The sequence below is a fragment of the Lepidothrix coronata genome, unplaced genomic scaffold (genome assembly GCF_001604755.1).
Source record: "Lepidothrix coronata isolate B3197 unplaced genomic scaffold, Lepidothrix_coronata-1.0 Scaffold118, whole genome shotgun sequence".
NCBI lineage: Eukaryota > Metazoa > Chordata > Aves > Passeriformes > Pipridae > Lepidothrix > Lepidothrix coronata.
In genome coordinates, this window is record NW_016690298.1 from 1 (window position 1) to 116,288 (window position 116,288).

Below are 116,288 nucleotides of genomic sequence, written 5' to 3' on the forward strand. Positions count from 1 at the left end.
AAAAAAAAAACAAAACAAAACAGTATTGTGTGAAGTACTAAAAACCAGAAGAGATAGAAAAGAGGCTTCTAATTATTTTTGTATTTTTGGATAGATTAAGGAAAGAGCGTGGTCTTTGTGTCTGCCACAATTTGACATGCGAAACAATCATAGTGATATAAACTTTATACCTGCTGGAACCGAGAGGAACAATATCTCCTCTTTCATTTTCACATCAGATAACACAATAAAGAGTGATAAAATCCTATGAGTAATATTCAGTGGAGGTTATGTATAATTTGACCCTGTGTCATGAAGTAAGCATGCATCAAATGGTGGTTGGGTATATTAGAATGTGCCTGTGAATCCTGTCCCAAATGTGGTGTGAAAGCAGTTGTCTTTAAAATCCATGAGTAATTACAAACAGATTTAACACAGAGCTCCAAATGGTAAACAGGCTACTGTAGACTGAGCTGATGTGATGTGCATGCTGTGATTGCTATCTATAGTTTACTCTAACACGCTTTTTCCTTTGCAGCAGTCCATTGTACCAGCCCACCCAATGGCTCCTCCTAGTCCCAGCACCACCAGCAGTAATAACAACAGTAGTAGCAGCAGCAACTCAGGATGGGATCAATTAAGTAAAACTAACCTTTACATCAGAGCACTGCCTCCAAACACCACTGACCAGGACCTGGTAAAATTATGCCAACCGTAAGTACTATGTTTAAATGTAAATTATAATGTCATACCTTAAAAGCCTATAGTAGGTATACAAAACAAGTGTTTGGATTATGAGGGAAGAAAAACAGATTCATGAACAACCAACCTCGTGCTATGGTATGCTGGCAAGTTTCAACTTCCTTGGCAATCACAAGGAAAAGATTGTTTGGCACTTTGGAAAAGCAAAGAAAGTAGAAATACAGCGGTGAACTGAATCAAACCATTACTTTCACAAAAACTGTGATTACTGATATTGCTGCCTGATGCTGTTGAAATGAGAGATAAATTAAAATTAATATCTAGACATGAAACTTGCTTTTAAGAACCTGCAGAGAGGTTTTTCTCTATTCACTGCTAAGATAAATCTGTTGATATAAACTCCTCAAGTAATTGTTCTGCATCACTGTAAATTACAGTGTGCATTTGAAGGCTTATCCTAGTTTCAGACTAATTTTTGGCTGTACATTACTGTACAATTATTTTTATGATTTTTTGATCCATGTAAGAATCCTCCCTAGTGGCTGGAATTCTGGGTAGACTTGGCCTGGCATAAGGTTTTCAGGCAATGTTGTTAACATGAGATTTTTTTGCTTGTGTGAGTTACTGGTTTTATTTTTTAATTTTTACAGCAGCACATGCCTCTTAGTTACTTTCAAATGTGGGTCATACGTCAAGAGACTGTGCAGTTACATTGTTTATAAACTGTTTAAAATTGCCTTTCATAAATGTTTTACTGAACTTTTAAAATTCTTAGTACTTCTGAAATTCATAGTGCACTTTCTGGATTATTTTGAAATCAGAAGTAATTAGCTAAGTTTTCAATACTGTATGTAAGAAAACATCAAATTCTATCTTGAATGAGTGGACTATCATTAAAATTTTATATAACGCTACTATCTGAGATTCTTAAAATAATTATGTTCCATTTATTATGTTCCATTTAGCAGATAAATAACTAGCAACATACAAGCATACATCTCGAAGAGCACAACACAACTAAGAAAAATTGCTAGGAACGCCTAGTAAATCTTTGATTTCAGCTTATATGGAGTACCTTTGTTTTTTAATATTGCAAAATATCTGATACCTAATTTATATAGAAGAATTTTAGTTGCAAATGCATGTTTTACAGAAGTGGATTTTTCCTTCCCGTTTTTGTCATTTGAACTGATGAAGTAACCTTGGCCTGTGCACTCATGTTATGTTAGGACAGAGCTGGGAGGTTATTTTGCACTGGAGCCGCCCAGTAACTACTATTTGTGCAGTGGTTACTATAGCTCCTTAATCTTTCTGAAGACATTTTTGTTTCCACAGTCTCAGATATCATCAATGTATGAACAGCCTAGAAAAAAGTACGTTCAATACTTTGCTGTAACTGGTCCTCTTCTTCTTGGATAGCCAAAGATTATAATTTTGTTGTTGCTATTCAACATATAATTGTAGTTGGAATAGCGTGAATTGTATTAATAAAGAACAGACAAGAACTGCAGCCATGAAACTGTTAATTCTGATGTAAACTTAGTCTTGGAAGGTTATGGCATTTGTTCCTGTGAGATATTTCTCTCCTAAGAATCTTGAGAGGAAGGGAAACCCTGTCTCAAAATTCTCCATTTCTGATGAGGAACTGAGTGAGATGTCCAGAAATTTTAGTGGTGGCCAACACAGTCCCTTAGCACCTAACTTGATGCGGCAGTAAGATAGAAGTGACAGCACCCTGTTCACAGAAGCTCAGTAATCCACTTTTGTAGATCATGGAAAGTTTCAGATGCTAACTGTTCCCTTCCTACAAATCGGCCTAAACTTTTAGGACATAGAGGGCAAGATATTCTTAAAAGTGAACCTGCCATGTTCATTGTTTAAGCTGAGACAATACAAAATAAATAGAGAATAAAATCTTGGGCACGCTAAAATCAGTAAAGAAACTGGTGTTTACTCCAGGTCTCTGAAATATTTTCATTAGCTGTTTCCAAATGCCTAATATTTTACTGGGAGGCTTCAGAGTAATATTAGCTTCTTTTCCCCATATAGAGTGGATCTTGCCCATATAGAGGGTGTCTGCTGGAGTGCTTGATGCTAAGAATGGATAGAAAGGCTGCTCTGCATGTTGTAGAAATGATCTTGCTAGCTGGCAAAAAGCAGCTTTCAGTGGAGGTACAGAAAAAGGTCACTGGCTTGTTTTGTATCTTTTGACCAATGTCAGACAAGGCAGAGAAACACCTGTGGGTTGAGGAAATAATGGTTGAAAAACATCATTGTTACTGCAAATACCAGAAACATCTCATCTGCAGAGATTTTTCCCTCTGATCATCCTGGACTTGTATCATATACAAAAAGTTATTTTCAGGGATGGTTATTGTAGAGAAATATTGCTTTTGATAGAATCCATTAGAATACAAGGTAGAATAATCTACAGAATTCTTTTGGGGGGGATCATATTATACTGTGACTTTTATTTGCTTTAGTCAATATTTGCTTTAGTTCTTGCTCATGACAGCTAGCAGTGCTAATTTTGGCTATGTTTTAATTTTGTTTAATTATTTTTAGTGAATCACTAGAGAAACCTCTTATCAAGTTATGGAAGTGTTGGGCATGCTCTCCTGTTGTAGCACAGCTGTGCAGTATTTATGAACACAGTTAGCAAATGTTCATCAGCTTTGTGGAAAAGTATTTTCCTGGCAAGAGCACAGTTTGTCAGTATATGTCTCTACAAATCTGTCTCCACCTTCATCTGATTGGTTCTTTCTGTTTTTCTATTAGCTGAAGCTTTTTTCCTCTTTTCCAAGATGAAAAGAGCAGATTATGTTTTTGTTGTGAGGGCTTACTTTGAAGCATAACTATTTTTCAGACAATATTATTGGGTTTTGTGTGGGAAATGAAGCTGCCATGTTTCTGAACAGTCCACTCAAACCTAAGCCTGCTACTCCAGTTCTGTGTTGGGAAAACAAATTTCTTCATATCAGTTGTGCCAGAGGCAGAAGTGTGGGGAATAGTAAAGTAGGTATTATGTTTGTCATAAGGATGTCGTAACAGTCAACCCAGAACCAGAGGAGTGTTGGGGGGACACAAGGTGAGTCAGTCCTGGCCAAAAGAGCTTTCCATCAGGTATGTAGGAGTAGGCAAAGCAATTGATGTAATGGCCCACAGACAATGTCTTTTCTGTGGGAGGCCAGGCAAAAGCGATCAGCTAAATAGAGGGACAAGAGCAAAGGAAAGGAGCCAATGAGCATGGTTTGGGGAAGCCTGTAGGAAGCTGCCTGACTGCTGTGTGGTTTCTTTTCACAACTATATAGTGCCATTGCATGAAATCTGCTGCACTGACCAAGCCTCTGTCATGAAGAGCTGGTTTGACAGGATTGTTGAAGCAGGGGTAGTCTCAGCCATGCGTAATTGTTCTCACTTCTCCTAGTGTGGCTGTCAATACCTTATATGCTTCCTTCAGCTGTTGTGTTGGGTTTATGAATATATTATTTAGACTTTAATTGTACTTTCTTATTTTATGATTCTTGAATAGTAATTTCTTTTAACTCATTTAATATCTGCATCTGAAGATACAAGAATAAATCCATTCCAGTTATTCACTGAAATTGTTGAGCCTGCTTATCTGATTAGGGACTTAACACGATTGAGTCTTAGCAGATTCAGTCAGGAGTTTGTAACTTGCTTTGGCATGTTTTCTAGGTGCTTTCCAGACCCTCACTAAGCACTGTGCTTTGCTGAGGATGACCTTTATGCTGAAGCCACATGGTTCCAAAGCCCTGTGATTTACTTGCTAGCGTGCAGCATGGCATCTCTGTAATGCTGAATTTCTTCAGAGACCTCCTTTTGTGACATTTACATCATTAAATGAGGATGATGCAGCAGACCCTTCATCCTCCTGACAGTCCCCAGTCCCAGGGTGAGATTTCAAGCTTTGAGCCTTAACCCAGGTCTCCTTTATTCAGTTCAGCATCAATTGCCACACCAGCCCACCCTTTCATATTCTCCCTTCCTGGCTGTTTGCTCATACTGTGCTGCTTGTATCAAGCTGTTTGTAATCTATATGATATTTTTTAAATTGCTTTTTGCTCTGGACAGTTTCACTTAGTTGGTCTTCTCCCTTAAATTATCACTGTATTATTATTGGCCTCATAAGCCACCAGCGCTATCTCGTATTGGCCTCATAAGCCACCAGCGTGCCTGTAACAAATGTGGATAGAGCCTTCCCAAATCTTCACTCACGAAGCCTAGCCATGATGATTATAATGTGCATTTTTAGTGGGATTACAACCAGAAAAGCAGCTGCTTGTAAGGTAAAAAAATATAGAATTACCATGACAGACAATTGTTCTGTGCCAGGATGATCGGAAGCTTGCAGTGGCTGCCTTTGCATTGTGAAATTATGTCCTGTTTAGAGAGTATTTTAAGGGTTCTTTTCTAAATATTCAGCATTATGAACACAGGCATAGCTAAAACAACTGCCAGGCTAATGGTTTTCTTGAAACACTTGAGCCAGACGTGCTATACAGCTTTGTTTCCACAGCAGAATAACTTTTGTTTTTTGAAGTTACATACTCTGTTTCCCTGTTTTGAGGCACAATAACCTAAAAATTGTTTCAATTCCCTGCTCTTAATAAAACACATATTTTCATTAAGTCAAGTGACGTTCATTAGCATATTAATGTTTCCATGTTCTTTGCTTGCTGTGTAATTGTGACCTCTCCCCATGTTGCCATTTCCCATCTCCTTCAAAAGCACTCAGGTCTGAAAAGTGGTGAACTGCAGCTCAAACATTTACTGTAGCAGGGAGTTAGCAGTGCTGCTGTCACTTAAGAGCAAGAAACTTGCTAATTTTACTCTGCGTATCTCATTAGAAAAAAAGACATGTCTGGACTTCAGGAAGTGCTCTGACCATCTCTTGCATTTAACTCTTTGGGAGATTGGTCTGGGCAGGTCACTGCTGCTTAGTTCTGCCTTGTGGAAATGTCTGTAGCACATGAATACAACCCCTATGGATAGATGGTGTTGGTAGGGAAAAGTTGAATTGAAAGTTTCAGAGCTCCAATTTGTTTTAAAGTGGTTTTTCTCTTCTTTCGTTTCTCCTTTATTCTCCATTTTCTTGCATTTTTATTTCATGATTTGTCAGCTGCAGTGAAATATTGCATTCATTATTATGTGGAATATGATTTCATGTCATATAATTAAATGTGATGCATCAGTGTCTCGGAAACTGTTCTCTTTGAGAACAGTATTAATACTGATTATTTTGGAGCAAGAGCCTATCTATCGTTCTTACTTTTTTAGGGTAGAAAAAAGCCCTCTGCAAATTTCTTCTTTTAGAGTGTTATGTATGCATTTTTTAAAATAGTAGTATTGCATGCATCTGAATAAATAACACCATGTTTACAGAATGTTGTTTGGCTGTAGGAGGAGATAGATTCTTTAGTAATTGAATAGCATGTGATTTGTAGTGTTCAGTTCTGTATGTTACCAGCATCATATTTTTCTTTATTTCCTGTTGAAGGACTGTGGCATAGTTTGGGGTTTGTATTATCTGCAGTAGATTTTCCTTAACCTGAGTTTTCACTCAGTTTTGCTCTTCAGAGCAAACATACCACCAAGAATGGTGAAGGTGTGCTCCCTAGATGTATTCACTGATTGTGTCAGTGCTGTTGCCTGTGCAGGCACACAGTGACATGGGACACAGTGCAGCAGTGCAGAGAAACACCCACACGAGCCCCAGGACCAGAATTTAGTTCTGCCCAGCTGATGTACCCTGTTTCTCAGATAGACAAACTGTCAGAGTAGGAGTTACATGCCACTGTGGTATGTAAACCAGCTCTGCTAGCTTCTGTCTTAGCTGACGATCTTTTAAGAGGTAGCTGTCAAATAGAGGTATTTCCACAGCTGAAAAGAAATTTTATTCATTTTTGTATGTTCCTTTTGCCAGACGAACTGGAGAGATGTAGGCCTGATATGGAGGATGAAATGCTCCTTTTCTTTAGGGTTTGACTTCCACAGTCAGTGGCAAGGCATTTACATGGTATGCCATGGGAATTGTGATTGGCCTGGAGACGTAGTGTTTGGTTTAAATAGTCATTTCCTTTATTGTTTAGCAGCTCCTTTTGGCAGTCTTGTTATGAAGGGTCTGACCTGGCAGGGTGCAAAGGAAGACTCTCTCTCTTCCTCTCAGTATTGGTACTTTAATTAATCAGAAATAAAAGTCAGACAGTTTTACCCTCATGATCAAATGAAATCCACACTGAAATCCTCTCTGAGAAGTTCAGGGCAGTTTTTTTATAATAATGCCTTCTTGTAGAATGCCGTTAGGGACCCATAGGTATTTTTGGGGAAATTGTAATTGAAAGAAAAGTTAAAAAGTTGTCTTCTAGAGTCCTATCCTTCAGATGCAGATAGGCTCTTGAGACTTCTTGAATTTAAAACAAATATAGTTTTAATTTTCTCTTTCCATTTTGTGATTAGGCAAAGATTGAAGTCAAAATCAGTATTTCATTTAGCCTAACAGCAGTCAGCAGTTCCCCTCAGCACATTGTTTAAAAAACAAGCAATCCAGATACAGATGCATGAAGGAACTCTGTGTTTGCCTTGTGCTCGCAGATGCAGAGATCCAGTGATTGCACAAGCTCCATCTCCCCTGGGAGTTGAGAGTTTTGTTGCAGTGTGGGGCCAGAGGAATGGTGATCCCATGGAATTTCCTTGAGGAAGTGGGGGCGAGGGAGGAGAAGAGAGTGGAAGGAATGTTTCAGCCGCAGCTGCTTGTAAAAGAAGCACTAGAAAAACAGATTGGTAAAAGTTACCACCATTGAAGATCTCTCTTTGGAAAACAAAAAGCTGATTTGGTAACATGGAGCCTCCAAAATATGTGAGCATTTGCAAGCCTGCAGGTATTTGTTGTATGGAGATGTAACCACAGAGCTGCAGAAAAGAAATGTCCAGTGGCAGCTGTTGGAATGCCTTTGATCAGGGTCCCAGTCCCCAGTTTCCCCAATGGCAGGGACCTGACACAGATGTGAAGTGATAGCAGCAGTAATTCATTGGAATAACCAGTAATTCCAGAACATTTTGAAGGGGATTGTTTAATTCCAGTGGACTACTAAAAATGTTAACAAGTACTAATCAGGCTTTTTAGTGGGTTCCATAATGCCAAAAAATGCCCCTTCTGTCACAGACGGCTTAGGCAGGTGCTTCAGTCATAAACTAGTTCAGAATTGACTCAGCTTAGAGACCAAGTTGGTTTCTGCCCCAGCACGCTTACACTAAACTTACCCTTTTTTTCAGAAAGCCTTTCAGTGTAGAAAGCAGGATCAGTATTTGCAAGCAGATTCTTATATCCAATGTCTAATATCTCGTGTCGTTTCACGTAACTCACAGAAATCTTGTGAAGTCTTGAATTTGTTTGCTAGAGGTTCATTCTGCTTTGCTCTGATTTCTGTAATGTTAGCTCCTTGAAATGAAAAACTGAGCCATCTGATGTTGACGCATTATAAGGCCAGTCATTTTTTTTGGTAATGTTTCAGCCTTTTTTTGCCTGCATTATTGCAATGCTACGTTTAAGGTTGACAAGGAACACCTCCACATACTATGCAACCCAGATAATAAATATTTATATTTTACCTGCAGAACAAAAGCAGTAGCAAATATAGGTGAACAAGTTAATTCAGATCCTGCTACCTCTACTTAAACTTGTAAATGAGGAAATAGAGAGAAAAAACAGTGTTTATCTTTAGAAAACTCCACAAAATGTTAAGCCTTGATCCTCAGTTGTTTTCCCACAACCCCTAAAATTTTACCCAGTTTTGGCATTCAAAAAATGTCAACTGCCTCAGTTTAGTTTGAGCAGTGCCTTACTCAAGGCTCAGACTAACTCTGTAGAAAATTAAATTACTAAAGTATTGCTGAGAGAAGAATTAACATTTCATCATTTAAATATCTGATCTTTGCAGATAGATGTGCAATACCTGTGAAAAAAAGTCAAATTTTAATTTGAATGTTGATAATGTTATGATACATGGACATAGAGCAAAAAACACAAATGAAAACTCAAAAAAAAAAGACTTTGATTTGAGGTCTGTTTTGACACTTCGACTTGAAATAACCCATGAGAATAGAGTTAATCGTTAACAGAATAATTTTCAGTGGAAGAAATATGCTCTGATTTGTACTCCTATCTTGCCCCTTACGTTTCCATTTCTTCTATTACTTTAATCTCTTATTTTACCAAAAGAGGAAAAATTATCCACCAAGATGTGTGTAACTTCACGTTTGGTTACAAATAATTGGATTTAATTAACTAATCATTGTGGTCATCTTAACTGAAATATGTTAGTCCAAAATGTGTGCTCTTTTTAAATGTTTGTTTTCTGTGTTCTGTGCAGTTGTGTAATTTTACATACTATCTTTAAAAGACAGAGTGTGGATCAGTATTTTTGCCTAAGAGAACACTGTAGACATAGGTCTTACACATTATCAGTATTTCAAATCCTAGCACTGCTTTTTGGTTTACTTGTAGTCATAAATAAGCTTTCATAAGTCTATCAAAATATCAACAATTATTCTTTTGCATTAGTGAGGACTATTTCTTTAATGTCTGAGCGAATGCAATAGTGCAATAAGCATTATGTTAATAAAAGATCTAAAATCAGGAGAAAAAAAGCTTCATACAAGGTAATACAAATACATGAGAAATCTCAAATCTTTTATTTGCAAACCCTTAATGTCAGAAATAAATGATCTATAGACCTGAAAAAGAGCCAAACTACTTATTTCTGGTTTCAAGGACTTTGTTGAAAGGGTAACTGAAGAGCTTTTGGAACCCGGAGACTAGCACAGTTTTAGAGTTCAGTACATAATTTTATTTAGTGTTTATGTAAAAGCACAAAGGAATTAGTATGTTCAAAACCACCAGTGGTGTAAAACAGAAATGCTTACCTATGCCCCATAGATGACTTGACTCAAGTCAAGTCTTGACTCAAGCTGTCTGTTTGCAGTGTGCTCACAAAGGCCTGATCCTGGAAAACACAGAGCAAGGTCGGGACCCCACCACTCCTATTGCCAGTGCTGGGGTTTAAAACCACTTACTGCTCCGTAGCGTGGACTTAGGATTTATTTGATAGTGAGGGCTGAGCTTTTCAGCTACATAATTGCACACTGCCAAATGAACTCCACAGTCTCTGGTTCTTTCTTTTGGCATTGTGTTTTCTTCTTCTTTTCAACCTATAGCTGTGCAGTACCCCAGGCAGAAATCTCCCCTGTGTTAAGTCTGAATGCCTTGGCTGAGTTCTGGAGAAACCATTTGGCAGAGAGAAGAGAGACTTTTTGCCTTCAAGGCCTGAGGGTATCAGCATGGTGGGGTATCCAGCAGAGCTGACGTAGCAATGTGCATTTCCTTTCCCGCGTTGCTGTTTGTAGTACTGTGATCTGGAAAGGAGTGTTTGTAAATCATTTGCCTTCCCCCACCCTGCTCCACCCCTGGATTCAAACCCTTACATTTCCCATACTTGAAGCTACATGTTTTTATTGTGCAGAGGGCTTTGTCTTAGTTTTATTGCTAAGGCTTTTTTATTTGTTGCCAAAAGTATGCTTGCTACATTTTGAAGATCTCAGATACTTGAGGGAAAGTCTTGCTTTGTGATCCTTTTTGTCAGTGATGGCTTACAGGGCTTCCATGTTTCAGAACAGAGGTACAGTACTAGGAGTGAAAGACCATTAGCCAGGACTGCTGCTGAAAAGTCTATCATCATACCAAGGCATGAATGTACTTTTTAAATGTAAATTAGGATCAATTTTTTTTAACATCTTCCAGATATTCAGAGCTATGACATTATAAAAATACACAAGAATCTGTCCCAGTCCTCTGTTCTTCCCAAGTGAATTGCATATTACTTTGTTCCATGAGAAATTCCGAAGATTTTTTCCACCCATTTTATTTATTGCTTATTCAGTTAAATATTTGTTAATTCTCTTTGAAGTCTAGGACACTCACTCAGAATTATGCACTTTTGTAGATGTCATTAAATACTTGGAGAAGAGTGGCCCTCTCAGGAAGAGGGCACAGCCCTGACTGTCACCGATCAACTGTTTCTCAAATAACACTTGAACCGAGGTTGAGATGGTAGTCTAAGGAGCACAGGCTCACTGTTTTGGATGTAGCTGAAAGATGAGCAGCAGCAAGACTTGACTATCAAAGGTAACTGGTTACTGAACAAGCATCCTAGTGATGTGGGAATATTGTTAGTTTCTTTATCTCACGGGATTTAAAAAAAGGATAGTTTAATTAGAAACAGAGCGGAATACATCTAAATATATAACTGTTGAGCCAGATGCTAAATTTTTTATAATCTTATTATAATATACTACTAAAACCCTTGTGAAAAGGGCTTCCACTGCTATTCATATCACCACAACAAAATTAGTTAAATTTTTGCCATAAAAAAAGGGAAATTACTTTCTGTTTCTCTGTATGAAAATTTTTAAGTTCCTGTGATAGAAGACACCTTAGTGCTGTTAGGACATCTTAGCTTTGCTCCTCATTTTCTGGTAGTTACTGTGCTTTTTTCTGTCTTTTCCTTAAGTGGGGGACAGGGAAGCAGCTTGAAGTGCAGAGGAAAGAGTAAGTTTTCAAAATTTTATATTATAGGCAGGAAGGAGTATTTCTGAGACCAATGTTTTCATCTGCTCATTAGTGTCCTTTACAAACTTCTGCGTTGTTCAGTGGGAGAGAATTTGCAGAAATTTTAATTTTTCATCAGGAATTTAACTGGATTTGTGTTTGGTCACTGGTGTTCTGCATTCTCCAGGATGCTGTAATTGACTTCTGCTTATGCTTGTACCAAAGATGTTTGACATCTCTTGAGTTCAATTCCTTCAGTGCTGGAGGAAATGTGAGGCTGTTTCTCTCAAGCTGCTTTCCTCTAGTGGTAGAGGTCAGCATTTGACTGTGATAGTTCTTTATTTTTTTGGCAGGCAGTTCTCTGACATTCCTGTCACTGAGATCATCTCCACTAGGGCTTTCAGAAGAACATCTGACTGGGGCTCAAATTTTTCACCTTCTGCTGTTCTGACCATATAGTATGTTGTAGGAAAGGTTTCAGTCCTTACCATTAATAATTAATTTGTTTCTAGATACCTTTTGTGAACTCAAAGATCTGTGAATTTGTGGTTTCTTCCTTTCACCGTGATTTGGTTTCATGTTGAGGGTGTGGATTCTTTTAATCCCAAAGATAATTTAAGAGAATAAAAGTATCATTAAATTACTGCAGTCTGAGTCATACTTGGTCTGTGAGTTTAGTTCCCTGGCTTTCCCACACAGCATTTCCGATATGCAGTGAGCTGAGGGTGTGCAGGAAAGATGGTAGAGTGACCTAGATACTATTTAACTCTTTACTAGTGGATGGCTTTCTGACACTGGGTATAGCCACTGCATTCTCTGTCCTTTTCTATGTGATAATTGTATCCATTATGTTTCCCTGCTTCTGAGTGGTTTTCATAAAAAGTATTTTAAGATTTCTATTAAAGTTGTTTTAAGCATCTTGTTTAGTTAAATTGATTGGAAAAATTAGAAAATGAACTATTTTAAAATCTGAAGTGTAGGTATTGAGATTCATCCTCAAATAGAAGTTATGGGTTCTTTTATATAGTACTTTATCACTTCTCAGAGAAAAGTTCGTTCTACTGCCCTATTGTAGGCAAAGAAATAGTCATCTCAGGCTCTCTGAAATAGAAAGGTCTGTAAAGCCCAGAAACACTGTACCCATGTCATACAAGCTTCCTTGCTGGCATATGTTGAATCTGTTCAAGAAAGATGGTGATACAGGACTGACTTCACTGACTTTGGGCTTGCCTGTCAACTTTGCTGTCTTGCAGTGTTTGATATTTCTTGACTCTGTGGTGTTTTTTGACTAGTCCCTTCTGTGGGATCTGCTGATGCTCTGGGTTTGTGAAACTCCTACCACTGCTCATTTTAAGAAACTTTGAATCTATGTCTTACTCTGCTTAATGCAGATTCCATCCAGGCTTGCACTTGACATAGCCAACTAGAGGATCTCAGTTTTCTCTGAGCCCAGTTGACTGAGTCTTGACTCAACCCTTTGCACAAATGCTTATGGGTTGGGTTTTTCCTGCTAGGCCAGGATTAACCTTCATTGTCTGTGTACTTCAATGTGAAGCCCGGTGATCCAAGTGCTTCCTTGGGCACACTGCCAAAGTGAAGTCTGGGACACTGGACTTACCCTTCCATGATGGTATTTGACGTAATCATTATGGAAAAAGTCACTGGAGATGAGGGTCTGGGGATCACATTGATTTCAGCCAGCTTGGTGTGTTTTCCATGGCAGTCTGGAGTGCAGTGTGCTGTGACTGCAGGACTGTCTGCAGCTCAGGGCTGAGTGGGCTGACCGTGTGGTGGTTCCAGAAGGCTTCAGTTGTACTTGGCTAGTTGTTGTAGTGACGGGATCAGAACAGGTTAATGATGTTTTTAAAGAAAATGGTATATTTAAGCTACCAAAAGCAAATTTCCATGTAAGTATCTGTTACATACTCTTTGCAAAACTGCAGAAATCAAACTCTGCCTCCTACTTGGTTCAATCAATATTCAAAAGACCGTCTAAGCAGTGTGAAACTGAGGAAGTGTTGCTGAATATGACCCTGACGCATCAGCCACAGAGGTTGCACTTTAGATTTTGTGTTACAGCTCGTGATTGCTCATCTATCTAAAATTTGGCAACAGATGGGTAGTATTTTTTTTAATGCATAACACTCCTCTGTCCCTGTCTCAGCACTTAATACTACTGCAGGCGTCTTTTCAACAGAGCCATGCAGTTACAATCAATAATATGTGAACTGATGTTTCTGCTCAATAACATACAGCCACTTAAATGGCCTTCTGAAGTATATTGACCCCTGGAGAGAACTACTTTAGTACAACCATTTTCCCTATTGAAATGGAGATATTTGCTATTCAGCACAGCTGGGACTTCAGACTACAGAAGCAAATTCAAATAGGGATAAAGTCTACATGCCATGCTATTAGGGAGACAAGGCCTCTGGAAGGCTTAGCAGTGGTTTTGAATAATTTGTCCATTTAGTGCTGTTCTAATGATTAACATTAAGTTATCAGAAATTAAAAGAGATCATACTCTGTTTATTGTACAGATTCTTCATTATGAGGTGTTAATTCCAGTATAAAATAGCTGTTGAAAGCAGGATGTTACTATGAGTATTTCATAAAAGAGCTACTGCTAAAATGCAGTTCAGAGAGACTAGAAGTTATTTGAATGTATTGGGTTTTTCCCTCTTCTGCCTTCCAGACAGAAGAGAGGCAGTCAACACTTTCCAAGATGGGGTGTTAAATTAGTGCAAGATAGAGGTAAGAACAAACAGGTATCTTTGTGTATAAGATATTTTAACTCAGCAGGCCAAGTCTTGGAGTCATCCTGTTGACTTTGAGTTGTCTTCATGTTACAAGACCAGAAGGAAAACATACAAAATACATTGATGTATTTTGAAAAAGTTATCTATGATAGGCATTATTCCAGCAACTAGACATCTTCAACACAAGATAAATGCGAGAAAAAGCATTATGTATGCATGTACGTATGAATGTATGTAATTTTTTTAGATGTATATATGTAATTTGCACGATATGTGAAACAGTTTTTTTGTAGTTCAGAGTTGACACATGGATCAGGGTTTAGGAAACAGGATGTGGCTGAAAGTGCCCTTGTACTGTGACAATCTCCAGTGATATGGTTTTCAGGACTTTTATGGCATATTCTGTGGGGCATCATCTATTTAAACTGTGGGTAAAGATTTGGTTAGCAACTTTCAGTAGAAGTGAAATTAACATGCAAGAACGAATTAAAAAGTAACCTTCTGCAAATATACAGGCTTGTAATATTAAAAGATGTCTACCTATCTACCTATATCCGGAGAGGGGGTAACCTCACACTAGCTAAGACTGTAGTCAAAATAACACATTTTGATTTATACTGTTCTGACTAAAACAAGGGAAAAAGTATTGGGAAGCATAGATAAATGATTTTATTTTTTAGTATTTTTTAAATATATATATTTATATATTTATATGTATTATATTTTTGCCTTTTCCTTAATTCCCTTCCACAAGAAAAAGAAATATGCTTAGGAATAGACAAAATAATAGACAATCCATCATACGCTGACAATGACTGACTTTGTCTTCCTTGGATGGAGGAGGAGGAATTGAAAAATAAAAGGTCTTCAGGTAGAGGGACTCAATTATTCTCCCAAGCTGATCTCTACTGTTTAACACAGGGGAGAAAAAAGAATTATGAATAACAAGGACTGCTCTGTTATATCTTCATAGTTTTATTCTTTCTGGCTGTTAGTGTAAGCTCTACAAAATCTGTGAGGCTGAAATTTTCCAAGATTTATGGCTGGGTGTAGAAATAGTGCCTCACTTTCAGATTAAAACAGCTAGCAGTGGTAAATCAATACATGCACGTCTGCAGACCTGCCATGAGCTTGGCTTATAAATACATATTAGCATTCATCTGGGTTAATTTCTCATCTTCCCAAATCATTGTCTTTAGTAGTGATCATTTCTCAGTATGAAAAAAAGGATAAAAGAAATCGCTAGACTTTAGAAATAATATTTCAGACTTGTAATTTTAACCTTTTTGATGCTCTCTTATTTTGCTTGCAAATGAATTATTATTTAAAAATCTTTCATGGCTATATGAAACTCTGTGCTCTCGTATTTTTTATATTCTTTCTGGGAGCCACAGAAACTATGATAATTATTTGCAAATAATATTGTTTCAGGTTTTGCTTTCAGTTGTGTGTTAAATGCAGATTTTTTTTCAGTGCTTTGTTCTTAACCTAGGCATAATTTGTGTCCATTCTGTAGCATTACAGTAAGAAAACAACAGGGTGAGACCATTTGCTTTCTTAAAATAACATGGTTTTGTTCTTCCATTTGTAACAATAGGAAACTGTAACCTCTTCCCATATACCTGAATAGCCTTGTTAGCGGTTGCAAATGCAAATTGCTGGAGAAAATCTAGATTGTCCTGTGTTTTCTTAAGTAAGAATAATTGTAGTACTAAAAAGTGAATTAGCCAAGAATTCTGAATATCTTTTAAATTAGTTATCTCTTTTTTTTTGTAAAATCTGGATTTTCCAGAGTTTGCTCTGCTGAACAGGATGCTGGACAGTACAGATTAGGAAGCACAGCCTGCTTTGTGGGAGAGGCATTGAAAGGCAGACGTCTTGATTTTTCTAATGTTGCAGCATTTACTGGTGACTTCTTGTGTGGATCATCTTAATATGTTGTTTGATTTCAGATAATTTATGATTACTGAGATTTATTGTTTGTGACTATGCGAATAACTACAAACGATTTTCATATGAATGATCCTCAGTTCCACGTCTTACAGTAGAACTTTCTGTAATGCTTTCAGTGGAAGAACACTTAATATAAATTACAATATACTACATTAGCAGTAGAGTAGTAGCAAATCAGTTTCTATACTGTTCAATCTGATTTGCACACATCACTTCATATTTAAAATATTTTTCTCAAAAGAACAATACTACATAATGAACAAGAGAAACATGTAGTGGTCTTTCACATTGCTCATCAAACTCTCTAGACCATTGGCAGGAAACAACACTTTTAATGTCAACCAGCATTTTTGTCCCTACAAACAGATGTTTGAAAACGTAACTCTACGCAATTTACACATTTTAAAATACTTCACATGTGTGTTTTTAAATGGGTGAAGGGAAAAATCTCCTAAAAGCGTAGGCAGAAATTAGTTAGGAAAAAATAGTTTAGCTCTCCTGACCTGTAGATTTCATAAACTGTAAAGATTATGATAAACGATTTCTTCTTCTGAAAGAATAGTCATTTTGTTTAATGCATTACTTTGATTTTAATTTTCTTTTTCTTCAGTTTAGAAGTAAGCAAGCTATGGTTATTTAGACAATACTTGCATTTCAAAGTGTGTCAAAGAGGCAAATCTGTTTGTGTTTCTGATAGGTTATTTATCCTGCTTAACCTATAAACTGTAAAGTAAGAAGGCTACTGAACTGACAGATAGCCTAGCAGATGGTTCAGAGATTATACTAAATCACCTCAGCTTGTCAGAAGTCAGGTTGGGTTACTGCAGGGGCAGAGGCTTCAAGAAGCATTGAATAGGATCATTTTTCACAATTTGTTACTTGAAATTCTGTTTTTCTTTACCGCATGTGACATCTTGTGTCTTCACAGTTAAAACGGCTATATAATCAACAAAGTTAGGACCAGTATGTTAGGACCCTGGCTTTCATAAGAATCATTAGGGTGATGAGAATCGTTAGGAGTCAGAAATGTGAAAGATGATCTTCTATGCAGGGCAAGGTGTCAGCTCTTCCACTTTAGCTGCTATTGTTCTCTCCTTTTTCAGTGTCTGGAGCTATTGTGTTGGTCCTTCCCTACCATAAAGTTGAACATTATTTTCTTACTAGCCTATGAAAGATTAAAAGGAAATTATATGGCATGTATTTAGTAGTAAAAATCATGTTGCAGCTGAGCAAAGATAGGCCAAGATTCAGGGCTTTGACAAAAAAACTGTCCTTGAAGAGAGGGTGATTATTAATCATGGCTCTGCCAAGTATCTGAATTCACATCCTCAGTGGAGCGACTGAGACTACAGATGCTGATAAACTTGTCAGAGCCTAGAATAGAAGTTACAGGTTCATCCTTCAGAATTTGCCTTTTTTTTTCTTTTCAATTAACTAAAAAAGCCCCCAAACAAGCCATAGTGTAAAGATTTTATACTTAAGCTTTTAAATCTCTTTTTAGATCAATATTACTGCTGTTGTGTTTTTTCTCAAAGTAGCACCAGCCGAATTCTTGATGCCCAACAGGACATCAAGACAGCCTTCTTCTCCAACTCCTCTTTGCAGGCTTTGTGTGTGTCTGTCTTAATGGATTATTTTAAAAATTTTTTCCCCCATGATTGTGTCATCATAGGACTGAAGAATAACTGCTTTTTCACGTATTGCAACATTCTTAACCTTATAAAATAAAGCTAAATAAACATGCCCTCACATTTTTGTTGACTTAAGACTGACAGAGAAAACACCTCTGCAGGCAGTTGTTGGAAATATGTTCATTTACTACACACTAAAAAGCCACATTAAGAATGCTGCTTTAGTGTCAACCGAAATATGTCTGAAACGTTTAAAATGCCTGAAGACACTAGTACTCAGAGTCTTCCTTGGTTGTGATAAATAAAAGGATGTTGTACAGTGGGTCATGCTTTTAAGATAATCAATTTGTTGTGCAAAAAGGAGCATACTAATTGAAAAACCTTTGCAAAAATGTCATAAAAATAGCCGTAGGATACTAACAGGACTCTTTCCCCTTGAATTTCAGTCAGGTTCTCGGAATGGATAGAGGTTATTCCCATCTTTACAGAGCAAGAACAAGAGGAAACAAACATTTCCTGATTCTAAAATCATGTCTTCCCTGTCCTCACAACTCATCTTTGTCTGAACGAGGAAATAACTACTCTTGAGAAAAACAAATTGGGTAGCTGAAATATAATTATTTCCAAAATCATTTTCTGTGTGTCTCTTCACTGTCCACCAGGATTTTGAATTCTTGTTTATTTTTAGCTTTAAGGAGTATTTGCATTTGTGTAGAGCGTGTACACTACAAACCAAATACCTATTCATAAAATACTACTTTTTATTTGTTGAAATTAATATTGTCCGAGAAACGAAGGCGTTTGTTCACATTTTGCAAAGTCGTGTATGTCCGTCGTGCAAAGCCTCTGCTCCTTTAAAGACAGGCAGCTATAAGAGATGAGAGAATATCTGGGTTTGGATCTGGTTTTGCTGCTTTTGATAACTTCTCAGGGAAATCTGAAATTGTAACCTACTGAGCCTGAATAAAAAATTATTTGTACCAAAGTAATAGTAGTTTGCACTGGGCTGATATTGGTAATGGCATTGGTAATGATGATGACATATACTCTTATCCACTGATTCTTATTGAAAACACAAATATACAAAATTTAAATGAAGAATTAAAGGTAGAGAACTTATGAGAAAGACTTGCTGGTCTTAATGAAGAATTTACAGCATGTAAGACTATTGATTTGTCATTGAAGCCAATGATCTGTGGAGGTTTTTTTGGTTGTTGTTTCATTGGTTGGTTTTGTTTGCAGGGAGTCGTTTGGGGGATTTTTTTGTTTAGGTTTGGTTTTTTGTTTGGGTTTTTGTTTGGTTTTTTTAAGTACACAGATTTCAAAAGTAGTCTTTACATTAATGCACACAATGTAATTTTCATAATTTTGTAAAGACAAAACAATAGTTGGCTTTTATATGAATTGATTCTAATTTATTTGGACATATTATTTATCTCCTGAGTAAAATAATAAACATTGACAATGAGAACTACTTGGGCATTTGGATATTTGGAAAACACCATCTTTCTCTCTGAAGTACCAGAGAAAGTCAAAGGGATAATTAGTAAGAAAGGAAGGAACTAGCATTATGTCAAAACCATATGACCATTTAACAGCATGTCATGAAAGCAACACTTTAATTTAGATTAATGAGGAAGTTCTATTTTGCACATCATGAAAAATATGATCTAGTGCCTGAAAGAGGGCACATCTGGTGGCATTGATTAACCCAATGCTTGTTTATCTGAAGCTAGTAAAGGAGATTTTACTGAACCAGATAAATTAGCCAAATCTATAACAATTTCAAAACAACTCATACTAAGCTAGATTATGGGTACTCATTAACAGTGAAAATAAAAATATGAAAAGCATAACTGCAACTTTTTATGTTATGTTTAATTATGCTTTTGGTGGTAGGTACTCATTATGTTCCAGTAGCAGACTTTTAGGCCCATGGTGACCATAAACCGACTGAGTTATTCCTAAGAGTTTTTCAAAGAATAGTGTGTCTTCCAACAACAGAAAACAAAATACAGACAAAATTTTCTCAGCAATGTCTCCTTCTACACTATGGCATAGATGTGGTGAAGAAGAATTTAAAAATGGAAACCATATGGTTTGATTCTGTTCTCCAAATTCAGTATTCCGCTGGATTGAATAAATTTCTTTATCCAGTCTTTGTAAGAGAACATTTACCCATAGCTGCAGAGCAGGATCAGAACAGGCTATCACAAGGACTAGCAGTGTTGTATTAACAATTATTTTCTGAAATTCCCCTTACTGGGAAGTCAAAAATTTGATACATAGAGAAACAAAAACTCCCTATATTTGTCTAAGCTTAAAAGGGAGCAAGAGCTTAAGATTCAGTACACCACTTTCTCAAAATGCAACAGAGAGAGGGAGGTATGGGAGCCAGATAAAACCTTTTGTGCTGCTCTGAGCTTGGTTTTTGGATCCAGGGCAAAAGATTGCTGGGGCTGATTATGTTTCCTTGGCTTTGCTGTTGGCTTAGAAATGCTCTGAACACTGGAAGATCAGTGAGGAACAGGAGGTGGCTGTCCCAAGTCAGCTCTTACTGACAACTCCCTTGACTCTTTTCCTCAGTTCCAGGGAATTTTCTTTGCTCCTTTTGCACCAGGTATTATAGAGGAGCTGAGAACTGCAGCAGAGATGAGGCTTTCTCATGGACTGTTAGGGTTTCTTCTCTTCAAGTCTCAGCTGAGATGAATGGACTGGCTTCCACCTACTCTACAGGCAAGATAGTTGGTGGTGTGGGCTTGGCTAGTAAGACCATCAGTTTCATATTATATTCATATTTTGAGTTGTAGTGTTCAAAATACAACACTCTCTGTTTGGGGAGGTGAGGATTATCTTAAAAGTTGCACATCACTCATTTGCACAAGTCAGTGTTTGTTATCTGCATTTATGTAGGGTCATACTGAAAGATAGCATGATTTCCTTTCAAGCAGGAATTTACTGCATTTAGAGCATGTGCAAGGTGCCCACTGACCATATTGTGTGCTGAATATGGCCATCTTGAATAAGAAAGGGTTTTTGTTTGTCTCTTTGTTGTTGCCTCTTTTATTTTTAAAGCTGATTTACAGACTAAGCAGCCCCACCTGCATGTTCTTTTTAGTGTTACAATTAATATATAGGAATTGCTTTGGAAGTATTTGCTTTGTGCATTTTGTTCTTGTTATTTATCCCAGTCTAAAGTAAGACTTATTTTGATGGGAATTTATTCAGCAACTGCATTATATTTTAGGATTAACTGATCTGCTCTCCCACATCACCCTCCTTGCTGGATCTGCCAGTTTGTTGTGCTCTCTCTAGTCTTTGAGTCACCTGGTGAGAATATTGGCTCCCTACTGAAATTTTGGTGTTCAACCAGATTCCCTTTCCTTTCATTATTCCACCTTAAAGTGAGTTCACATACTCAGAACCACTTACATGTTATGAAATCCATGTCTGGTTTTACCACATGACTCTGACTCTTAAAAGTAAGAACATTCCATGGAAGGCATTGATAAGATGCTAAGATGTAAAAATTAATCTAGAATAAACACAGAAGATATGCAGCATTGTTTCTGCATAACAGAGGAATTCTGACAGCACTGCAGTAATGCAAGCTGTAACACCAGGATCTCTAGGAATGCTCTTTTTATAACTGGATTGGACTTAGGCAAAGAAAGAGCACTGCTCATCTTCAATGCAAAGTTCTGGACAGTTCAGGATGGAGGACCTGAACAGCAATAAAAGGCAAGGATTTTTCATGGTAGCAGAGTTCCTTCTGGCATGTTTGTGTCCATGTCAGGTGGTAGAGAAACCCTTCACAGCACAAGCTGGAAGATGGTTTGAAAGCAGTCCAAAGAAAAGCTTGGTAGCATAAGATATATTACATTAAGCTGTTGTGGCCAAAGATTTGAACAATTCATTCCAGAGAAACCTTATCAAACCTCTCACTACCAGTTCTTACTGTACCTCCCTAATGCACACACAGATAAGTTCTTTCAACACTTAAAAAAAAAGCGCTTGGGGCAGAGAGTTCAAGCTACTTCATTCCCCATTCTTTGTCATGTTTATGATGGCATCTTACCACCCTCACATTTGCAAGTATGTTCATTATATTACCAGATGTACAAAGGGAAAAAAATAAACAGGGGTTCAGGTTGATACATCTACTTAGTTTTATAAGGACCCTTTTATCTCAACATCATGGAGATTGCCAAAATTAGGCTTCAGAGATGTTTTAAATGTTAAAAGTATCTCTAGCTATTTGTAATAAATCTGTCAGGGTGATTGTTTGCACTGTTTTTGACCATGTTGCTGAACAATGTGATTTTAAAGAAGAATATGGTGATGCTTTGCTTCAAGTCTTCCACTTCAAAAGTATCTAAGACAAAGGTATAGTGCTGTGTTTGAGATTCACATTGCCTGGCAATAAATTTTGGGGCAGCTGAGCAGATGAAGGTAATTCTTTCATTTCTGCACCAAGAGTATGTAGTGGGCAGTGGTAAGCATTATCCTTCTAAGCAGCAATACTGCATTTCTTCCTAACTTGGTTTTGAACGAGTTTCTTCTTTATCTCCTATGCAGATAGACACTTGTATTGGTGTTCTGTACTATAGTGATAGCTTGTACACTGTTCACAGGCTGCTACTGGGCATATCCCTTTTAATCCCATACCCAGTGCACCCTGGCAATTATTTACCTGCCTCTTACCCAAGCCCTCTCTTTCTCAATATGTGAGTTCACATTGGTCCAGGTGCTGTGTTGAAAAGAGATGCAAAGCTGAGAACATTTTCCATCTCCAAAGATAATTCAGACTGAAGAGAGAATATGTTTAAAGCACTCAAAAAACCCAGAAAATCTTTATTGCTGCTGAACATTAATTAGATATTATTTTTGGGAGATAAATAACCCACTTAGTAAGAGATACCTAGTTGCTTGTCACCAGCTAGATTAGCAGTTATTTCTCAAGACTGATGCTGAATTTAAAAGAAAGTATATTTTAAAAAATTGCTCCATGGCCGAGGGAATAAGCAATTGCCAATCACTGTAGAAGTGATTCTGCCACTCATGAAAATAGTGCTCTGCTGTAGGTAGGAAGTCTCACCAAGCATGCAGTAAGGCTGTGAAGCTGGAGAGAAGCCTCTGGACAGTGCCTAAGACAACTAGATGTACAGGAGCTTTGAGAGGAATTATCATCTTCAGGCATGACCTAACATCATAAAATATAAATTTTCTCTTGCTTGCTATAATCCTTTTTTTTTAAGCAGGTGATACATATCAGTTTACATCATGACTGATGTATTTCATAGCTCATTGATTTCTGCTGGGTTTTGATTGCAGTGGCACCTGACAAATTGAAGACAGGAGACTATTAAAAGCAGAGTATTAGGACTGTAGAATTCAAGGGGAAGAAAGTAGGTTTTTGCGATGGTCATCATTTGAAGGAAGCACTTGTGAGGAACTGCAAGGAGTAATTTCCTCTGGTATCAGACCCCATGTTGGGAACAAGGAGGGGATGTATCCCTGTGGCCAGGGTCAGGGCGGGTAAACTGCATTTCTGTGCCTCATGGCGTGAGTGGAAAGCTAGCACATGGGAATATCGTAGGAGAAATCCTGGTGATAGCTGCTATTGTTATACTGGTTCCCAGTTTGTTCCTAGACTCACACTGCTGAAATTTCTTGGCAGCCTTCCATGGTGGCTGGTTCTTTGCAGAAGCTGTGCTATCTAGAACAGTGAAATAAATCACTAAGCCATCTTACACACTGGAAGGTGGTCCACAAATTTGCTGTAAAGAACAGACATACAGGCACCTGTTTATGGGCTGGTGTGTGTCAGCATAGGTGGGCCAGTGCAGTCCACAACCAGCCCTGACTCCCCACCTTGAACCAACCGACTGAGTTACTGTGCTTACATAGATACCCAGTGCTGTAGTTCTTCACCACCACTTTCTATGCTTTCAAGAACTGAAACAGTAGGAGGGACAAGATCATCCTTTGGTTATGTAGCTTTTCTCTTTAAGAAGCTTAGGGAAGCTGATAGGATATGGAGAATGCTGGCTGTCAAATGTCATGCTGGGTGCAAGCGACTTGAACAGTTCACTTCTCTCATTTATAGCATGTGTTTTTACTCTGGACTAAGAAAAGTTCTGCAGAAGTTTTGACTTAGGGATTATAAAGCTTTCTAAATGGAATAACATATTTGGAAAATAAGTGGCACTAATAAGGAAGTACCTGCTCCAACTATTAGGCACAATTTCTATTGCTTTATTACAGTTTCTAAAATGGTATATTTAGGTATGCACTGATTTTCATTGATGCTTGTACATTTTTAGGCTATAGATGGATAGTTCTATTCTGTACCAGTGTAGATGCTCACAATTTCAGATAAAATAAGAAAGCCATCACCTTGTGGCTTATGTTCCTGGTTTACTCCCTTGCAACCATTTGAAGCCATACAGTAGCTCATTGAATAAACAGAAACTGGTGAGGTGAATTGAAATTGGTTACCAAGATTGATAACTACATTGAAACTTGTATTTAAATGTTCTTTGGGGGAAGGTACTTTGTAAATAGATTTTGTCTTTGAATAACTATCACTTTGCAAGTGAACAGTTATTTGAGTACTCTTAGTGAATGAAGCATCATTTATTAGACTTCATATATTTTGAAGAATTTTAAAGACTAATACAGCTACAGCAGAAATTGAGTTAGTTGTCTTTTGACATAACATCTTTTTGAAATGATACTCACTCTGTTGCAATTATATTTAGCAGGTAAGATGGCAAAACTTTATTCTTCTCCAAATTCCCCTTTCTTATACTGATAACATTTCTCATAATTTTCAGCTCGTTTTGGTTTCTTGCACAATGCTAAAGAGCCTCTTAGTGCACAGTATGTAGATATACCTGTTAATGTAATAAGTTGCATTATATTCTCATGTGAAAGCAAACTCCTGTTGCATCGTTTCTTTCTTGTGTACGCACAGCACTGTATCAAGTGTAGTTCACAAGCAAACAGAGGAGATTGTGAGTGAGAAGCTTGGGAAACCTGTGTTCCATTTCCAATTCCGCTGCTGATGCAGGCCAACAGAGTTCCTGCTTTTACATTGAAACTGGATTTGTCTTCCAAGGGAAATTTCAAGTTTTTACCAGCAACAATAAATTCTACTCTAAATGTGATCGAAATACTCAATTCTGATAAACATTGTAGAGTACTTCAGAAACAGCAATTTTCCTATAACTGGGTTTGCTTCTGCAAGCTTAGTTGCTCAGATCTCTGTGTGCTCACCTTTGGGCTGCATAGCAGACTGGTACCTGGGCTCATCAGTTACTGAGAAGCTGAGGAACAGGCAGTGAGAAAAAGAAAATTGAAACTTTCCTGAGGAATGTTTTGGTTTTAGTTGAAATTGTTTATATTTACAGAAATTTACAGAAATTTTTTTGCCACTTTGTTGATCAGCTTTCATAAATCTTCCACTTGTCACTTTCCAGAGCAGAATAATATTAAATTAAATTTAATATTTTTCTGTTTGTCAGTTGAGGTTTTGTTGGGTTTTCTTCTCTTTTTTTTTCTTCACATACAGTGTTAGCTAGCAAGCCTAGCACTGACAAGGCAACTTGTCTGCTTTAACTGGTGTATATACTGAGAGAGTCCAAGCTTCTGTCTAAAATGTGGTGTCTTATATGTACCACGATTTTAACTGCATTGTATTCTTTTCTATAAAACACTTTTTTTTCTGTCTTGCTTTGTGATTCTGTTGTGCCACTGAGAACATAAGGTGAATAGAAAAGATCGTGCTTGAAACTGTTAATCTTTTTTGTCATTTCCACCTCCACATGAGTTTTCATTACATATAGTCTATATATTGTTCAGTTTTGCATAGAGTAAAGGATACTAGGGTATAAAATAAGGTGATTTGTGTATCTCTTATAACAGGATGTTCTTTTCTCATTTTCTTTACATATGTGTAATACATTTTAGGTATGGGAAAATTGTATCCACGAAGGCTATTTTGGATAAGACAACAAACAAATGCAAAGGTATGTACACTTACCTTTATATTCACCTGAAAGTCGTAACTGATTCTATACAATACGTTAATGTTGTATTTTAAGTGCTTTCTACCTTTTTTTTCCTTCCTCTCTGTTCCTATTCCTAAACTAGTCTTATTCTTGCCCATGGTTGGTGTATTCAATCCATTTGTCTCCAATGGAGCTGGCAGACAGCCTGTGTCAGTGGTGCAGCCAAGCTGGAGTGAAGCTGACATGCATGGTGCTGGCTGGCAGTTTGCCTCTATTTTAAAAACAAAATTGGAGTTAAAAGCAGCTTTCCGCCTTTTGCCTGGAGAAACTAGGGAAGCTTACAGAAGACCATTCAACTATACTAGGCATCTAAAAAAAATTATACATTGTGGAAATAAGCTCCATTGATTAGAGTAGCTTAAAGCAGCACTTAATTACATGTTCCAGTACTCTAATTGTGTTTTGTTATATGCTATTGAGTGTATTGGAAGCAAAGAGAGGGTTCGTTTTCAGCAAAGTAATTGTGTCTGGAAAAAAAATTAGAACTCCTTTAGATAAACTGGATACATCAGTTCACTGATTTTCATTGCTCATTGCAATTGCAGCAAGATTATATCCCAGTGGGTGCATGGTGGGAGAAGGAGTGGCGCTGAAATACCAGATTTCAGAGTTTCTTTTTTTACAATTAAGAGGATAATTTCTAAGCAAAGTGAAGTATTAAGTCAGCTGATTTAGCGATGTTAATAAGCATAACGCCCGTGAATGAGCATAAAGCTGATAGGCAGAGGGAGGAGAGTTCATAATTAATTAAGACACAAGTTTTGTGCAGAACTTGGAAGCAATGCAGGGGCATAACTCCTCAGCTCCCCATCTTAAGAACTTAAAGGGACGCTGACAGTTCAGAAACTGAAATTTCTGGAATTTTTTCCTAGCTTGTATGCAGATGTCATTGTGACAAGGAAAGACGAGATGCCCTTTTCAATTATTTTAATTAGTTAGTGCCTGTGATTGCGCTTGACTGATTTAGCCTATCCATTCCATCAGTTCCTGGAGTCTTCGGTAGTCCTGTCGGTGATACAGAAATTCTCACATTAATGCTTTAAGAGATTTAAGCTGATTTTTCCAATACAGAATTTAAATCTCATTGATGAAAAGCAGTAGCTAACAGCCTGCTTTGACACCATACTGCAAGGTAAGACTCCAGGGAATCTTGCTGCATGTCACTGAAATTGTGATAGGAACATAAGTAGGCAGAATGCAGATATCTAACTGGAATTTAACCACAAGATTGACAGCATCTCTGGCTTTTGCCAAAAAATGCACCATGGCATTTAAAGTAACTGAAACAACAAGCAATTGAGTTTATATATCATCTAGAAGGTGGCAAAGCCAGCTTTGATGGCATCCTTGGTGTCAGTAGCTTTGTATTACACCGTACAGTGTGTTGGTGGTAACCGAGACTGCTGTGGGTATGGAAAGCTAGTTTGGGGTATGGGAAGTTAGTTTTGCCTTGGCGGCACAAGACTTGATATGAACTAACTCACTTTGTTCCATGTCAGGATTTAACAATCCACAACACCACGTGTTACACAAAACAATATGCTGCTTTCTTCAGCTTCTTGGCAGGATAAGTAAGCCTCCAATGATATACAAGGCTGCTTGAGTTGTTTTTCCCAAGTTAAAAACTTTAAAGCTGGTTCGGTTACATCATTACACAACCTTTTCTCAGTATGAATATAAAGTAAGAAAATACTATTATATTTTGAAGAAATATTTCCATTTTCTACTCCTCTAGAGGTTATTTTATTGTTGGGTTTTTTTCTTTTAACCCAGCCTGAACATTGGAAAGGGATTTCGTTAATACTTGGGCAGTTCAGTGGTGGAAAGGAAGGGGATTGAAAAGTGCGCAGTGAGGTTTGCAATAACATCTAGTGAGAGTAGCTTCCAAACTCTGACGGCCTTTTGGTGAGTCTTGAGCATCCAATTCTCTGGTTGCATTAAAAATCCCAGCCTATAAGGTCAGTGTCTGTTAAGGCCAAGGTATATTGCAATTTGGACATCCTAGATGTTGTTGTTCAGAATAAGAAAAGAAGTTATTGCAGATGTATGAAATTTGTTACTATGAACTTTTGGGTTATTTTAATATTTAAAGATTGCATTATATGGCATGGAAAATGCTTTCAGGACAATTTTTCACATTCTTGTTTCAGCAACAATGGGAAAAATCATTTGCTTTCACTGAAGCTCAGTTTTCACTCACTTTTTAAATTAACTGTCTTTTTTGTATATACAATGAGGTAATTCATTAACCAAAAATTGGATAGATATGGGTATTTTCAACTAAATCCATCGCCCTATTTTGAATAAATGAAATTAGACTTATTCATCATTTATTCAAACTGGATAAGAATTCATTTTAGAAAAATTAACAGATGATGCTTTACTTAGTGATCTCCATGAAATAAACTCCTGTTAGAATATACATACCAGATAGCACAAAGCAAAGCACCATACTGCTTGTTAGCAGTTTGGCCAAAATCCTGATAATAAGTGGGCGTGGAAATGGATTTGTTCCACTAGAGTAGATCCTCACCAGTTCAAGGTTCAAGAACTTGAACTAGGTTTGTTGGGTTTTTGGGTTTTTTTTTTGTCTTTTTTTTGTTTTGTTTTGGTTTGGTTTGTTGTGGGGGGGGTTTTGTTTGGGTTTTTTTGTTTGTTTGTTTGTTTTTTTTATTTTGGACTACATGAAGAACATAAGAGTTCAAATTGTTGTCCCTCTTGATCAACAGGAAAATTGTATTAAATAATAACTGTGCGAGTAGCATGGTTGTTTGATATGAAGTGTTTGATTATAAGCTGGTTGCTCTCTTGTTAATTAAATGTTTTCTACTTCAGGTTACGGTTTTGTTGACTTTGACAGCCCAGCAGCTGCTCAGAAGGCAGTTTCTGCTTTAAAGGCCAGTGGAGTCCAAGCACAGATGGCAAAGGTGGGTTAAAATAACCAGCTAATTCCTGCAGTGGGTTGTAAAGATGAACAAGCTTGTATGTTAGCAGAACATAGGCAATGTGGAGTTTCAAGTTGTAGCCCCTTTACAGAGCCATGTGATGTATTAAGGTAACAAAATGGAGGCTTTTGACTGCCATAACCCAAATCGTCTTAACTAATGAAATAAAGAGGCATAGTATGTTAAATTCTCCAAACTGATCTGATTGCATTTATCAATTTATTCATTATAGTATTTTCCATTGGCTTCATCAAATGAAAGTTTAGCAATAACTTGTAAGAACTACAGCAGGCTTAATGAGTTAGTTTACAGCACAAGGTATGAAAGGTTTTATACATTGCCTGCTTGTTACTGAGGTTAGCAGCATTGCAATTTGGGGATGAATTTTTAAGCACAGCATGGCAAAATTTAACCTTTGGACTTTGTTTCAGCCCTTTTTTTTCTGTTAGTGTGAGTAAAATTTAAATCTGAGCCTTCATGATAGATGTCTTGAAATTTCTAGCCATCTCTTTGACTATCTATTTCTGCATCAAGGCAAAACCAAGAATTATTAAAAAACAAAGAAATGAGATCTATCTTCTTTTCCTCTGATTTTTAATGATTCTTGTCTCAGAGTCAGGTTATTAGTCATATGTGATCTTCAGAGCAGTGCTCTTTTGGCATAAGTTTCTCAAATGTATAAAATTAGGGACATGATACATTAGTAATGATTTTGTCATGTATTCTTGTTGGGTCTATGGCCTGGTTCCAAAGGAGTGCCATAAACACCTCAACAAATTTATTAACTATAGAAAATATTACCAATATAATCTGTTGGTACCTCTTAAAGCAATTTTTTTTATTTTCAAAATTATATTCTAAATTTAAAAAATTTAAAATCTAGTAATTAACTAGTAATCTCAGAGGCTTTTTTATTAAAGTAGTCTGCTGCAGATCTAGTAAATCTTTTATAGTTATCCATTAGGTACAAATTTTTTTCAGATGAGATATTTTCCACAGCTTCTCAGCTGAAGAGAACAGTTAAGCTAACAACATAAACGTCTTAGGATGGATTCCAGGGTAACAAAATGGAAACCATATGTTTCATACTTAATGTGTGTTTCATTACAGCCGTGACACAAACATACATGCTTACTGGAAAACACTTGATTTTTTTTTTTTCTGTTTATAGGGTTTTATGTACTTAATAAAGGTCTTTTAATTAATCTTTAGGTTTTAGGTAATCACTTTAAAATATACACCAGATTTTTCAAAGCCTCTGTCTGCCATCTGATGGATATGATATCTAGGTAGGAGGGGCAAAAAGAGAATGTGAAGTCATGTAAATTCATTTTCCTAATGAGTTTTGATGTCTGATTTAATTGTCTTCTTGAGTAGATGGAGAAGCTGTAATAACTAACTATAATAATCTAATGAATAGTTCCTTAATTTTTTTCATAGTGTATATTTTTGACTCAATTCCTCTGACAGTTGCAATATTGCTAATATTGCTTTCTGTTAGCATTAATGAAAAAATGTGCACCAAAATACCCAAGAGTTTTGACTGACTTTTCTGACATTGTGTCAAGCCTTCTGACCTGTGGGAAGTCTATAACTATAAAGTTTGAATTCCAGTGAAATTTGTTCTGCTTCTTAACACAGGGAGAGTGTTTGAATTACTTAAGAGACCATCCCAATGAACAGTACTACAAAACAGTCACTAGGGACTACGAGTTTAGGTACTTTGATTTTTGTCTATTTTGAGCCACTGGATTTTTTTTCCCCTGGGCAGTGTTGCTCTCCTTTTTGTCTGAAAAGCCGTATCTCTGCTTAGATGCTTCAAACCTGGAATGGCCAGTCACAGTTGTTTTAACAAGATCAGCAAATCAGACCCTTCACATGCAAGACACTGTAAAAGTTTGTGCATTTAGTATTTTATCCTTTTGCATGTTACCACCTGTGCCATGAAGTGATGGTCTTGCAGTGAAACTGCTCAGGCTTAAGCCTGAGTGTCACAGAGGAAGATTTGGAGAACAGTTTCTTGGCTATCTAGCCACTCAATGTCCTTAGTGACCACTGCAGCTACTTCAGTTTCATAAGGGAAATACATGCCCTGTTGGCAGGATTTATCCATGGGAAGATGTGCCCAGGGTGTCAGGCAGCAACATGGCTCCTCAGTATTCTCACCCTCCTCCCAGATATGGTGGTGGTTCCTGACCCACAGCAGCTAAAGAGGAAGGAAAATGTTACTGCTGAACCTGTCTTGTGACTCTGGCTACCGTAAAGCCCTTTTTGAGATGTCCTGCTGTAGCTATATGTCAGCAAGTTCATCTGCAAATCCTAGTTTGGTGGAAGTGGTTCAGATTTTTATGTATTAAAATTTTTTTGCTTGTTTTGTAGAGATAACTTCAAATTGTAATTCTGTTGTTTTTATTTTAAATATAATAAATAATTAAATTGTTGTTGTTATTATTATTTGTGAGCTTTTCCTATCTGTGGGGTAAGATCATGCTGTACTTGGTAGTCTGTTTCCAAGATGATCTGACTCTAAAAAAATCTAATCTCACCTGCTATGGTTTTGCTATTACTGAGCAGATCAGAAGGGCCTATAGCCTGAAATATGGCTCCAGGCCAAATCCTGCCAACTCTGTTCCAGGGGAGTCACTGCTGGTGGTGAAGTGGCCACCTCTCAGGAGATGTCACGATGATGACGTTGGCAATGGAACCCTGTGTCAGTCCATGACTTATGAAACTTTGTGTCTTTAGCTATCTGCTCTTTCTGAGATCTGAATTGGGAACACTTTTCTAAGACAAAGCGGCAAAGTGTTTTGCTTTGTGCTGGTTAACAGTATCTTCTGGTCACTGCTGAAACAGAAACACCTCCAACAACTCGTTTTGGTCAGAAAATGAGGCTAAGAGCTTATGTAAGAGGATACTGCATGACCAGGGGGTGGGAGTAGCTTTTGGATGGAAATTTAAAATGGAGTTAACAGGCTATTGCCCCTCTGCTCTCTTCCACTTGAGGATTGCTAGTGTTAAGTCCATCTTTTTCAGGGTACAAAACCAGTAGCTTCTCTCTTACTCAAGAGATAAGGTATGGAAAGAGCAGATACCTGTCTTGCAAGAGTACTCTTATTTCTAAGCTAGTTAGTAACCGGTGAGTGTCTAATTTTTATTTTCATTAATTTTAATTTATTGAAATTTCTTTTATTAGTTTATTGTGCTTGCTCCTAGAGGAGTACTTTCATTGTAAACCAATAATAGCAAGTTCAAAAGTCGTGATTTTCCAGAGCTGTGCAGTCTTAGATAAGATTAGTAGTAGTATTGGAGAGCTCTGACCATTTTTTTGTTAGAAAAATTGTGGTTGCTGACAGAGTGATTTTTCTGAGAATTCTCTTCTCTTCCCACCACCCCACAGGTAAAAGTGAGATAACTCTAGGTTTCTACACTGTTCAGAGCAGACAGAATGTGACTTTGTACAGGAAAATAGATGCACGCAGAAAATCTACTGTATATTGACATTTTGAATAGATATTTAAAAAACTGAGAATCTGTAAGGGTTGTTTTAGAAATGATGAGGTCCAAATACTATGGAGATATGAGACACCTAAATTCTGATAGGTTTTTGACCTTGACTTTAACATAAAGCATTCGAGTCACTGCCCAGACCAAGTTCTGTCCCATCAAATGCTATTAACTCAGTTCACCTGTAGTTAGTGAAGCAACTACTACTAATGTGTAGATATAAAAGGTAAAAAAGAGCTACTGAATAAGAATGTTAATAAAACCCACGGTTCTTATCTTTCTATCTATCAAACTTAAACCAGTTAGAGAATCATTGTGTTTGCAGCCTAGATAAAGTCAGCAAGAGAATATCTATATTATACTGACAGCAAGGTAGAGTTGCACAAGCCAGCCAGAATAGCAATCTGGCTCTGGCAGCTCAGAGATCATCGAGTGTTAAAAAACTCCCTTCCTTGTATAGCAGTGACATTTGTACAACCATATTGTCCAGCTCAGATTTCTGAGATAATATAGTGAAATCTATATCTACTTGTATCTACTAAAACTATTCTACAAATGGAATTACCACTTTTTGTGAAGAGCTTGCAAAGTACTTTAGGCATCACAAGAAGGATTAACATACATTCCAGCATTCTCACAATTGAATTTCAACCATGTGTTTAAAATTCATGTAGTGTCCTCTCTTTAAGATAATTTAGCTGTCCAAGTCCAACACAACTGCTATAGACTCTGTGACCCTGATCCTCCAGACTTTGTTATTGGAGACTTTTTCTTGTTGTCTCCTCTATTCTCTCTATCCTCATGAGATTTTCTTCTGTGTGTACAACTTTGCTATAAGATGGTCAATATAATTTATAACTTAAACAATTGACATTCATTATTTTCCAGTTTGTGTTTTCCTGATTTTTTTTTTCCTATGGAAGCACAAACTTACCCTTAGTAAGCATATACTACTTATAATAGAAGCCATAAAAGTAGTCCATGGACATGTAAGATTTCTGTGGTCAGTGAGACTTGTTAATTTGAGCCAAGGAATGCTGTTCCATGTACTAATGTGCATTTCTGGGGGAAGACTCATTGCTTATCCATTCAAAGATTTCCCCAGACTCGTACATTTTTAGGACTTAGGACTTCAGATTCATAATGTTACAATTTCCTCCTCCTTAAGATCTCCCCTTCCGCTGACAATTAAGTGTGATCCTCCTTATATTGTTTTAGCTCTCACATTTACAAATTACTAAATGTTTTCAGATATATTAAGCTTGTGCAAAAAATTAGGACCATCTTAAGAATTTTTTTCTTATCCAAATTTTACCAGAAGGATGTCTATGCTAACAATGTAAAGTATGTTGTCCCATCACATACTGATTTCCACCATTCTTAAGATACAGTTTCTGTTTTCTGGGGAGCAGTCTGTTGCCTCTCGAAGCAGCAGATCAAGCTCTCTGAAACTCATTACATGGAGGTGAGTTTTAGTTTGTGATGAATATGAGCCCATCGTCTCAGTTCATGTTAATCCTCCAGAACCCAGAGGTGACCTGAATTTGTAACCTTTATATTTTTTACTGATGGTTATGAAGGCAGAACTGTGATGTACTCTCCATGTGCTGGTAGCTTTATCTTTCTTTCCTAAGTTTTTATATTTTAAACTTACTTTAGGTGAATTTTTTCCAAGCATATTTGGAAAAGATGACCTGTCACACTGTATAAAATGTGAACTTGGGGAGGGAAAAGCTGCTTAGCTCCTTGTCCTCATCTCTGTAACAGAAATCAAGGCTTTTCCACAGCTATCAAGCATAATGTATTAAGGGCAGTCTTCCTTTATGTTGCTGATAAAGAAAGTGGTTTTGAGTTAGCAAAAATGAGAAACAGCTAACTTCTTTGAGTTTTTTTTTGTACTTGTCTTCACTGTGAAACCTTCTGGAGAATTGAATCAGTTTTCATTCCTACAGAGTAAAGTAAGAAAATAAGTTTAGGTTACCATGGTAGCCAGCGCACTTAATCTGACTAGAGAAGGTAGGCATGGTGCAATTTTTTTTTCTGCATCTGGGCTTCTGAATGCTAAAGAACAGATGACAGACAAACTGGAGCTAACTCAAGCAGATTTCTACAACAGTGTTTAGCAACTGTCTTGTAAGAAAAGTTTTATTTTTACCTAGTTTGTAGTACTTTTTGTAGGTAATAGTATTAAATCCTACTGTAATAGGCTTTTAATAAATTTTCCTCCTTTCATTTGTAAAAGTTCTTACAAGTCATTATAAAATAAATTGAAGGTAAGCTGAATTTTGCCTACCTGGGGGCCAAATGACTATCACTTCAGTAATTGCACGTGTATTAATAAGGCAGTTAACAACCACTTCCCTTGAGTACACAGCTTCAACCCACAAAAGTCTTATCTCAACAGCTAAGTACTGCTGTGGCTTGTTCTGACAAGGGACTGGTGCCTTGTTATGAGCTTTGGTGGGTTCATTCAGAGCTCCCAGGGTGCCCTTCCAGCAAAGGGAAAGCAAGATTGCTGAGGAATAAAAAGAGAATGTATTATTGCAGCGATAGTCTGATTGCAATCTTGATCACAATGCTTATTGTAGTTAAATTCCTCTTCTTAATACAGATGTGCCTGTAAAAATGAATTAAAATGTTTAGCTTATTAATCATACGCAATTCTGGAGAACAAGTGAAGATTAGGATAGAGATTTTTCCCTTGAATTGTGTTTTTAACAGTCTGTGGTCAGACAGTATTAAAACTGTGGCTAAAACAGACATATTTCAGTGAGACACTGGCCAACTGTAAATTTTAAAGTAGTTTCTATATGAAGGCAGACAAGCATTTCATCCCTTCCCTATCAGTCAGAGGATCTTCCATGCTGTGAGCAGTGCCTAGTCACATGTTTCTGAATGGCTATCTGTTCGCTCTGACCTTACACAGAGCAACAGAAAACAGATGTCTTATCATTTTGCCAAGTTTCTTGCTTGCAATTTAGGAACGATTCCACACGCACAGGGAGGTTTTTGTTAATTTCTTTCAGATGATGGTAGAGCACTTTGCATTATGTTGGACTCCTGATCACCTCTTTTCACAGAAATAAATCTTAACAGTTGATCATTCCAATCACTTTTATAAGAGATGCTGTATCTTATAGTCAGCTTGTTATGTTAGTGCTGAAAGTGCTCTTTAGGAAAAAGAAGGGGTGCTCTGCAAGGGCACTGTTCTGCATCTTTGTATTATTATGTTCTGGGGACACATCTAAAGGCATTTGTTGAGAAAAGAGCGATAGAAACTTGATGACTTGCATTGCTAAAAACAAGACTTTCTAGTTCCCTCGGTAATGTAAATACTTACAGTAACCCACAAATTCCCTGATATTGCCCATAATCTGAAAATATTTAGCAATTTCAGTTTCTTTCAGGACATGCTGATAGTTCTGTTAACTGAGGAGAACCCTGTGTGAGATAGCAAGACTTTCAAATTAAGCAGTTTTTCTAAACTGTGTAGAAATTATATATATATTTTTTTTTCAGTGGTTTATATTTTAATGGTGGCTTGCTGGCCCAAAGTAGGAGACTTTCCACTGGCTTTAGTAAATATTTTTGATCATTTCTATAAAATAATGCAAATAATTTCAAGAGATTTAAGATTTCTAAGGTGAAAGAGGCATATACAATTTCATGGATTTTAAGCACAGGAAGAAATGCCTGCCTTTAAAGCACTTAGAATGATTACAGTGTGTAGGCAAGGTTTGAGCTGAGATACTGGAAGGTATTTTCACTGGTTTCACTTTTTTTCCTTAATTCCAGAAGAGGAATTAAAAACTCAGATATCTAAGGAATTGCTTTTGTCTTTTGAAACAGAATTGGAATAACCATGTGAATTAAGCTACGGTGAGACAGGTTTCACTAAGGAAGGAAGTCACGGAACTTAATGTATTAAACTCCTGCTTTCCAGACAGACAGAGGCATGAGTTAAAAAGTTTGCCTCTCTCATAACTTCCTGAATTTTTAACTGTTAACCATTTTCCATGCCAAAATCTTGTATAAAAGCAAACATCTGTTTGCACAGTGCCTTTTGTGTAAGATAACATAAAGATGGATGGGGAGTCCTAGTTGTGGTTGCTATTTGGAAGTCAGCTTGGAAATCCAGCATGTTCTAAGGGGAAGGAAGTAACTTGCTGCTTACAATCTCCCAAAATGTACCCAGATAGCTGTTTCAAGGTTTAGTAGTCGTGTGGACATGACAAAAGCTGCATGGTGAAATAAACTGTAAACAGGAGGAGAGGAGGTGTCTTCCACATTAATAGGTATAATTTTTATGCCGCCAAACTGTATAAAGTTCCAAATACCCTCTAGAAAGAGTTCAGTCTTGCTTTGCATCTAACTTCCAGCAGTGGCTGGGGTTGTAAATGAGTACTGTAAATGAGCCCTTTTCAGAATGAATGGCAGTCTCTTTTCTTTTCCTGCAAAGTGATGAAGTGGATTAAATTAATCTATCCTGACCTAGTTGAACTTGATGATCCTTATGGGTCCCTTCCAACTTGAGATATTCTCTGATTCTATGATTTGTCCTTATAGCTGAACTGCTACTGCTCCCCAGGGTGGCCGTGGGTTTGCACATGCGATGCAGATGCCACCTGGGTGCACTGTGGAATGTGTTTGTTGGCATTTCCACTATTTTGTTCTGGAAGAAATATAGATGGAAGAAATTTTAACTTGTATTTCAGGATTTCATTGAGACATCCTCATGTGCTGGCAGCTTTTTTGCCTTTCCTCTCTCTCCCCTGTCTGCCATCTTTACGAGTTCTAGCTATAGATATGTGAAGTGTCTTCAAACTCTACTTTGTCTGCTGTGGTCTGTATGTTCTGTCCAAAGATCAAAAGCAGAAATAACTGAATCCCTGGGAGCATTCAGGCTGTAATAGACTCTGACATGGAGAAAGGGTCAGGAAAGCAGAAGTAAGTCCTTTCCAGTCAGCCATTCAGCATGTACTTGATCAAAACCCAGTAGGTAATAATGCAAAAATGTGGATTGCTTCATGGGCCACAAGTAAAATTTTTCCATCACAAAATGCTTTCTGTTCAGAGAAAGCAATTTCCTTAGAACAATTTCCTCAGATGCACTTCTCTTTTCTCTCTGTTCCTAAGGGATTTGCAATGTGGGTTAGTGGTGAAGTTGCTAATATTCTTCAAAGTGGAGCATTGCCTTCTCTAACAACAGTGTTACATGATTTTATGGCATGAAGTTTTCTCTGGTAGGCGCATAAGTACAAGAATCTAATGTGCCAGCATGTACAGTGAGTCACAGTAGGTCCTCGTGTCCCTTTTGGCAAGGAAAGCTCATGGTCTCTCACCCAAATACAGTGCCAGTATAATGTGGAAGTCTGGTAACCTCTAGGTTGCAGTAGGAACCTGAGAGGAGGTGAATGTGCTCTACCCATTTACCTGAACAGTCTTCTCTGACATTTTGCACTTAACTGAATTTCTTTCTCTGTTGGGTGTTTCTGAATGTAAGCATTTATTTTTTTGCATGTAAATTACATTTTTATTAGTGTGAACAAAATGGACCCTTATCTTTCCCAGTGTTAGACTACCCAATGAGAAAATTGTTATAATATAATTCATACTTTCTGTTATTGTACAGTAAAAACATTAGCAAATTAAATGAAAATATGCAAAGAGTATGACTTTCCAGCTTATATGCTGTCTTAGGTTATTTAGGGAAGTTTTAGGATATTTGCATGAAATATATTTTACAGCTTAAAATAAAAATAGTAAAAACTTCAACATTTTTCCTTTCAAATACTATTTGGAATTTCAGGAAATTATGCTATAGCTACAAATGCAATTTTGTAATGTTCATGACTGAAACCTCCTATGAAGCTTTTGCTAATAGACCTCATTAAAGAAGGAAGCTAAGCCTACATATCTCAAGTGCAAAGCAAAATTACCTAATACAGTCAAAGTAACTAACTAGTTCTAAAAATGTGAAAGCTGTTTTTCATCTCACATTCCCCCCTGAGGAAATTTGAACTGAATGTCAAGATTTAACTACTGTAATGTAGGTTTTCCCTTATGGTCGAACACTGCCCAGCAATTAACATTAATGTCAGCTCTGGCATCTCAGTGAATTCATTTTCTTGTCTTCTCTTTCTGCTGATTTTTCTAATGTGAAAAAGAAATCAGGTATCCTAAGATAATTTGAATCCCAAGCTTGTCTGTGCACTGCATAGATTCAGTACTATTTTGGGAGGGGGATGTTTCCACTAAATAACAAAAGAAAAATCATACACAAGTCAAATGCCATTTGTAGTAGACTGTAAAGGGGCTTATGAGGGCAACACTTTGGAGTTGGAAAAGTTTATTTTGTAAGTATGTGGGATTTCAGTGTGGCTAAGACTTACAGTCATATCAGTGGCATGGGCATGCACATCAAGAGGATGTAATGGGAGAACATTTCTTATGGATCCTTTGATGCTCAAATTTCTTCAAAAACTCTTATAGAAAACTTCAAAACGTTAGCCCTTTCGAACTGAATGTCAGGCTTGGGGTAAAAATGCAAACCTGAAGGTTTTTAAGGACAGAATTAACTTCCCTATTTTTAATTTTCATTAGTTTTTGGAACAGGATAATTTATTTCTCTCCCTAAAAGGTACGACCTCCCACCCCAGCCCCAATGCCTTTTTTTTTGCCTTTTTTTTCTTTCCTATGGAAAACTAACCCAAACTGAGAGGTGATATCCAAGATAGCAAGATAATAAATTATGCAATATGCTACCAAAGGTACTGAGATATTATTAATGTAAGGGCAGCTTAAGCACAAAGTGATGCCTAATCTTCATGAGAAGATATCACCATTCATACAGTACAATCACTATAACAGTTGCTTCAGTTCCAGTAGGCAAGTGTTGTGGTTCTGTTTTTGTTTTCTGTTGTGATTCAAACTTCCTTGTAAGTCATTTAGCCCTCTTGTACAAAATAAAAATATATCGATGACTATGCCAACAAATGCATTTGGACCGACAAACGTCGGACAAGAGACAAGAGACAGAAACTGATGCACAGGATGTTCCACCTGTATACAAGGAAGAACTTCTTTACTATGCTGGTGACTGTGCACTGGAACAGACTGCCCAGAAAGGTTGTGGAGTCTTCCTCACGGGAGATATCCAAGAACCATCTGGGCACAATCCTGTGCCACATGCTCTAGTATGACCCTGCTTGAGCAGGAAGGTTGGACCACATGTAGTCCCTTCCAACCTTACCCTTTCTGTGATTCTATGAAAATTGTATTTGTTTCAGATCATATAAAAAAAGTGAATGTTTGCATCCTGCAGAGACTTAAATCTATACAGGGAGCCACAATGATGACATCAAGGTTTTGCAGAACTTTAAGGGCCAAGTCATATAGATCTGTGTAGATTAAGAATGTATTTCAGCACAGAGCAGGGACAGTATGAGAGAGATGCTCCCGAACCACAACTGGGAAATCTGTAGACAAATACTGGAAATAATCAATTTCAACAAAAATGTTTCTTTGAGATGACATTTCATGGTACATACATAGATCACACACAGTAGATAGCCTAAGGTCAGGGAAATGGCAAAGATGCGACTACATTTGTCTCCTCCCTAATTGCTCATCTCCTGGCTGCCTTCCTCTCTCTTTTTGTGTGTTTCTAGAGAAAGTTTTTGGAGGACTTTTGTATTGTCTGAATGCATAATGTAGAAGTTTGGTAAAAACTCAAAAATGTTCATGTGTGGGAGAAGACAGTAGCGTCCCACTCACTTCGGTATCATCCTATTTTTATGGTAGCATTTGGGGAATGTACATACTCTTAAATGCACTGTCTCATTTTTTCCTCATATTATTTTCATATTGTCATTCCAATCTTTTTTTAATTTACATCTGGCTTTTTTAGCTCTTTCAGCCACTCTTGCATTTCCTTGTTTGTTAACTTGTTTTCTCTATCTCATTTTTCCTTTTTTTTCTTCTCAGAAAAATCTGAAACATGAAGCTGTAAAATGGACTATAAACTGGTCAATTATTCACCTTTATCTCCACTTAAAAATGTCATTGTCAGCAGTAATAGGAGAAGGGGAACTTTCTCAGGAATGCTGCATGCAGTGGCACAAGATGGAGATCACTGATACTAGTGAAGAGTAGCCTTTAGAAAGGGGCCTGAGAAGTAAAAATCTGCACCAGAAGTTTTATGTAATTGGTGGTTTATTTGATATTCAAAATGTCAGTAGTAACAACAATAAGAATTGTTTCCAATTTTCTTTCAGCAACAAGAGCAAGACCCGACAAACTTATACATTTCCAATTTGCCACTTTCAATGGATGAGCAGGAGCTTGAGAACATGCTGAAACCTTTTGGGCAGGTTATCTCCACGAGGATACTGCGGGACTCGAGTGGGACCAGCCGTGGTGTTGGCTTTGCAAGGTGCGTCAGTGGTGTTAGCCATGCTGGCAGCCCTTTTTATAATTGAGAAGGCAGGAATAGGAGGAAAAGGCAGAAATTATTGAAAATATTAAAGTTTTTGAAGAGAAGGGAGATCTAAATGGAGATACCAGTAGGATTTTGTTAATTCTTCCTGTGGTAAAGCAAATATGGCTGTGTCTCATCTTGCTTAGATGGCTAAATCTGAATCTATTGCTCTTACTGGACAACTATCTAGAATAAGAGTTCACTCTAAACCACTTCCTCCCCTTCTCTGTACTTCTGCTTTCTCTTCTATCCCTGAACCAGCGAGCAAGAGTTATGCAATGCTTCACAGAGACTTCTCCTGTGACTTTTCTGGCTTTTGAAGTTTGAATCCGAGGCAGGAGACCATAAAGAAGAACCCCTTCTTCCCCACCCCCTGCCTTTTATTTTCTTTCTTTTTCTTCATTAGCTCCTTAGAGAAAATGAACTCACCATTGCCCTTTGAACATCAGCCCTTTGAATTTTCAGGCTCATTAACATGATGTCAACTGGGAAAGAAAATATTTTTATTCACTTACAGTAAATCTCATCTTAAAATATTTGACTGCTTTGTCAAATATCCCACCCAAATCAACAAGAGAAAGTATTTTCCATAAATTAGTAGATACCTCCCAAATATTCTGTCCATGTGAGTCTACGTTTTCCCTAGTTAATTCATTTTTTCTTTCTGGGATCTCTTCATCAAAGCCTTTTCTCTGCCTTTCTAATATTTTTTTCTATTTATTACTAAGTCCTGCTTTAAACCTTGTATGACAATCACAATTTAGAGGCTTTAAATTGAAGATTTCTATCATCAAAAATAGGGACATGCTTTGAGCAAAGAATTGGGATTCTCAAAATATGTTGTAAAATCTCTGTGAAGTCAAATTCCAGTAATTCAGATGTTCAGCCAGTATTACAATAGCTCTGTATTTGAACAAGTAGCAGAATCTAAAATTAGTGCACAGAAAAGAACTGAACAAATTATATCTTGTGATGAAGCCAATATTTTTAGGGTTTGGTTTTCCTGTGAGTTGGCTGTGGGTATTTCACAGCACTGTGATTTTTATTCTTCTCTTTTTTTTGATCTCTTCCCTCCCAACCCCTACTTCTCAGCTTTAATTGCTTATCAAGCTGTCCAGTTTCAAGAAGGTGTAGCAAAGGAACAAAATAGGATAATATTCATTATCTACGTTTAGAGTTTATCGAATTTTCTTCTGTTTAAATAAATCAACAAATATTTGTAATATTTATGGTGTAAAATTAAGTGGCATTTCTATTTCATTCATACACTTGTATTTTATATATAGCTTTCACTTTTTGGTACTATGAAGGGTAGAATCCAGTAACATCCAAGCTAAAATTCAGTAGGCATTTTGAATTCTTTCAATCTCTTCTCCCTAAACTTGCTTACCAACTCTGCTTTGAATCAGTGGTATGGTAGGAAAATATATTTTTTCTAATATAGCTGGAAGTGTTTTAGAATCACATGCAAAAGTCCAAAAGACTTGTATGTATCCAAAACCTCACTTCTGTTGAAGACTTTGAAAGAGATTAGTTTTCAAATATTTTCTCAACAGTTTCTGTATTATGCATTATAAGTTTTATATATGCATATATGTGAAGTTATTTTTATATACATATATGTATAGTATACATAAGTTATTGAATAAGCTATTGTGGTTATATCTAATTAGAACTTCTTTCCTTTTGCAAGGTGAACATTTTTCTTCTACTGGAACATTTTTGGATAAATATTAATTAAAGTTAAAATTGTCCAAGAAACTTGTAGACATTAAATATAGATTTTAATTTCTTCCCTTTGGGAGAATTTTATTAGATTAATGAGGAGTAATGTATTTTATCAAGTCTAGACTTGAGTCTGAAACTAAATTATATTGTTTGTTTTATGAGAGACAAAAAAAATAAGATTTCTTTGATCCAACAATCCAAAACTTCTGAAAATTCTCTAAAAGGTATTTTTGGAATAATGAGGAAAACTTCTTGTTCAGTCTGGCATTTTGCTTGTTGTCTGTAATTACATATTGTCAGCCTGTGCAGAAAGGCTACCAGAATTAAAAACATGCCAAGACTTAGTAATTTTTAGTCCTGTTTCTTTGCTGCTGAGTCCATTGGCCTAATTTGTGGATATGAATTATAGAACTTAATGAAAAAATAAAAAGAAATTGTCTGTTTGACATTACCATATATCATCTTGCAGACAGCTGCAAAATATGTTCATCTTTGAAAATAAATTTTGTTTTACTTGCACATCTCAGTCACCCATTGCAACTTAGTCCAAGCTGAGAGTTAGGACAGACACATCTACACTGCAATGCAAGGATGTAGCTGCAGCCTCCGGAACCACTCCCAGACTGGCAGTAGCTCACCAGTAGCCTGCTCAATCTATTAAGTCTAGATCTAACAGCCTAAATGCACAAACCTGTTCAGGATTTTGGATATATTCGCAGTAGCTATCACAGCTATTGGTTCCTGTTTTGAAGGTAACTAGGAGACAATTAAATAGGAGTCAGGTACATCATTTAGTTGAAATGATGTGTATAAGCTGAAAGCTGCAAAGTCAGTTTGGGTCATTCAGTCGGCTATGTTTATATTTGAGTTTATTACTCTTAAAATGTACAGACACTTCAAAATCCTTTATGGAGAGTGGCATTAACCTTTGTTGTGTGCATCATGGACACCAAGGGTTCAGTTATGAGTGACAGTGATTCAGTCTTTCTGCGTCTTTCAAGACAGCAAAGATACTTTACACTGTAGCTGTCCGAGCTGCCTAATTTCTAAATAAATAGGAGTATAGTATTTTCAGTTTGGCACTGACTTTGGTCTCAGAGTGCATAAAATGTTAATGAGTTTAGTTTCACCTTTCTGAAGTTATTTGTTCTTAGAAAACATCTTCTCTATTGCTCACACATGGGAAAGCAAGCCACAATAGTGAAGTGAGAAAAAGCAAGAAATATGCTTTGAGAAAAAGCAAGAAATGCGCTTTAAGAAAAATCACAAACATGGGAATCTGGTTGAGCGTTTAATTTATGTAAATTATTCTTTACTTTCTTAGGATGGAGTCAACAGAAAAATGTGAAGCAGTGATTGCTCATTTTAATGGAAAATTCATAAAGACACCAGCAGGAGTTTCTGGTATGTTGCATATATTTCTAACAAGATGAATGAATGGGTTATTGCTTACGTGCTGGAAGCCTGTTACACTGATTGTTGTATCTGGCTTCTCATTTAGAGGCAGTCTTATTAAAGTTAAACTGTATCTTGTTGGTCGACTATAATACTGACTTGCTTGGAACACAGTAAATCACTTTTCTTTTGTAAACCTTTTCTAGGAATCTAATGGTGTTCTCTCCTAGCAGAGAGACAAGTAGCTTAAGCTAGCTATGCACAAATTTATATCCCACATAATCCCAGTTGAAGTCAGGAAACGTGTATCAGAACAGAATCTGACTGATTGTCCATGAACGGGGTTTTTTTCAGAGACAAAAAATCGTCTACTTTTGTCATCTGTTGATGATTTTTTCAAAGTATTTTCAAAAATTTATTTAATTATAAAGAAATTAGGATCTGCAGCAGTGCCTGGCAGTATCATTCACTGAGGAGCTGCGACTCTCAAGTCATTGCATGTTTTGAGATTCTTCAGGAAGCTGGAAGGAGGTCAATATAGAATGCTGCTTCTAGAAATATCATGCAAGGCAAAATTCAGAGAAAGCTGTGTAGTACAATTTTGTTGTCACACCAAGTTCCTCATCAGTTTGCTTCGTCAGCACTGTTCTTAGAGACAAAATGTATATTCCATAAACACTGAAAAATGAGGGAAGGAAATTCAGAGCTGCAGAGTAAAATAGAAAGAGGACAAGAAAGAAGGAAAGAATATATGCCTGACATTCCAGGCAACTTTCGGTAACCATTTTAATGAGAACCCCAAGTGGGAATTTTACAAATTACACTGTTGATGTGGTCACTGAAGCTGCTTTTATCCTGCTGGTGAAATGTTGTCTGTAGCCAGACTCTGTCACCGAGGAGGAGGAAGGTAGCCCTCAGCAGGCAGACAAGAATGCAGCTTTTTTAGTAAAACTACATACATGCCTCATCCCTGAAAGATTGCACCAGTTTGAGGCAGTCTGTGCTGCAATAAGGATGGAAAGTGCTTCAGAGCACAGGAAACCACTCCCTTCAGCAACACTAATCTAATACAGGATTTTGACTTCCCTGGCTGGGTTTTTGCAGACCCTTTGCCTTGAGATTAATTGCTGAGATTATTTAGTTAAAACTTTGTTACAAAGTTTTCTTAAATTTAAGCACTCTGTTACATTTTTTCCTTTGTTACTTTATTATATTTAGTTAAAATGTTACAGCTCCTATGTAGAAACAGACAGTAAAGACGGTAGAAAACTGTAACAGAACCACCTATTAGCGCTTTTTAGTTTTTTAATTTTTATTTTCACTTGCATTTTCCTCTTCTCAGTGAATGAGCCATCAAGCATATCATTGCTAGTCATATTCTGGTGGACCATTGCTGAAGCTGCACCCTTTTATGGTTGGGTTCAACCAGATAGAAATGAAAAGTTACTGCACAGAATTGTAAGAGCAATTTTTACAGTGTGGAAGAAACATTTACCAGAAAAATGTTAATAATTAGGATCAAGAAATTTTCACAGAACTGTCCATTGTCTGAAAGTGGAAACTAAAGAGAGATCTCAAGATGTAATCCACTTCACAGACTTCTAATGCTTACTTGGCAAAGTAATCTAGGCTCTCTATCTAGAACAGGACAAGAAACACACACCTCCAGAGACTGGTGATATCGTTGCTGTCAGCTATTCTTGTGATTACGAAGGGTGTCTAGATCAGTCACTCAGATAACTCTAAATGTCTGAAAGTCAGTTAAGTGACATGAGTTTCGCCTTTCATAATACTGAAAAAGAGACAAATAATTAATTACATAATGGAGTCATGAGAACACTGTTTTTTAAAGACCCTCGATTTTGTTGCGTGAAGTTTCATTGCTCCTTGCAAAGGTTTTTATGGAGTTCAGATTCTTCCAGGAGTTCTTTACCGCACAGCAAGCACATGTCCAGTAATGCAGTCATATTAGAGAATTCAACTTATGCATAATAATATGTTGCAGTCTGCCAAAAAGTGGGGCAGAGTCATGGTGCAACTGAGATCTTGGGCTACCTGCACTGAGAAAAGTGATTGTAGTGGGAAACCTCTTGGACAAAGGTTAGGAAAAGGTTTTGAAATAGATTAGCATCTTTTGGGCTTATGGAGGAGCAAGTTCAAAGACATGCAAAATAAAATTGTAGAACTGGAACTATGTTTAAATTAAAACCTTGTGTCCTAGAAACTTAGCTAAAATCAGCAAAGGGAGCTGGCTCTAAAAACACTGTTATCAGGATGAAGAGGGTAGGAGAGACGGGCCTGTAATGAAATAGGTGTGGGAGGAAGAACATCTGTTCAACAAAAACATGCTTTCATAATGCAACTTTGTTATTTTAACTAAGTTTGGATTTAAATGGAAGAATGGGTTAAATGGTTATAGGAAGCATAGATGAAACCTTCTCTGGAGTATGAGAAGACAGAACAGAAAAACCTATAAGAATCTGGGAAGGCCAAGGATAACACAGCATGATCACAAAAGTGTTAACTCTAGAGTTGAGTGAGTGATGATACTGAGCAAGCTAAACCCAGATGTAACAGGCTCTTCAGGCTTTATTTAGCTTAATGAAATATATTCAATATTTAGTGTGTCCGTTTGTCTTCAGTAAATAACAAGAAGGGTTACCTTAGAGAGCAATTTGAAATGCACTGCAAGTTGGTATAATCCTAGAACTCCTAGAAGTGATATATTAGTTTCACTCTTTGTTGCTGGGGTTTGTACTTTTTTATGTAAGTTGTTGTAATAGTTTGTTATGTTTTATGGACTATGACTTCCTCTCTAGTTCTCTCAGAACTTTAATTTCTATACTTAATTCTCTTCTCAAATAAATATTTATTACATGATTGCTGTAATCTTGAAGTAACTTTTGCATTTAGTTCTACTTTTTAAAAGAAACTATTAAAGAACTTAAAGAAGAACTTAAAGAACTATTTTTTCAGTGAATAATATGATATTTAAAACTTTTCTATTCTCCTGTAAAATGTAAACCTCATGATGTGAATTGCAGGAAACAGACTAGACCAGTAAAAGGAGCCAGGACACAGTAGATGAGTAGTGAGAGCAGAGCACTGTACTTAGCCTCCTTCCCCCAAAGATGATACAAATGTTCACTGTGTTTATGTTTTTGTGTTGGATCCCTAATGATTGTAGAAATTATCTGCTAGGCAAAGTCATGCAACGCATCAACTCCCTATCACAGTAGCACATAGCTGGGTGATATGTGAGAATAATTATATAAATGATTCTGTAAAGCAGTTGTGCTGTAGAATCCATAAGATGTGTGTAAGTCTATTTGTCTCATATTTAAAATTAAAAATGTAGGAGTTGAAAAGTTACAAAAGTTTTATCCATGTTCTAAAGGCTTTGGAACCTATTTCTTTATATTTAACATTTCTTTTAATATTTCTTCTCCTGAAAAAGAATGGAGGTGATTTTTTATTTTTTAAATGGCTGTAAGGTAGAGAGCATTTTTGCTGAACATCCCATACCATTTTTGCTTCATGAATGGCTGATTATGGTGATGATCCAAAAATCATAGATTATCCATGACCCACTCCTCTCTTTCCACTTATGATAAATGTATTGGTCACTCAGATTATGTTTTAGGGAGGAAATTGAGAGTGTGAGAGCCCTGCTCCTGCTCGTGCTCTTGACTAGACTAGGAAGAGGTCCACCAGGTATGGTAGACCCTACTGTTTGAAATGATTCTGATCTTGGACATCTTTCTAGTGCAAGGGAGGAGTGCAATTGGAACCTGGAAGTAGCTATCTTCTGTCAGCCATTTATGAGTGTTTTCTATTTGCTTGCCTTTACAAAATATCCAGCACTGAAGATCTCTGTATAGTGAATTTAAGCCACTTGACCCTAAGTTCACATTTCTTAGTTATCTCTCACAGATTCTTTAGAAATAATCTGTGAACCGCAGCCTGAAAACCACTGCTGAAGAGTATCAAGACCTCACCGTGCAGGTGTTACTCCTGTTAGTCACACAGAGGAATGAAAATTTCATTAATTAGATCAAGACCCTGATATTACCTCACCAAGGTTGTGGGTTTGATCCCTGTATGGGCCATTCACTTCAGAGTAGGATTTGATGATCCTTGTGGGTCCCTTCCAACTCAGAATATTTTGTGAAATCTGTGAATTAGAAGCTTATACTGCTCTAACTTCCATAGTTTGCAATTACTGCTTTGTTTTAAGAAGCAACATAGGAATAGAAAAGAAAAATACTTCTCAAACTGACTTGAAATATACTTCTGTGACGAATTATTAAGCATTGTATAAATTATTAAAGCAATGGAACCCTGAGCATTGTGTTTAAGTGGAGACTAGGATAGTGAAAGGTATATATTTAAGTTCTCTTTAAACTTACAAAGCTACCCTGATCTTGGGTTGTATAACTTCTTTTTTAATTCACACAGCCTTTGGCAAAAGTTTCTAACTCTACAGGCTTGCTCTATCATTTAATTGATGTTTTAATGTCAGAATTCATTAAGTCCCATATGCTTTGCACTAGAAAATAAGCAATGAAAGTCAATAAAAGATACAATTTAATTGAAAACTGACTAAAAGAATAGTATTTTTCAACTATTTTATTGTATTTTTTCATATCTGAAGGCAAGGTTTATTGAAAAGTTGGTAAAGGGAGCTGTGTAAAGTCAAGGGTGTAAATACAAATTCCTACAAAGAACATCAGTTTTGTTCTTGTATTTATAGTATCACCTGCTATGTATTTGGGTAAACACTGAATTAAGAAAGACAGAATTCTAATGCAGAGATGTGAGAAAGTGTGTACAAGGAAGAATTTACTCCCTGGACTAATATTGCATTCATATCTCTCTTCTGTAAAAATATTAGCCCTAGAGGAGGATGATTTGGGGCAGGAAGAGGAGGTCAACCCTTTCCACACCCAAATTTTAAGGACCTTACCTGCTGTTAAAGAGCAGCAAAGCTCACAGTTACAGTTACAGATTGCCTCCATAGCTGCAGGCATCCACAAATTAGTGAGTGTTGGTTTTCATTAGATGTCAGAAGAGTGGGCATGTAAACATGGTGTCTTAGCTGCAAAAGCTTAAGTCCATTCTGAGTTGTAGCCTTTTACATCAGCTCTCTCTTAGCTGTGAATGCAACTCTGAATATTTATACTCTGTCTTTCGGTCTTGCACATGCAGACAAGTCACCGAATGATTAATGATCTGTTTCATCACTGGGCCTGCATGGTTCCCAACAATTAAACAATAAAAATGACTCTCCCTTCCTTCCTGGACTACAGAAGATTGCTTGACTAGTCTGTACAGCTTGTTCGAGTTTTTTGTTCAAATATGTATATCTATTATAAACATGTTCTTATGTGCAAGAGAGAGAATATGTTACATATTGGTGAAAAATATAACAGAAGGTAAGCTGAAGAAATAAACTTCAGTTTTAATTTTGGAAAGAGTAAGGACTATGTTCATTCTTTGGTGGGAGGGAGATCAGTAGATCATACTTGGCTCCCACGAAGGTTTATCTCCTTCTCATGACCCTCCATCCGATGATCATCAGTCATTGTGTTGTTGAAGGAATGGACACAGTGGCATTTGGGTCACATGTATGGAAGAGCAGCCAAAAATTGCAGTTAGGCTTTCAATTGGAGCGGTCCCTGCTGTCAGCTTTCAGATCTTGAACCAGAATCAGGGAAGGCCAGTGCTATAGAGCCTGCTCGCAACAGCTGATGGTATTAAATAGATGATCTGCATTGTTTTTCTTAATGTGAGTTGGAACATTCACACCATTTGGCCTCTTTCATGGGTGCAGTGAGGAGCAAGAGAAGGTGGAAGGTCAGAGAAACAAGGGTTCCCATGACCAGATCCATGTTCAGTAAGATGGAGTACTAACTTCTGGTAATCACAAATTAATGCCTTTTTAAGTGTGAGTTTTTTCATTGCTGAAGGTTTTGGATATTACATACGCAAAATCCAATTCATGTGGATAATTCTTATTCCATTTTTTCTTCCTCTTTAAATTTGTCAGGAGAATTTTTACAATGCCCCGTAGAATATGTTTAATCATCTAAAATTTAGCTGTTTTCAGTTATCTACTGACAAATCAAATTTATTCTTAAAATAGGTTTTCATGAACATTTTATTCAACAGTTGGATAGGTTTAGTCTGATTTTTTTAAAAGATCTTTATGTTGAGACAATAATGGGAAATATAAGCACAAATAATGCTTTCAGAGAAGTATTTTACCATTCGTTATGGGGATTTTTAGTGAAAGCATAATGCAGCATTAAATAAAACATTTACTACCTGTGAGTGCTATAATACAGAATCACAGGGCTAGAAATGTTTAGGTACTTTCTGGTGTCTTTCTAAGCTGTTCTCATGCCAGTTTCTTTTGATTTTACCCAAAATTTTATAGTGTGTATTTTTGAAGTCACATATGCTCCCCACAAAACTAGATTTTGAAATAACATATAAGTAGTCAAAGATACTCAAGTTGAGGAAGAGCATTTTTTTAAAGACAGTTAACTTCAGTATTTGGATCTCAACTCTCTGTTTCTGATGATTTTTTTTTCCTCACATGTAAAATCAATTAAAATAATTTCATACATGAACCTGACAATTTTACCCACATTGACTACTGTATTCTGAGATTAACTCCTTTTATTTTAACAGAAATGTATGTGATTAAAATGCTTTTTGCTATGACAAAGTTATTGGGTCATTGGCTTTTATAAAATAACATCAAAGTGTCCATCAGCGTATGGATATAATACCTTTTTGCCCCAAGCATGCCAAGACAGAAGTCGCTTTGCATGATGGAAGACCCCAAAGCAAAACTCAGTTCTGGGAATGCCAAAAATGCCCTCAGAAATGCAGGATTTGGAAGATAATATTCTCCTACTTTGGGTTCATTTACTCCACCATCCATAGGTGTCCAACACTTTTTCCAGTGTCATTAGCCTAAACTTTTCCTGGTTTATTTTATGATTATAGTCTTTTAATTACCATTCTCTTTAGGATAATATATATTTTAATTAATTCCATTGTCATGTTTAATATTATAGTCTGACTTTCTTATATTAAAGTTATTTGCCTACTGTATAACAGCACACAGGTAAGAAAGGTGCAGGTCTCTGACCTATGTGGTCAATGTTGGAGACGAGACAGGGAACCACACACCAGTTCTGTCTCCCAGTTCATACCTTTTTTATAGAGAAGGTAGAAGTATAACCAGAGCTAGTGTTTTAGCTATGCCATTCAAAGCCAGGGATGACTTGGCTGTTAAAGCTAGTTTTGTGTCAGAGTTTTGAAAGTCAAGGTCTTTGTGAGATTATGTGTCTGAGGTTTTCAATAACAACCATCTTTTGCAAATGCCCACAGGGTGAAGAGACATCAACACTGACCATGGTTATAGTAATAGATTTTGTTGAAAGTTTTTCTTGGGGTTGTTTTTTTTGCAGGTGGCCTTCCCACCCCATGTGTTTACTCTGCATTTGGAAACTTGTATGTTTTCAGGTCCAGCCATGTCTCATGAAGATGTTTCCAAACAGAGAATGACTGGAGGAGTGTCATGGTAAAGCTTAGACAGCTCATGTGTCAGGAATTATTGGCAGAGAAGCACTCACATCCAAGTCATACCAGTGCTTCCACCCTGTGATTAGAGAGGGTGTGGTGTGATGTAGCAGAGCTGTGCTTCAGCCATAGGTACTTGGAAACATGGAAGCTAGTAACAGGGAAAGAAAGAATACTATGCAAACTTTTCCACTGCTTCAGTTCTGACATTAAAAGTCGAAGTCATGATCAGGAATTATATTAGGCAAAATAATAATAACAACAACCAAACCAAACCAAAGCAAACAAACAAAAAAAAAAGGAAAAAAAAGGAAGTTTGGCGATGCTGTTTCATGACAGTAAGCAAAATCCCAAAAGAACAATCTTGAAGAATTTCTAGTTGCACTGTGTGCTCTTTATAGAGCAGAGATAAAATGGGAGTGGACAGCTGGGACATTTTTTCAGTGTAAGGTGGCAGGAGATAAAGGTGCCCGCTCCACTTTGCTGGCTGGAGTAAGTGGAGGTACTGTGCCAGCTCTTCTGGCTAGTCTGGATGAGCAGAGCACTTTAAGTTTGGGGACATTACTGAAACCTCCAAGGGCTGGGGAGAATATGTTATAGGCCTTTGGCCAGATTTGTTCTCCACCCTCTTTAGACATACCTCCAAGGAGGCAAAGCTCAGAATTCAGATGACAGTTCTTGTTCATCCCCAGACCAACAGACACATACTCAAGATATACAGACCATGTTTCTTTCCAACAGGTTTTAGAGCAGTAGTTTAAAATCAAAGATATAAGGCATTCCAGATGTTTGTGTGTGGCAGCTGTCCTTGTGCTATGCAGAACAGTTGTTGATGCTGTAGTATGAGTCTGTGTAATTTAACTGCTGTATTGGGAATATAACTTAAAAACCATACCTCATTTGGAGAGCTGAACACCTGTGTAAAAATGCCACTTCAACTAATTTTTCTTCTTTCTTCTCAGTTCCTGCAGAACCTTTATTGTGCAAGTTTGCTGATGGAGGACAGAAAAAGAGACAGAATCAAAATAAATATATACAGAATGGAAGAGCATGGCACAGAGAAGGCGAGGTGAGACTTGTAAGTCCTCCCTTCAAGCTTTAGTGTGGGTGTGCAATAATGAATACTTATGAAAATGATAGGCATTGAGACTTCTTGGCTTGGGTCTTTGGCATATTAACAATGTGCAACTAACTCTCACCTGACAGTTTGCAACTCTATAAAAAAATATTTAAGTGTGTCTTTCTTTAGAGGAAAAAAGGCAAAATGCAAAACACTGAATCCTACCTCATGAAAGTGAATAATAAAATGTCCTTCAAGTTGGTCATATTATAAACTTCAGCTTTCTCATATTATAAAACTACCAGAAACATAACTTTATTTACATGTAGTAAATAATCCTTTGATCTATACAACGCTCAAATGCGCATCACTTTCACAAGATTAACATAGTATACCAGTGCCATGCAACATTAATTTCTTTTTAGTCAACAGTTGTTTTTATCTTTAATGTTCAAGATAATAGTTTCATAGAGCTACTGTGGTTAGAGAGCCTAGACACCTCATTTGTATTAGACAGGAAAATTCAAATGTGTCTTCTGAAAAACTGCACTCCCCATTCATATAGTTAATATATTGTAGGCAACACCCTAACATAATCATCTGCATGCCCTGACTCTCAAATGTACACGTGTTCTTTTAGCCAGGTATTTCCCAGGTTACATTTTGTTCCTCATGATGGGAACATGGAAACTTGTATTCATAGTCAATATCGCCAATTCTCTTCACTTCTCTTCACAGTATATAATTACTTCTGTCAATTAACCTTTCCCTAAGTTATGGTAATAAACTATTTCAATACAATTTTTCAGTTAAAAATAATACAACTAAAGAAAGAGTAAGAGAAATAATTTATGATCAAAATTAATTTTGTCAACTCTATTTTTTCTACTTTTTTTAAAGGCTGGAATGACACTCACGTATGATCCAACCACAGCTGCTTTACAAAATGGGTATGTTGAATAATGACACAGTAATTCAAAAAAATGTGTTATGAAAGATGCAGAGAACTGGCATTTAATAAATATTTCTGCATTTTCTAGATTTTATCCGTCACCCTACAGTATTACAGCAAACAGAATGATCACTCAGACATCTATTACGCCATATATTGCTTCTCCAGTTTCCACATACCAGGTTTGTATTTAGAACTTAGGTGAAATGGTTCATTGGAGCTTGTGTTTATTTATCACTTGTTACATCTGGTTTTATGAATTCTCCAATAATGTTTCATTTTAATGAATTGGCCTCTTCGTGCTGTACAGCATGGAAGTGACAGCCTTGAAACCAATAGTGTGTGTGTTTACAGGAAGCACAGCAATTTAATGAGATGCAGGATGTCTTGCAAAACAAAGTCTCTTAACTTCTGCTGATGGCTAAGGTATTTGTAGCCACTTCTGCATTTTGTGTCTGACTTTTCATTTTCTCTCAGTCAAGTTCTTTTAATATCAACAATATATCTTTAAAGTAATTATTCTTTATTTAAAACCTTCTTTATTTAATTAAATTAATTTTCAAAGATATGTTTCCATGCATTTTGAATTTTTATTTGTTTTGGTGCAGAAAGCCTGACAACAATGAGTTACGCAGTTGTACGAAGATGGGTACAGAAACTTGCTTGACATTAGAGAAGGAAATTTGAGAAAAGATTTCAGAATCATAATTACTTTAGCATTCAAATTCAGTGGTTTTCTGTTAGGAGTAAAGTATTTAATATCCTAGGACAATGTTTCTAAACCAAAGGCTACTTTTTTTGAACAACATATTAAAACATAAATCATTGACATTTTTTGGTTTTAGAGCCCAGCCCAAAACTTTCTGAAGGGGGATTTTGATAGGTGCCATCTTGAGCCCCATAAGGGATATTGATGAACAATTCACTATGCTGGAAATTATATAGAACAGTTTTAATACTTTGATATAAATCTCTTAGGAATGCTCAATTTTAAGGCATCATACATTTCAGTTTACAAGCAACTTGCTTTTAATGCAACTAGTATGGCAGTCTTACATGTATGCCCTGTAATTACTGCTTGAGATGTGTCAATTATCCTACTGTACACAAAATCATGAGCTATTTTGGCATTTTACTGCTTTACACATAAATGAAGTAAACATCAGTGATTCAGATCATAAATGACCAAAACTAATTAAATTTAGAAAATTCTTACCTCTCTATGTCAGGGGAAGGAAAAGAGCTTGTTTGCTCTTTAGCGAGAGTCGTGCTGAGTTTTCTGACTTATTGTGTGTAAGAATGCATTTGGAAGGCTATGTAAAGGGCATATAGAAGGCTAACAGAGGCACTGTGGGCCATTTCCTCGGTTTTCTCTTGCAGAATTTTTCATTTAGCCTTCCATTCCAGGTGAGAAGAATGAGGAGGAATTATCTAATATTAGTTTGGAGATCTAATGCCTTCTTGCATGAGCGAACTGTTGTGTAGGAATTAAAAGTGTTTTCCAGTGCAAAGGGCAGCTGGATTATTTTTATATTAATTTCTGAGGTAACTTATGCAACACAATGTTTGCTCTCAGCAGACAGTACTAGTACTGTATTTTTCAGTATATTGGATCATTCTGCTTGGTACAGCAGATCTCAGAAACTGCAGTAAGTTCTTACCCAGAAAAAGATTCCAGTAAAATTAGCTGCTACCCTTTATTAAAATATAAATTATTTATCCATATAAGACTCTGATATTCGGAATCCAAGCAAAAGCTGTGAGTTGGCATGGAAACATACTATTTAGGAATACAGTATTGTTTTCTGGGTTTATTGAGATAGGCAGACCACAATCCATTATGTTTCCAGAAATATAGTTAGCAGTATTTCAATATACATAGCATGCTTAAATTATTGTGGATGGAGTTATGAATATCATTATGTTAGAAGTGCCACAGTAATTGGAATTGAAAATTAAATTGAAGTATTCTGTACTGTGGAGGAAGGAGGTTCTTGGCCAGAAGAGTTTCACAATTTGAGTATTAGTCACATCATTACTGATTACTCTCACTGAAACCTGCAGCATTCCGTCTTCTACAGGTCGTATCACACAAGCATGATTTATTTATTTTTTTCTTTGAGGCACGGTATAACCTGCTCCTAGATTTATTCTTATTAAAGGTAAACAAGTTTAATAAAGTTTTAGCTAGTGTTTGTTTCTGCAACTCCTGTACACCCAAATGACTATACTAAGCCAGTTACTACGATAGTGTGAGTAAATTAGCCAAAGTTTTAGTCAGGGTGTACCAGTATTTTTGCCATTAAGATTTTGCCTGAGGAAAGGGAGTGTTCCAGTCTTTTCCATTCCATTTTTGAACTCCTGTTTGCTCTTTTCCTGATTAGAAAAGAAAAAAAACTACTCTGATTTGAAAATCAGTACCAAAAGGAGGCAAGAAATATTTCCATCTTCCAGAAAATACCTCATCTGGATTGTTTTCAAAACTGTGTGTCTACCTGTCCTGTTCACAGGACTCTGGGAATGAATGGTTGAGGTGTTAACAGGGCTTTAAGTGTCCAGCAGCAGTGGTGAGTCACTGTGCAGTGCAAATCAGAATCCTGCCTTATCCTACACACCTATAGCAGGTGTGGAAGAAACATTTTTCTTACTTTTAATATTTCTTGCAGCACATTTTTTCAAAGAGCTGTTGCAACCAGGTCTTTTTAACTAGGATAACGGTATAACCTTTTAGTTTACCTTTTTACTTTGCCATGCAAAGTTAGGCATGCTACCACAATTGAAGTATTTGGGTGATCACTGGTTTTGGAGAGAAAATGCTTGTTGCAAGAGAGCAGGAATGCTCATCAGATCCTTCTTTTCATCCTGTGCTTTGGGAATAACATACCGCAGTGTCTTGGAGAAGAACAGTTCTCCTAATTCTCTTTTTTCCCGGAACAAGATTATGGCAGAATTCCTGATTTCTTTTTCACTTGTGAAAATACAATAATTTATTTTATTCTGATCACACTAGAAGGCAAATGATGTTATACTATCTGAGATCCCAATTACTTTTCCACAAAGGAATTTTGAAGACAGATGGTGCCTCCTTTTTCAACATAGCAGAAATCTATCAATCATCTATTTGAATCCTTTCAGTGTACTTGATAAAGTTTCTGAAACCTGCACTAAAAACATAGTATATTTTTCTGCAAAGTGTATGTGGTATATTGTCTCCAAATCTTGTCTCTGATTTACAGGTACAATGAATCCATTTTTTATAGAAATCAGTGTTTTTCCACAGAGTGACTAATTGGATTAAAAAGGTCAATAAATAAGGGAGAGGGCTTGCTAAGATGATTTATTAAATTTTTACTATAACTTGGAGTATTCATGAAAAGGATTAATAAAATGAAAAATAAAATACCAATTTTGTTCTAGGTTCAGAGTCCTTCTTGGATGCAGCCTCAACCATATATAATGCAGCACCCAGTAAGTTTTTCTTCTTCTCCATTGTTGTGTTACTCCTGGTATAAATACTTTACATACTTTAAACAACAGGAAGTAGGTCAATTCCTGCCGAGTTACTTTTAGATTTGACAATTACGTTGTGACCAAATCATGGATCAAAATGAAAGGTGAAATAAAGATAGTAAACCTGAATTGGGGCCTCATTTTATCAGGTAAAATAAAAAAAACTACCTTCAGACTATCAAGGTGATGAGGATCATTAGAGTTACCACGTCAGAAAGAGGAAAATTTGGTGGGTTTTTTGTTTGTTTGGGATTTTTTGTTGGGTTTTTCTTTGTTTTGTTTTGTGGTGGTTTTGTTTGTTTATTGTATTTTTACTTTAAAAACACTTTGCAAATATCAACGTTATACAAACTGTTTACCCTTCAGGAGCTGAAATTAAAGACCCAATGTTTTAGAATGGGTCTACCATAGTTCAGACTGGATAATTTGTGAAAGACAGACAGATGTAGTGATATATATGACATTATGGGCACTCAGTTGAGAAAACCTGCATAGCCTGTTCTGGCTTCACCACTCAGGAGTAATGCTAATCTCCCTACACTTTTGTCTGTACTAGACTGTCAGGCATTCTAATCTATACTTTCCCATGATATTTTGCTTCTTATCTATGTCATTTGCCAATTAAGTACCATTATATCTGACACTTACTAAGTTTCTGAGATGAGCGTTACTAGTAATACCAGGCACTTTAATATATGCACTCCAGTAGTTAACAAACACGTCTGTTTCCAGATATAGAAAGGACATGGTCTTGACTTTAATTAACCTCTCCATGCAGATTATAGAATGTAAGTCTACTTGGCAGAACATTTTCTTCTTGGGCATGCAGAAAAGGCGATGCTGAACCAGAACACCCTCTCGCACACTTAATTGTTGTATTTATGGGTTTTGATGTTAAATACACACACAACAGGTTTTAACTTCCCTCTCTATCAACACAGATTTGCATAAAAAACCATATTGCAAATCATGCTGGGAAAGACACAAGTTGATATGTTATAATGCTATAAGGTATATTAGTTGCACAGGTACACAAGATGAGATTTCAAGTTGAAAATAAAGATCTAGATTCTTGACTGGAGGTGAGTTTTGGCCCGTGTGAAGACAGGTGCTGTCTTGTTCATTTGCTTTTCAGAGAAGCCTGCAGTCCACAGACAGGAAATTCTTTCAGTATTTGATGTGCCTGTGACTCATTTCATCTACACTGATCACATGGTTGTTTTTCCAACTGTATTCTATACTTCTTTTTATTTTCTTTTTTATTATTATTTTTTTAAGGATTAGTTATTAATTCAAAATATTGGCTTTCAGTACACTGCAATTATTTCTGTTAATTTTGAACCTCCGTGAATTTTAATCAACACCTTCTGCAAGCATAAGTCAGGCAAAGTATTTGGAAATGTGTTTTTGTGGCACATGATTGGTAAAATGAAATTTCTTGATAATCCTGTCTCAGTTAACTGTGAAAACCTTATGAGTGTGCCCTCCATATTTAGAAATCTTGAGTGTTCAAAAATTCAATGTATAATTTTTATGAAGCTAGCGAAATGGTGCAGAAGTGGTAGAAATGTCATCACAGCAGCTAGTATTTAGACAAAAAATCAGCATTGCTAACTCACTGTTGAAATCTGTGTGCTAATGAACCCAGCCACTAAGTAGGGCAGCTGTTTTTTGTGTGAACATCACGTGTGATGGGTAGAATTCTCCCATCACAAATGTTACTCCAAAGCCCTTGCTCCCAAATATGAGATAGAAGTTTCTTCCTAAAGCATGAAATTCCAAAGCTTAAGCTAAGTGAAACTGTACCTGGTATTGTGTGCAAATTTTTGCTTTCAAGTTGGCATCTGGTTAAACTCATATTTTACAAAGCATTTTCAGCAGGTCTCTCAAGTGCATTGCACATCAGTTGCATGTATAATGGGAAGTCAATGAAGGTCTTACCCCATTACCAAACTGCAAAGCACAGATGCTCAAGTAGAATATTTAGAATGCCTCAGATCTGCTTTTCTGAGTCAGTGCCTGGGATTAAGGAGAGTTCTTGTGGTATATCCCCTCGGAAGGACAGTCCATACTTTGACTATCAAATAAAAAATGAAATTAAAATGTGAGTGTTGCAACCATTTCTTTCCATCTCTGTTTTAACAGGGTGCTGTACTGACTCCCTCCATGGACCACACCATGTCACTACAGCCTGCATCGATGATAAGCCCTCTGACGCAGCAGATGAGTCATCTTTCATTAGGCAGTACTGGAACAGTACGTAGCAATTTCATACAAAATAGAACTTACACAAGCAGAAAATACTGTATGTAGATCACAGTATGCCTGTGCAGCTTGCATATAGAAAAAATTAATCCTTTAAATCATCTTTTATCCAATAAACTACTAAGAACTGTCTCTGTTTTTAAATAATATTTAGCAGTTTTTATTGAGTCTATTAGCTGATCAGAAATTGGAAATGAGTAAATAAAAATAGATCAAAGCTAATGAAAGGAGCCCGGGAGGTAATTTCAGAGTTGCATCAAAAAAATTAAAATAGTTGGTTTTGCTCTTCGTATTCCTTTCCTTAACTCTGATCTCCTAAAGTGTGGAACAGAAAGTAAACCAGAAGAAGAGATGCAGGCTAGCTTCTAAACTGCAAGACCTTTCTTTTCTGAGCAGATTAAAAAAAGAAAATGATTGGGACTAACAAAGAAGGAAAAGTCCTTTACATGGTCTTTGAAGTCTAAATTTGAATTTTCTCAAAATAGATAGATGAGTTTTCTGGAAAACCTGTTGATTTCAGACACAAAAGTCTTTCTCTCATGTATGTTGCTTTAGGGAAACAGTCAATATCTATTAAACAATATTATGATAAGTATTTTGAATACTCATAAATTTACACTGGGCTTTAACTCAATGTAATGGACTCTGTCTTTCTAGTACATGCCAGCCACAACAGCTATGCAAGGAGCCTACATCCCCCAGTACACACATGTCCAGACAGCAGCAGTTCCTGTTGAGGTCAGTATATTCTATCAAAGAGCAGAGATAAGAAATATGATTATGATTTTTTTTTTTGACCAGGAAAATTAACGCTTAAAGGCAAATACTGTTACTGTGAATGTACTGTGAATGCAATTTATATTAAAACTATAAAATATCATTATTCTCAACTAATAGCTAGCATTATAACAAGGAATGACCTGTACTTATAGCAGTACAGTACTTGGAGCAGTCTTCTCTATGAGCATAGCTCAGGCAAACCTTTTGTTTTGTGAAACCTAACTCCAGTAGGAACAAGACAGGTAGTGTATTGTATTTTTGATCTTTCATTTAGTTTACCTGTGAGAAAAATTCTCTGCCAACAGACTATGATTGTAACTTTTGGCAGAGAATCCTGATTGACCCTGGCAACTCAGGGTTCTGTGCGCATTTGTGTAATAAACCCCTCCATTGAAGAAGCTTATTAGTCTAGTTGGAGAGCATAACTAAATGGTAGACCATAGTTTGTCTACTATTTTGACTTGCCTTACACCCTTTCATAGGTCAGTACTCCTTTACAGGAGCTAGACAAGATGTACTGCAGCTCTTGTATCCAGAATGAGTGCTAGACGGTCTCTTCTAGAACCTCTAAAAAAAGATACATTTCATTTCAAAACCTATTTGTCCAGAAATTCCAGAAGTTGTGTGGATCAGTTTGGTTCATCTGCCCATATTGATCAGAGAAGTACCTTTAGTAATTAGCTCTGGCTGCCAAAGCACTCTCAGCTGAATTATTCCATAATTTCTGGGGGGTCTGGGTGCAAAGCCCCATCTACAATTCTTTGTGTTGCCTGGTGCCAGTCACATCACAGTACTCATAGTGATGGTGTTTGTATATGTGGCAAGTAGATATCATTCTTCTCACTGCCCCTCAAAAAGAAAGGGACAGAATGTTCTTTTACATTTGCAGATAGAAAATATTCAAGCAGTTATTTGCTCTCTCTCAGTGTATTTATTTCTATAATGTCAAAAGTTTCAGGATTTTTTTTTTTAATTATCATCAAAGCAGCTGAGGAAATACAGGGTTTGCATGATCATTTTATTTCTCTTGTTTGCTGAAATGTAAATCAATGTAAAGTTAACACCTCAGATTTGTAATACCTCAGCTGAGGAATGTTAGGAAGGTTTTAGATGTGAACACTGTTAATTGCAGAAGTCACGTTGAAATGCAGATTGCTGGTAATGATACCTGATTTTGTGTCTCATGGCTCGTCTTCCTTTTTATTTGCAGGAAGCCAGTGGTCAACAACAGGTTACAGTAGAGACATCCAGTGACCATTCTCCATATACGTATCAGCAAAATAAATAACCGTGAGGTAGGGGCTCATCCTGTCTCATGAAAGATGTAATTCAAAGATACTTTATTTCATAACTTACAGTACTCTGTATTGAACCCTTTTTTTATTGTCATATAAATAGTCCTGATGATAATATCTGGGGACAAGAAGTGAAATTAGTTTGAACTTAGCCAGAGTCAGAAGCCAGGGAAGGAAACATGGGATACAGAAATGAGTTAATAAATTATGAGTAATATTGTTTTAATAATTTCTATATAGCATAACTGGATTATGTTGGATTTTAATTTGTTCATTTTAGTAGCATGTTGTATACAGAATAACAAGGAATTAGTGCAAAAATATGAGAATCAAAATGCTAAAGGGAACTATATTGAAAGACATGCTCTAGTTCTGTGGTACATATAAGGTTAGAAGCAGCTTTGCAACTGATTTACAGACCACAGGCAGGGAGGTTGTCTGGTAGAAATCCTTGCTGACCTTTTCTCCTGAAGACTTCTCTGCTCATTCTTTTTTCTAGGAAAAAGCAGTTTTGTCCAGAATTTTGTCAATTAATTTTTAATCCATGTCCTTGTTTGGTTCTAATTCCAGAGTTTTGCTTTCCTACTCCAGGTTTCCTCTGGTTTTGCTTGCATGGCCTTTTTTACTAGCCAGTCATTAGCTTTACCTGCACTTCTTTCATGCAAAATTTTCTCTTTCTGTAGATTTCCGTCCTGAAAATGTGGCTTGCACTAATCATTTCCTTTTCCATGATCCATGTTTTAAAATTCTGGAATTTTCTTCTTTTTTAACTCTTTTTTTTTTTTTTTTTTTAGTACTTTTTAAGCTGGGCAACTTGACTAAATAATTTTTTACATCACATTTTCTAAGACCTCACACTGAAAAATTCCGTTCAGCTGCAATAATGTGCTAGAGGCTGTCTTAGAAGGGTTTTCCTACAGCCCTCGTGGCATTTGTTAGATACTGAAAAATCGTAATCAGTTATGTGCTACAGTTGTGTGATATTCTCTCTAAAATATATTGATCCAAGAGAACATTAGGCATTACCTTTGATTCTGCAGGTCAGCTGTGCTATTTGACAACATTGCTCTCATCCCCATAATTGGCATAACAGCTTCTTATATGTAAAGATAGAAACAAACCAATGGGGAAACTTGGCAAATTCAACAGATGGCCCAGCCTGCGTAGCACAGCATATGACCTGTGTTATTCCTGTACTCTGGCCAAATGCTGGCATCTAGAGAAAGCCCACATCCTTGATTTGCTTCCAGGACAGGCAGTAAGCAAAGCCACAGACTCTTCTCGTTATCCATCTCCTAGTGTTAAAATCATGACTCCTGCACGTTTCCCATGCCAAGGCTGTTGCCTGGTGTTAACCGCTTTTCAAGGAATTATTTGTTTTGCCTTAAGTCTTCCCTCTGGGCATGTAAAACCTCCTTACCAATAGAGATCTGTGGTAGACAGCGAGGCGTAATCCTTCATGTCATATCCTCATCCTGCCTCTCTCTCCCAGCCTGTCAGTATCTTTCCCATAGACTGAGACCAGGCAGGAGGAGCAGCCTTAAGTCTCCTGAAAGGATGAGTTGTGTTGCCATATGAGACACATTTTGTATTGATGACTCTGTGTAGAATTCCAAACTCTGTGAGCAACTCTGTGTTTGCTGTCAGTTCTTCACGTCTTATTCTTCAGAGAAGCACTGTTACCTGTATTTATATGCAACAGGAGCCAGTGAAATCTGTGACAGCAGTGGCTATAGCAGTGGGCACGTGGGGAAGGTTAATATTACTCAGGTGATTTCAGCCTCAGAGTATGGCATTTGGTATTTCTGTCCCTGGAACATGCTGGTACTTGTCTTGTTTCAGACAGGTGAAGGGGAGGGATTTGACCGATATTTTGTGCCCTAAATACAGGGAACACTGCGGTCTCTTGATTGTTGTAGCTTTGTTACTCTTGTCAAACTGAAACTTCTTTCTAAATGCACATGCAGCACTTTTGGGAATGTCCTATTTAAAGTCAATATACATATTCCCATAAATGAGGGGTAAATGACAACTAGCGCATTTGCACAAGTGGATGCAGTCAATCAAAAATACACAGCACCTTTCCTTTGGCAGCTACATTTAATAACTTCACAGCTTCTTTTCAAAAAGTTGCTCCTATGTGAAAAATAGTCAAACGGACTTGAAAAAACACCCCCGTTTTATATGCACCTATTAATGTACAAGCCTTAAAATACCACACTTTGCCTTGCCTTGAGAAATTAAAAAATTGTCTAAACTTTTTGGTCATTAGCTGGGTTTTTTTTTTTTTTAAACCCACATGGCAATATAAGCCAATACAGTACACTGAGAAGTCTGCCTTCAAATTTGATGAGCCCTGAATTGCTGTTCAGTATTGCCATCATGGAGGCACAGTAGCTGTCTCTGAGTTAGCTGTTGTACGCAGCCTCCCTGGGGTTGCACTGAAAGAAAGCTGTGTTCCTTTTCCAGAGATCAAAAGCCTTGGAGATGCCACAGGAGTAGCACACTCAACCACTTTTGGTCAATTAAAAGGAAATAACAATAACAAAACAAAAAAGAAGGGAAGAGCTTTGAGTGCAGCCTTACAGCTCCCCAGTGGGAACTCTGCATGCTGAGCAGTTATTAGAGAAAGAGGGGGAAATACAGTACAGGCTGTGTCCTGGCAGAGAGCCCTTTCCTGGGAAGGGCCCAGAACCTGGAGTGCCGCCTATGTTACTTCTCAGGTTTATACTCAGATTCACTTAGTCTTCTCTCAGCTGTCTAAAATAGGAAATTATTTAGTTTGGTGGACAGCTACATTAGAAAAAAGGCGTGTGATTGTAATTCCGCTCTAGCTCTGACCTTTCTGTGTTACAGATGTCCAGTGTTGACCTGGCCTGGAGAAGGGTGCAAAGGCTGAAACAATCATGGATTTTACTGATCAATTGTGCTTTAGGAATTATTGACAGTTTTGCACAGGTTCTTGAAAATGTTATTTATAATGAAATCAACTAAAACTATTTTTGCTATAAGTTCTATAAGGTGCATAAGAAAAACCTTAAATTCATCTAGTAGCTGTTCCCATGAACAGGTTTATTTTAGTAAAAAAAAAATTTTTATCAAGTGTTATGACGCAAAAAAAAATATTCAAATTTCTGGGTATGCACAGATGACCACGAAGACTTATTCACGTGCATGACAGAATTTGTGTTTTGGGTTATTTTTATTTTGTTTGTTTCTTTTTTCTTTTTTCTTTTTCTTTTTTTTTTTGTATGAAATGGATTTTCTGAAGTTTAAAATAGTAAAACATCTAATATGATGTTCTGTGCTTGCAGTGTGTGAGTGTTGCTTTAGTGCAGTGTTGCAGTTACAGTGTCTGGTCTTTTAGCTTTCTGTTTTTCTTTTAATGTAGTGTGAAGTGTCTTATCCTTTTCTATAAATTCCAATTTGCCTTAAATCTTTCAATGCTGTAGCTGTTTCAGTAAGTAGTCCAAACTAATGGTGTAGAATGCTTTGACCAAATGAGCTGGTCTATTATGCCTTGTAAAACAGCAGCATAGGGCTTTTAAAGGTAGTCAATAAAAATTGCTGAAAATTTGGCTTTTTTAATGTGTAGTAAGTGTTTTTAATGATTTTTTCACATAATATGTAAGGTAGTGAAATGCAAGAGGGGAAAAAATGTTTTGTGTGAAACACATTTTCTGACTGGGGAAATTTTAATAGTATAAATTGTTTGTAAGGCCATATGCCAATAGTTCCCTCTGGTAGTTTGAATGATTTAGGAACTCTGCTGTATGATGCAATGTAAAATCTTTTTTTGCCTTTTTTCAGAAACTAACTTGATGTTCTAGTTTTAGCATAGGTAGAATAGGGAGTTTGGGGTGGAGATATCACCGAATGTTTTTGTCCTTCCTTTATACTAATGATAGTGCTTTAGGATGAGGATTGTGCTGAGACTTAGCAAACAGAAAAGTTGCTATTACAGCAAAATGGCAAAAGCTAAAGGACTCGTTTTTCAAACATACGCTGAGATCTAAGTAGAAGCATAATTGATTGGATACTAGCTCTCTATAGTAGGTAAATAAAAATAAAAAGACTTGGCACTTTTAAAAGGTAACTTTACCAAAGAACAAAGAGCCAGTAACCAATAATTCTGATTTGTCTCAGCATTGCGTCTTCTGTACTCTTTATTTTTGCCGGACCAGTTTGCGGTTAGGAGAATGTGCCTTTTTTGTACATTTGCATTTAGGTTTTATAATTTTAATTGATGTATGGACACAAAAGCATGAAGGAAGACTTGGATCCAAGCAGTGCCACACTTTACATCATCACTACAAGTGTTAAGTGTAAAGAAAACCAATTTTGAAACTATGAAATTCCTGATTCATAAATACACAGTTATTTGTACTTCACATATTAAATAATTCACTGCTACTAAAGCTCTTTATTACAATTGCATATGTTTTAAATCGAATGATAAATTAAGTTGTCTTCCAAAACTGTGTACTTCTCTGGTCAGCTGTATATGATCAGTTATCTACCTCAAAGTTTATTTCCTTTTGTATTGGGACAGGTTGCTGGCCCTCCCTGTTTCCACAGACCAAATCATCCTAGCTCAGGAGCTAGGGCTAAGCAGTTGTTTCTTTCAAGTATTTTTTAGTTTTTAAATTTTGTGTGAGTATTGGAGTATAGATGTCGGTGACATTTCATAGTTTCAAAAGTAAATTGCTGCTCTGAGAAGTGTAGATTCTAGTGAAATGCATAGTCATAAGAGATGTGTTTTTGTTTTTTCTTTTTTTAAAAAGTTGTGGTATTATTGGTTCTATGCTCCCTGGAATATTACTGCTTTGTAAAAGTCCAGACTTCCTGCAGCACCTTGCCTGTATTTGGTAACTTTCCAAACCTGGATCTCTCACTAGTTGCTATTTTTGCGTTAATTAAAACTGCAGTATGATAGCTGTGTTAGAGGGAGGGAAGAGTTGCTGCCAGAAATGTCTGAACTAAGTGCCATACTCATTGTCTGGGTAAGATTTGGGAAATTTAACCTCTGTACATAAAGAAATAATCAGTTACTTAAACATCACATAGTAGACAGCCATTAAATTATAAAAAAATTAATTTATGAAGAAAGACCTTTTGTACAGATTGAAAAAAAAAAGATTTTCATAGAGATATCTATATGATCAAGAGAGTTAATTTTTTATTTTTGTTTTACTAGTGCCACAAACTTGCCAGTGGTAAATTATTTGTCCGGTTCAAGATAACTCTGTAGTTTTGTTTCCTAGGACTTGTTGTTAAACGCCAAAAGACATTTTTGAACTGTAAATTTGATTAGATTGTTAGCTTTTTTCTGTTTTATTTCTTTGAAAACTTTTGAATAAAAAATATCAAAAAAAAAAAAAGAAAATGTTTCGTCTTTTTCCTTCGGTCCTTCCTTTACTGGGGGAAAACCCCAACAGGTTATGGTAAAAGCTTCACATTTATTTTGAAATCTTTGAAGTTGCTTTCTGCTTTACCGTCTAGGTTTTTCCCTCCTCTGTCTTTCATTAAAATCAAATTTTAACTCTTTCATATCAACTACAAAGTCACTCTTTTAGGCAAAACAGGAAAAGATGTATGAAAAGTATATGATGAAATGTGTGATCTGAATGCAAAAATTCTGTTGTTCTCTGTGTCAGCCCACATGGAGAGTTGTGTGTAACCAGGCTTGCATGCTGTAGCTGTAAATGCTAGCCATTTTTCTAGAAGTAAAGGTGGAAATGGAGGGTCACTTTGGTAGCTCATAGTATCAGACTGCTTCCTACAAGTGCTTATTTTCCCTACATGTGCTGGCGTTGGCTGGCATACCCAGTTCTGGAGAGCAGAGGTGATACTTCACTGGAATGCAAAATGATCCCCAGTGTTGCCTTCCAGCTGCAATCTTTAAGCACTTTATTTCTTTAAAGATAATCTCTGATTTTATTATCCTTTTGGCAAGATCACTACTGCTGATGGCATGTATCCGATAGAGGACTGCTCTGCCCAAAGTAAGGCTTCGGAAAGCAAGAGAGGAAAATTCAAACTACTGTGTCTCCTCAGCCAAATGCTTTACCAATTACATGGTCTTGATGTGGCTCTGTATTGATGTGTATGGCAGGAGAGGGGCTCTAACCTAGCTTTGGGTGCCCAAGAGTGCACCCAGTGGCAGACAACAGTGGCTGGGTGATCCAGTGGGCTCCTGCACCTTGCTATGGGTGCTGGAGCAGCAAAAGGGAGGCTCGCTCACCCCAGGCTGTGCTGCTCTGGAGAACCCTCTTTCTCTTGGGAGACAGTCCTTTCTACTACATACCTGGCTTTGAGGTATCCCAAGGGCTCCACCAGCCCTGTGGTGGGCCAGGCAGCCTGCTGGGGATGTCAGGTGGGGTCATGTTGCAGGCAGTGTGCGGCTCAAGCTTTCAGTCACACAATACTAGCACAAGATACTGAGGATAAATGTGTTTCCAGTGGAGCTAGCACCTAGAGGTTGGGAAACTTGGTTTACAGTAGCTTATGCAATGAAGACATCCTCAGCAATGATGGCCCTTATTACTAATGGAGAGAAAAAAAATCACACTGCTACTAAGTACTCGACTCCTGTAACTGAAAAAAATACCATTTAACCATTTTGGAGTCATTTAAATATTGGCCCAGTATGTTGCCTGTCTAAAATGGAATGCATAAGAAGATTAATACAGAAAACTTAAAGAGGGTTTTGTTAATTATTCATGTTTATCACCATACTGAATTAATCTCAGATCAATAAGCAGTCTTTTTGAATTAAGTATGAATACTACCTCACAAAAGCTGTATGAAAATAGACTCGGTGCAGGATGGAAACAGTTTTTGATCTTTGTTTGCTTTTGTAATTATCCCTATGATAAACTTAGCTCTCTCACTATAATTGATAAGAATGAATGCTTTCAGATTAGTACCTTTTGCCTGATATAATAAGGTTGTGTGTATTATTTCTATCAGGCAATCTGCAGTAATGCAGTATCTTTATATAATATGCTTTTATTGCATATAATAAAACTCATATTTATTACCAACTGCCTCATTCAAACATTGACTCCATCCTCTTGCGTACAACCTGTTTTGAACCCTACTCGCAAACCTGCTGTTAATAAATTCTTTTACCTCTTAACAAATACAGATAAGCATTATATTCATGTAGGGTAATTGTGTACCAAAACAAATGCTATGTGTAAGATCAATGCACCGACCTTGTTGTTTATTGGTTGTTACTGATTAGAAAGTAGCCTTTCTTTAGGCACTGAACATAATCTTTTGTTTTTCTTCATTTTCTAAATTAAGTGCTCTGGGCAGGTGCAAGACAAGTAGTATAAGAAAGTACTGTTGAGCAACTGAGACCTGCTAATGACTGTTTGCATATATTGGGCTAGAATAGTTGTAGAGTAAGTCAGAGTAGTCTAAAGCACTTTCCTGGTACTCTGTGTTAGTTTTTCATGGGGAAAAAAAAATTATTAGAAAGTGCTGTTTTGCTCTCCCCTTCTAGCTTTAATTTATGCCATGATACCTCTACCATACCAGAAAAACTGAAGATTTACTAAAACTGTGTCACCTTAATTTGCATAGAACCATCATATCAGAGCTGCATTTTATGTGCCAGAATATTTATACAGGTTTGTGCTCCTACTCCTCCTGTGCACACTTCACTGCACTTGTTTCTTTTGCTGTGATCAACCACTCCAAAATTATTTGCAAATTTCCACATGTGTTGGAATAAGATACTTAATCCTATCCTGTCCAGCAGTGTCTTATTGTGAAAGCCAATGTATTACTTGGTGGCATTTAAGATATGTGTGCTGTTACCTTCCAAACTCTTGCCACATTGACATAGTCTTTCTACTGTGAAAGATCATCTGTATCATTCTCCAGCCAACAAATTCTGGCATTGATTAACCCAAACAAATCTGAGGCTTTTGGCTTTCGGTCTTGGTCCATTAATTCTATCCAGAATAGGGGTTAGGATATACAAAACCTATTCTGTTTGGCAACTTCTCCTCCAGCAACTAAGAAAAGCCAAGCTGATGTCAGAACAGCTAAGATTTACAGTGCAGTGACCAGAGGGAGAGTGTAAAAGCCTGCATGTGGAGTGAGTCAGTCTTTCCTTTACAGGACAACTCTAACCACATCTACCATCTGAGAAATCTGTGCAGCTCATTTCTGTAGTAAAGGAGAAATATCAAGGAAAAATACTACTGGATTTTTTTCCATGTCCAAGAAGAAAGGCTAGATTCTCCACAGACAAGCTGTAACTGTTTAGCTTATTTTGCCTTTTACAACAGTTTCCCCTCCCTCCATGCTTACATCAGTGGTGTTCTGAATTCTGCTGTTATATTGGTGTCCCTTCAGCTGAATTAACTGACCTCTTTTGACAGCTTCCCTGGGATAGAAAGAGATTTTTGGGGAACTTAAGGAATGAAGGTATGTGGCACCCTGAAGACTTCCCACATGCACACTACAGGTGTTCAGGTCAACCTGCTCATACAGCTTTCTAAGTAGCATTATTGTTTTGGAGCTGAGCATGCAAGTGTTACCAAGGGGAAAGGCACTTGGAAAATGGTTTCTGCACATGAACTCTGCTGATTTAAAGAAGTCATCTGCAGCAGGAATTTTCCTAAGTATTTTCACCACCTGAAATTCACACACAGGGCTGACGGTTTTTAAGCAACATCTGTGAAGCACTTGAAAGTAATGGAATAAAACAATGATTTAAAAGTAGGCCAAGAGAAAATTTGCTAGTAAATTCAATGTTTTGGTAAATAATTTTAGTTTTCTGCAAGTGCAAATAGAACATTACTTTTCCTTTTTGTGCTTCAGCCTTTCTCCAGTGGGAAAGAATTACACACCAATAAGAAAATACTCCACTAATTTTTTTTGCCTTCCAGTGAATATTAAAAAAAATGAAGATGTATTTATACTGATATCTTTAGCCAGTCTGAAAGATAATCTCTAAGCAGTATGTACATAACTAGGTGCATGAAGCAGTTATTTATTGACCAGCTCACAGCAAAGAAAGGATTTCACAAGCCATTAGGCTGAACATGATTCTGCTCACCAAGCAAGGTACTAGCAGTGGCTTTGCTGGCCAGGCTGACATTGGGCGGGAGGGGAAGGGTCAGTCCCTACAGCTCCCTGGAGCAGACCCTCAGCATTGCCACATTTCTCTCCTCTCTTGAGCTCCATCAGTGCCCCTGACACTGATGACTTGTCCCAACAAACTGACCTGATGCTTCCTGACTAGCCTTGCTCTTCCTTTAGATTTTATACCCTTTCCATGTTGCTGCTTTCCCTCCTGAACCCTTGAGGTATTGACAATCCTGTCCTAATAGCTCTACCTTGGTGCATAGTTTTACCTTTCCTATTTCCCCAGGCTTTCTCACAGCATTTTTCCAGCACTCTGAGCAAGGATACACAGCTGGGCTGGATCAGAGTTGGGCCCTCGTGCACAGGGAACCTTGGCCCTGGGAGAGGGGAGGGAGGCATACAGCAGGGTCTGCAGCAAGGGGTGACATATTCCAGGTCTTCCTCATGTCAAGAAAACATTCAAGTGCAGTTGGAGGAGCGAGTGTTCAAAGAGCTGCAAGTGTTGCTGTCTTTGCCAGAACAGAATGAAAGCTACATTTCAAACAGCTTTAAGAAAGACCAGTGCAGCTAGATAGAATGAAATGCTCCAGAAGTTCCCAGCTGTGTGTACCATAGGTTCGTCACCTCCTTCAGCCCTGCCCTGCTCACTTTCCGCAGTTCAACAAGTTCCAGCTGCTGGTAGGCAGTGGGTTCTAATGTGAGTGGGAAGGAGGCAGCTCATCAGCAACTCACAGGCTTCACACAGCAAAAAGCCCTTTTGTCACTTGTGCACTCAAGCAAGTCACTGCACCCTGATCTCCTGAGCTGCAGAAGTTATGGAATAAAGCAAGCAGTAGGTATGTAAGCTTGTGTACAAGAGTGGAAACACTTTGGAGTTTAAGTTGTTTCTAGGTAAACTGTTTTTGAGAGTGGTCTAGCTCTGTCTTGACTCGGTGTCGTTACCCTCTATTCTAGGGTGAATTTTGTACTGAAGTGTTAAAAATTGAGATTTCACTTATTAAAAAAAATGAATTAAGTAGTTACAGGAATTCCCCTCCTAAAAATATTTTGCAGATGAAACTAAGCCAATTGTCTCTGGGAAAACAATTCAGGACAAACCATACCATTGCGTGTATTACAGTAAGCATATGCACAGCTCATCTCTTCCAGATGGGGATCATCTGATCAGCCCTGCAATGTGCAGTGCTGCCCTGTTTTAAGGCTGCAATTAATTTTCTAAGCGATGTTGTGCTGCATCAGGAAACACAACGATTGGACCTGCCCTTTTATAATTGTACTCACAAGGTGAGTGAGGGGTGCAGAGCCCTGGGCTCAGAGGGGCACTCTGTGCTGGCTGGGGCTCGGGCTCTCTCTGCTGCTGCTGCTGCTGATCTTACCCACGAGGTCAAATAATGAGCTCTCGTGATGCAGCCGCCAGAGGGCATCTTCAGTGTAAGAGGAAATAATCAGAAAAGGTAAACACCCATTCATAGTATGTCATTGTGGTGCATTTATAGTTGCCTGTTATTAAAAGCAAAACCTTATCCTGCCTTTGCATAGTACAGTGCAAGTGCTCACATTTCTCATAATATGTTTTTACTCATCGGTGAGATAACAATAGGATTGTCTTTATCGGACGAAAATAAAAACTGTAATTTTCTTTTGATTAATGAAATGCGTAAGGATGTCTTCACTGCACAGCAGGCAACGGGAAAAAAAGGAAAAATAAAAGAATCTAATAAACCCCACAATGTTACCAAAAACACAAATGTTCCAGGCAGGGTCAGGGAGAATTGACAAGTAACTTGTGTGGGACAGATGAACACAAGAGGAGCCAAACAGCAAGGGAATTCTGGAAAAGTCAAGCAGGCTGCAAACAGTCAACAGAGGCCAGAATTATAAACCTTTTCCTCATTAACTCAAAGCCTCTCTATTTCCATGTATTCTTGGGAGAATCCTTTTTATTATTATTATGTCTTCATAAGAGTCAAGACAATTGAAAATATATTCATTCAAAACGCAGTGTAAAAGGAACAAATACCTTTTCAGGATATAAATAAATCTCTGAAAATAAATTAGTATCTTGGGAGCTAGATGAAAAATCTGTACTACAACAAAAAATTATGCAAAGTATTTAGAGTAGTATAGAAAAGGCAGCTCATTTGTGCAAAGTTCATTCAAGAAAACCTTACAGTGATCATTAAAGACAACTTCTTGCTCCACAAGTCAATGTCCAAATTACTAATACAGATGCAACAGGTGGGAGGAGAGACCTACAGAAATTGTTATTTTTTCTGCTTTTCTCTGTCTGTAGTACAGCTTGAATATAATTAATAAATTAACCATAACCCACAGAGCATATTAGCGCTTCAAGTCCCAGAAACTTTTTGCATCATCCCTTTTGGCCAAAGAGAATCATCTTGCCAATGTATTTCAGACTGTTGTGTTCACCTCTTGTTCTGCTGGACACTCAGCCTTGGACTGCATCACGAGTGCCTCAGGCCTGGCCAGCAGCTCTGACCTGCACAGCCTTGCTCTTAGATGTGAACTACAAGAAGCATTTGTTATTCTCTGACAGGGATTTTGTGACTCTTCAAAGTAATTAGATGATTCACTTCTGGACCAGGCCAGATTGCTGTATCAGGCACAATAAAAGACCCAAAGAGCAACCAGAACAAGTAGGAGAGTTCATAGACAGTCATGAATAAAAATACTGTAAGTCTGGAAATAAAGTATTTCTCTGTTTTCCACATGCCCTAGCCTTAGGCTAAGCAGTGCGCAGACAAAGACTTGAATTTCTTGAAAAACATCTGATGCAGGCATGTGTTTGCAGTTTTTGAGTATTGCTTTGTATGTTGAATGAGGGCTGGGGAGAAAAATACACTTTTTTTTTTTCCAGTTTCAGACCTGAAATCTTTCCTCCTCTGTGTGTGGTTGGGTTTTTTGTGGGGTTTTGTTGTTTTTTTTCTTTGCAGTCTCAAGTACTTTTGATTATCTTCTTTTGGCATCCAGCTCAATGTCAGCATGACTATGTTTGTCACAGGTTTTGTATGCTGCTGCAAGCAGGACTCAAATTAGGATTGGTGTGACCAAAGGACAATAGCTCTGCCAACAAGACAGACTTTTTTTGATCTAACTAGCAGATGCTCTGCTAGCGTCTCTCACTTTTTTGCCTCTCTCTTGCCTAAAGGACTGAAACCAGCCTGTCAGTGTGATTGTACTCACGGGAGCTACAACTGTTTGCACAAGATCTCAGTCTAGCCTAATACCTACTTTAATAACTGCTTCCAACAGCTACTTGTGAAGGCTCTGGTGGTAAACTCCATTCAATTATCATAGCTTTAAAGTGGAGATTTTCCCAGAAATGGCTACTCTTTTTATAGAGGCTATTTTGCACTCTAGTGTATTATTTTAGATAATAACAAATTGTTCCTGCATATATATCCCTGGTCATCAATCACTTGCAAGAATAATGTTGCAGGTGGGGGAGGCTAAAAAGAGCCCCTGCTGTGGTTCAAACCTTGAATTCCATTTTTTTTCCCTTTCCCTGTTACTTGACAGTAGTTTTGGAAGAAGAAGAAACTAACAGACATGTTAAAGACCTGGCATAGAATATTGGACCAGCTTTTCAGGTGTCACTGAGGGGCAGCAGGTCCAGAGGTATCTCTCCAGCCCAGACTTAAGAAGATCTTAACTAGCTTTAGCTTTTCAAGCAAGCCTGAAGGCTACTGACTGCCAGTCATCCTGACAAGGTGATGACTGATGGGGACAGTTATCTCCCTCCCCTAACTTGCTGTCTGTCATGGCAATTGAAAAGGAAATACAAACATTTTTCCCTAAGGAAACAGGTTGGCAAAGGGGTTTGGATCTGTTAAAGCTTTAGTGTTAATGAAATTTCATATTATCAAAATATCAAAAAGTTGTTCCAATGAAGAGCAGGTTCAAGCCCATATTGCCTGCTCTGCTTTCCTATTTAATTCATGTTCTCATGTTGAAAAATTCACTCTATAGCCAACCTGTAACACCACAGGGGTAAACTGCAGCATTGCCATTAGCTATGAAGGGAGAAAGATACAGTTCTTTGTTGTCCACTTCATAAAGGAACAGCTTTTCAAAGTGTAATTAGTTAAGCCCTGTAGGATAAGTTTAAAACTAGCAGATTTCAGTAATTTAACTTGTTTCTATCTCTTTCAGAATGCTAGTTTTTAGTTCATAGGCAAAATTGAGCTACATCTGACTGGTTGGTATTCATTATCACCGTTATCCAGCTTCCTGTCATTAAAGCTAATGCTTACAGAGGTGCCCTGCATCTCTGATGGATTGATTTTTGCACCCATAGAATTATAAAACTTAATTTTCAGACCTGCTGCATGCCCACAGTGCAAAGGTCAATTTGTGATGCATCTTCAGTGCTGAATTTTAAAACCCCAAGTGCCTTCAAGTTGAAATTTTTACTTAGTTCACACCTTTTAGTGAACACGCTTTAGTGTAGATGGGTGCACGGATCTCAGCAAAAGTTCCTGAAGGGAAAGGATAAAGGGAAAGGAGTCACCACCACTGAACTAGAATGCTCTTTATGGTGACCAAGAAGCAACAGACTATAATCTAAGAGCTACTGTGAAAAGCTACATGACTAATCTGTATTTTCACTGTGTGACTGGTAGCAGGAAGGAAGATGTAGCACAGCAGTCAATTTATTGGAAGAACAATGTAGTCATTCATCAGGGCATTAATCTGAAATAATTTAAATGACAGTAGAGCAGCCCACTCTCGACTTAAGAAATCACAAGTCATTCAAATTCTGTATCTAATAATGAAATTGTTCCACTGACTTAGTGGTTGGCATAAATTACATGTAGCTAATATGTTCCTGTTGCAGACCCTGAGGACTCTTTGTTTATGCTAAATGTGAATGTATTCTAGCACATGAATTACTATCCTCCTGCTTGCTTCTTGGGCGCCTCCAGAATAAGTAATACGTTGGCATAACTTTGCCATTTGTCAGCCAGCAGTCTGGTAGCACATTTGCTCGTCAATCTAATTTTAACCTTTTCTCATACAAGCACTTGGTATTTCATGTAAATCAACCAGACAGTCTGTCATTCAATAGGATACTATCTTCATAGTCTTCTCAACTACGTGCTCTATTGTATGCATTCATATTAAGTAGCAGTGGAAAAGTAAAACTAATATATTATTTCTGGTTTCTTAATACCAGAGTGCCAGGAATCTCTTTATTACCACAACAGAGACAAATGATATGTCTAGCAGAGGTTCTGGACATTGGGCCTGGTAATACATTCAGCACTTTCTGAATTGAAAGGTTTGTCCTGAGTGGTAAGTAGTGCAGTGCATGGTTAAAGGCTTCAGAGCATATATTCTAGGTCTGTTTCTATTATCACTTTAATTTGCAGCTAATAATGTTAAAAAGTACATTCAACTGATGAATTGGAAAAAAAAAATTCCCCGTGGTTCCAACGAGTTTCTTGATCAAGTATGATGCTGGCTGCAAAAGAGAACATAATTCATTCTGAAATATGGATAAGTTTGTCAATGCTCATTTATTTTTATAATTTATACAAATAACATGGAAGGTTTAATGGTATATCCTTTACTGTGTAAGGTTTTTCAGAAATTGATTTGACTGTGAAAATAATATGTTTGAAGTTTAGATGCTTTGTTAGGGTTGCTGTAACTATGCATCACTTTAATGTCTTTGCTTTTTAAACATGAATTAAGGCCAGTGTCCATTTATGCAGTGTAATAAATAACAGTAATAAATAAATAAGACCCATTCTGGCTTATTCAGATATTTTACTGCTTTATGAATGTTTCAAAAAAGCAATTGTAAAGTTGTAATAAAATGATCTGTGATGTTGCTAAGAACTCAGTCTCACAAGACACATGTAACCATTCATTGCATAGTATAATAGTTGCCTGTTTTATTAATTATGGAATTCATATTTTGATATAAATTTTCCTTATTGATACTTTGAAATTATTAACCCTACATTACATTTTATTCCACCCAGGCTTATGAGTGATAAAATAGAACTCATATATTTACTACTAAATTCTGTTCTGAACAGTAATTTCTGACACTTTACTTGGTCTGGGGCAGACCCTGAATGATGCCTGATTTCTCCCTAGCACAGTGCTCAGCAGTCCCCTTTCCAGACAGCAGAAGCAAAGCTCATTTGCTCCTGTAGTATCACAAAGTCCCTCCTTGGTCCATACGGTCTTCTGCTGCAGTTTGCTAACAGATTGCATCATGATCTGAGTCCATCCCCATTGCCATGCCCCTTTTCTAGCAACTCCTGTGCAAAATTTACCTCTGTTGCTGTGGAACTAATTCATCTGTGTCTGTTTTCTGGGTATGAGTTGTATCTAAGGATATTTGTACAATTTCTACCATGAAGTTCTGTTTCTGCTTAAGGTAGCAGGGTAATAGAAGTAATAACATATAAACTGATTCCACCACTACCTCCAACCCCTTTTATATCTACGCATCAAGTAAAGGCAATATTTGTCCATCATGATGTAAAGTGGTTTGACTTAACTTAGCACTAATTTGACCCAAAGATTTAACCACAGATCAAGTAAATATTTTCAAAAACACAGACCTGAGGTATTTGGACACCTTGAATAAATATATATCAGAAGATTCTGTCCCATAAAATATTCAGGTACTTCTATCACTTAAGTTTGCATAGCAGGCATATAAAGGGGTTTATCCTCCCTGCCCTGATAAAGTTCTTACACGGGATTTTTTTTGGCTTCTGTATCTAGAGGTTTTATGCCAGGTAGCTGCAGTTTTTGCTCTCAGGGATTTATCTAGGCAAATTCAATATGGTCAGTGAGGTGGATTGTCATAAGCAATGATAGCGTTTGATTTCACTGAGCCTGTCAAAAATAATTCTACCTGTAATTTGTTCATTGCATGTTCAAACCTCTGGTTTACTGCCACTGTTCTTGCAGCTGGGAGTTTTACCTAGTTCAGGGAAGTGTATGTTGCCAATAAATGCTTGTTCTGAAGAAAAGCAGTGAATTTCTGGGGATTAAGGGGGTTTGCATTTTATTCCAGGAAAAATATTTTCTGGTTTTACTTATTGTTTGTGCATTAAGGCACCTGTAGTTGTGTTTAACAAACATCCTCTTTCACTTCAAATTTTCCATGACTCTTGATCCTTAGGGATTACTGAAGAAATAAATCAATCAACAGGATCAAAATTACAAAATTACATGTGAGATGAATCAAGCCTTATATCTTTATTTAAAAAGGTAATTAATGTTTTAATTCTGTGCCTGTATGAAGAAAAGAAAAAAAAAGTTAATGACTTGATACCACTGCAGAAAACTTGGGTAATATTTTTCCCTGGAATACATATCTAAGTACAAATTCAGTTCTAGTTGTTAGCAATATATTCCTCCAGGTACCAAAGCAAAAATCCAGTCATGTCTATTGGAAGGTGTGTGGAAGGCAAACACAGTATGGAAGCGCTTGGTCTCCCTCTTTTCATGTGATATTTGTATTAAGTAGAGAGGTTTTATTGCCACCTATTATTAGCAAGTCATTCTGTAGCCATTTAAATTCCATTTTTAAAGGTCCATAATGGAATTCCCTAGTGTGTCACAGACCTAGTGCCACATTGATGGTAAAAGCTCAGGAAAATCTTCTTTCTGATTGGTATTATATAAATACCTATAAATGCATATCAGCACCTGGTGCATGGGGCTGGGCTGCTGGATTTGTGAGAGGGCAGAGGAGATCTCTGGTGCTGCTGATGTGCTGGGTCTCACCTGCTGCCCTCAGGACAGCTCAGTCCCCCTTGCCTCAGCTCAGCCTCCCTTTGCCTTGTGCTCCTCAGCTGCCACAAGTGGCTTGGGCTTTTGGCACATCGGGGAATTGCTGCTCAGTAACCCATGCACCGGACACAATTTGCCAAGGCAATTTATGTCTCACTGTACCTGACTGTCAGTCAAAAATGGGGAGGGCAGAAAAGTGCTGCCCACCCCACATGGCTCCTGGCTGGAGAAGCACAGTGGGCTTTCTTGCAGTATCCATGGTTTTTTGGTGCTTCTGGCCTCCTAATGAACTGCCAATTTACAATTTCAGGCTCTAATTAGCTTTCAGGGACATATCGGTGAAAAGCCATGATATGGGTTTATAGGGGGGCCACAAATGTTACTTCTCCTTCAGAGTAAAATTTGTGCTGTGATAGTTTTTCCATCCAATTCTAAGGGATTCTTCTCTTACAATGTAGCCTATTTCTTCTACTCTGACCTTACTGCTTCACTTATTAATTCCATTTTGGGTCCATGCCTGGCTCCCTGAAGCTCTTTTGATTGTCATTTTTTCCCCTTCTCCCTCTGCTTTGAAACACCTCTGCCACTTGGATGCTTCTGTGGGAAAATTGCCTTCCACCACTGTCCTTTCACACCCCAGCACAGGCTGGACTAAACACAGAGCCATCTCTGACCCAAGGCAACTTTCTGTCAAAAAACAAACACAGTCATGAGTGACACTGACATTAAAGAAGTAACCTCCAGGAGTCTCCACGGTTTGTCTCCCTGGGCTCTGCTCTCCAAACATGGTCCTCACTGAGTACCACATTGCAGCTCAACTGGCCCCATCTGAGAGTGGCTCAGGACAGGGACAGGCTGAGCAGAGCTCAAGTGGTGCAGAGCTTCGTGGGGATGCACTGCAGCACCCCCATCACCCAGCCTGCGAGGGACCCCGCAGCTGCTGCAGGAACTGTGCCACCAGCTCTCAGGTGGGAGTCACCCATAAGTGCAAGGTGGGCGAAGTTTGCTGAGGGGCTTCATGTCTTTGTAGGTGTGTGGGGGAGAGGACAGTGCAGGGTGTTTGTTCCCTGGCAGCACACCCCACATGCCTTCAAACACGGGGAGAGTCAGCACAGGGGGTCGTTGCCTCTCCCATGTGCATCAGCCCAAAGGGCTGACAAGGCAGAGTGGAACATGAGCTGGTTGTTATCTTCCTACTTGGGTCTTGCAGAGATTGGGTGGTGGCTTTATTTATTACTGTAGGTAGAGGGAAAAGTGGCAGTTCTGGTGGTAAGGGGTCTTCAGCTGGAACCCATGAGGCCTGCTCTGGTCTCCTCTGCCCCTGTATCAGGGCAGCCTGGACATGGGGAAGGGGCCAGTGGGCTGCTGAGCCCACTGTGCCACTGCAGGGTGCCCCAGGCACTGCAGCTTCCAGCCCCACTCCAAGTAATGTGATTTTCCTGCCTCTTCACAAGTTTTTCTAATCCTTCACTAGGAGCATTCCTAACCCTACATTAGATCCTTATTTCATCTCTACCTGCTTTAAACATGTTTTTCCTTTTCTTACAGTGCTTCCCCAGCTCCTCATCTCCTGCACAGGGAAATGATGTGTACACTGGGATGCTTCTGTTCTTTATGCCTGGCTTCCCACCTAGTACCTTAGAAGAAAGTGTTACAGCTGTTTACTGTTCTGATTCACAACCCAGCTGGCACTGATGCTTCCTTGTGCATTCCCTAAGGTAATTCTGCCTCCCTGCCTTTCTGGGGCTTGTCTGGGATCCCTCTGTTCTTTATCCCAAACTAATTGTATTCTGCTGCTCAGATTAAAGAACCTAGTTATATGTCTGTTAAGATGAAACTGCAGTACAGTTTATGGGGAAGAAGCTCCTTTGGGAAGTGTGAAAGCAGGTGCACCAGAGGCGGAAGCACTGCATTACAGAAAGAGGGGGGATTAGGATTATAAGAGATACAAAACTTCAACATTATTCTTTAAAATAATGGATTCATTATTCCAGTGACAATGTCTTGTGTGTCCCTGTGCTAAGAGGGCTTTTATTTCTTCCCTCTGGAATGGAGAAAGAAAGTGGTTGCTTAAATCGCTATTGACATACAGCACGTGAATTCCAGTTTTGATTTTATGAACAGCCTCTATCATCCTGTCGTGTCTGGACAGCCTCATACTCATTGTACTGTCACCATTCCTATAAATAGCCCGCTTGGTTATGAAGGACTACTAGCGTTTCTTCTGGGAAGAACAGGACTTTCAATTAATGGCATTTTAGGCCAGTTTTTGTCAAAGTTTCTATAGGAGATAGGGTTTGGAGAGTAGAAAACCTGCTAAAGAAAGCCAGTAATCAAAGTATTAATGTTTGAAACACAGACACTCGGCAAGCCTGGAGAATCCACAGAGAAAAATGAAGTTAGAACGAGGAGGATGGTGGTGTGCTTTTAAAAAGGAGGCTTGGCTTCAGGGCTGACAAGCAGCAAGGCAGCTGCCACACGGAGAAAGACAGAAAGACAGATCCAGCAGAAAGCTGGGCTGCAGTGCAAGAATGGCTGTGATGTTGGCAAGTCTGCTCTGCACCCGAAAAATGCACAAGTGTACTGGGGAACGGCAGGTAAGGCAATGTGCTTTTCTGTAAACTTTTGGGGCAAAGTAGGAAGTACCTGTGTATAGAAAACCTTGTGTTTCAGCTCTCAGCTCTTTAGTTGTTGTAAGATCTTTTGAGCGTGGAAGGCACTGGCAGGCAAACAAACAATACCCTCTAAGTTAGTTCGGTAGGGAGGGATGTGTTTAATCTTGTGAAGGGAGTGGGGATCCCTGCTTTTATGGGTACGGGTCATTTGGGCTGTGTGACCCTGTTCTGTGAGTAAATACATTGAAGACACCTAAGAGAGCACACATCCCACTGGCCATGCAGTGAGGGAAGTTCTATTGCACACAGTGCGAGAAGTCAAACACAGGGCAGATTTGCATGGCAGGTAACAAGGCTTGGTGGGTGTCTTCTTTTGACTATTAAAAGTAACAAATGCCAAGACTTTTGGGGTTTTTTTCTTACAATTAGCAACTGATCTGGAATTCAGATCCCATCTCCCACAGCCTGGGTAGTTTCCAAGGGTGCATTGAATCGACAGCAGCACCCTTTGTGCAGAGTGAGTCTGTACACAAGAAGAGAGCCCTGCCAAAAGAAAAGAAATACAGCATTGCATTCAGGGATGTGACTAACTTCTTCTGAACAGAGAGGAAAGGACCATGCTTGCCAGTTATCTCTTCTGTGCATTTCCTCAGTTGTGGCTGGGGCCATCTGATGAGTGTTTCCCTTTCGCTCCCAGCGCGTTGCAGTCTGTCTGCTGTCAGCAGCTAATGAAGTCACTCGCAAGATGCCATTCCCTGGGGAAAAGCAGGGCTATGAATAGACCTGTTACTTGCATCTCTGGTTGCAGTGCTCTCAGCGCTTCTTTTGCTGTGCCACCGCCTCTGATGACTGTGCCACTTATGAACAATGGTCTTTCACTCTTGAGCTACTGCTATTCCTGATGCCAAGAAACAGTCCTCTTCCTTCTAGTAGAGCTGTGTGGAGCTCAGTGAGTGCTTCTGTGCCAGTCCCAGTGACAGGCACAGGTTCTGAGGTACCACACACTTACCAAAAATGTGCAAAAAGTGAATGAGTAATCTTATTGCAGCAAGAGCTTTCAATAATAGTCTGCAGTGAATGTCAGATGCTTCATCAATGCACATCCCACAATAAGGAGGAAAAAAAATTTTTTTCTGAGAGCAAAATTTTTCCATGGTACTGAAATAGAAAAGCAAACAGTTAATCTGATGAGACCACCATCTCTTTCCCCATCTGAGCTTACATGTCTAGGTATCATTAAGCTTGTGTTTAGAAGGAGTTGTGTGTTGGTCTAGACAGAGGTGAGCTATAAAAGAAGCAAAATCAGCAAAAACAAAGACAGATAAAGGATGATGAATCATGATGACATATTGTTCAAAGTATGTAAGAACATGTAAATACTTATCATGATGTGTAGGGCATAGAGTCATTGTTAGTAGCAGTAAAGTCAAGGACTATTCAGTGCACTTTAGTGACTGAGTTTGTGCTTGAGATCTAATCTAAAATAACCTTACAGATTATCTTTGTAAGAAAATTTAGCTAACAAGGTTATAAATGGTGAAAAAGAGAAAAACTAATTAAAGTAGCATTCAATTTTAACATGATCTGTTCTCTCTTCAGGAGATATAGGGTGAAGCTTTCTTAAAAGCTTTTGTTTTATATACAGTTTATTATTTTTTACCAGACTTGATGGTTTCAACAGTCTCTCCCCAAATCAAGTTGTCAAAGTTTTAATTCTCAGAAAGCTAGGGTGAAGTCTTCAACAAAACACAAATGTAGATTTTTCTGCATCGTGATCCAAATGTCTGAACCATTCCTACACGAGCAGAGTTACAGTTGTTGTCTCATATGAACCTTTGTTCAGATGCCTCATCCTCCTGCTTATATAAAAACAAAACAAAAACCCCTTATTACTCATAATTTTCGTATTAATTCTGGTTGGCTGAATAAGTTTGAGTGATTCATGACCTATGTTCAAATTTAACACAGCCTTCAATGTGTTCAGCCTGACATGTGGTATCTTACAATATTGATATATCTCATCAACCTAGCAATCTGCATCAGGTTGCTGAAGCATGGCTTGAAGGGAAAATGATACAGTAGTCCTGATCTACTCCTCTGTCAAAGCTTTGATTAAACATTCAAGCTATCAGAGTGAAGGAGCTCGGGGATGCATGAGATGCCTGGCCTGTCATTAACAATATTTCTTTTTGAAAGTTTAGGAAGATAGGAATATGCCTCTTAAATCAGATGTCTGTCCCCTGGCCAGCATCTGAATGGCATTCTCTGGTACCCTACATAAAAGAAAACACAAATGAATTCATCTGATTTTCCTGTACAGTTACTCAGCACTTTTTCCCAGTAGCACCCAAAGCAGGCGAGTAAGTTCGGTAGAGCAGAGCTGGAGGAGTGCTGCTCTGGCAGCAGTTCTCATCCTTTTCCTAGGCTACAGAGTTGCAAATCCAGGGATAGGTTTCTCCTTTAGGGTTTGTTTCCCACTGCTGGCACCCAGACAGCCTGAAGGTTGATGAGGCAATCCTCGGGTAGACCTTGGTCCAAATGAGGTTTCATTTAGCGCTGCCCCTGAAATGAGGCTCTGACAGACTACCTAGGAATGACACTTGTATGATAAAGATCCCTGGCTGTGTCTGCTGAGGTGTCTTATTAGGGTCATGGAGAGATTGGTTTTTCTTCCCTTAGCAGAACAGTCTAGGGATAGGACTGCAAATGCTGTCATTTCTCTCCAGGACAGAAAACCTACTTGGAATGATGAACCTTTTTATCCCTAGAAGATACTTCTTGCTTCCTTGAGTGCCATGCTAGCAGCAATTAATCTCATCCAACAGCAACGGATATTAAAGCTACAGCCAATACCTACAATGGTTTTTAAAAATCAGCTACAGCAAGCTGTGCTTCCTCTCCGACCCTTTCCTGGCTTCCACATCTCCTGTGCTTGGCTGTCCTCCACCCAGGCTTTCAGGCTCAGATTTGGAAATCCCTTGCTCCTGACAGTGGACCGTTATTTTTCTGGCAATATTTACCTGCTGTCCTTGTGAAACAGAATCAAGCCTCTGTGATGCCTGTGCTGTTATTCAGAGTATTAATAGACATTATAAACAAAAGAGATTGTCAGATTTCTGCTACAAGAGCTGCACTCAGGAATTTCTTCAGCCAGGAAGGCTGTCCAGATTGGAGCTTGTGATGCCCTGAATCTAGACTGGTTCTGGTTGTAAGAGTGGAGCAATTACTTTCAAGGAACAATCTTCCTCAAGCATCACTATAACAACAGAAGAAGCACAGTACCAGGTTCATAAAGAAAACTATACACTATGGAGACTATGAACTCAGAAAAATGTAAGCAAAAGGCCAAGTCTTGAAAGATTCATTAACATGGAAGTTCAGAAGCATGAGCTAAATCAAACTGTCATTGCTCAATCCACAAGCATAGCAAATAAACATAAGAAGGGATTTTTGAAGCAGCAGGGGAAGAAAAAAAAATACTCCTATAAAAGTGGTGAGGATGAATCAGGTGGTAAAACATGAGAGCATAAACATCAGTTCAGAATGAAGGAAAAATAGGCTTTATTACTCCACATGAGAAAGCTGATGATGAAGGAGACTTAGCAAAAATGAATGATTTTATCAGTAATATGACTGCACAGACATTGTGGATAGTTGTGTGTCTGAATAAATATCTGCAATGGTTTTGTTTGCTTCTCTGTATGTTTAAAACCATAAATATTGATCAACTTTCACAATGAGGTAGAAAATGCTGACATGAGAACGTAAAAAATATGGACTTTCCACAAGACATTATTAGCATATTCAGGCCACTGCTGACACTATCTATTAGATAATCTTACCTGAAACGGTTACCGTGATTTTTGACTTGTAGGTCGTGTACCCATCCTGTCTAATCTTCAGGTTAACATGACACAGGCAGAAGAAGGAATTTCTGTTTTTACTACATTCAAGAAAGTTCACACACTACAGAGCCAGAGAGGAACTTGCCTAGCTTTGTAGTACAGAAAGAAAGGTGTACTCTGTAGCAGTAAGCATCTGATATCCCCAAGTTAGGAACAAGTTTGTTCTTGACTGTGTCTACAGAAAGTGCAGTGAGGCACCTCCTGTGTGTCAGCCCAAGCCCTGTGTCTGCTGTTTCCCAGAGGTTTGCTTATCTCCTTATCCATGACTTGGCACAGTCACTGGGAGCAACCATAGCACCACTGTTTTACCTGTTTAAATTTTTCCTTGGCTTCTCCTGTTCCTCTCAGCTGCTGAGCACAGCTATCACTTTCTGATGTAAAAGGGCATTCAGATGCCTCTTTCAAATAAATGTTAACTCATTAACCTCTTTACCCTTATGTGTATTTCTCATACAGTTTTAAAATTTTGTAGTGACCCTATGGTAGTTAGACACTCAAACATCTCTCCTGATTAAGGTGGGCAGGGTCTTGCTCTAATTGAGAGAGTCTCATCCATCAGATCAGTATCTTACTGTAAATCAAAAGCAAAAATAATGTTGGAAAGAATCACAGCATAACTGACTCAATAAATAACTGACAACTATGAGTCAGTGTCTGCATTTCTTCCCTAACATAACACTATATGGTAGAATGGCTTTGAATAGGTTTTTCCTGTAATTTCAGGTAATGATTAACTCCCAATGACTAAAATATCTCCAGGAGAACTGATGAGACATCTCATATAGTTACTCAAGTTCAAAACTGTATTCAAACTTTCACTTTAGTTCTCTCATGCAAAAACACACTTATTTTAACTGAAGCTATTTTAAAACTACCTCATAAATATAAAGTCAGCAGTATTGTTAGAACATAGTTTTAAGCTAAAATGAGTGTATTCCAGACAAATGCACACAGAGTATGTGCATGGAGTTTTATTATTTGTCCCATTTGTAAGACAGAAGCCATTTTAGTGCCTCTGGCAATGCAGTCATCTCTGAGATGAAATATAATTGTACCAGATCACATTGTAGGATAAAAGACTGAGGAGCGAGCACTGGAAAGAACAAAAAACAGAGAAAATCTATGTGAGTAGGTTTGTCCTGAAGGAAAAGCTCCCACTTCATGGTTTCACTCCTGAAGAGGGTGTGTTAAAGCATGCAAGATAATAAAGAGCAACAGATGTCTTACGAATTGGTATTATGAAGAGTGTTGTAAGGCATGTAACTTTTGAGAAGAAAGAATATTTTTCACACAAACTACATGACCTACATTGCAGCAAACACAGTATTAATTTTCTGGAACTGAGATTGTTATAATTTATTTCAATATAATATAATAGGATTAGATCATGTAACATGCTAAAAAATAGCTGATGATAACAACATATATATTAATATATCAATATGGTAAGTAAAAGAATTGTAAGCTAAGAAATAGTAGAGAATCTCTGTGGGACACTTGTAAGTTACTTCCATGCCTGGTTCTGAAAAGCAGAAAGTGGTGAATATATGGAAGAGAAAGAAGTGAGAGCAAAGATGGGCAAGAAATGGGGAAAGAAATGGACAGGCAAAATCAGCACTGATGTGCCTGATGTGAGTGTGAATGTGATGTGTGTGGCCTGGATGTCAGGTATAAGAGGAATGTGATAATTAAAAAAAAATTGCACATAGTCATACAAGAGGACCTGAGATGTTTGTGTACAAAAATCACATGCAAACACACACAGGCTAGAACTGCAGCATTCAGGATGACTCCGAATCTTCCAAGAATAGTGAAATATGGTAGATGGGTAATCTGTGGCTGAAATGCACTTAAACTAATGTGTAGTCTGTTAAGAAAACTAGAAATAAAACCAGAGGTACAGAGGCATCACTCAGTAGCAATGAAGTTGCCTACAGAGGCAGAGAAAGGTAACGTAGGCAGAATGGAATTTGTCAAACTAAAGGTCTTCTGAAGGACCGCTAAGGAACTGTTACACTTAGATCTAAATCAGATTACTAAAAACACGGAAGAGAAACTCCCAAGCATTGCCTCATTGCAGGAGATTTAAACTCGTCAGAAATAGAGTATAAAGCAAATGTTCCTGATAACGATAGAGCCAGTTATTCCAGGGCATAATAACTGGCAGATTTCATCACTGAGCAGTCACTGGACTACCATGATGCTATTCTAGGTGGTCTTTGTTAGGTAGTGATGACATAGAGCAGCTGGTTGTAGAAAATAACCTAGCTAAAGTTATCCCAACTTGATAAAACTCAAAATAAGTGAAAGAACGAACAAGAATAGGCCCGGTAGTTTCTCAGAATTTGTCCTTTTGAAGTATTGTACCTAAAGGAATTAGTTAGTGATATAAATTGGTTGAAGGTTCCAAATCTATTAGAATTAATTTAATTTAAATAATAATTTAAACATCTGTAATTTGCACTGTAAGTAGAGAGTGAAGGGTGTTAGCACCTTACAAATCCTTAAAAGAAAATAAACATTAGGAGTGAGCAAATAGCGTGAAAGTCATAGGGGAAGAAATCCCTACCATTCCAGATCATCAGTGAAAACAGTATTTTGGTAACCTAGAAGAAGAGGATCCAGTCAGATCTGTCAAATTTACAGACATGCCACCTGTAAACAACATTTGAAAGACTGAGAGTTTCTCCTGCCACACAGATAAAAGGGGGTCTGGTATGTGGCAAGGATGGGGTAGAGATCAAAGCCTATATGGACAGTGCCCAAACCAAGTAAATTCTGTGAAGACAATGGTATAGATCATGGAGTAAAATAGAATCAAGATGGGAAGTATCTGTAGAAACTTGAAAACTAAATACAAAGTGTAGTAGGCCTATAGCGAAATGGTGTCTCTTATACATCCTAAAATGCTCAAAGAAGCAAAATTAAATTTCAGGTACAGGATCAAGTTTTTCTTTAAAGATCTACCAAAACAAAGGAGACAGAAAGAGCATATGAAAAAGTGACATCACATCTACAACTTCATTAATTAACCTTAGTAATATGAAAATTTTGTGCACATTTTGCAAGAAAGAATAAATAAGGGTGCAAAGATAAAATAGAGAAAATAAGCAATAACTGTTTAATACAGCGTATTAGGACTGGGGGAATGTATGTATGGTACCATCTCTCTGGAAAGGGCATTGTTTGGCAACTTTAAGGTTGTGTAGAGATTTTCAAGTGTCACTGTTTCATCTAGTCCTTCAAAGTGTTAACACTTTCCATTGTTCCTAAAAGTGGAGTGGCCAGATGAGAAAAATATCTGTACCATTATTCCCCTATATACAATTGTGAGGGAACAGAGAGCTGAAGGTGTGGGGTACAATTTAATAGTACAAGTGCTGGACCACATCCAAATGGAGGTAGAAATGATTTCTGTTGTAAATTGGATCAGTTGGACAACAGAAGGACCACAAGGTCTTGGTTAGTCATTTAATGATGCTGAGAGAGCTGGGATGGAGCCATGGGAGAGGCAAAAATGATCCTTCTTAAATATGATATAGGAGACTCAAAGAAGGGATACCTAAGTACGGACACCATTGTAGGAGGCACTGGTCAAAGCTTCTCTGGGTACCGAAAACAGTCACCCAAAATTAGGAAAGAGCATTGAAAGAAATGCAGAAAAGTAGTATTGGACAAAACAAAGAATGAGGCATATACAGTTGCTATCTATAAATATATCAAGAGGAGGGGAAAAAGGGCAGGGCAAATACTAGGAAGGGAAAGAAGTTATTTAAGTTGCCAGACAATGTTGTAATTAAAATAAATGGATATAAATTGAAAGTTAGTCTATTCAGGCTGGAGCTGCGAAGGTTTCCAGCCATGAGAAGAGTGAAATCTCTGAAACAATCTTCTAGTAAGAGTAACAGGAACAAAGTATTATAGGTGTGGGTATCACAGTGAAATGGAAGTTATTTGCTTGCAAATTGGATAATAAGAATTAACCTAGCTCTTGCATAACGGTGAGTAGAGCCACTTTCTATTTGCCTCTCTGTCAGAGAGTCAAACAGTCTGAGTAGCCTTATGATGAATTTTCATAAGTTTATTAACAGAGCTGTGTAAGATGAAAGGACACATCTTCAGTATCTATGGGATCCTTTGCAGTGTTATGCCCTCTGCTTTGTACTGCTGTGGCAATAGTATTTTTTTAAATTTCTGCTAATGTATGGGTTCAGATAGAAAGCATGACTCTATGGCCTCCTGTGTCATATTGACATGCTACAAAATGTTAAGATTTAAATTTTTTTTAAATATTGTTTTAAAATCGTGATAAATCTGTGTGCTAAGTGTCCAACTAAAGCACAGCAATGCAGTTGCAAATGTATGAGATAAGAAACATATGTGTCAGTGGATCTAATATTACTGCCAGTATTTACACGATTAATCATTTTGAACTCCTAGAAAACATTGCTAGGGAAAATCTGCTCTACATTATCATTTTTGTTTTACTCATCAAAATACTTGATTTAGTTGATTTTATTTTTATTTAGAGGTGGTTCTATTTACATGTTCCTAGTCTTGCATGGTTTTATTAGATATAGAATATCGACAGTTCTGATCAGTTCTTTAAGAATTGTAGAAGCACTAATCATTATATATAATGTTGTTTTTTCCAATGTTCCTGTTTACATGTGAACAGACATGGTTTGTTTAAATTTCCTTCCTATTTCCAGAAGAAACACATAAGAATAAGGCAAAATTTATAAAATATAGTAATAATTTACATTGACAAAGATGTTGCAAACAATTTCTGACATTTCAGAATCATGTAACTGAACTTATAACAAAGACAATAGAAGTACAATGTTCTGTTTACTGTGAGAGATGGAATTTGAAAAAAACATGCAAACTAAATTATAACTCTAATATAACATAAGTGACTAAATTGTTTAAAAAATATGTGAACGCCTCCAAAGATTCTTATATAAGTTGCAAGGCAAAATATTGCTAAATGGTAACAGACCTGTCAGTATCTGAACACCTTTTTCCCTCGTGAGTTCGAAAGTCCTCACTTCTCTACTCCAAAGGAGCAGAGTAGCCATAAGATGGCAGCACTCTGCACAAAAGCTCCTGAAACCCTAAATCCTGCTCTTTTCCCAAAAAGAGACGTCAGCCACTGGTGGGAACAAGTGGCCTGAACGCTGGGTGTCTGTAAATGGAAATCAAGCTGGCTGAGCCCAGAATAACTCCTGAGAAGCTTCAGAAATGCTTTCATGCAGTACCTGAGCCCATTTTCCTCAGTTTTTAGCAGCTGTTTGGGTGCTGAGCTAAGCACTCTTTTCTTATCTGTTCTGGTTATTCTAGAGTAACTTTATTCAAACCACGTATTGTAGCAAAGCACACCACCTCTGTAGGTCTCAGTAAGGTCAGCTCTAAAACTATTTTCTGTGTGTAAAGCCAGAGTGGAATCACTTTTTACAAGTGATTTAATCCCAGCTCCATAGCTTAGAATTTACATATAGATGGTCAGGCCTGAAGATGTTGTGTTTGCATAACCTGAGAGGCCTTTCCAAAAGCAAGTTCAGCTTGCTGCTGGGCTGTGCTAAAGGGTTGTCTTTCCCTTCGTGCCGCTCCAACACACCTGGCTCGGGACTCACTTTGGCCTTCTGTGCTGGGGACAGCAGGTCTGGTCTGAATTTAGCATTAATCTGAATAGAGTAAGTTACAAAAAGTTCTTCAGCTGAAGTGCAGGTATCCGAGGAGCTGTGCAGTCAGTATTCAGTGTCGTTCCCATCCCAAATATGCTCAACCTTGCACCAGCCTTGAGGAGAGGTGCTTGCTCTGGTGCCCCTGCCCCAGGTTTTTATCAAGTAGGGAAAATAAGAGGTACCATGTAACCATGAAAAACAGACAGAAACCGAGGCCAGATTTGATGGGCTGTGTGGAAGTCCCTGGCCAGGTTTGAGTGTCATAGGCTGATTGGCAGTCCTTTTCCAATGCCAGGTGATTTTCCTACAGTTCCAACTGAGCCCTTCTGCAGTTCAGAGGTTTGATTATTTTACTTTGGGTGTGAGAGTGTATTCAAATCTGAAAAGCAAACAAATCTTTCAGGGTGCTTACCCATGCCAAGAAAACCAAGAACAGAGGTTTGCTCATGCCTTCGGCTGGAACCAGCCAGGTCAGAGCTGTGGGTAAGGTAAACATGAGTTGAAAACACCCTGACTTGCCTGCCTGCTGCTTATTGCACAGTTGGTGAGCAATTCCTCCTCCTTCCTTCTCTTCCTCTCTGTTTGTTCAGAGGTAGGTTGTTGACTTCATTCTCTGCCCTCGTCCACCAGCAGCATGCTGCTCCGGAAACCAGAGGAGACCAGAGCATGAATCACAGACTGAGTCACCAATCCCAAACACCCTGCTTTGATCAGAGCTGGAGGGGAAAATTCCTTTCCTCTATGTGGCTCTTCATCTTCTGTGACCCTCTGGAAGGAGCTACAGACACTCCTCCTCTTCTTCCAAATCTGCTCTCCACTGTGCATAGGCGTGCTTGGAAACAGCACCTGGAGACCTTTGCCTTTCCATATGCCCGGCCATGTCTCGGTGGCCTCTGTGGCTCACCCTACACAGGGGTGTTTTGGTCCTAGGCTCCTAATGGGATATGATATTTGTACACCCCAAAACACAGGAGCTGGAGTGAAGCAGCTCCATCCCTTTGCTTACAACAGGCTCCATGTCACTTATACAGGACCTGAATGCTTACAGTGGTTTCTTTGGATGGATGCCATTTGCTGTTGGAGCAGTACCCATCTCTTGCCATGGTGATTGACAAAGAAAGAGATAGCAGGTAGTATCAACTGAAAAAAAAGTTGCTGATTAGTCATATTCACCATCACTGTGAATTTCCCCATTAAATACAACTGTTTGTTAGGGATTGTTGCTTCCTCTTTAAATGTTTTTACCAGCTCTTTGTAAAGCATTGTCAGACCTGTCCTGCAGCAAAGGTGGAGACAGGACAGTCCTTCCAGTGTCACTGCAGTATTTGTCTGTGGTTTCTGTCTGTGCTGGATTGGCCTGTTTTCAGGACTCTCACGCCACTATGTGGCTACTCAAATCACCTTTAGCTCTTTAGAGATGAATCAAAGTTTCAAGCTTGGAAACTTTTTTCAGGCTTCATTGCTTAGCTAACTGACAGAAATCCTCTGAAACATCTTTGGAACTGTGTCTGTCAGGCTGCTGAGGCATATATTTCTGCTCAGACTTTCCAAAGAAAATGCCTTCCATTTCTGCTGGCCCAAGAGTCTGGAAGCACTTGACTATAGAGCTATGGAACATATGTCTTCTTCAAGAAAAAAGTGTTTTAACCTGCAGACTTTTGTATATTTTTCAGTTACTATCTTTTGGGTTAAAAAGTTTGACCAAAACTTTAAAGTCTACTTTGATTCCTCACTAAGAGATTTTCAGGAGCTTTTTAGTCCAATTTGATTGGGAAGCCAACCAGGGAGAGAATAAAGTCACCAGATGTTCCAAGTACAAAGTAACCTACCTTTGACCTACGAATTGCAGCCCTTTGCCTCTTAAAGATGCGTTGAGAATGTGAATATGGTGGCTCTATATGGTGGAGAGAAGGGAGACCCTCTCTCACCAGAAGAGAGAAATGTTTTTTGAAGTGCAGGAGATGCCTCCCCCTGCCTTTGTAAATATTCTGAGAATCATCTCAGCCCAGGGGACATTCAGACTTTAAATTGCTCCATATTTTTCAAGGCTTTCAGGGTGAGTGTGTGCGAGAGAAGAGCATTGGGAGTTAAGAGCTGGGTTGTATGTGAAGCTGAGAGATCTGTGCTATCTTTGTGTATTATAAGTGCCAGGTATGGGTGAAAATGTACTAAGGGTTTTAATCTATACAGATTTTATTATCTTTCGAAGAGCCACAGACTTGCATTTTGCAACATTGCCTATAGTGAAAGATAAACAGCTATTTTCTGTTCTGATGTGGCATTATAAAACTGTAACTCTGATTTAACTGAACCAGAATTTGCTCCAAAATGAAAATGTAGTGGCTGATGGAAACAATAATAATTGTGTTATGACTGTACTCTAAACTACCTTTTTGTTGTATCTCATTGAATTGATGTCTTTAATTTGGGTAAGTGAAACAAGACTCTCTTAAAATCCTTATGAAGGATGGAAACCCTGTCAAATCAAGCAATGCCAGGACCCCAAAGGATTTTACACATCCTTCCCACATCAGCATGGCTACTCCAGATTGAAATTCTATTCTTCTAGAGATAGTTAAAGCCAGTAAAGCATTGATCTAGTAGAGGAACTTCCTGATCAACTTACTTTTAGATATCACTTTTTTCTGTGTGTTTTTATTGTTGTTAGTTCTGCTACTTTCTTTTTCTTCTCTGCTCTCTCCAGACAATCTGGGGAGGTCTGTTCCTAATAATTTGCAGAAACTTAGCTATTTTATTCAGGAAAGACTTATGCAGATAGTCTTTGGCAGCCACCCCATTCAGAGGCAGGCACGCACTTAGCCTCCAGCCATGCTGTCCTTGCCAAGACATATATAAAATATTACCTCACAAGCAAATGGGGAAGTGATAATATCAAATAGAATTTGTAAGTTTTGTGTAGGCTGTATTATTCATTCTCTCTACACTTAAAAGTCTGATATCTTGAATCTAAGAATAAGCAATTGCTAATTGCCAGCTGTTCAGCTGGTTGGTCCTTAATTTGGGACACTGCTGGTGGCTGGTCCGTTTTGGTGGCTGAAGGACTGCCACTGAGTCCTTTGAGCACGTGCTTTGAAGTGTTACATTACCAGGGGCTGGTAAGAGCTACAAGGTGACCTTCTACATTGAAAGGGAAAGCACTGGGTTTTGGAGCTCTGCAAGGCTGTCCACAAAGCAACAATATTAAAGGACACGTACACAAATGACAGTTACAAACAGGGAAATAAGATGGCACTTACAGGAGGATTTTTTTTTTTAGTAAGAGCAAACATTTTCAGTTGATTACACTTCTTTTTGACCTTATGTAATTACAGCGTTCTGATAGAGTTGTGTCTTCACAAGCTGAGGGAACATAATCTAATCAATGCTTTTTTCATGCCAGAGGAAAGTTGCTGTAGCTGAACAAGTGCCTTACAAGGGACACTCCAAGGTATAGAGAGCAGTTGAAGGAGACTTAGGACTGTTGTTATAAATAAAAATGTTAGGATATGGTTCCACAACAGCCTAAACTGGGCTAAATTCACCTTTCCTGCCAACTCTGCCTTGCACTCTGGACTGGACAGTCACAGGGTTCAAGGGACCTACCCAGATGAAAAACAGCCCCCCACCTTCCCCACAGTAGGTGATTGGATTTTAGTTGGATCAGTATGAAACAGCTCACTGCCTGTTCGGACATGAGCACTGACTGGTAAGAGCGAAGGGGTGGGAACACAAGGGCAGAGCAAAGGTAGTCCTGATGTAATCCAGTTTGAGCTGCTATTGAAACTACCCATAGACTGTGTAAATACTAGTAAAATTGGATGGGCCTGGGAATATTTCCAGGCACTGGAATGAGATCGTCTATGCTATTAAACTGTTAAAATGCTCCCTGGCATGAATTTGACCTCTTCCAATTAACACTCTCTGCAAACAATTTCTGGGCACAATTTGGTTGCTAAAATGGTTCCAATAGGCACTTTGGAATGAACTGAGGTCTTTCTGTGCCAGTTAGCCTCAATGCCCAGGAGTGTTTCAGGAGTGTAACTAGTACAGACCCATCCCTACTTTTCACATCCTGCCCTGAGAGTGCAGCTACTACCAGTCTGAAAAGGGGGGGTCTGATCTTGCCAGCTTTCTTGCTCGGTGAGAGCAACCTAGTCCTTATGAGCTAACTTGAGTAGGATTTCTGACTGTAGAGAAAAAGGATATATGTTTTCAGGCCAGCAACACAAATTACTAAATTAGAATTTTGTGCTGCTCTATGTAGTCTATTGCAAGCACCTATGAAAAGATAGGACTTGTCTTGACCAAATGGTTTTCAAAACAGACAATAGCAGAGCAGAAAAGATGGGAAGAAATGGAACGTACAAATAAGAAATTTTATTTCCTTTTATTAAGGTGGTAAGAAATGCATATTTTGCATTCATTTCAGGTTGGGAAGGGGAAAGAGTAGATAGCAATAACTTGTTATGCAGTTGTATCTGTGCTGTAGAATATTCAGTGACTTATTAGGCAGAGTTTTTTTGATATGATTTTTTTTCCAAGTCGGCTGCAGAACTGGGAATGCAATTATTCCTCCTTCTACATATTAAAAAACCACACAACTGCAGCATTTCCCTTTCAGTCTGGAATATTAATAAAATCAATTACTATGTATCTTGAAATACTGAAACCAGGTCCTCAATTTTAATATGTAATTGCTTTTTGGTTTTTGCTTTTTGTTTGTTTGTTTGTTTTTTTTCACAGTTGCCCTTACGAGTTTCCCTACACATCAGGAAATCTGAAAAAATGGGATTTTTACATCTCTCCAGGTATACTCACTTGGCAATTGTAATGATCCATCTCTTCAATGCACTCCCTCGGTGAACAATTAAAGGTGTTATTTTGAAGGACCCTTTTAAGCTTTGCTGTACACATACAAACAGAGTCTCTTGGCCGGGTTGCTCTAGGACCCAGAGTGACTGGGATTGACAGAAATCTTCACCTGAATGAATTTTCCCTGTATGCCTTATAAGGAGTCCAGGAAAACAAGGAAGTGATAACCATGTTCAGCCTGTCCTCTTTACCTGCCCAGGTAGCCCTTGTTTTCACTTTTGTTCATGGTCCCTCCTGCTGGGGTTGAAGTTTCCTCGCAATCTGGTGTAGGTGAAAACATACCCTCCAGGAATGTATAATTTTTACGACATTCTACCTTTACGCAGATGACAATTAACAAGCTAATACTTTTTTGTCACGCAGCCAGCACTGAAAACGAATGGGGATTGAATTGCTTTGCCTCTGTTTCCTATTCCTGCAAAGAAATAACTATGTGCAAGGTAAGGCTCAGGGGCAGGGAGATCCATTTCAAAACCTTTTCTGCATTGTTTCTTGTCTGAAGTTGAAGTGAAATAGCTTTGTGTCTTCTGTATTTAATCCTTCCTTTCTGTTTAATGACTTTTTTTTTTGACAGACTGCTGTAGGGCTACACTGCCAATTCACCTATGATTTGGTGGTCATTACATAGCACAACATGTTCGAAAGAGACAGACATTTGAGCAATTTCGTTTGTACTAATCACAGTTTGATCTGCTGAGAAACTTTAATATTATACATATGACTGAGTGTTTCACTGATACTTGCACAGTGGATAAAAATCATATTAAGTACCTACACAGCTGAGTGAAGCAATTTTAAGCATGTAGAGTGAACATAAATCTTTTCTTTTAATATCCCTGGTTATGTTGGAAATTACTTACCTACACCATACCAGAAACACATGTAACACTTTATCGGGTGCACTGGAGAAAACAAGTTAGCATGCTCTCAGTGAATGCCACCCATAAAGCATGCAAAAGTAAGTATGTTAATTGCCAGCAATTCTGATGTTTTAATCTTTATTAGAGAGTTAATCTTCTACCAATAGAACTACCATTAAGAAGGAATTTTATCAGTAATCCTAAATATGGCTAAACATGTGCATTTTTCACCTCCCACATTCTCTAAATTATTCATTTCTTCATAAATTGAATGATTAAGCATGTTATTAATAGCCTTTTATCTTCTTGGATTTAAATTTAGGGACCTGTTCGCAGGAAAGTGCAGTGACTTGTGAAGATTGTTTGCTTTCCGGACCACACTGCGCTTGGTGTTTGCAAGAGGTACAGTGATTAAAAAAAATTTCAAAGTAAGACTTGAAGTCTTTGTAGTTGCTCTGAGTGATGAAGTATTGACTTAATTGGGTCAGCCCATGTTTTTGTAGTGCATACAGCACTTAGTGAAGCCTTCCTGGGGATCAGAAGTGGAATTGAATCTACCCTTCATGGTCTATTATTCATTGTTGGAATGTGATTGGTTTGGGTTTGTTTTGGTTTTGTTTTGTGCTTGTTTTTTTTAAAAACCCAAGAACATCAACCTTCGTCATCTAAGGGAGAAATAAAAGTGCTATTAGAGGGACTCAGTTCATCAGCCCGAGGGGTGACTCACCCATAGCAATGATGAAGCTCCAGACATGAAGTCAGAGTCCAGACTGTATCTTACATATTATGTGTCAAACCAGACAGTGTAAACAGAAGGTTTGCAGGTGTAAACAGTGTGTAAATTTGCAGATGTAAAATTTGCATACAGAAATTATTAATCTGTGGTGGACTTTAAGTACGATGATAGTGTTAGTTTTATAATTAGTATGATATAGATGTGTTTTGGCTAAAATATTGGACTTAAAAATATATTTGGATTTTTTCCTGTACATCTGTTTTAGGTTTTCTGTGTAACCTTGGGCAAGTGAACTCAAATCTCTGTTTCTAAAACTTTTACCTGAAAATGATGCTAAATAATATCTCCCCACTTCACAGTGAATATTCTAGTTCATTAATGTTAGTGAGTTATCCAGCTATCACAATTAAAACTTGACAGAAGTAATAGAGAAATAAAACGTCTTTTTCACTGTAGTTTCTGATTTGCACCTTTGCTGCTAAATGTATTTATTGCTTTTGTGTATAGCAAAATGATACCTAGGATGGGACTAACATACTGCTTTATGAAATAGCTCACAAAGACCAAACTGCACTTTTTAAAAAAAATAAGTTTTCTAAGAAATATCTTTTGCTTTTTGCAACAGGATTTTATTGAAATGAGATCACATAATTTTGACTACTGCCATGTCTTTTCAGGAAAAAAAAGCCCAATATAATTTATTGATTTAAAACCAAACAAAAGCAAAACTCTGGAACTACTGAAAACTTCAGAGTAGCAAGTATAATTTTTTATTTTGTTCATGAGCTTATTCACTTGTTTGCTAGAGAACAACACATTAAGAGTGCAAAAGACATATGAGTTTTAGCGTCAGAGCAAACACAAGCACCTCCAAAGAAATCACTTTTTTCAGTAGGATAAAAACACACCTTGTAATTGTATTTGAAATATGAGGTTGTCTCTTCACACGTTTTGAAAAGTTACAAACTGTGTAACTAAAGGAGATGATATGGATCTCCCTGTGAAAGCTTTATAATGGTACATGTATTATATGCACTCTGTATTCAAGAAGCAGTGGGTGAGAGTTTTGCCTGAGCAAAGGCATCCATTTCAGTCTGAAGAATAATAAACCACTGTTCCCAGCAGGTGTCTCAGCATTGCTTCCACCAAAATATATAAGATCCCTGACAATTTCCAGGCATGAAGGGTGATGTTTTGGTACAAAAAAGGGTCATAGTTCTGGTTTTAATAGGTTTAAATAAATTTGCTTTGCTTTGGATGGAATTTTTTTCAGTGACTGAATTCAGAGAATATTTGTGGTTTAATGGCTGAAACCCAGGCTGCTTGCCCAAACGTAGGAGAGAAGAGTGGCTCCATGGCATGGGCCCATGACCATCAGCCAGGAATTAAATGTTTCAGAGCTGGTTTGACCAGGTAATGCCTGACTTTGATTAGAAAGGTCTTGCAGGCCAGAGCAGTTTCCATTTCAGGAGACAGCTGACTGATTTTGAGGATCTAAACTCCAGACATAGCTCTGGGAAATGGTAATAAGACACAGAAGCCGCTTTTTAAAACTAACCATTAACCTCACCACTACATGGGGTTAGTACCTACCATGTAGCAGTGTTGTGGAAAGGAACGCATATCAATGCTTTGAATTGAATAACAAAAGTAAACTGCAAGATATCCAACTGATATTAATAGGTTTGTGATTGCCTCTGGATGGAAGAAGGTCAAGTGGGATACTGGGCAAAACAGAGATGTGGGGATGCCGGGAACCCCTCTAGTGCTGGGGAGCAGTGGAGGCAGGCTGTGGTGCTTGCTGGGCACCAGGGAGAGGAACAAGGACTTGCTACCTGCTTCAGTGAACATGTTAAATGAGTGCTGTGGAGAAAGAGTAGGTCAGTTAAGAAAAGAAACAGTGAATACTTGGTACCCCACAATCAATTTGTCAAAAAATGTCTAGGGGTTTATTATCTGCAAGACCTCTTCCATTATTAAATGATGTGGTTCGAACAGCAGTTCAAAACTGTTTAGGAAAGACTGATGAATTTGTGGCATAATTCTTTAATAGAAAAAACAGAGGCTCAGAGGGGCTTTGTGTTATCATTCCCAGCACTGTGAAAGCCAAATGCAGTGAGTGGCACAATTCCCATTCCCCAACAATAGGGCAGTTTCTCCCAGGACAACAAGTCGGTGCAAGTTACGTTAATTATGCGCCTGTGTGACATGATCCATACAGGGCAAATTTGGGTTTCTGTGCCACCTAGATCTAATTCTGCACTAGTTTGCAGTAACTTGCATTTTTATTTCTGTTGCCTGCATTGGACTCACCTTTCATCAGTCAGATGCTGGTAGCTAGTCAGGAAAAACATTTAATTCATCCCTTCCTTCTCCTATTTGCCTTAGAATTACACAGACTCGGCTGGAATTCATGGGAGGTGTGATACCCCAGAAAATCTTTTGTCAAAAGGATGCCAGTTGAATTTGATTGAATTTCCCATTTCAGAAGTAGAAATTCACAGAAACAAGCCCCTAACTATATCAGTCCAGAAGAACAATTCTGATGTCACACAGATTTCTCCTCAAAAATTAACTCTCAGGCTGCGACCGGGTAAGTCACAGTTCATAGATGTGGGATATTTTTTTTCAGACAATGTGATATGCTGAAGCTTCTCATATTGAATGTTCTACAAAAATCTTGGCAGAATTAAGATGAAAACCTGTGTTGAGTCCAGAGTTATATGTTGACACATCACATGAAAACTAGGTTTGACTGAGTTCAAAATACTTTCAGAAGTGCTGGGTACATCATAAAAGTAGGGATTCATATTTTTAGTTCTTCTCTTGCTGTTGAGGTGGCAGGGATAGAATGAGACCCTCTGGCTCCTCCTGAGCTCACCTCCTTTGCCTCTCCTCTGCTGGTCTGGCAAACAGCATATCTCAGAGGCAGCGTAAAATCTTGCTTTGAGGATTTACAAGGTACCAGTGACGTTTATGGTTACACACCAGACCTACTTTGGGGTCCTTAGGTGTGAATTTTTCCTGGAGAAAATTTGAAATAAAGAAGAGTAGGAGACATCCGGTTAGGTCATGTCATAGTGCTGGAACTGAGAATAAAACTTATGTGTACACTCTGGCCTTCTTTGAATTTCTAAAGTATATGGTAGGACCCATAAGCTCTACCTTTAGTTTTAATTAGCTTCACATCTAAATTTTCTAAAACTGTATACTACTGTAGATGTTCTCATATTTTTTTCAAATTATAGCAATTCTGTGCTTATGGCTTTACTGCAGAACTGTTTGGGAAAAACCCCAAACATTAGAACTGCTTTTAATTTATCAGACCCTCATTTGAGATTTTTCTTGACAAAGAATTTTTAAAGTTATTTTGTTAATGCTACTGGTTATTTAATATACCAGATAATTTTCACCATATAGAAGTTTATGAAGAAATTGACATTGTTCATACCTTCTGCCTAGAAGTGCTGATGTGTATCCCACTTTATAGGACATGAAGAAACAATACAGATCAAGGTTCGCCAGACTGAAGATTATCCAATTGATCTCTATTACCTCATGGATCTTTCAGCCTCCATGGATGATGATCTGAATACAATCAAAGAACTGGGTTCAACTCTTTCTAAAGAAATGTCAAAACTGACAAGCAACTTCAGACTGGGGTTTGGATCTTTTGTTGAAAAACCAGTTTCACCATTTATCAAAACTACAGCTGCAGAAATAAACAACCCTTGCAGGTAGGCAGGGAAAGTCCCGACATCTGTTTGCATGCCAACATTAAGTCATAATATTAATCTTTTGGATAAAATTCAATTAAGCAGCTTCACTGGAACCTCTGCCCTCTTCCAGCTGTAAATGAGTAAGTTTGTGAAACAAGATTTGTTTCTTTAAATTCACACTCTGGTCAGTATTCTGTTAAATATGATGTTATTTGGAGAGAGGAATCTGGGACTGATTGTGCGTTTTAGTCTTTGCTGCTAGTGACAAATGTGCTTAATGCATTAACAAACAGATATGCAGAATAGTTATATACTCTTCTTTAATTCTCCAGAAAAAAAATACATATATATAAGAATTTTATGACACCAAACTAAGGATTTGCAAACTCAAACCCAACACAGAATATCAGTTTCATTTAGCCATCAATGTTGTTTTCCTGGTTTTTTTTCCACACCCTGAAGGTCTAGCAGTCTGCCTAAACCCAGGCTGCCCTAGCTCTTGCCCTAGCTCTTGTGAGGGAGAAGCTGTGCTCTGCAGTCTGGAGCAGGACTGCAGCAGCTTGGTGGTGCTCTCTGAATGTCATTAAGGAACTACAGGTCCTAATGTGCTTCCGAATATGAAATCAAGACACAGCAGGGTGCATGGCAAGGGCTGCACTTTTGTAATTGGCTGAATTACTGCTCTAGGAGGCATTTCCCAGCCCTTATGCAGACCTTTTTCCATTGCCCAATTTACTGGATGCTCTTTAATTATTTTATGTTTTTCATTAGATCTTCTCAGACACAGAAGAGAGATACATGGCCAAAAACTAATCCAGGCAGGCCTTTGAAGTGTTCATTGTAGTGAATTTTCACTCTGTATTATCCATAAGCTGTCTCACTTTTCTTGCAGAAGTGTACCATATGATTGCTTACCCACCTTTGGATATAAGCATGTTTTGCCGCTAACAAATGATGCTGAAAAATTCAATGAAATCGTGAAAGTACAGCGAATCTCTGCTAATATAGACACTCCAGAGGGAGGATTTGATGCAATTATGCAGGCAGCTGTTTGCAAGGTAATTGAAATTTCTAGGCATGATATTAATTATTCCGTGTAGTACTGCTTCTAGTATTATATGGTGGTATTTCAAAGTGGCAGAATATTTTTCAAGAATTTTTAGTGCCATCCAAGAGCCTCATTAAATTTGTGTTAAAATAGTTTTGGCTGTACAAAGTAAAACATGCACATTGCAATATTTTAGTGTTTCCTTTTAATTGCCAGGGATAAATAACCCCAAATAACTGTATAATTACTGTGTCTGTTTTCTTGATTGTTTTTTCTTCAAATATTTCTCATTAACTTTGTTAAGAGTAGTAAGCAGATTGATATGAATATGGCCAGCCTGTGTTATTAAACACAGGGATGGGGAGACAAAATGTTAGCCAAAGACAATGGAATGAACATCATCTTTTAAGAGACGTATTTGACACTCCCTTGAAAATTATGCTCTTCATTTATTTTGAGATGCCATCCTCCAAATATTTTGCTGCTTTTCTATACTGTCGTGCAATATAGTCTGCTAAATTGATGTGTTTTAAATGACAGGAAAAAATTGGATGGAGGAATGATTCTCTACATTTGCTGGTGTTTGTGAGTGATGCTGATTCCCATTTTGGGATGGACAGTAAACTGGCAGGAATTGTTATTCCTAATGATGGGAACTGTCATTTGGACCACAATAATGAATATTCCATGTCAACTGTTCTGGCAAGTAACTATGAATTTTGTACAACTCTTGCATTCTGGAAATTTAAAGACTAAAATGAGCAACTTAATGAATTATACTTTTAACACTGAAATGTATAAAAGCTGGGGAATGCAGGTATTTCATGTAGTCTATTTATTTGTAAGTGCACATTTCAGTAAACAGAGAGGTGTGTTTGTATGGAATTAGGATAGATTATAACTAAGAAAAAAGAAATAGAAAATCTGATTTTTGCTAACCAGGAAAGCACATAGAATTGGAATGACTAGTATTTCCTCCTTGATCATGTTCCCTAAAAGGATGTGAATTCAGGAGTAGTTCAGGGATTTGCAGGACGCTGTTCCTGTAGGACGATTTACCAGCTTAAGATTCATTGTTCAAAAATACCGAATATATACACTATGGTGTTCAGTGTAGGACAAATATCCAGTTGTTCTGGTGCAGTGTTATTCTTTGGATTAAATATATAGATAACAGAGGCTATTGAGCCAAATCTACCAGCATGGAAGCAGGCTCTATACTTTTCTTAGAGGGGTTTCCTTAAAAACAATGTGAGGAAATTATATAAACTATCTTCTATTTTGTATACATGTATTCCTAATTATAGTTTGTACTACACAGAGAACACAGAGTTAATTATGATCACTTGAACATAATGTTAATTATGATCACTTGAATGTGTGTTCTCACGGGAGAGACAGACAGTAACTGGAAGCACATGAGAAACAGATTGATGTGCCTCTCTTCTGTTTGTTTGCAGGAGTATCCCACAATTGGACAATTAATTGACAAACTTGTACAAAACAATGTTCTATTAATTTTTGCTGTAACGAATGAGCAAGTTCACACATATGAGGTGAGCAAATTAAAATGTTCAGTTTGCTGGTATTTTTTTGAAAGATCACCTTTTTGCACAGCTGATGCAGTAATTCTAGTACTAAGGATTGAATTCTGCAAGATATTTATGTATTAAAAATAACTAGGAAATCGTATATTGGAGGAAAGCTCTTCTTAAGAAGTGCTTCTTCATGTATTGATTTTGACATTCTTAGGTAACTTTTAAATTGGATTTCAAGTTGAATCACACTAATCTTTTAAGTCAAGGATTGTCAAACTAAGCGTTGCTAAACTTCAGTGTGATCATTGGGATTAGTCTTCTGTATTTTATAAGGACAATTGAGCCTTCTATAAGAAAAGAATACACTCTGAAACATGCAGTTGTTTTCACGTTCAACTCTGAGATCTTGTTTTTTGGGGTTTTGGGTTTCTTGGGGTTTTTTTTGGGGGGGGGGTTGTGTGTTGGTTGGTTGGGGTTTTTTCCATTTTTCTTTTATTTCTATGATGCTTTCCAGTGAGACTAGTAGGAAACTAGCATCAAGATGAAAAGTAAAGAAGATGAAGGACAAGGTCCTCTTTCCTCATATATTGGTCCTCATGACTACTGAAGGAAAACACTTCATTACAGGAATTTTGGACATTAGGACTAGCAGAATCCTCTTCAGTGAAGTGAATTTCCTGCTCTGTGAAGTCATGTCATGGCAAACGGGAGCCAGGAGAGAGGGGAGAGCAGAAGAGCAGTGGTTACAGATATACAAAATCCATATTTTTAATAACTCAAATATAATTTATACCTGCAGCTCCACCAGTCATCTGTGCAGGCATCTATTTTCAGCCTCCACAGTTACAAGCCCTCCCACAGGCCTCTGCTACTTTTGACCCACTGGATGTTCCAGCTGTGAGCTGAGGCAGAGCTGCCAACAGCTGCTTCACTGTTCTTACAGTGAATGTGAGCAAAAGCCATCTAAGATAAAATAGGATGGATACTGGCAATTCTTATTTATTTTTCTGTCCAGTCCTGCTCCGGGAAAGAAATTTTCACATGCTAAAAGAAATTCTAGATTTGAGTTCAGTGTGGATAATAAGGGTTTTTGCAGCCTAAGCTTGGCTGCCTGGCCACGTACTGCTGCTGTGTGAAAGGGGACAAGCAGAGAGAAATTGTTCCTCCAAATTTATTCAGGTTGGTTGAGAGGGAGTCAATAAGGGTGATCCTGCTAATACAATAAGCTTGGCTTTCCAAAGGAAAAACCTTTGCAAAACATTCCTCATTAAAAGCAAAAGTACGGTAATGAGGAGAGAGGCGCTCCTCTGGTGTGATTACCACATGGAAAAAAGGAAAGAAAGCGTAGGGGAAAAGAGAGAGCAGATGCATCCTTGAAGTACTCACCAGTATGATGGTTTTCTATTTCTGTCCTCTGTGTAAACCAGGGAAGACTCCCCCAGTACTTCTGTAACTGATTCCAGTGGTAGAGTTGTTTAGAGTAAAACTAATGCTCCAGATGTTTTACAAAATTGACAGAAGTCACAACTTTCATAAACTGATTCTCATATTACAGCCTTGACAAGGGAAGAAACACTCTGCATCGTGAAGCACTGACTGCCTGGCCTTTTTAAAGACTGTATTAAATACTGAGCTGGATCATGAAAATTTAGATCGGTAACAGCAGAAGTCAATCTACAAATGCAGTGAGATTCTATAGTCCTTGCATAGTTTAATTAATATTTTTACATTTAAAAAAATTTACTAAATTCCATTATTGCTCAGCAATTTATTAATAGAGACCTGGTTAATGAAAAGTGAAATATTTTTCCTGATTTTAATAGGTGCTGCATAAATAAGGGCAGTTCTAGGAAGGTAGTTTGGAAATATCTGATTTAAAGAGCCTTATTCTGTCCAAAGAAACTTTTTTCTTACTGATGGCATTATATTTTTCCTTGGAAATTGCTAGTGGTCACCCTCAGAGATGGCCAACAGCATTCTTATCAAGGTGTTTCTATTCCAGTATCCCTGTGTCTTATATCAGTATCAAAGTTACCGAGGGGCACCCTTTGTTCATGGTAACACTAAGCAAAGGTTTATAGCTACAAAAAAATGAAAGTCCTGGTTAACCCAACTAGGGAATGGTTTGTTCTCATTACTTTCTTTGTCAGAAAAAAGAAAGTACAACTATCTTCTATCTTGTAGGGTATAGAGTAATCCCACTGAATATATTCTATCTGCTGCTTTCGTCTTTTAGTACTGCTTTCTTTCACTTCTTTGGATAGCTGTAGTTGTTATGGTCTGCTTTTTGTCCTGTAGGTGACGTGGAAAAGCAGTCAAAGCAAATACAAAAAACACATATAAGTGTCACAGTGCAGTTTTTTCACAGTGCAATATACTTTCAAGGGTGCATGTAGGATGTGCAAACAGGGCAATAGTGCCATGTTTTCATCTGTGTGATGCAAATTTTGTAATATAAATGTAAATAACCAGTATCCACACTTAAGAATGCAAAAAGAGCAAAACAAGGTAAGAGTTATTCTTGTGGTAAGGCCACTGCTCAGGTAGCCTGGAAGAGGTAGCAGAGGACCCTAAACCACCATTAAACCACATTTGTCTTGATGTTTCACTTTTTAAAAGCTTCAGCAATGGAGATTCTGCAACCTCCCTCTGAAAACCTTTCCAATTATTCTTGGAGGTGGAAAGCCTCTCCCCATATCTCATCACAAATCTACTTGAACTCAGCATCTAATTATATCAGATCCCAATACTGACCATTACTATTTATAATTCAGTTCTTAGGGACAAACATACATTAAAATTACTCTGAGGACTTAGAAAGCACCTCTTTAAATACACTTGATAGATTCCATTAGTCTTAAGTGCAGTGTTCCGACTGTCAAATACATGTTTTATATTTCTAGCCCTGTATAATCCCCAACAATTTAGCCCAAAATAATTCATTCATGTTATATTGTTGATCCTCTTCAACTGAATTTTCACTTTACCCACTTACTGTATGTGTATAATTATCTAACACACAATTATTATGGGTGGCACAAGCACAGAATACATATGCTTTTACAGAGCTGGTGTTAGTTTTGATCCTTCCATGCATCCGAACAGCTACTGTACAGCAACTGCAAGAGATCATTTAGGTCTGACATCTGACGCTGTCCCTGAGCACAAGAACTTCTGTGTACAAGAAGCAGTCATGTGGAAACATTTTTACAGCCACTCAAAATTAAATTCAAGGGAGTAGAGAAAATTCCTTACACTGAGCCCAGATAATTTGAGATGATTTATAAAAAGGATTTTTTTTTAACTATCTTTTAAAATATATTCACGTATATCTAACTTTTAGCATCATTAGTCTCAGATGAGTCTTACCAAAGCAGCAGAGGATGTTTTTATCCTATAGAAGCCATTCACTCATCTGTGACTATTGTAATAATAATTATATTTTGACGTATCCTATTTTAGCATAAAAGAAAACACCAGTCTTTAAGCTTCTATGAAGTAGTTGATATTATTGTTGATATTATTTGTTTTCAAGCAGAATTCTTTAAAAATTTATTCAAATCTAGATAAGGGAAAGACTCTCTCTTTAATCCTGACTAAGCAGCACTTCTTTCAAAACAGTGTTTCAAAACAGAAATAACTCTTTTTTGGATTAATTATTTCTATTTATATCACGGAAGAATGCGGCTTGAAAATTGGAGTTTCATGCTGCATTGCATTGCTGAAAATTTAACTAAAAATACTCTAATCTCCACACTTTAACAGAATTTTAAATTATTTTTATATATTTGGCATGACACTCTATTTATGATGAAAATTCTTCTTTCATTTACCAAGCTAAAAGTTAGACATGATCCCACTGAGGTCAAATATATAATTGTCCAATTTCCCTAATATAAATTAGAGTATCTCTATAAAATGGCACTTCACCTCTTAATGAATATTTGCCAAAAGAGTAAATTCCATTGCATCCTTTGGATGTTTTACCATAGTAGCACCCCAAAAGCATCAATATTCGTGGTTAAACAGAAATATTTGCTAAAAGGTAGGGTTTAACCAATGGACTGGAGATACGTGCTTAGCCTGGGCTTGAAACATCATCCTTGTATCACCATGCAGAAAATTTTTGTTCAAAGAGGAAAGATCAAATGAAGTCTTCAGAGTGGTATATCCCTGCCGTTTGTTTTGCATACCACAGATTAAAGAGGGCTATATTTTAAATTCCAGGTTTATCATCTTTTCTCACAAAAAAGGTCATGTGCAAAAAATGCAGTTTCAATATTCCAGGAATCCTTGAGCCGGCACTAATCACAGGAGGAGTCAGGAATGAGAAGTCACCAGCTGTAACTTGAAATGTAGTTAATCCCACTGATTAACAATAGCACTTTAGAAATCTAATGAATGATAACTATTCCACACATAATATATAAAGTAATCACAGGACTTTTGGAGATATGAAGTATAAGAAGGATATAAGAGTATCAAATTATCCATGTTATTAATAGTTCTCTGGATTTTTTTTATTAAGAATAACAGCATTGATATGATATCATGCAAAAGAAAATTAATGCTACAATATGGTTTTTTTAATGATGAATACATTGTTTTCCAAAGTCACGGGTACAAGCAAGAGAAGTTCATGTCATTAATAATCAGGCAAGATAAATTTTAATTCAGCATATTTAAACTCCAGCTACTAGGTGTCGTGCTAGTGGTACAATGCAATTTAATGCAAAATGAAAAGAAAGCTTATCACCAAAATAAATTGCTAAATAGGTACTATAATATTAACATAAATTTAACATACAATCCATCGTAGCCACAGACCACTAAGATACATCTGCAAGGATAAAAATGTAGAGTCCAAGACGCTTGAATCATGCAGCAACAGTAGAGCAGATGAGTCTGTTTCTCGATATTTTTACTAGAGAAAAACAAAACTGTTGATAGAATATATCCTCCTTCTAAATTTGAAAAATTAGAGCTCAAAGAATACTGTGGAATCAAACTTATAGAGGTGATTCAGCAATATATGTCCAATGAATTTTCAGTGAAACTAGCTCTTCTCCATAAGACTTTTTCATTAGGACATGTGGAATGGAGTCTACAAGGATCCTTGAAAATGTCACTGTCATTTATTTTTGCTGGCTTCAATGTATTTGGTTTTGTTGTGGGGGTATTGTGGAGGGTTTTTTGGGTTTTGTTTTTTTCTTTTGATTTGGGTTTTTTAGACGTTAACTCCTTATCACCTAGGATTTTTTTGTGCTTTAAATTAATTTTTTATGTTTTCAGAACTATGCAAAACTTATTCCTGGAGCTACCGTTGGACGACTACAGAAGGATTCTGGAAATATTCTCCAACTGATCATTACTGCATATCAGGTAAGATGGTTATAATGCAGTCTTTTCCTTCATGTTTCTGTGTTCAAAATTGGCTTGCAATTTAGTAAAAACAAGTGTCTTTGATTCTTTTTATGCACTGATTACATCATCTTTTAATGCTAGGTGATGACCTTAACAGGAAAGGTTGTGTTCACTCTGAGGATTGAGGGAGCACAGAAACGAAATTCCTATAATCATCTGTCACGCCTTGGTTCTTCTGGAATACTGAATTTAAATCAGCATCTCATCTCTCTTGCCTTCCTCATAGTCTTTTATTTCACACCTACTCTTGAGGCTTCTTTAATATTCAGGGCTCCCAGTTCTGCACCTGGACGGGGACTCAGTTTCCTCCCAGTTGGTAGCTGCCACCAGAGCAGATATACAATTGCCTCGTGGGAATATCTGGGGGAAAAAAGCTCTATCCCATGCTCAGTGCTTTTCTCTGCTTTAGCAATTTGGTGCTGCCCCTGTGAGGCTGTTCTGAAGTTTTTGAAAAGGGGAACACAGGAGCCAATATGGGTTTGTTTAGATAATATCAAGACTTGAATGGGTTTGTTTAAGTAATACAAAGAAATACTGTAACGATGTCAGGAACATAAACACAGCACTGCTCTTCAGAGCTTTGTTTGTAAAATGCATTCTGCGTGCCTGTTTCTCTTCTGTTCAGGGGAATGTTCTTAGACAGTTGTACAGGTCTTCACTCAGATATATTAATTTATATATATACTGATATACAACAGATTTCTCTCTTCTGTCTCAGCCCATTTTTTTAAAAAACCTGCTCTACCAGTTGTCTGCAATGACAAACAACTCTTCGCAAATAGCTTCTGCTTCTTTCCTTACTTTTTTTCCTGCTCTTCGTTCTATCACCTGAATGAGATAATCATCACTATGCAAAAATTATTTTGGTCTTGGTCAAAAACAAACCAGATTCTTATGACTCTTATAACTCTTATGAAAGTAATACAATTTGTGAGGTATGATTTTTTAAATGAGATACAAAGTACCAGAAGATTCTCCATTCTATGGAAAATTATATATAAAGAAAGAGCTTCAGGGCTAGCCTTAGGAGTTTACAAATTGTAATAAATACAAGTGAGGGAATTTTTACATGAGGAAAGCAATTGCTAAACTTTGAGTGGCAACAGAATTTCACTTCTGGATTCCAACCTGCTGTTAAGTCACATCTGGTTCCTATCAGGATTTCTCCAAGATGGCACTCTAACATATAGGCAGAGGTTCCGACATTTAACAGCTGAAATACCAATTTGTTGTCCAGTAAGTAATGGAAAAACACACAAAAAAAGTTCCAGGGCTATGTGCTGGTGCTGTAACATCAAGTACAGAATGGTGCTTCACTGGAACATTGCTAATGTGGAGAGTGCATCCTTGCCTATTCCTCTTAACATCTGCTTATGTTCATATCATGTATGACTTTTTTCCTACTCTCATTTTTGAACCTGTTGATTTTTCAGCTTCTATTGCCTTCTATGGCAAAAAGGACTTCAGTCACACTGTGTCAAGATACAGTTTTCTTATTCCTATCTTAGCCTACTCCCTGTGCTTTAAAATTTCACAGAGGCCACTTTAGTTCTGCTGTTGCAGAATTTGGTGAATAAGAGCTCTGCATTTACCTTATCTTAATGTCTTCATGATTTCATAATATTTTATCACTAAAACATCTTCCACCCACAGTCCAATCTTCTCTGTTGTCCAATCTCAAATTGGAAAATCCCAGCCTTTTAAGTCTCTCTTGGGCTGCTCCATGCTCTTGGTGACTTTATCTGACTGCACCTTTATGCTCCCTGACTCTAACGAGTGCTTTCTGACATGTGGAGACCACAAGAGCTTGCAGTACACAATAGAGGGCACACTAATGTTTATACAAAGACAAAATTATGCCCTCTGTCTTGTTCTCAGCCTCCTTGCTCATATACTTAGGACATTGTTGGCTTTTTAGCTGCTGCATGCTTTGAGACAACCAGCTCTCAGAGCTGTCAGTGGTGACAACGATGCAGCTCCTGAGCTGTTTCAGCTGATCCTGTTTTCACCCATCCCATGGACATGGTTTGGAGGGAGCTCCAAGCTCTGTGCTTGTTCCACTCGAGGAGCATCAGGGAGGTGACTGGAGAAAGGGTGGTTCTGCCTTTGGGCCATAACTCATCTCATCCTCATCCAGGTACAGCATGTCCAGACAGTTCACCAGGGCGGCACATAGGTTCTTAAAATCCCACATACATTTCAAGATGTAAAATGTGTACAAGTAGGAACATGTCACACTCAAAATTTCCCTAAGTCCATCTTATTACATATAACCTTAAAGATTAAAAATCTTATTGCTTCAAGATTGAAAATCTTCCAAGCAGGAAACACAAAACCCACCTTATTTGATGTAAGTGAAGATACCTAATTTTGAGGTTTTTACTGTGAGGGGGGAAATGAAGGTAGATCTACAGTTAAAAATAATATGCAAACCCAAAGATCTAATGTCACTTCTGTCAGACACTTTTCATGATACTCTCAGTAATGTAATTCAATGTGGTGTGTCTCTGTTTCTTTACTCACACAAAAGGAATAAATACAAAAGGAATAAATAACTCTTTGTCCCCCTGGGTAGAGTTAGATTAAATCTTTTAACACTTTTAAAGTGTTTTCAGTATTTGCTTGCTGTGCAAACATAAGGTTTGCTAATGCATTCACAATGTGTTGCCATCTAGACTCTTCAGAGAGGAAGTAAGAAAGTTTAGAAAATCTGAGCTGTCAAAATATTTGTTACAAGGAGTTCTCATGTTCTTTCCAAATATGATTCATTTTCTTCTGTAAGCATATTTCTGCCTGTTTTGTTTAGCATTGAATTCCCCATAACTTTGTATTGCAAAGCTATAGGCTAAAATGCATTGTGACAGATAGCAGGCCATTTGATTAAAGCCATTCCAAGATTTTAAAATTTCAGAAAAATTCCAGTTGTTGCTTTTTTTCCCCAGTGTTTGATCCTTTCACTTGCAAGAAAATGAGACCAAAGAAATAGTATGTTAGAAAAGACAGGTAACAAAAGGGCACAAGTATGTAACACTGCTTTGTCTGTTCTTTCATTCAGAAAATTTTTTGAACCATAAATGTTTCTCTGTGAATGGCTTGAAGCTCACTAAACTGTCTGCTATCTGTCCTCAAACTATGGTCAGGCAGCTCAGTAAATTTAAAACATCATTAGAAGTGCTCACAGATATTAAGATAAAAAAAATTCAAATTTGTCACAGTTTATGTGTTCATTTTCGGTGGCATAAAGTGTCCAATCTGACCTCTCACAATAGCAAGGCACATTCCAATGACCCAATACAGACTCCAGAATTCAAAGTATTACGATTTGGTGTTCCACAGCAATTAATTTTCTCTCACAGTTGCACTCTGTTCGAGCCTTGAAGTTTTGCGGCTGGTGGAAGAGGAACTATTGGTGATATCTCCTGTAACATCAGCACATACCAACAGTTACAGTTTTATCTAGATGTTTATATTTGGTCCTTTCGTGAGAGCCCACCTATTGCAAACAAATTTTTATGACTCTCTGCATTGTTTCAATAGCGACATAAGCACCTATCTCTAAAACAAACGTAAAGGGAAATTTGGACATATCTAAAGCTACCAACATTACCAACCTGATGCCCAGGGCACAGTTTTACAACCCTAAGACAAATTTCCAGGGAATGTACAAAGGACAGAGAGTTGTTGTCTATGCAGGTTTATACCTATTCTACTTTGATTTACTCCACCAGACCTTTACTCCACTGAGTCATCCTGATAACTTTAGTAGAATGACTCACTGAAGTAAAGTCAGCAAGCTCCTCATGCTCTGACTGAAGGGCAGGGGGTATTTTGTAAGCAATTAGGCTCGCATGAGCACAAAGTCAAGTCAGTGAGATGTTTACTCAGCAGTTGCTGAGGTACTTTTGAAAAATTTCCATTTACTGGATCCACAGGCCAATGAAATCATAGGGAATTTCCCCATTGTCTGTGACAGGCTTTGGATTAAGGCTATGTAAGCAAAGTTGCTGTAAAATATTTTAAAGACTTAAAATACAAAAACCTAGTATGAGCAAGTTCAGGAAGAAAGTTTGTGAATTACGAAACGAAAGTTTGACTGAACAAATTGATTTAAGAAATGAGAATGTTGTTGAATACAGCTTGAAATAGAACATACAGTTTATGAAGTAGGAATTTCCATCAAGAGAAGAAAGGAAGGGAGGGAACAATATTGACACAGCCTGGCTAATCAGGAAAAGCCCAGAGCTAGCAATGCAATCAGGGACACAAATCCACACCTCAGTAAGACCAGATCTAAAGGAAAACCTGTATCAGTCAGCAGAGTGATGAAAGATGATTTAATAAAACATTGAATTTGTTCTCCTGCAAGGGCAGGAAATAAGCCCCGTGATAGTGGATATTAAACTGATGCCACCATTGCTTTCCACTGAAAGCCAGGCCTATCGGCATTTGCTTTGTTTTGCTTGTTCCCTGTTTTTCTTGCAATAGAGAGGTCTGTAAACAAAGTACTAAAGCATGGGTTTACTTCTGTGTAAGTTGGGATAAGTTACAGTCCACCTTACACAGACGCAGAACATTGGCAGAGCTTGGCAGTGTTATCACTCCATTCATCTCACTTTTTTTCCTTGAAGGAGCTAAGGTCTGAGGTGGAGTTGGAGATCCTGGGAGAGACAGAAGGGCTCAATCTCTCCTTCACGGCCATTTGTAACAACGGGACCATTTTTCCACATCAGAAGAAATGCTCTCGCGTGAAAGTGGGAGATACAGTAAGTAAAGAACAAATTCTCAAAAGACATCAAGTCCAGAGAATTTAGGACACCAAGGTAGAAAGTTTTCTCTTTATTAAATAATCTTCCTCCAAAAAATTACCAAAAAGCTGACAGTATCTATTACTCTGTCCTGACTACTCTGCAGAGCTCCCTGTGCTTCACCTCCTAACAGCCCCCATTCTCTCTTCCAGGTCTCTTTCAATGTGACTGTAAGTCTCCCCTCTTGTGAAAAAAACAGAAGGCATATCATGATAAAACCTGTGGGGCTCAGTGACGTGCTGGAAATGGAAATACATCCCCTATGCAGCTGCAACTGTCAGGCAAAGGCCGAGATGAACAGCCCAAAATGCAACCAAGGGAAAGGATCGTTCGAGTGTGGGGTGTGCGTCTGCAGCCCGGGGTATGTGGGGCCGCACTGTGAGTGCGATGAGAGCTCCCTGGGCACCAGTTCCTGCAAGGGCTCAGCTGGTCAGAGCTCCTGCAGCGGGAGAGGCGACTGCTACTGCGGGCAGTGCGTGTGCCACCCGTCCCCATACGGAAAGGTGTACGGGCCTCACTGCGAGTGTGATGACTTCTCCTGTGGGAGGCACAGAGGGCTTCAGTGTGGAGGTATGGTCCCTTGGTGCTATTTTGAGTGTCTGTATTTAGAGCTTTATTGACTTACCCTTAGCTGTGAGCTTGTGAATTTGTATTTTCATCATATATTCAGTTGCAATCAATTTTGTATAAAGTGTAATTTGCTATTTCTGGATGGTCTTTAGACTTAAACCGGTTTTTTCCTGGGCTATACCATTATAAATCAGAAGTATTTACCCATTAGGTTGTGCACTGTCAGGAGACAAGGTCTGTGTGGAGTACTCCAGTAAAGACAATGGAGCTGCACTGGCTTACAGCCAGTCTAAACAAAAATTTGATCCTCTAGCTTAAAACTGAAAATGCTGGGAGAGAAAGATGTTTGGAAGAAAGGTTAGAGAGGGAAAAATATTTTCTATTAAGGAGAATGATTTTATAGGTCATCTTTCAGATTCTTATTAAGAGACTGATCTGAAGCACAATAAATGTTTTTCCAGGCAATGGTGACTGTGATTGTGGGGAATGCAAGTGCCACAGTGGATGGACTGGTGAATACTGTAATTGCACAACTGACACCAGCGCCTGCATTGCTGAGGATGGGACACTGTGCAGTGGGAGAGGAGAATGCATCTGTGGGACATGTGCTTGCACCCATCCAGGGACTTCAGGCCAAACATGTGAAAAATGCCCTCTCTGCGGTGACTCTTGCAGTTCCAGATGGTAATGTGCTGGTTTTACATCTCTGATGTTTGTATCATCCAGGTATCTATTTCCTATACTGCTTCAGCAGTATGTTTACTGCTGTGTCTGTAAATTGGATTTACAGACCAGAACCCAAGAGCTTCTTTGCCCTTTGAGAGAGATAGTCATAATTCATATTTCAACCATTCATGAGCACTACTCTCATATAAAAGGACTTTATGGAAAACAATTAAATCACCTTCAAGCAGCACAGGTAAAACTTCACAGTTCCACTGCTATCCCTGGCTGTACAACTAATCAGAACAGTGACCTTATATGACATCAGACAAAACCAGACAAACCTCCTTCCAGTGCATAGTACAAAATAAAAATGTCCCAGCATGGCTGCTACAGCAAAAATGAGGACTTGCAGAAAAAATTGGCATTTTTATTACCATTCTCATGCATATGAATGAATAAGGTAGTGTTGTCCACTCAAGCTTTACACATCTGCAAATTCATAGTCCAAATTCAGTTAAGCTTGGCTGAATTAAAAAGGTGCAAGTATGATAAACTAGGTAATAGTCTGGGGATGAATTAGTGGGTAGCTGTATGTCATGTGTAAGTTGAAGATAAATTGATTGTAAATGGTGAAATGTCTTCTGTCCACTGAGCATACAAAATTTATGTAGCTTTCCTGCTGTGATGCGAGGTGAATGCTATGGTGCATAACAAGAAAATCAACCAAAAATACTCAGGTTGTGAAGCTGACCACTCTAAGTACACCATCGCTCATGCTTGTATTAAATGAGTTCTTGCAGGGCTACAGTCCAAACTGGGCAGTCTTCAGTAGAAATTTAATCTAGAAGTTGAATTAGGCTTCACAGAACATGTTATTAATGACCCTGGCTTTGCCTTCTGAGTGATGAGCAGTTTCAGCTGCATGTTTCACGATGATGTCCTATCTCCTTATTCAGAGCTGAGTCCCATTTCTCTTCCATACCAGCTCTCCACCACTGCATTTTCATACCTGTCATTGCAGTCTCTACTGTATCTAAGTAAGAAGCTATTCCATGGCATGTGATTAAATCATGAATCTGTTTCTGTTAGTGCTAAATTTGACCTACAAAAGTAAGCCTCTCAGTATGTTCAAAGCTCTGAGTAAAGAGAACTTCTGCATGCAACTGCTCTAAACATGAAGGACAGGGCTGCTGCTTTGCTCTGCCTGATTTGGCAGAGAATAAGAAATATAAAGTTACATGATAGGCATTACATTATCCTGCTTAAACATGTATATTGTATACAATATTAGATCTTTTCTCTCTACTTCAGTGTCTTCTCGTGCTGAAATGCAGGGCACAAAAAGCCAGGAGAGAGAGAATATTGGGAATACCTGGGTAGGGTAACCAAGAGAGCTGAAAGACCAGGTCAGAGAGGGTGGAGATCAATGACTAGGCAGCTGAGAGAGTGTGTTGTAAAAGAAACATGGCAAATATGACAAAACCAACAATGAATTTGTCTCCATGAGATAGAGGCTATCCCATTACCTGCTCACTTTATTATTCACTATCTACAGAGCAAGTGATAAGGTCATCTCCATCCCCTGAAGATAAACTCAGCAGCCTTAGCATATTCCCATGGACACATATAACTCAGTGCAACAGAACATAGCCACTGTTTTCCCTTCCCTTCCCTTCCCTTCCCTTCCCTTCCCTTCCCTTCCCTTCCCTTCCCTT

General features: G+C 37.9%; 2 protein-coding genes across 3 annotated transcripts in view; both read left to right on the forward strand.

Annotated features, from left to right (window-relative positions):
• Positions 1–519: 519 nt before the first annotated feature.
• LOC108502435 (RNA-binding motif, single-stranded-interacting protein 1) lies at positions 520–66,611 on the forward strand. The gene is made up of 13 exons (XM_017825394.1): positions 520–693; positions 25,626–25,684; positions 28,562–28,653; positions 40,452–40,609; positions 43,707–43,786; positions 52,336–52,451; positions 53,334–53,383; positions 53,474–53,567; positions 56,803–56,853; positions 59,041–59,151; positions 59,818–59,898; positions 61,151–61,235; positions 64,092–66,611. The coding sequence occupies exons 1-12, from the start codon at positions 542–544 to the stop codon at positions 61,226–61,228; spliced, it is 1,122 nt and encodes a 373-aa protein (XP_017680883.1). The 5' UTR covers positions 520–541; the 3' UTR covers positions 61,229–61,235; positions 64,092–66,611.
• A 13,024-nt stretch (positions 66,612–79,635) lies between these two features.
• Positions 79,636–116,288, forward strand: part of ITGB6 (integrin subunit beta 6) — a 50,050-nt gene continuing 13,397 nt past the window's right edge. The window contains exons 1-14 of one of the 2 annotated variants that reach the window (XM_017825416.1): positions 79,636–79,846; positions 80,488–80,725; positions 95,079–95,143; positions 95,571–95,647; positions 96,390–96,469; positions 99,192–99,396; positions 100,294–100,540; positions 101,415–101,580; positions 102,111–102,272; positions 103,031–103,126; positions 108,401–108,490; positions 113,161–113,295; positions 113,490–113,907; positions 114,369–114,591. In XM_017825416.1, the coding sequence (XP_017680905.1) occupies positions 95,587–95,647; positions 96,390–96,469; positions 99,192–99,396; positions 100,294–100,540; positions 101,415–101,580; positions 102,111–102,272; positions 103,031–103,126; positions 108,401–108,490; positions 113,161–113,295; positions 113,490–113,907; positions 114,369–114,591 (1,883 nt within the window). In that variant the 5' untranslated portion in view covers positions 79,636–79,846; positions 80,488–80,725; positions 95,079–95,143; positions 95,571–95,586. Of the gene's footprint in view, positions 79,847–80,487; positions 80,726–95,078; positions 95,144–95,570; positions 95,648–96,389; positions 96,470–99,191; positions 99,397–100,293; positions 100,541–101,414; positions 101,581–102,110; positions 102,273–103,030; positions 103,127–108,400; positions 108,491–113,160; positions 113,296–113,489; positions 113,908–114,368; positions 114,592–116,288 lie in introns of those variants that run through there. The other variant, XM_017825417.1, reaches the window with a different exon arrangement.

Coding starts and splice junctions, on each gene's coding strand:
- LOC108502435 (XM_017825394.1), top strand. CDS start 542: ATGGCTCCTCCTAGTCCCAGCACCACCAGCAGTAATAACAACAGTAGT. Junction 56,854..59,040: donor CATATATAATGCAGCACCCA/GTAAGTTTTTCT, acceptor CTGTTTTAACAG/GGTGCTGTACTGACTCCCTC. Junction 59,152..59,817: donor CATTAGGCAGTACTGGAACA/GTACGTAGCAAT, acceptor CTGTCTTTCTAG/TACATGCCAGCCACAACAGC.